General features: G+C 40.2%; 1 protein-coding gene across 6 annotated transcripts; it reads right to left on the reverse strand.

The window, feature by feature from the left end:
• Window positions 1-436: 436 nt before the first annotated feature.
• Window positions 437-116,469, reverse strand: MOB2 (MOB kinase activator 2). 6 transcript variants are annotated; one of them, XM_030485176.1, is made up of 6 exons: window positions 116,193-116,241; window positions 90,246-90,323; window positions 10,302-10,462; window positions 9,009-9,102; window positions 2,523-2,647; window positions 437-981 (listed from the first exon to the last, which is right to left on the reverse strand). In XM_030485176.1, exons 2-6 carry the CDS (start codon window positions 90,293-90,295, stop codon window positions 671-673), a joined length of 741 nt encoding a protein of 246 aa, XP_030341036.1. In that variant the 5' UTR covers window positions 90,296-90,323; window positions 116,193-116,241; the 3' UTR covers window positions 437-670. The 6 variants fall into 6 exon arrangements, with proteins under 6 accessions (XP_030341036.1, XP_030341035.1, XP_030341039.1 ...); XM_030485175.1 differs by lacking the exon at window positions 116,193-116,241 and adding an exon at window positions 90,489-90,889; XM_030485179.1 differs by lacking the exons at window positions 90,246-90,323; window positions 116,193-116,241 and adding exons at window positions 13,164-13,167; window positions 19,922-19,938.
• Window positions 116,470-116,753: the final 284 nt, after the last annotated feature.

Consider the following 116,753-nt stretch of genomic DNA (forward strand, 5'->3'; position numbering starts at 1 on the left):
GCCCCTAGCTGCTACTCTGGTCAAGCCAAGAGTTTCTTCCCATTCCAAGCTGACGAAGGGCAAGATGTACTCAACTGGGGAGTTTCTGGAAGGGTAAGGGGCAGTCTATGTAAAACCAAACCAAAAAACCACCCCCACCCTCCCCCCAAAAATCCAAACCAACCTGCATTTTAAGCCACTTCAAAGTAAAAGTCACTTCTTATAATATAATAGATATTTTTAAATGGCAGGACCACCATCCTAGAAAGACAAAGGGCTTGCACTCAAGACCAGAGAAAGAAAAACAAAAAACCAACCAACCAACAAAAAAAAAAAAAAACAAAAAACAAACAAAAAAAAACAACAAACCCCAAACAAACCAACAACCAAAATAACCAAGAGTGGCCCCACTCAAGCTTGGCTTTTCTCTAAAAAACAGCACTCATCATCCATCTGAACAGGTAAAAGGAGGAGTGGACAGAAAATAAAATCGGTGCAACTTCTCGCCGGGTGGCGCATTAAACCAAAGCTCCGTACAGTCCCATGCGACTACACGTCCTGTGGCGGCAGCAGAATTTCTTTCAGCTTTCATTGCTGTATATGTCTGTATGTATATCTGAACATATACATACACATACACACAGAATATATAACATTGTTTTTAATGTTAGTTTTGATCCTGGAGGAAGGCTCATCTCTCTTTCACATGGTTCTGTGCTCCTGCGCTGTTGCTGCTCCCGTTGCCACTCCCGTTACTGCTGCTCCCGCTGCTGCTGCAGAGGACCTCTGTGAGGTCATCCATGATGGTGGTCTCTTTAGGGTCCACGAGGTTGAACTCCCTGATGAATAGGATAAAGTGTGTGTAGAGTGTGTTTAAGTGTCCGTGCAGCTCCAGTGCCAAAGTCTCCTTAAAGTGTGAGGAGTAGATATGGGCCAGCACATGGAACAGGTACTTGCAGATCTTCTTCACTAGGGACTCAAACGAGTTTGGGAATTCCTTGCCTGAAAGGAAGACAGAGAAACACCATGATAGATAGCTCCAGCTGCTCACCTTCAGACCCACAGCAGCATTTGTTTGGGCTGAGCTGTGGGTAACAGCAACTAGCCCACCTTATACAGCAGACAACATGTGCACCCTCTATCCTCCTCATCTTTTTACAGGAATTCAGGGGAAGAATCCAAGGAGATTATTTAAGCATTTTCATTTGAAGTTTCAAACCCTAAGGGTTCAAAAATCAGGAAGCAAGTGTAATCATTCTTTAGAACCCCAACATCTTTTGTTACTGGCTGTAACAGTAATGAGAAGTTCTTCTGGGTCCTTATCTAGTTTGTCTAGGAGTAGTAGATTTTTCCCCTGAAAGTACGTAATGCTTGGGAGACCAATGCACAAACCCTGAAATGGAAGCTAAAGGTACATGGGCCTTGGTAGCGTGTAGCAGTTTGACTGTCTATAATGACATCCCTCATTTCACTGTTGAAATTCTATCAAACAGGAAAAGAAATGGAAGGAAATACTGGGTCCCTTCTACGAGGTGCAGTTGACACTGTGCTGCTGGAGCAGTCCTGTGCCTGCATAGTAAAAGACAATTATTGGACATCTACTTTGGTAACACTAAAAGTGAAACTGAGGCAAGCAAAAAGCAACGCCTGTGGTCCCGTGCATGATGCACAATACGAATTTTGTTACTGGTCTGAAGTGCACGTTGGCCACACGGAGAAATCACTTGCATGACATGCTCTCATTGCCTTTGAACAAGCATACTGAAAAGAAAAGAAGTCAGCTGCAGCTGCCATACTAGGCACTGTCTCACTAGACACTGCCTATCTCCAGATCAGGATACTTGTAAGCAAAGAATTAATGTTTGCTATATTGTAACATCCTAGTTCCCCAATTGAAGCGCTGCTTTTAGTGCTGATTAAGCCCACCTACAGTAACTTCAGGTATCTATTCCCCTTAACCAAATGCACTGCACATAGCAATCTTGTTAGGATACAAATTAGAGAGAAAATTACTTTCCTATTGCTTTTTAGTTCTTAAAAATCACATTTAATCTTTGGAAGTGAGGGAGGGAGGGAGGCTGCAAACAATCTGTGAGACAAGCCTGGCTGGGTAAGGAAGACAAGCTACATTCCTGGCAATCCAATTTCCCCCTTAATGTGTTGGGGCTATAAAGGAAATAGTAAATCAACAAGAAGGTTAAATTTTACTAGCAGCAGGCTGTATTGAACACATTCATGCTGACAGTTTTAAAATTTTTATCCTTTCTGAATACAGGCTAGAAGATCCAAAATCCTTGAGGAAAAAGATATACTAATGATGAAATACAAGCCAAGGGGACAGGTTTGTGAGACTTTAGTTCCTGTTCATATGCCAGCAATGCAAGTGTTTCTTACTGCAAGAATGAAGTCTCTAAAACAACCCCCAAAATATCAAACAAGTGAGAAAGCTGTGTGGTAGTAACACATCTGCTGAATGCAACTTCCACCTTACTTAGAGCATCTGCAAAGTGCCACAGGAAGCACCTGTCCAAAACCAGACATACCGTATTTTGTTGGAAAGACATCCTCATCTGTCACTAGTTTCTGCACTGAGCTCATGACAAAGTCGACATACTGAGGAGCAGTGCACTTGATCTTCTTTCCCCGCTCATCATACCAGTAGTACTGTCTGTGGAGAGAATTGACAGTGTCACCACATCATACCGTGGCTCCTCAACTCCTTTAAGAGGTTAGTGTCTAATCTAAAACAACAGGTGCAACATTATACATCATATATATACATCATAACTCCTACAGAAGACATTCACTTCAAGGTATCTTTGCACATTAAACCTCTTGAATTTCTGTTAGCTAATCTTGTTTCTCCCGATCAATTTAGTCCAGAGTGTAGGTAGCAGTGCGAAGCACAGAATGCCTGCTGACCATTCTCCAAGGAGAAGAGCTCTACTGAGGCAGAGGTAACTCCCTATCAGTGACAGGCTGAGAGTTTACGTACAGTCTATAGTACTATACAAGAAAGCATTATCTAACTATTTTTAAAGGGCAGCAACATTGCACAATTGGTAATCTTCTGATGCTTAACAGTGCAAAACATAAATTGGTCTTGTAGTATTATTAAACAGACAGAAGGTGGCTCCAAAACACCAGCGTTTTCGAGCTGATGCTCTGAAGTACTGGCAGCACTTCTAAGCACTACAAATCCCATTCCAAAATCCAATCTGAGGAAAGTTTTCAGGACCCTTTGCACATCCCTACCAGCATGTCTTAGAACTCTGTTCCTCTGATTAAAGACGCCCCAAAACACCTGAATGTATGTTGCACTCTGCCACCGGTGAATAATCCTATTGGATCTATAGGAACAGGAGACATTAGCATATTGCCTGGCTCTTCAAAAGCAACCATAATTCAGTCAGCCATAATCATCCTGATTAATTGTGGCCATTCCTCACCTGATGAAGAATCTGAAGACTACAAAAGCACTGAAGGCTTGTTCCTTTTTTTTCTTTAGGTCATGGTTAATTAAAGCACCTCTGTTAGCAGGAGCACCTATCCGTCAGTGCATTAGGCACACAGTGAGAAATGTTTTACAGGTAAGGAATTTGGCAAAACTTTTTTTTTTTTGGCCTTTGTCACATTAGAAGTGTCTTGAGTTCCAGTTCCTGAGCATTTCCTTCAAACAGTCTAAGCTCCAGGCACAGTCCTATAGCATTATGGGACTGGTAAGAAATCCACTGTATTGGTCTTCCTAGAATGAAGCATAGGTGGGGTTTGCTGACTGCCTTTGGAAGCAAGGTTGAAAGTGGTCTGAGCATCAGAACTAGCTAGAAATACACCTCACTCAACACATGAGCCCATAAAGCCATTTTTTGCCTGTCTGTTCAATTCCAACTCTGCTGCTCTTCAGCTAATGATCTGTTACCTGACATTCCTCACCAAATCACTGAACAAAACAAAATATCACTGTACTCACTGTAAACAAAATATCACTTAAGTGTAACATTTAGCCACCTTTGCATACTTTTGGTTTTGGAGGGTGTGGTAGGGGAAGGTGGGGTGGAAGGTAAAAGATTGAAGATTAAATGTTTTTTTCTGTGCCTAACAGGACTAGACTGCATTGAACTGGATAGATGTACACATGCCACTTGGAAAGTGAAGTTTTAGGTATACTGACCACCAGAACAGTCCTGAAGCCACTAAAGGAAAATGTTACATAGTGACGGAAAAGTTTTGATTTACAGTGTGTTTTCACTGCCCTGAAAGGTTCTTCAGGGACCTGAGGGCAGTGAGGTAAAGACACTACCACCACTGTTCATGCCCCAAGCCATAGGAAAACAAGAGGAAGCTGCAGAAATAGAGTAGTTCAAGCTTTAAGAGAGGAAAGGCAACTGAAAACTAGTTCTGCAGACATGTAAGGTTTAGAATTTGTCTTTCAGCTCATTTTCAGCATGTGGTGCTTGGTCACTCTGCTGTTTACTAGAGAGCATGTCTGACTGCATAAAAAGGTGAGCAAGTGAATGAAAACAGCAGGAGTTAAAAGCTCTTTGTAGAGCTACATCAGGCATCAGAACTAGTATTTGGGCCCTTAGGTGTAGACTGTGTTCTTCATCACTGCTTACTTCCTTTATACAACCCACATATAAGGAATTATACACTGCAATGCTCTAGCACAAGCCACCTCATTTGTCTAGTCCTGCAGTAAGCTGGAGCAAGACAATTCTAGGCAACTCAGACTTATTTTGGTCTTAGACAATGCTTCTTGCCAAGAGCAGAGGCAGACTGGACTGTCTGTACCTCAGCACTTTTCTCATGCTGCAGAAATCCTCAACTGCAAGACAGAAAGCATAGTTTAGAGTTGCCCTTAGGCACAAAAATGAATCTGGATAATTGGATTTTGGTTAAAAGAAACAGTTTGGCAACTGTACAAGTTCACTTACATGAAAATGTAAATGAATAGATCTGCTGTAACATCCCACTGCATACCATTTTTGCCTTTCCTTGAAAATTAGGCTGATTAAGCAAAATAGGAATTTAGAAGCAGAATCATTTGAAGTAAGGGGATAACTGCAAGGATTGTCCTGTATATTAGTCATGTGTCTTCCTTATGTTTCAAGCTCTGTGAACAGAGTCTTCACAGGTCTTGGAGGAAGAGAGGAGCCCCTGAAATGCCATGAACATCTCACACCTGGTACTCAGCTGCCACCCATGCTGGAGTTATCTCCTTTAACAAGACAGGAAGCAGGCTGGGGCCATTGAAGGGCTCGGTCAGGCACAGCAGCCTAACTGCATTCCACCACTGGCACCGTGACAGTACAGTCCTGAATTAGGCAATGGATGAGAAGCAGAAAGGACAAGAAGATGACACGAAGGCACTTTCCAGAAAGTGCTCAGGTGATGCAGATTTCTGTTATTTCCTATATCAAATTCTGGCAGATTTAAATTTTGCCAGTATGGAGAGCAAGAGGAATTTGCAGCTCCACTCAAAATCACAGGGAGAAAGGACTATGAGTTTAACAGAGAAAAGCCTATCATGCAAATAATAAAGTATAGCACACATGATGTCACAGTACTGCATCTTAATATATGTACATATTTTATCCCTTTGCCTGTAAAACACTCTGGGTTTGTGTTGATGACATAGAAACCAGGGCAGAACAAACATCAGTACATAAGAAAAACTTCTGGCAGATGCTGTGTGGAAAGAAAGAAGAGACAGGCCTTCTAGAAATAGCAAGAGATGTGTTATGAAGAAAGCAGGATAGCAAACTGTACCAAATGCAAGGGCAGTAACACAGTGCTTGTCAGCAACTCAGAATACCTTTGGTGGTTTGATGGGGCAAAGCAATGTTTAGATGGGGAGGATGAAGGAAGAGAGAAAGAAGCGACCATGACAAGCACACAGCTCAGGGAACTTAAATAGAAGAAAACACAAAACATGCAAGTTTAAGTTAAGATTTCTAGAAGGAAATACCCTCCATGTGCAGACACGCTAAGGGCAAGGTATACATGAGAAAGGAAGTTGTAAGATTATAAAGGCTCTTGGCTACTCCACTCACCACTTCAGCACTTTGAGAAGTTTTGCCCAGATGTGAGCTAGAAAGCCAGTTTACAGCTCAAGGTGCTTTAAACTTAGCTTGTGTAATAATAAGCTACAAAGCATACTAAAACTAAATAGTAAATACTGGGTTAAAAACACAGTGTCTGTTTTACAGCAAGTCATCAGCATGTTAATGAATGAAATTAAGTTACATTCATGCTGCCCTCATTAAACTGTGAAGATAACTGGCCATTCTGGAATTTCTTTTGGCGTTATCCCACCTTGCCAGCAAATGCTCTCATCCGTTGTACAAGGCAACTAGATTTTGGTCAGATGTCTTTTAGTGATCTAAGCAGAAATTCTCCTCCTTGTTGTGTGCAGATGGCTGTGATATCTCATGTATTGGACACAGGACTAAAAGCTGCATCTGTCTGCAGTTTGTCAGTTGGCTGGAACTTCTCTGAGATGTTAAAACCTTACCTCAAATATTTAACTGCAACCGGTATTTATTTTGTCAGCAAATACTCTAAATTTAGGATTGAGTATTTGCAGTGCATTTGAATGCAAAGTAACTTCACAAGTAACCTGTTCTCAATAGTCACTTCAAAATCGCAACCATAAATACAAAAAGTCTTCCTTAGGTACAACCAGAATGGTGTGATCCAAAACATGCCTTAAGAGAACTGGGAAAGGAAACATAACATAAAAAAGGAACAGAATGCAGACTTTCACACTGAGCTACCTAAGAAATCAGCACTGAAAAAATTGCACCCTTATTCCAATGTACTATAATTCTGTGACAGTCTAATGTAGGTAGATGCTGTACAAATCACAGCCACCACTGGTCAAATCTGGAGTGTGTATCAGGTTAACTAGCAACTGACTCTAATGTTTAGGAGGTACACCTTATATACTAGAGACAGGTCAGGGGCACAATAAATCATATCAATGGGTGTTTCTCCAACACGTGAGCATGTCCTTACTTCATTAGGGCAAGACTAAAAAAATAAAGGGGGGGGGGGGGTGGAGAAAAAAAGAAAGGAATAAAAGAAAAAAGAAGGGGGTGGGGAAGCAACATATGGCTTTGTCACAGTCGTAACTGGATATGAACAAATGAGCATCATGAGGCAGTTCTCCATGCTCCATTTGGACATATCTCTTCCAAAAGGGAAGCGCTAGGAAAAGCAGAACATAAGGATTATCCAGAATTGTCATTAGAGATATTTGGAGAACACAGTTATGAACAGGGCCTTCAAAGCTGAACTGTATTGAGGTGTGCAGCTGTAGCCAGATAATCTTACCAACGTGGTTTTTTCACAGACCCACACGCTTGATAGAAGAATGAAATATGCAGCCTACAGTTTGCAAACATGAATCAGTCATCTGCCCCCAAGTACAGGAAGATACTTAAGCTGTTATGATTTAGCTAAACACAAACTATTTCAAGTGCTTCACCCAAGTGTAGACATGCTTCCTGTTATTCCCAAATAGCGCAATTTTTCAGTTTTCCAAAACAAAGAATAGGAACACTCTGCTATCGGTCTTAACCACTAAAAATACAGAGTACAGCTGGAGCCGCCTACAGGCACTTCCCTTCTTTATTGTGTAGCCTGAACTGCTTACAAAGAACTCAAAGTTCCTTAAGACTCACTAGAGCAGAATGGAGTGATGCTTACGCAGGTTCCCTACCACCACCTCCTTTTAGCTGCTATTTCCCATCAGCCAAGTGGATAAACTCAGTCCTTTGGACAGCCAGTGCTACATCAGGAATTTAAACATGAGAAAACTTGGGAGCAAGAGTCAAAAAAATACTCATCTTACTGATGACCATTTCTCATTTAGAGACATGCTGTCTCCTTTTGATAAAATCTGGTCCAGCAGAGATTTATTACTCTGTGTTCCAGCCTGCTTTCAAAGTCCCTAGCATGGCCTTTAATTCTCTACTGACAGTTATCTTTCCAACTTTTACACGCAAAAATATCCTCCGTACACTCTTCATTCTTCAGTGCTATCAAAGAAAGCCCATGATAGTAATTTCAAGTGTACAAGATAGCCCAGTACATTAAACAAGGATTCCTTTCTAAACACTATGTAATTATTGTCAGAGGTACAATATAGAGCTCTGGTTCTGATGCATATGTTCCCTGGGATGTTTGATGTACTATAAGATTAACTGTTCAGTCTTCTGCTTTAGAATCCATCTCAACTAAATGAATCCCAGGAAATGCAAGAGGAGGGAAGAAAAGGACTATCAACACATGTGCTTGAGAAAAAACCCCAACATGACACAACAGGCTTATTCATACTTGACTGGATCTCATATTCCATCATGTTGGACTTTGCTAATCAAAAGCAGGGGTTTATGGTAGCTTTTTCTTATATTCATCATGTACATTAAAACTACAAAGCTTCCTTTCATAAGTGACAGTTAGTCAATGTTAAAAAAAGTCTACTAAGTCCTACAGGAGGAAAGTGCCAAACCAAAACGTTTTCCTTACTCTTTGCAAAGCTGCCCCTTGTGTCCTCTGTGCCCAGGGGCTCAGGCAGAAAGGCAGTGGCTCACATCAGGCTAGAGGTTATCTATCAGCAGCCTGGTGCTCTGTCAGCATTCCAGCTATCAAAAGCACCCTCTGAGGTTTTCGCAATTTGTTTATCCTCCTTGGCCTTTATGGAATCCCACACTGTTACCAGTAAGGACAGTTTTGCCCTGCTCTTCTCGTCTCCCCGCAGGCTAAGCACATGGTAATTTGCCTCTGTGATCCAACCATATAAAACCAGCTCAGAACAGTCCAAGGTTCTCGTCCCTCTGGTCCTCCACAGAAACAGACTTCCACCACCCTTCACTGCTGAGGGGAGAAAAGAGGATGTACAGCTGCCATGTTCTAAGTAGAGATCTGCTGTAGAACACTTGCCCAGTGCCATCCAGTACCAAAATCCTCCCCCATGCAACTCCAAAGATTTCATGGAAACCTTGTAATTGTAAGTATCGACTTACGTATTGCACACTGCCATGGTCTGACATGACTCTCCTGTACAGAATTCTGAGATTGTACTATACTGTAAGTTGATGTGATGAAAGAAAGTTGTTGCTGAAAAATAAACACAAAGGAAAGAAATTCAGAAATACTTTCAAACGCTGGACAATTATTCAAATAGAGCAAAGTGAAGTGACCTCAGAGTCTTGAGCTTGCATACAAATTTAAACATGATTTGGCTAAACGAGTCTAATGATGAACTGCAAAACAAAGAGCTGCACAGAAAGAAAGCTCTTGTTTTGATTTCAGATTAAAGCACCATGATGCATCGGCTCTTATTACTCATTAAGCAGCAAGACTGGAAAGTGTCTTCGTCATCAGCCTCACCTTTACAGTAGCACACTACTACAAGCTGAAAGCAAACAATTTGCTACATTCTTTTGAAGTCAGATTTAAAATGTGCAGTGACTAGAAAACAGTGTTCATAGTTCTCATGACATATCTCTTTTTAAAAAAACCAGCATGAAAACTAGTACACTTCAACTGTTTAAAAATCTGAGATGATTTACCATCTTAATACTCCTCAGGGGACACCTCACTTTTTCTTAATGACTCTCTATAAACTTTCCTAGTGTGCAGTTAAAGATAGTTTCTTGTTACTACCGCATACTGTTGAAAACATAGACAAGAGTGGGTCACAGCTGCAGGTTAGGCCTGGCAGGTGAAGCAGAAGCACAGGGAAGTATTGTAGATCAGAACAGGGATGCACAAATACAGCATTGTCACAGTAGTCAGTCACGTCTGAGTTCTGGCTTGACAACAGTTTGAATTCACACTAATTCCACCAAAGCTTGGGAGGAGTGGAGAAAAGAAATACAACCAAAAGACTTCAAAACTCCTGGCTTTAGGCATAACTTGCTTTACATGTAAGTCTTAATAAACTACCATTTTTACAATGCTTATGGAAGACCAATAGCTTGAGTCAGAAACATGCTGAACCAGCCAGTTTAGCAAACAGTCAAAGGGAATCTGATAGTCCTCAAAAAATGATCAAAAACTCTATGCCTTCAGCGCCACAGTGAGGCAGCTGGAAGGAGGAAACGCATCAGGGCCTCCGTGCTGCTGAGCACAGTTGGTTCGTACATAAGACAGCTTAATTACTATTCAAGGTATAATGACAGGCATTATGCAGTAAGCATAAATAGTCATTGAGTGTTTTTCTAAGCACCAAAACCAGTAAAAAAAAGCAGAGTGAATGACTGCCTGCTTGGGTGTGGACAGCAAGCTCAGAGCTGTACGATCACAATACTCACTGTTGCTGGCTAGCCACTCGTTGAGGTCTATTTCTCGGGGTAACATCACTAGCTCCTTAAATTCGAAGTCAGTAATTCTGGATTTTGTGTATTCTGGCTCTAGGTAAAGTTTCTTCTCTTCTGGTGCTGGCTTTTTACCATTTGGCTTTCCCTTGGACTTCCTGCAAGAGATTAAAAAAGAAAGAGAAGAAAAATTACCTTTACTGTTGATGGACAGCTACAGAAACCTGAAAGCAGCTGGTTTACTTGAACTCCTATATTTGTTTGCACTGCTCCTCCTGCCTTCCCTCCCCTTAGCTACTTTATTATTATTGTTGTTGTTGTTAAAGCAAAAGATAGTTTCTTAAAAAGTGTATTTGAACTCAGTCACTTTTTTCAAGTAACACTGGAAGTTTTGAGTGGCCTTAAGAAACGGGAGACTGAACTGCTCCATTTCCATGGGCCTTTTGCAAGTTTAGACTGCAAACTACTGGGAGAGTGACAGTCTTCTTTCCTCCTACAAACAGTTATGACAGCAGAGTGGCACTGTGCCTGAAGGAGCTACTCTAACGCAAGTGTACTAACAATCTGCTGCATCATACAGCTAACTGCCACCTGCAAAACGGGAGTTTGAGGGACAGTCAAGGTGGAATGCTGCAAGCAGACAGCTCTCAGCTGGAAAAATGCTTTTTGCACACACTGTGCTGGCACTGCTCATTCAAAATGACAGCATTCCTCACCACTCTAGCCCTACATTCTCTGAGACACCAGAAACATCAGAGTGAGCAGCTATAACTCCAGCTAGAAGCACTGATAACCACAAAACCACCTGCCTTCTCGACTCCTGGGGTATCTGAGACAGAAAGATCTCCGTTCATGTCTTCTGAAACTCCTTTAAAATCTGATGCATTATGCAATAAACTTCCATTAGGATTTATAAAAGCAGGCAAACCACATTCCATAAAATGTATTCTCTCCATAGCATATTGTGACTTTTCATCTCCTATTTCTGAAGTGTTTGTTGTAATCACTAGTTTTCCTCCCACCCTGTTTTTAACACCCTTAAGCCAGACTCTCAACCCAACCCATGTTCCAAGGCCAGGGGCTCAGCAGGAAGTGAGGAAGGACAGTGGGTCAGCACTTCGATCTTTTAGGCTGTGTAGTCAAATAGCTGTATATCCAAATGTTTCTACAGTTAAAAAAATCCATCTAACCAGAGACAGAAGAGGTATTTAATGGTGAGGGACAAGGCGCAGTATGGCAATACTTGCTGTGTACTATCATATGAATACGAGGAGGAGATGCCAGGATTTTTTTTTCAGCTTTTCTTAGTTAAAGACGATTTAAGGATCTGTAAAACCAAGACAAGCCCACCTCTGCATATGGCTGCATTGAGTTTGCTATTGAAACTCATTTAGATCCCATCCAAAAGAAACTGAACTCATGTCTAGCTCTTAACACACTTCATATAATCTTCCAGCTGTGCCCCTGTCTGAGATACATGCAGGTTTGATTTTTGCTGTGAGGCTGGGATACAGATCTTTGTGCAATGGTGTTTGAAGTGTCGGTGCTTTCCCCAGAGCAAGTACAATTATTCAGATTTCTCTGTGGATGCTTTTTACTGATCTGCTCATTAAACCCATCTTCAGAAAGACCCATCATCAGCACTGCAGTAGGGCAAGACCAAGATTCGCCTTCCATAAGGAGGGAATGCCATCACTTGGTCACCAGCACGGCCACGATTTACTGCCTTCAACTTGCACTGTCTTGCTGTGTTTCTCTCTAACCAGTCGATTAAGACTGGAGGGACTTTAAGACTTCAGGAAGGCCATCATCAAGGAAAAATCAAAGGAAACTTAGTGACAGCAGCACGATATATGCTTACGCCCTCATGATATATACCCCTGCTGCAGGAGGTCTCGGGTAGGGAAAAGACCACCACACTTTTATTTCCTTTTGTTAATGAGAAAGGTGGATTTCATGGTTAGAGAGAGCGTGCCTGTGACATAGAACGTCTTTTTAAAAGAATACAAACATAGTACCAGAATAAACTAAAACCAGTGTATGTGAAGGTGAATTCAGCACATAGCTACTCTAGCACATTTCCTTGCCATCTCCTTTTTCCACAGCAGTGCATTCCAATTCAAACAAAGCCTGAAAGATTTGTCCCTTACATTGATTTAATGAAGTAACCTGGACTAATTCTCACAGATGCTCCACAAACGGATGTTTTGGGATGTGCAAAGTCAGCTATTCCTCAGCACAAGGCTCTCAATACAGAGGGGTTGCTCAGTTAGACCAACAGCTCCTGGTTGTCAGCTAACTATTCTTGTCTTCAAACTCTTACATTTGCTAGATCTCGTTTAAATCTCACCATGTAAAAATAAGCTACAGCTAAGAAAGAAAAGTCCATGAAAGCAAGAGCTGCAGGCAGGCCTTAAAAGTATTTAAAGAAGCTATGAAAGATAATATATTCTCAGGCCTGACACTTCAGATTTTCACAGAACTTGAGATGATGTTCAAGGAAGAAGTAATAGCATAAAGCAACAGCCTTGTTCAGTAGTCTGTAACCTGACTTTACAGAAAATGAAGCAACATGTTTGACCTCTTCCTTCTGCAGGAATACCATGTTAAGACTTGAAACTACCTTACCCTGACAATCAACAGCATAAATCCAGTGGAAACTATGCACTTGGCCTTGAGCTAGTGAAAAATACTCCAGGACACTGATCTGCTTAATTCCCAGCACGGGCTGTGTTACTCCTACACTACTGAAACCAAGCCTGGCATGCTCCATACAGCACCTTCATACCTGCTGGGTCTCTGATAGACAATGTTAAGGCAAAATGCTCAGAAATCAACTGCATCAGAGGGCTTGCTCACCCCACTGAAACCTAAATGTCAAATCACTGTGTGCAGCACAAGACTTCTTTTTAACCTTTTGCATCTGATGAGAGCTAAAGCAAGCCCACAGAGATTTTCTACCAGCAGATTTCTATGACCTGCATGCAGTGCAGATGGGACACTAGATGGTCCAAATGCTGTAAGTACAGACTAAAAAAATGCCAGTCTTAAAACCGTCGAGTTTTGAACCAGACCACACCGCACATCTTCCCTCAGTGAGGCAGAACTTAGGTTATAAAGTCAGACTTACTCATATTAACTGAGTCATGCTCAGTCTAGGCTTTTAGTTTAGCCCAGTTTAGTTTGGAAACTGTCAATACTAAAGCATTTTCTTTACAGACTTACAAAGCTGGAGCATACAGCAGTATAGGGAAAACAGTTTCAGGAACTTGATTACATGTGATTAAGAATCAACAAATCATAGTTCCATATTCTAGATAAACTAAACCTCATACGTTCACAATTACCAGCATTACCAAATAAAACGTAGGAGTTCCTTCCTCCCGCTCTCCCCTACCTCCAAGTTCACTGCTGTTTCAAAGACTTGGAAGAAAACACCATCTACCTGGAACCAACTCCAAATGTGCAAAGCAAAGCATCCATTACTTCCTTTGTTGCGAGCTGTTCACATTCAGGATGCCTTCCCTAATTTTTCATTTTATGTTTAAAGTACATGATACGAAAAATTGCGTGTAGCCGTTTCTGAGCTGTCCCAGAACACCCTTGTAAGTGAAGACTATAGCAGTGAGCATAAAGCAGGACATTCAGCAACAGCTCATTCAGCCTGCTTTTGATAAAAGGAGAAATGACAAGAACAGCAGAGTTTTACTGTTCTATTCAGGAAACACCAAAATCCATCACCTGCAAATGATTATTTACTGGAAAACATAACTAAAGGTCATATAAAACCATAAAAAGGGCAGTACCTTTCAAAACATGGCACCCTAAAGCAAACCAAAGTCCTGATTCATGCTTACCTGTCTTAAAAAAATAGGAGAATTCCGGTAAATGCATCTCAACATGTCTGTGTCAGATCAACCGTATCTCCAAAGCAGCTGGAGGAATTGCTGTTACGCAGCAGTCTGGTGGAGGTCTGTCAAGAGGTCAGACCAAAACCTGCCTGTCAATGCTACTACTCATTAAGGAAAGAAACATCTTTAGGGAACCCGAGGAGACAGCACTCAGCAGTTTTTATTGACAGGCAAACCAGGGCACAAACTAATTCGTCAGATAACTCTCAGGATGGGTAGGTTTGTGTGTGTCTGGTTTTCGACACTCAGCTGAACATGATGCCAGAGGCCAAGTCATACCCATGAGTAAGTTCAGAGAGGGAAAAGCAATGGGAGATGGCAGAAGAGAGATCCCTTCTTAGAAGGTTCAGCAAACTGGCTCCAGCCAAAGACAGTACATTCATTAATGCTTCTAGCAGGGCTTCCATACTTAGCCTTGTGTTCAGCTGAGAAAATACAGCAGCTGGAAGTTTGCCTAGATTTTATTGGAGAAAGAAATGTATAAGACACTCCACCAAGTGACAGGCCCATTGGGCCACGATGACTCTTTCCCCCCTAGTCTGCTTTCTTGAGTAAAACTGCCAATTTTCCAGCTTGTTTTCTTGTCCCATCTCAGTTAATAAAGAGCCTTCTCTAATCACTCTCTCATTTCCTTCTTGATCAGATGCCCAGTAGTTTCTTGATTTTAAAAACCCTGCACTTTGGAGCATCTTCAAAGCACCATCCAGGTATTAATTTAGTTTTAAAATCATTTGAGGAAAGTATTATCTCCATTTCATAGCAGAAACTGGCTGTAAGGTTCAAAGTTTATTCACAGTTACCAGTATTAAAGATGTGCCTCACTTTAAATGGATACGGTTTGTTTGGAAAGTAGCACATGTGAAGCAATCTGATTAGCTGAAGAAATATCAAAGATGCAATGTCCACTACGCAGATATGCTTCATAACCTGATGTAATTCACATCCCTTTGGAACTGTACCAGGCATCCCTGGCTGTGGTCATGAGGATCCTATTTATTGCAAGAAATACTAGTAGATTTATTAAATGCCAAGCTCCCCTAAACTGATCCTGCAATTTAAGGTTATCTCTACCAATTCAGGATTCCTTTTCTCCAGAGGGAACCAGCACAGCTATAGTAATTTCTTGCTGTCTCCAGCAAGCTGAGCAATTTCTTGCACTGCATCTGAAACTGAAAACTCTTCAAGGATAACTGAGGATGCTCCAATAACCATCTCCTTCCCTTCACACCCAGCTAACTACCCTCGGGGGGGGTGTGCCTGTTTGTTTTTTCCTTTTTAAATATGTGGCGTATTGAAGTGGTTTTAGTACCAGATATGAGTAACTTTAGAAAGTTACAAAGTTTATTAAAAAACCTACAGTGGCAAGGAGCAGAGCTGCAGGCAAAACTCCAATCACTTTGTGCCCTCTGGATCACGCACCAGTTTCAGGTTCCAGCCAAGTCTCAAACACTGATTTCCATTTGAAAATTGACAGAACAGGTCCAACAGGCCTTACATGGCAAATGTGCCTCCCTGTTTGCAAAACTCAGAACTCACAAGCCATCTCAGTCTGTGAGGATGAAAATCACCAGAGATTAGGAACCTTACACGACAAAGATGCTTATTTTGCATTTATTTATTTACTTTAGTAACTGACCCTAGTTCTTACCCAAGGTTGACAGGTATAATCCTAGCAATCCCCATCAAACATAGAAGAGAGTAGGTCTAGGCTGTTGATAATCCATTTGTGATGTGTTCAGTCAGTGCTGGTGAGAAGTGAGTAAAAGCCCCATGGTCCATAGCAACGCATGCAAAAGTGACACAAAAAGTAAAATCTGTTTTAAGGAAGATCAAAAAATAGGATGCCCAAAGAAATGGTACCAAATCATATTTCAAGTCACTCAAGGTTTTGGGGGTTACTGTCAAGTAACCTCGCTTGTGCTTTATAATACGTATAGATCACAATCTGGAAAACTTGGGAGTTGAAACGGTACATTTCCCACTAAAACATTTATGTGGAAAACTTAAGTCTCCAACAGCAACACCATATTCCACCTCGCCCAGGTGTGCCTCTATGCCACAGAACTACTGGATATACCAAACTATCTTGGCCTTCGATTTTACCCTGTCATTTTTTCCTTTCGTTTTGAAGTGCCGTGGTTTAAAATATCATCCACTGATGAAGTATTATGGAGTGAAATACTCCTGCCAAAACCTGCTTTCTTGGTAATCTCAAGATGGGGGTTAGCATCTTAAAACACAGAATTAGAGAGGCAGCAAGCCAACATTTTTACAGTGTCTTTTAGGCCAATCTTTATGAACACTTTCATGATTTGATATTTTCCAGTGAATAAGGGTTTAGAATTCAAAATTAAAGGTATACTGGCTATTTTCGTTTTAGCTTCTCTTCTCTCCTCTTCCCTTCTTTGGGTAAGGAGTCAAATGAGATGTGAGTGGAAAAGAAGAGGGATTTTTCAGAGGAGACTTTCAGAGGGGACAAACCCAAAGATTTCGGCCATCCACAGAAAGCTACAGCTTGGTAAGGAAAACCAGATTAGCTGCTCAGATTGACTTGTTACCTTTCTGGTTTTTCTGTGGCACTTTACTGGAAAGAAGTTACCACTTAATTTCTGGTTAGGAATGTTCTGCGTAAGTACAGGAGTCCCAAACCCATTCAGAGCAGGAAGGAAACAGTTTTATGAGCTAACATTTACGAGTCCTAGTGACAAACTCCCACTAAGTACAATGAAGACGCAGGTTACGCTCATTTTTACAGGACAAGGACAAACTCTTAGAAGTTGTCCTCCTTCCTACCCCAGCAACGCACAGTCTTTTCTCCTCAGCACAAGGAAGCTTAGAGGCACTACGCAGCTTAAAAATCACTTCTTGGTCATTCAACGCCTGTCTTTATTTGTATAGCACACAAGAAAAAGGGAATAACAAGCTTCATTTGAACATCAGTAGTCACCCTTCCTTTGAGAAAAAGCAAGAGACGATATTTGTATTTCCCTCTTTCTTTAAAACCATGTAAGACTAGTATCTCTGTGGAGATTTTTCTGCAGTCCCATGCCCTCTTTTAACCCAGATCACTACTAAGTCTTCAGCTGAAAAAACCACGTGTCGGCACACCCAGAACACAAAATCCTGGATGTACATATGTTCAGGATAAGGAAAGAGGAGAAAAGAATATCAGCATGGGAAGGGAAGCTGTGTAAGGTATTGCAAAGCAAGCCCAAATTCCAGTGCAGCATACAGTGCAATTGTTCACAGATTGCTGTGGTCAGATTGTTTCTCCAGGGCCTGTGGAAGGGAAGGAGACTATGGTTTTTAAGACAGTCTCTGTTCCAATCTCTCACCCCAGGTCTCTGACAGACCCCCTCTGACCTTAAGTTTCATTCTTCCCCTCTCCTGCCCTGGGTTAGCTCCAGGGCTCGGTTGCTGCGCAGGTCTAAGGGGGCCGCGCAGCACAAAATGTCTTTGGCAGCATTTCTAGCCCTGCTTCTTCATTTTTGTTCTGTTTTTAAAAGTTACTAATAGTTTATTTAAGAGGAGGAGGAAAGAAGAATGTACCCTACATGCCAGGGAAACTTTTTCTTCTGGATTCTCATAGTGGCTCTTTGCCTTAAAAGGGAATCTTTGCTTGGCCTCCGGATGCTCTGCTGTAAACAGTCGGTGCCAAGGCATGGCAGGCATGTTAAAGATGACAAGTGCCATAACATTATTTCATAGTGCTGCTTCTCAACAGAAAGCCCAAAACATTCTGCAGGGGCAAACTCAGTTTCAGCTGGTGCTGCTGGCAAAGCGAGGAGAACATGGGGCACTGCACACGCCACGGCTCTGGTATGTCTCCCTTTTGTAGGACTCTCCACCCACCCACTGGTGAAGGGTCTCGAGAACAAGTCCAATGAGGAGTGGTAGAGGGAACTGGGATGGTTTACTCTGGAAAAAAGGAGGCTCAGGAGGACCTTACTGCTCTCTACAAATACCTGAAAGGAGTAGAGATGCGGGTCAGTCTCCTCTCCCAAATAACAAGCAATAGGGTGAGAGGAAACAGCCTTACGTTGCACCAGGGGAGGTTTAGATTGGATACTAGGAAAAATTTCTTCACTGAAAGGGTTGTCAAGCACTGGAACAGGCTGCCCAGGGAAGCGGTGGAGTCACCATCCCTGGAGGTATTTGAAAGACATGTAGATGTGGCACTTTGGAACATGGTTTAGTGGTAGGCTTGGCAGTGTTGGGTTTACAGTTGGACTCAATGATCTTAAGGGTCTCTTCCAACTTAAATGATTCTGATTCTACTTCTCTCCCTCCTCCTCTCCTCCCTTGCCCATCACCTCCCAGTGCTACCTCAGTGTCTGCCATACTGTTTGCCCATAGCGGTGTACCAGCTGCCTATTAACTGCTTTTCCAGTGCTGAGCAACCAAGTATTTGCTGGTGGTCCACTGCCACCGCTGCTGCTGCTGCTGCTCCTCTTCTGCTCGGGATCCCACATCTTCAATGCAGCTCTGGGAAGAACAGCTACTGAGGCAAGGCCAGGCATGTGAACAGCTCAGTTAATGCTACAGAAATGCACAGAGTGCATTCTTGTGGTAAAACATGCTGGACTGGAGTTTCCTTTCTTCTCTGGGCGTACTTGCCAGAGCTCCTCCCCCGGACTGAGAGGAGGTGTCCAGCCTCTCTGCCTGTCTTTGGGGAGGGTCTTCTCACTGTATAATCCTTGCACTGGTCCAGGTTCCCCTTCAGTCAACACACATGGGAGGAGCTGAGTGGGACAGAGCCGCACGAACATCAGGAAGTGATGTCAGATGGGAGATGAATAGACTGTTTATTCCTAGGAGCCAGTGATGCAATTTGAGAGGAACCATTCACCATGTAGGAACAGCAAATACCCCGTTGTTCTTTTTGAAATGTTTTCTTTCACCTTTGTGTCCCAAACCCCTCACATATCCAAACCAGGAGGTGCCAACATAAAGCCTCAGCAAGACTTTTCTCCGAAGTGATTTAACTACAGTCCAGATTTTTGGTAATTTGGGGATTAGGAAAGAAAAAGGACACAAATCTTTCCTAATGTTTACTTCCAAGAGCTCTAAACAGAGCCAAATCAGGTCTGTGGTAAGAGAGATTCAGCAGGTCATAGATTAACAGTGTTGCAACAATTAATTTATCCAATGCTCAAAACAAACCATAGAGCAGAACACTGCGCCACAGGTGCCCCAGCCTGTGACAGACATGGGGTAGTGGTTTTGGGGTTTGTTTTTGTTGATTTTAGGGCTCCACTTGTAGGCAAACTCTGGCTGTCTGACAAAGCAAGCCAAAATCTGAGCAGAAAGAGGGCAAATCCCTGCTTGAGAATGTGTCTTGTAGTATATTCCCCCCTGCTTGCAACTCCTCCTCCCCTAGAATAGTACTCTCAGAGCAGATCCTGGTGTTGGGTATCAAGGGGCAGGAGAGGCCTTGCCATGATAACTCTCCAGGGCATCTCTGCTCAGCCCTTCATCAGTTCATCAGCTGAAAACAGAGGCTGAAGTTCTGTCCTGGGGTTTGTCTTGTTAACACACAGCTCATTTTAGTTCCCAGGCACACACTCCAAGCCCATCAGGCGCATACACAATGCCAAGATAAGGATGCTCCTGTATCTTTGCCTCCCTTAAAGGGAAAGTCTCATTTGTATTCTAGCAATACGAATGCTTCCTCATCATCCTCCACTGCTAAACATACTCCCATACTGCAGCCAGTCAACATGAGCAGGATTCATTTCACTTAGCCACAGATATCTGCATATGTAAATGTTTATATCTGAACTGGCTCTCCAAGGACCTTTTAAAGTCAGCCGAGACAAATGTTTTTCTCTCTATACGGGAAAATATTTCAGTACAATGCAGATACCCATAGTACACCTTAAATTTCTTTAATTAAAACACCGAGGCAAAGGAGAAGAGTGGCTCTCAACTGAGAGCAGACAAGAGCAGAGATACCAGCCCACTTCTGTTACAGCGGCTGCATGACGCATTGGGGAGATCTCCCACAGTACAGAGCCATCAGAACAAGTGATCTGCCCCGAGATTTGAAAACAAGTAAATTTTGGGGTGGCTTTTAACACTTGGGGGAAGCTAAACATAGGCCTGTCAGGTTTATTATATTACTCAGAATGGTGTTTTTTTCAACAGGATTTGAAATTCTGGAGGCCAGAAAAACCTTTTGCAAAGAAAAAGGGAAAACTAAAAATAACATAATCGGCAAAACAAGTCCATACCTCTTTTTTAAGGTTTTTGGCCTCTGCTAATTGAAAGAAGTGAATGTACTGTAGTAAAAACACAAACTTCTTAGTATCTATTCTCTGTATGTTTTCAGACATGTCTATTAACTTCAGCAGAGATTTATTTATTATCCTGTAATCCTCTACTGGAAGACACAGTTACTTTGAATTTTACGTCATGACTAAATTCAAGTGCTGGCAGCAACTGCTCCTCCTGGTTACTCTGATGCAGCCCTGTTATCTTTCTAGAAGAGCACATGCAGTACACTTCAGTCCACCTTTGCGGGGAGGGAGTTCACCACCAGAGCACATACACCACTGAAGACACTGTTATCTTCCCGCCCTTCCAAAGCTTGTGGAGCTGGAGATTGCAAAGCTATCTTTTATTTCTAAACCAAGCAAATTTGATTTGGAAACCTCACAGCCTCATAAATGTGGGATTTCACAACGCAGCTTGCACAGAGTTGCTTTTCAGGATAGAACTGTGCTTTAATTGCTGGGAATTATTTCACCATAGCAACCTGGCTTTAGCAGTCAGCCAAGCTTCTTGCTATATGGCCCAAGATACACAAACGCAGAGAATCTACTCTGCTCACAGAGTACCAGGGTGCAGACAGGTTTTGTCTTTGTAAGAGGCGTTCTAGTTCCCTCACTGCCTTTTTGCCTTGCAAGCTCTCTTTGTACAACAAAATACATTTCTCCAACAATACTAACTAGTTTTGAGTACTGCTGGGGCCTAAAGAAAACCCGCAACAAAGAGAATTATGTCAGATATGCAGGCCAAGCTCACCACCTTACTCACATACTGTTTTGGAAGACAGGTAGATATAATGTCTAATGTACTCGTAATCTGAACTTTCTATTTCTCAACTTCCAGAAGTCTACAAACATGTTTAAAAATGCATTTTATAATTATGCTGTGCAGTCTGAGAGGCAGCGGTATGGACCACACAACAGTCCCCAAACAGTTAATGAGAATACTCACTCTGTGCTCTCAACACATAAATATTTTTCAGCATGGTGCAACATGTCAGCTTGCAGCTGAGCTCAGTCACAGTTGTTGTCTCTCTCCTCAGCTCCTCAGAGGCAGGGAGCAGTAAAGGACTGTCTTTTTTACTTCCGGCAGGACTGGGTAAATTACAACTATTCAGGCACAAAAAGCATCTTACATGGGAAGGGTAAGTTAGTTATTTTTGTTGGGAAGAGAGTGAAAACAAATTAATCACCTGCCTTGCTACTACACTCCCACCTTTGAAAATGTCACCTATATGTAATCCCATAGTAGACGGGACTTCAACAGCTGAACCCTTCACATAAACACCATGTGATTTACACCTAAAAAAATGTGGTTTAATAGGATAGAAAAGTGCTCAGGCACACCACAACTGGGTGTGAACATAGAAACACAGGTAACAGTATAGCCACTCCACACAGCTTCTTGGAGTTATTTTGTAGGAGCTTCAGTAAACAATACAAACTCAAGTTGTTTTCACTGTTCATAATCAATTTTGCATGCCTGCACCTGTTAAGCTCACCTTTAAAGCATCTGTACTAGCACACACATGTGCACCTTATTACATTGGGACACACAGCCGGGAGGAATTCACTTACCTACCCAGTCATTAGTTATTGAACAGGTTGGGCAAAAGAATACCAATGTGAAGAATCAGCACCACCTGAAATTTTCATCCACTGTATCAAGCTCCACAAACTCATCTCTCACATTTTAAATTAACTACAGCATTTTAATTAGGAAGGATTTAGAAATGACCATGGGCCAAGGTCAGTTCTCCCTCAATGGCAGCTTTGAAGATCATTTTTTTTTTTTTATTCTGTTAATATTTTGGCTTTGATTTAAACCACAGTTAGTTTAGTGAATCCCACCTCTCCTGCCATGCCTTAGGTCAGATCCATGATGAGAAACAGTGCCTTTCAGTTTTCATATGAACTATCTGGTAAAACAGAAACTCTGAAATCCATAGTTAGAAGGCATAAACTGTGCCTTTTCACAGGGTAAGAAAGAGTTGATGGTAAAAGGAATCAAAGCGTTATCTTAATTAGGTAACTTTTGTTAACAAACAGTATGTACAAAACATTCACTAATCTAACCATGTAGTTAACTTTTAAACTTTGACAGAATGATGCAACGCTCTCTGTTCACTTCTGTCATCAACAGCATGCAGCCGCTTCAGTATGTCCTAGAAAACAACAAATTAGAGTTTTGCTTTTTGTACAATAGAGGAAGAAAGCTCTATCTGAAACACAAGCTCTATGAAATCACAGGCCAAAGTAAAGAAGATTTGAATGACTGATTAAAAAAAAAAAAATAGTAGGGTGGATAATAGTTTAATTACCGCTACAGTTAGATCAGCCACTGTTCATTAGCTCATGAGACAGCAGTGATTCCCAACCCTAATTTATTACTTTTCAGCATATACCAAGAGAAACTGAACAGTTTAAGCAGAAGCACCTTCACAGACACATACTGACCCATTAGCAGTCAGAAAAAAACCAAAACACAGATACAGTCAAACTTGCAGTGTCACCTCCAAGGGCTTGCTGAAATACAAATTCATCCTTTTAATTAAATGCTGAAAGTGCAGCCAAGAGATTGCTTAAGGAAAACTGGTAATTTTCAAAAATAAATATTAAAATTAGAGGCATAGTTGTGTGCTGGATGTGCTTCATTCCCTTGGCTGCACGTGCAAACAGCAAGCAATAATTTTAACTGCTCTTGTAGACTTGGTTCACACAAGCGCAGACCAACATCTAAGATTCTTCCTCAAAACACAATGCAAAGTTGCGCTTTTACATTGGCCTTTGCAACCCAACATCACACCTCAAAGCAACGGATGGTTGTGACCAGCTCACTCCCTTCAAACACAGCCTGCGTTGCTCACCTAGGAAACCCAGTTTCAATCCCTGGCAGCAACCAACAGTTCATACTGGTTTTGCAGAGATGTAACCATACTACTCGTGTGTAGCTGCACTAGTAGTTTCACCATAAAGAAATGAAAGATAGTTCCTAAAGAGTGAAGAAGTCTCTCTCTGGAGGAGTTTAGTATCACTGTTGGGTGATCCAGTTACTTCTCAAGTCTCTACTTCAAAAATCAACAGGAATTCTTCTCAAAAAGCTTGTAACTGAGGTCACTTAACAGATTAGTTAGCTTGACTACTAAATCAGATGTGTGGATTTAAAAATCTTTGTACCTGAATGATGCACCTAGAAATGAAAAAAAAGTGGTGTATGCTGAAAACCTGAAAAACATGTATTTCAGTTGAGACAGAATACAGTTTCCCCTCTGTCCCACACAGATGGCACTCTCAAGACCCCAGTTTTATCTTTTCCCTGCACAGGTTTGTTCTGAAGAAATAAGGCAGTTACACCAAAATCAAGGACTTTGTGTAATGAAGAATCAGCAAAACCTCGTTTATCACAATTTCCTTTCCCCTGTCTTGCCAAATGCATCCTGCTGATTATCAGCACTTATCCCTGTAAGGCTTTGGTGTTCTGAATCTGGAATGTGCATTCACATCAGACTGGGGGGGCAGATCTGGGCTGACTGGAGTGTGAGTCAAGGTACACCTCATGTCATCTCTCCTGCGCATGAATTGTTATAAATCACCATGAAGAAGGCCAAGCCTTCGTTCTTCATTAACTCCATGTATTTTGTGTGTGTGCCAGGATTATTTTTTGCAGATACTAAGCTGTCCTAAAGAGTTTCAATATTCTGTCACTACCTGCCTCTCTGAGGACAGCTGCACTCACTGCTGATTCCTCCTTTTTTAAAAATAAAAGGAATTACACAGGCATCCACAGTGTTCCTTTCGCCTGGGGAGCATCCGCTACCGCCAGCCCCTGCTGTTTGAGCAAAAGCACTTCTAGAGGTATTTCAGTGCCAGACAGAAATTAACTTGGAAAACTAAGAGAGCAGCATTTTCTGACACACTAAAACAACTTAGCTCCAGTGTTAACGGACTCCATTAACTCCAAGAAGTGGTTTTTTTCTTCAGAAAGCTGGAAAAAAGGGTTAATCCATATATCCCATACCCTTCTCTTTCTAAAGAGTAGGTGCTGGCAGCTCTTAAAAGAAAATCAACATTTCATCTTCTCTGACAGCAATTTGCTGAAGTCTTAGTTAAGATTCTGGTGAGCCCTACAGCACCAGGGATTAAGAAAAAGGATTAGAAAATCCCCCTTAACAAAAGAACACTTTATTAAACTCAGTTTTGGTGTAGTCACAGAGAAAGATGCATGACAGGGGAACAGATAAACTTTGTTGTAGCCATCTCAGAGCAAAAACTGGTGGGAGCCCACCTTCCTAACACCACACCTCCTCACCGAAGATCAAGAATGGCAAGAGAAAAGCTCTTCTACAGAGGATTTCTTTCCTCCTACAAACTTACTTGGTAAAGACCTTGGGGTGCACAGACAGTTTGAGACACCAGAGAACAGCAAACAGAAATTAAATGTCAAATTGATATTTTCTCCTTATAGAGCAGCACCAGAAACATGGGCTATTATAACAGGAAGCAAAGAGGCAAACCAGGAATTGTAGTTGGCTCACAGAAGGATGGATGTGGAACACTCATACTTCTGCAAGTATATAAACTGAAATCATCTTCCAGGCAGAAACAACTAGCTAAAATCTGGAGCAAATCCTACAATGAAACAGATGCATACCAAGGAAACAAGATAAAAGAAGGGTACATAACTTCAGTTTGAGATTAGAACCCAAATCTATTCTTTTTACAGTGGCTGGGGGGAATCTTCAGAAAAAAAGCAGCATACTTTTGCCCCTAAACCAGAGCAAAATGCTGTTAAACCTTGGGCAGGTGCCCTTCCTATATTAGCTCTGGAGACACCTTACAGGGTTATTTCAACACAAAGAATTTTAGCAGTCCTCTCCCTCTGGCTATCGCTTCACAGGATGTCGAACACGTAACCAAAATACAGCTCAATGTTCTAAATACCTCTGAAGAAAGGCACTGACTTCATTAAGTTAATACACTGTACGTGGTTTACCAGCTTTCACAAATGCATCAGGGTCATGACACTCCTGCAGCAAATACAAGTGAACAACAGTCGGCTTGGGATAGTCAGCTGACTATCCCAAAGAAATGGAGGAGTGCATGGCTCACTGGACTGCTAGTGAGACACAGCACTTTTCCAGAGCACAGCCTCAGGTCCCAAGCTCCAGGAAGAGACCAGGTTGTTACATGGCTCTATCAGAAGTATCCAACAGCTCATAGTGGGGCTGAACATCAAGCAGAGCGCTACAAGTTTTGCAGACATGACCAGAACAGACTTTGCTACCTGCACACACTGGGGAACACGGGCCTGCAGAAGTGGGGAGAGCCGACGCTCCGAGGGCACGTCCCAGCAGAGGAGTCCAGCAGGCTGGCGAGGCCACTCAGGCCCACCTCTGCTGCAGCCTGCTGTCCTCAGGACAGGACATGCGCATCAAAGAACCATCTCCACAGCACATCTGTGCTTTCATACGCACAGAAGAGCTACCACAAAGCCCCTCCTGCCTGGTCACACCTTGCCAAAGAACAGCATGTTACTGCCCTGTAGTGTCACTGGTCCATTACAAGTAGCTGGGTGAGAGTCCCGAAAGGCTGTCCTAGAACAGGGAACCACCTCCTGTTAAAGAAATGTTCAGCAACACACAGCATGACAATTGGTGATGTCAGTTGCCCTGAACCATAAACATTTTGAATTATTTTGGTACAATGGAAAGTTGTGGGAGGGAGAAAGAAAAAGAACAGGATAAAAATAACTGACATGGTTCTGAAGAGCATTTTGCCTACAAGCCCCTTCCCTGCACGCTGCCCTCCGTCCCTTCTCTTCCGCCTGTCCTCAGATTCCTGCATTAATCAGATTAACATTAAATGGGGCTCTTCCTAATCACATTCTAACACTATAAACCAGACTAAATTATTTAAAAAATGTTTCTACCTGAATTAGGATAAGACAGCATTGTTGGCTCTTTTTAATATCTGCTTTAGTCCTGTCAATACACACGAGCATCACAGACAACAGCTGTCTTTAGCAATGAGATTCAAGGCAGTGGAGAAGAGGCAGCCACACCAAACACTCTTCTTCTACCCACCTTATTTGCTGTTCCATGAACATGTCTAAAAGGACTTTTCACGATCACTTAAAAAACAGAATCCAAGATCAGGCTCAACCTGGTTTCTTCCTAATCTTGCGTCCTGGTTTTAGCTGCTAGGAATTATTTGAGGAATAGATAACGAATTTAATTTTTGAAAAATTTCTAAGTGCTGGATGTGAAAATCCAGCACCATCCAGGATGCCAACACAAACCTGCTCATTCATCTGACTGAAGCAATCATTATCACACCATCACTGAAGAGAAATTACTACACTCTTGAAAAGCACCTGTAAAAATTCCACTTTGTTAGTAATGCCAATGGCACACCTTCACAAGGAGGGTGCGGGGTTATTTTTTGGTTGGTATCCAAATCAGTCCCTGCACATTGCTGTAAGGAGGGAGGCTTTCTTGAGAAAGAGGAGTTTTCAGTTATCTATTCCCACACTCATCCTGGGCTGTGTGCACACATAAACCATACTGTACTTTATCAGAAGTCATTACACAACACCATCGCAACCCTGTAGCCTGTGCCATTCCTCTTTCCCGACACTGTACCACTGATTATTAGTCAACTATCCCGGAAGGGCTTGGTGTCACTGCAAACTTAAGAGGAAGTGCACTGGCTATAAAGCTGCATGAGCAGCAGTCTCTGATAATCACCTGCACAGGACCCAAAGTGCCACAGCACAGCAAATGTGCTGCAGTACAGAGCCACGCTCAGGTGCCTGAATCCGGGTTCAAGCGCTGGCACTGGCAGTGAACACTGTGTCCTGAAGTCACTGGCACGTTGCTCTGAGGAACGCTTATGGCTGGCTCAGCTATCCAGTGGGACCAGAGAAGGGAGATCTCTCATGCACCCAGATCTTCCTTCCACTCGCGCTGCTTGAGGCCAGTAAAAAGCACACCTCTGCAAAGAAGCTAGCAGGAATCAGCTGCATCACAAAAACTTGAACAATTAATTAAATAATGCTAAAAAGTAGAATAATATTCCATGTTTTTACGTTGTACTTTTTTTCCCTTTCCCCTTCTACCTCTCTCTGGAGCCAACAACTTGTACAAAACAGAACCAGAAAAAAAAAAACCAACCAGGAAAACTGTGTCCATTTTGAGTTTTTCTTCCCTCCCTAACCATGGGCTAAATAATTACACAATTCATTATATGAGAGGGGAAAAATGAGATTAACCTATTTCAAAAACATCTGAAGTGAAACGAAAGCCCTAATTAAACACTGTGCTAAGGAATACACGGAACTTCACCTTAGCTATGCTATGATTAATTTAAAGGGGAGATGACACTTTTCTAATGGTATTTTAATTTTTTTTAATCATTACAAGTGTGTAGTCTTGGCCTCATCCCTGAAATGTTAAATACAGTCTACTAGCCCATATGATGAAAGATACAAGCATCTCCAGAGTTCTTCATAGCTGAATCACTAATAATTTAAAGGAGTAATAAACCTAACAGTAGCTTTCATAAAAAATTAATTAGAAAGGCTGAGAGCACATCTGTTGCTTTTGTCACGTTTTTCCCCCCTTTCTGGTTCATTTGTCTTTCCTTACACTCTTTTAAACTCTTCTGAGGGCTGCTGCTTCTTCTCGCAAAGCCTTTTTGCTTCTGCACACTTTCCTCCATGTTTCCTCCCCGTACTCGTTTTTCCTTTGGCAGCTGTTCTTACTCGTGTGTGACACAGACACTCTTTGGCACACAGCAGCTAGGAGGACTTGGACCTACTAACTAATGAAAACAACTTGCATGTTAAAAGCTTCAAGAGAGAGGTACTTTTAAGCACATGCAATTCATGTAAATGACGTACAACGAATTTCCTATGGAGAAAAATCATACTGATTGACCATCCTACCGGAACTACTGAGCTTTGTAATTCATAACCAGCAGAGAAACAGAAACAGAGGGCAATTGCAAGCGAAGACGGGCACTCTACTCCTTGCCTAATGTGAATTCCTGCAAGTCCTTGGCAGCCTGTGGAGGGCGGGGGGGTGGGGGCAGGCAGTGATGATGACAGTTCGCAGTTATGCCTGAGAAAAAAGCCTAAAATGCAGCAGACTGTTGATAACACCACACTACATGCAAGCAAGACACCCTCTGATCTCATCACCAAGCCATTTGTAGACCTGATCAACAGAAGAAAAATTACTTTGACCAAAGTTTAGTACTGATATTGATTCATCTTCTGTACAGACCACACAAAACTCAGTGAGCAGTGTTTCAGGTGGCCAGGCTTAAAAGTGTTATTTGATACCCTGTGTCCCACACTTACTCTGAAATAGATGCTAAACCATGACAATAATGTGGAATCATCTCATTTAACTTCATATAACTACAATATAAGTGCTAACAAGTGAGCTGGTCACGCTTTATCAGGCTGGCGTTGCACCTCTGCATTCAACCACATCCTTTAGCTCTCTGTTCTTCTCCACAGACAATTAAATGGAGAAAGCTCAGCTGTGGATGCCTACGTTCAAAGAAATCCCACCACAGCTGTCACCAACAAGCCACCATTTTCGGCCTAAATGAGCTCCCATGTGGCTCGTTCTTTCACCATGACTGGGCTCACACTTCTTTAAGCACTAATACCCGATTTCTGCAATAAGGAAACTTTGATTTGACTTCTTATTTATCTAGGCTCCTAGCTAGTGCCTGTGCTCTTACACTAAGCTCTTTGCAGAATAGGATGAGTTTATGTCTTACAGAACGAAAACTGAAAAGCAAGATGAAGCAACACAGATACGGTCAGATAAGGCACCCGAAGTATATTTGAGAAATAAGAGAACCAGTCTGGCATCTAAAGAAAGTTTCTGTGACTTTACATTTCTCTCTAAAGGGTGCAAAAAGAGATAACCCAGAATGAAAAGACACATTGAAAAACCCTCTGCTACAAAACAATAATCGCTCCCATTGAGGAGCAGCTTGGCAAAATATAGTTACGCTATTAATTCCCAAGCCCAAAATATTTCATGTACGACAATAACTTTTTCCTGCTTTCACAACAATTTTATAGCATATGTAGAAAATAAACCCGGAGAGGGTTGGGGGGGAAGGGAGGAAAAGAAAAAACACACAACAAACACAAAATTATGCATAATTTCTGCACACTCTCCAGCTGGAAGAGAAAGGACAAGGTTATGTTACACTTTTGCAAACGCACGCACTGAAAAATCATTAAAATATATGTTTCACTGCTAAGTCACAGGAAGTCACCTATACTTTAAAATAAACTGCTATAGATGCTGAACAAAAGGTTTGGCAAATCTTCCCTACAGAGGCACCCATCTATTTACATTTGGGAGTGCTGCCAACAGAACAGCTACCAAAAACTTCAAAAGGTTCACAGCATGAATAGCAAGCCGCTGGCCAAAGGATTTTATGATATGACCAGCTGTGTAACACCACATAGAATTATAGATACACCACCCCCCCAAAAAATGCAAAGAAGGGACATTAAACTCGTTAAAAAGCTGAAAAAGAAACCTGGAATCCTTAAACTAATGTCTTCTACAGGAAAGTATTGCGGGTGGAGGACGACACGACACAACAAAAGCACTGCAATACAGCACTTGTTCAAGAGCAACTCCAAGCAGTTCTTCTCACTAAGCCTACTTAAACGACAGAAGTTCACTGGGCTTAAAGTTGCAGCCAGAGCTCAGCCGCTTCGTGATCAGAACGTGCTGCTTTATTAAACAGCTCCCTTAAACTCTTGTGGAGAGAAGAGACATGAGGCAACAGAGGAAGAGCGGGATAATGTTTCTGTTGACAAACATTTAACAATTGGCAACAGACAGTAGGAACAGGGACAAACGAAAGCCTGCCAAATAAAGTTGCGCCAGAGGAACAAGGCTCTTTTTTGGAGCAGCACTGCCATTCTTTATAGACCCCAGACAAATATCTGAACACAACCAAAATAAAAAGCTGCAGTTGTTGAAGAGCAAGGCTGCTAATCCTAATATTTGTGGTGACGTTTTTCCCTGCAAAGCAGAATGGGTCAGAACTCCTCTGAATCAAATTACTGCACGTCCTTTGCCAAAGAGTCTGGTTTTGGTCTCAATAGTCATACACGTCTCAGTGTTCACACAAGTCCTTCCGAGCTACATGAGCAATTTTTTCCCCTCATCTTACAACATTTCTGTAGAAAACATGCCAAAGCATATGTAGCGTCTTGGTCAGGCTCCTTATTCAGGAAAGCCAGGACCTTCACTGACTGCTTACGTCCTGGAAATTTAGTTCTCATGGAGCACAAACAAAACTTGACTGCCAGTATTATGGGTGGACAAATGTTTCTCTCCAAGCAGCTACTGCCATTCCAACTTCCACCCTCCCAGATTGCTACACAAGATCCGGAGGGAGCCAAAAGCTGCCTCCCTCCCCCAGACACGAGAGGGGCCGAGCGGAGCAAGGCGCCCGGGCCAGGTTGTTAACTTCAGCTCCAGCTCCCTTCTCCCTCGGAGCCGCACGCGCGTTCCTGGGGGTAACCCCCCGTCCAGACACCCGCAGCCGCCCTGCCCGCCCGCCGGTCCCGTCCTTACCGCAACACTTTGCCCACCGCCTGCAGGACCATTTTGCAGCTTAATCCGGGTTTGGGACTCTGGGGGAGGACGGGCCGTTCACCGGGGAGGCTGCCGTGATCCCCAACCATGGTACGGCGGGAGGAGCGCGGCGCAGCGGAGCGGGGACACGCCGCGGGCTCGGCACGGCCCCGGCTCCCCGTCGCTGCCCCCGCCGAGCGCCCCGCACCGCACCGGCCCAGCCCGACCCCGCCAATGAGCGGCGGCGCAGGGGGCGGGCGGCGGCCGCGGCTCCTCCGCCCGGCACCGCCCCCCGCCGGGCCGCGCACGGGCAGCTGGGCAGCGGAGCCGCGCCGCAGCGGCCTCTCCTGCCCCGGGCCCGGGCGCTGCGCGGCCCCGCTGCACGGTCAGGGAGACGCGGCACGGAGCTGCGGGCGGCAGCAGCGCTGCAGGCGGCAGGGCAGGAGGGAGGAAGCACCAGCCCTGGCCCTAGACACGTCCAAGCAGCACAGCCCAACACAAGCGCCACCATCAATAAGAACCTGCCACGTCTTTTGGCGGCCAGAAAAGAAGGAAGACAATGCAGATTTGCTAGGGCGGCGATGCTGCTGGGGACGGGGCAAATACGGTGCTGTTGCTATCTGCAGTACAGGCCCCATCTGTAATGGGGCCACAAGGGACTCCTGATGAGAAATGGGAATAACGACGCCGTTCATGAGCTAGGGTTTGCACTGTGCTCTCAGGACTGTGACAAACAAGGGCATGGGCTAGCCCAACAGCAAAGCTAGGTAAGTTCTGCCACAAACAGGTCTGTGCAGCAAGTGTCAGCACAGCAATGACATCAAAACCTTTGTCAGAGGGGTTTAAACTGAAGAAGGGTGAAGAACAGTAAAACCATAAACAGCAAAAGCCATCTTGCCATTATGACCAGAGTTAAGGGCAGGCACTTGGGTAATGGTCCTCAAAGAAAGAGCAGCATCCTCAAACACAAAGTTCGTGTGACACACCAGCAGTTTTACACAGAGAAACCACTTTGCCATGAGTTTTCCTAACAGACCTTAGAAAGGTGCTGTATGCCCAGCTCCTCAGCCACACCACATAATCACCACTCCACACGCACATTCTGGACAGGCAGGTGTGCCCATGGCTTGCTGAGGTAGCACTCAGAGCCAAATCATAGCAAAAAACCTGACAGCGCTAGTATGACATGATCTAGAACCCAAAACCCTGAGGACATCACTTATTGTGATACACTAAAACCTGATGTGTGGCATCTTGGAGAAAATAGTGATTTTGCCATTTTTGGCAGGCCCAGCTGCAGTTGGAAGGAAGGGTATAGCCAAGCATTCAAGGGTATACCCAGACACATATAGCCGAGCACTCCAGTTCGTTCACCAAAAAGGCATCTTCCTGTGTAAATGGAAGGCCACCAGACTTGTTGAATTAGACTTAGTATAAGTCATACCATTGCTGCCGTCACCAACCTGGCATCACTTGGTCAAAGTGGGTGTGAACATGGCTGCTGTTGGCACAAACCCACAAAAAACTGCAGCCACGTGAGGAGGAATAACCTGCACCCGAAGCACCGACCCAGGCAGTGGTGTCTGTCAGTCATGCACCGTCTTTCAGTCGCACGTCCCAGTTGGGCCTCCACACCCTTGTGAACCAGGAGGTATTTTTATTCCCACTCTCCCAGCAATCCACTTAAGCTGGAGTTTCAATGACTTCACTGATAGCACACAGGAAGCCAGCAGCTCAGCACAGCTCAGCTTTCACTCCGCGGCCCAGTGCTTCATACAGAAGATTATCCAACGCTGGAAAAATCTGATGCTCGCTCAATCTTTTCCCCAAGTAACAGCAACTTGTCACAGTAACATTAAAAAGCAAGGAGTCCTGGCAAACAGAGAAAGGACACCTGCCAAAGGGGCAGTCGCCCTCGCTTCGTTCACCAGTAAAATCTGCACAGAGAGAATTTTGTTTGTTAAAAAACCACCCTAAAAACAACAAGCTTGTGATACAAAGCAGCTTAAGTTTTCAAGAAAGTCTGTCTATCCAAAGTAAATTAAAGAAAAATCCCGGGGTCAAACCAAAATAAATACAGCTCTGTGGTCTTACAGTTGTATTAGGAAAGCTGGCCTCTCCATGACTCTGACAGCTAAACATTTGCTCTTCAGAGACGGAACTTCAGTGATCCCACACAGGTTAGGAACTGGTGCTCTGCTCTTAAAACTGACAGATCAACTGAAATAGAATTTTTAAACCTGATATCTTTTTACTTTGACCCAGATAAATGACCCACTTGTCTATTCTGTTAGCTTCTGCATCAAACCAATGCCTTTCCCATTCCTCAACCATACGTCTCCGCAGCACCCTTTCCAGCCTCTCCTCCACCAATCATTTTTCCTCCATTCAAGCAGCATCCCCTTTTCGGATCAACTGCATGATACAGATTACCTGTAGTACTGGATTCTGTGCAAGCTGTGGGAAAGCCCAGCATGTCAAAGTTAATTTTAAATGCTTCAAGATAATAAAAATGAAACAAGGTTATTATAAGAAGCACAACTTAAGCATTCACACTTTATTTATATGGCATCAACATAAGTAATTTAAAACATATGAGCAGTAAGGATTTTCACACTTTAACAAGATTCAGAGCACGTGTGCAGACACAAATGGGTGTACTTGAAAGCTGCTGCATCCAGGAAGAACAGTACTCAATCTAAAGGCAGTATCTTTATTTGAACATGGTTACTGGTCTGATCTCTATGTATGCATATTCTGAAGAATGTAGATCTGCACTTCCTCAAGGGCATGTCTTACCACCATGCAATATCCTGCCTATTTACATCCATTAGCAGCATGGCAGTCTTGGGGTAAAGGTTGGACTTAATGATCTTAAAGGTCTTTTCCAACCTAGTTGATTCTATGATTCTTTTTTCACTTGCTTCCTCAACATCCTCTGCATGTAACTACAGTTGGATCTGTCCTTAGCACAAGTGTGCTTCAGAAGTAGCAAACTGCTGCTAGCATATCCCTTACCCACCAGCCAGGGTTGAAAGATCGAGTAGTTGTGTACTGAAGTCATCACTAACACATTAACAGAGTATCTGTGAATGGACCTACCATGTTTGTATGACTTGTAGCAGTGCTACAGACACATCAGCAAAACAACATCATCAGTGGCACAAAACAACAGGAGCCCGAGTTCCCACCACTTACACGACTGTATGTGCTTATAGTACACATAGATAGAAGGTTTTCTACATTGATCCCAACTACCAAGCCAAGGAATGGTATTTATAGATTTTATGAATAATGCTTTGTATTTACAATGATGGTATAAGCAGCAGTTAACAGCTACGTATTTATTTGCCCATTTTACAATTCCATAAAAGCTAAGTGTAAAGCAGCCACCACAGGGATATATAGTAGTACCCAGAGGTTTGGTAAAGAAAGCAAGTCGTATCATCATATCAATCCAGACAAGCAAACAATGTCGGGGAGGGGGTGGAGAATATCATAACCATTATTTTGATTAAGGTACAATTCAGCATTTATATGTATAAAAATGAAGCCTTGTGACAACAGATTGTAAAGTTCTGCTCTAAATTAAGCTGAATTTTACTGTATGTCCCTGCCTGACATACAATGTTTCAATTTTGCTACCTAATTAGCCCTTTTGTTTGACTTCAGTGTGCCCTGCTACCACCTAGTCAAGTACCCTTACCAGTTACCTCATAGCACATCCTCATGTCTCTGGAACCACTAAAAATCAGCAATGAAAGCATTTTATCCTTTAGCTTGCCTCTAAGTGGGATTTATACTAAGATTACATTTAATCTCCATTTTGTCATCCTCACTCAGCAGCAAAGATGGCATGAGCCGCTCTGCTCCACACAGACAGCAAAGGCATGGATTTTGGATAGAAGACAGGCTGAAATCAAAGCTGTTCTGGTCCCAAAAGGCAGCTTGGAGGTGGTCATAGTGAAGGGGGAAGTAAAGATTTCAAGGGTATACTTTCAGATCCACTCTTGAGATAATAGCAGCAGAAATCAGTCTGCCTGACCAGAGTCTTGTGATACAAGCCTTATCGACACTGGCCACACACACTGCAGAAAGTTTGTGCACAAAAGACTGAGCATAAATGCAGCATTTTTAAGTGACAAGGTGCATATGTTTGCTGCTTTATTGAAAGCTCTGGTAACAAGAAGTCAGTGTTTATCCTGCAACCACCACCTTCAGCTTCATTGATATGGGGAGGGTGTTTGCAACAGGCAGAGAGAAAAAAAGGGTACACGATAATTCTCACCTAATCCATAACAACAAACAATTAGTTGCAGCAAGAACAGCAAAATATGGCAAAATATCAGTAAAGCTCCACCAGAAATTCCAAATAATTTGTATTATGGCATTTTGGAAAGGATGCACTAAATGAGAAGAACCAAGGATTCATCAAGTATTTTATATATATATCTATCATGAACTTATTAAGGGGAAAAAAAAAAAGGGGGTCAGAACAAAGAACAAGGAAAGTGAATGCTGGTGTATGTACCAAACAGAGAAATCATGATTGCAAAAGTACTGTATTTCTGGCACATCTCAAATGCCAAGGTAAGCCAGGTTCATCAAGAAGTATGTATGAACAAGAGCTGAAGAACATGAATGTCTTGAAGGAAGCAGCGACAGGAGCAGCTCAGCAGGAGATACTCAACTGTAACAGCACTCAACAAGTGCCCAAGAACTATTAAGAAAGGATGGGACTCTACATGGAGAAGTGATATGAAATAGAGGACTGAGTTGATTTTTATCACCTGCATTTCAATCAGTGCTCCTGAGTCAGCCCACCTCAAGTGACAAAAGCAAAACAGCCACCAGCAGGACAACTGTTTCCTGAGTAGCTCTTCCAGGCAAGTTTGTGGCAAGTAGATGCTGAGTCAATGAATTGTTGTGGAGTTGGAGAGAAATATCAGATTCAGACCTTAGCTTCCAGTATCACTGAAAACTTACCACTGTTATAATTTCTGATTCTAAAAGTTATTATTCTGTATCCTGGGCGAGTCCAAAGATTACTGCATTCTGCTTAAAATTTCCCCTGCTTTCAACTGAAAAGGTTCTCTGCTTTCTGTACTAAGGTGTTGTATACCATTATATAGCAGTGACAGATTTCAGTGACAGATGAAGTCCCTATACAGGACCTTTCTTGCATAACTCATTCCAGAACAATAAAATATCACAATGACACAGCCTCAGGAAGCAGAAAGTTTTCCTCTTTCTAGTTTGCAAAACAATATGCTTGGCACTACTATATAAAGGAACAATAAACCGGAAAATATTTGCAAATAAGCAGCTCAAATCTATCGCCCTCATAAAACTGTCTTCCATCCAGACAAAGTTTGCTGGGCAAAAGCCTAGCAATAGCTCCAGGTGACACTGAAGTTCAAGTGACATGCAACATCTATCTCAGAGGGATGAAATCCCCTTTTTTCTTTCAGTGGGGGAGGAGAAGAGAAGAAAACGCAAAGAAAGAAAGATGTGCAGCGAAGCCAATGCATTTGTCATTCTGAGTGCCCAAATTGGTGTCTTTCCACACATGTATCTCTCAGATTAAGTCAGAGGAAGAAGTCTTATTAAGCAGAGTACCTGCTGATAGGCTGCATGGGGTGCTCCCAGCATACTGTAAAGATTGAGTTTCTGAATTTATATATATATATAAATATATATATGCATCCTAGAGATAACACAAGTGAGAATTTTATCTCACATTTTACCATTCCTTTTTTTTGTTGCCCCAATTTTGAAGTTTAACTAGGCTGCACTCTAGGGAAGCATTAGTGCAATATGCATTTGATACAGAAAAGCTAAAATGAAAGACTTCTGTTCTTTTCCCTCCCTTCCCCAAATAAACTGGACATCAAGCTTCATATAAAGAGGTAAAACTTGGCTAAGAAGTTCTCCCCAGGGATTGTTTAACATATTCAGAGCTACTTGCTACATATATACAGAACTCTCCCTGTAAGTTTTATAACACAACTACTGTTTTCACAGACTTGGGTAAATATGGCACAGAAAACAAAACCCTAATTGCAAATTGGCACGAAACTCTGGACTAAGGAGTCAAAGGTGTAATCAGCACAGGAAAGGAGGGTATGTGTGTCAGTACTGTTATTGGTCAGGACTATCTTTGCTTGGGTGGGAAAGGCATAGAAGGAAAAAGGGAGATGCTGGGAGTGAACTTGCAGAGTTTTCCCACACAGATGGAGAGCCACTAGGAAATACAAGTTTCACTCTTTTTTTGGTGCTAAGAATGGCTTCATTTCAGTATAGAAAATTATTTTATCTGGTAATGTCACATTTAGATGACAACAAGAGGGAAAAACAATTCATGAAAGAAGCATGAAATTTATTCTAGGAGATTTTTCTCCAGGCATGCATTACAAAATATAACACACAGAGCTTACATTATGTAAGATTAAACAGGGGAAACTATTCATTTTCATTCCTGGCACTTACAGAATAATTCCTTAGCTGCTACTACTAAAAAGCAGGGCCACAAAATCCAGAAAATTGACTTGGTTCACACTGAGACTACTGCGCATTTGCATTCCATATATGACTCAAAACACAGATGCTACATCTCAGCTAATTTGATTTCTTAATACCTCGCAGGCCCAGCACAGATCAGAGCAACAGGAAGCCATAACAGCTTTTGCCATGTAAACGATGCCAGAGAGTACCCAAGTTAAAATGTGAAATAGCTCAAATCTATGAAACAGATGAAAAATTTTCCAGCAATCCTTCGGTCTTGCAAAGCTGCGTCAGTGCTGTTTGCATTGCAGCAGCTCAGCCCAGGGGAGGGGCCACTTCATAGCTCTGAAGTAAAACCTGTTTGGTCAGTGTGCATGTGAAGGCGTGCATAGGAGATGGACACAGGGCTACAGAAAGACACTAACAAGTGGTTTGTCACAGGGACCCGCCTCTGCTCAAGTTACATGGCTGCATTTCAAACAGTCATAGAAGTAAAAGCATGAAGATCTTGCCTCTGAAGAATCCTCAAACCTAACATACCCCTGAGAAAGCATGGAGTGAATTATGAACAGTTATTTTTCAGTATGTTAAAGGAGAGATCTGTACATTTAATATAGGACATTTTGACATTTTATAGGACAATTCTTGACACTTGGTCACAGTCAAGATGTTACACACAAGAACCATAATATCCTCGCAGCAGTGCTGTCTTGGGTCTTTGAAGCTTGCCAGTCTTGCCTGTGTGAGAGCTCTGATGCACGTGGGACATACACTTACGCCACAGAAAACTGCATAGGGCAAGTAACCTGCTTGTAATTTTCCTAAAACTTATTACAAAAACATAGCCAGCTTTCACACTTCGATTTTCTGATAAAGAAAATTGCTTAAATGCATTTGCTTACCTATTTGATTCGAACCTCACACTTAGATAGTATAAAACTTCAAGCATCTTACAAAACCCAACATGATCATATGATCTTGAGATCAACCCTCTCCTACAAATTCTGGGCAGATTTGGACAAAAAGTGTCAGGATAATACAATTTAAGGTTAAGACCAAGACACACTTTTTTTCAGGCACTGCACTAACATATGCTGGAAGCACACTGGTCTAGTTCAATAATTGAATCAGTGGATTAAAAAAGCTTGTATACATACTGGTTTTGTATCACATCCATTGTTTCTAAATAACATTTCTTCAAATCAAGTTAAGCTAAACACTGAGTGAAATCATGCTAGTAGTGAAAAACCTCAAAGAACACCCAAAAGAGTAAAATTTATGGAAAATGTCACTTGTCTATACAAAAATAATATAACACACAACTGCCTCAATTATGATCAGAAGTCTCCTTTTTAGGCTCAGAATATTTGAAAAAAATTTTTTTTAAAAGCCCCTCTTGGAAGCATACAGAGGTCACGAGAACTGCCTTCCAAATTATGGCTCGATTATCACTTTACAGTACATAAGTATTTTTATTATGCTTGTACTGCTGTAAACCCTGGTTAAGAGGCAGTCATGGATTGTATCTTGAGAGAGAAAAAATAAAATAAAGGCAACTTCTACAACCTAAATCTCATCTGATCAAGAAAAAATAAAAAAAAACAAAAACAAAAAAAAAAAAAAAAAAACCCGAAAAAAAATGATGCACAACAGAAGAGCCCTGAGTTTAAGCCAGTCACGGAGAGACAGACATGAGTTTAAAAATAAAACCATTAAACACACGTTTGTCATTAAGCAATACTGCTGCAGGCAAGGCTTTTCTGATGCTGTCTTGCTTAAAACCTTCATTTTCCCTAGAATTTGTTCTATGGCTGGATTTACACCTTTTTCTCCACAGTCCATTACAACTCTTGAGTGGATGTTTATTTACTAGGAAACAAAGGAAAGCACTGGCTGACAGAAGAGCTTTGCTCTTCTGGTTAGACAAGGTTGCCATTTGTCATGTTTAATAATGCAATAAGAAAATTAGCCTTGTCTGTTCTCAAGCACGAAAAAGCCACACTTAAGGTACTGGACAGGAACTGAGGAGAGAACATCACTGTGTCTACCAAGAGTACTCTTCATGAACTTTGCTAAATATCTACCCCAATTCCACAGCCAAAAAAGAGAAACATTACTATAATGTACGTTTTGCATGCCTTGTTTTGGATACAGGTCCTAAATTACTCGCTTCCAGGACTTTGTCCATATCACTATGTACTGACACTAGGATCAATGAGTGATCATGTCATGCTATCATAATTCCTCCTTAGCTACTGAGAAATACCATTACCACAAACATGGCAAAGCCATGTTTTTCAAATGCTTGATGAAGTTGCAGTGTTACTGTGAGGATGCCCAGGTAGGTAGGTGAGTGCCACAGGAAAGACCAATACTATGTGGGAACAGGAGGGGAAGGGTGACTCCACACTTCTTAAAAGTCCAACTCAGCCACCTTCTTCTAAGGTGCAAGTGAAATTGAGCCCATCTATAAAGCAAGGTAAATATATATCAAATTTTGTATGTCAAATCTTACCTGAATTCAGTGATAGACGCTACCTGAAATATTTTTTATTCTCTAGGCTTATTGTGTGGAGGAGAAAGCAAATACTAGAATACACATTCATCCTGCATCTTGAGCTACTTCTGCACTTTGACGGTACATCAAGGAAATGTGCTCCAATACACAGTAAGTGAACCTTTCTCTTTCGACATTCTGCTCTTGGAATGATTTGAAAGCAGGGAAAATACACTGTGTTCCACTATGCAAATAGCAACTTCCCTGTATAATTATAGCACATTTTGCTGAAAATTGCATCATGACTGGGATACTACAAAGACGACAAACATTTAACCACTATTCTTAGTTTGTTAGAAAATTTTTCCCACATTACATAAACAGGTCCACACCCACACATGGCTGCACCAATCTTTTCATTGTTTTTACTTTAGTAAAAGAACAGTTATTTTTACTTTCAGTAGCTTTATTTTTGTTAGTGTTATGAAACAGGCATTAACTTTTCTCCTTCAGCTTTCTTCACTATTATTCTTCCCTTGTATTTACCACAGTTGCCTTAACTTTCTGTAAAACAAAACAATAAAACAGGAATAAAAAAAATCAGCATGCTGATTCCAAAATACCCTTAAAACTTCAGTAAAAGAGTTAACTTCTAAATGTGTATTCAACAGGAGTGTTGAGTTTCTCCTGATGTTTTCATAAAGTGTGTAGGTGCAGACCTGACAAAAGAAGAAATAGTATGTGTTTCTAGATTGCACACATTAACCAGAAGCATCAAGAACAAAACATAGCAGATTATTGAAAATATCATATAAACTTTACAAGCTCTTCCATATGTTGGCCAGAAGTATGAGCCACACACAATTCTTCTGAACAGATGCAGCCTTATACTGTTTTACTTGTAGACATACCTGTCAAAAGAGTCAGCCAGCTCAGGGTAACCACACCTGAGCAGTGGTCACATTAAAAGAAAACACAGAACAGCTAAGAAGAAATTAAGCACTCAAAAGCTAACCTTGGTATATTGATTTGCACTCTGTACGCAAGCTTCTGTTTATACTTCAGAATTCAGTTTTTCATTTCTTCGTCTGGAGGGTGATAAAATACAGAAGATACATTCTGCTCCCAGTTGGCCTCCTACATGCTCAATGCTAAATCTAAAGGAATGTACGAATGTTGTTAAGGATCCAGTTCCAGCCTTTCCAACCCAACCAGGCTGTTAAAAAACTGATTAGCTTCAGAAGAATTTATGTGTGTGTTCCAATGCTATATCAAACTGGAAATTAAAAGGTTGAATCTTAATCTCTTTGAGAATCATGATCAATGTGATGAAGCTTCCTCAGAGGGCCAGGAAAGAGAGGGGATGAGGGCATGTTATTTTAGCTCTAAAGTGTAGAAGAAAATCTTCATTTTCTTCCCAGTACATGCTCTACATTTATACAATGAACACATGGACAACTAAATGCAAATTTTGAAAAAATCCTTTATCGTAAGAGTACAGTTGTTGCTTTTAATGATACAACATTCAAAACACATTGCTACTGTCGTTCCTGAAAGTAATAAAATATTTTATTCTACAAATTAGGCTTTGCTTTATTTGCCTATACAAGTGTTCATGTACATTCAGAACCTGACCACAGCTATACTGCTAGTGCTACTCACTAGCAATTCTTGTATGAAATATCTTCTTGCTTGTCTTTCCCTGTGACCAAATTTATAAAGAAACTGGTAAAAATCCACTTAATTGAAGTCCATACCCATATCCATCACCATCTGGGTGCATGTCAAAACATGGAATAAACACAGAAATAATACTTCTGAGAAGTGAAGTCCTGCTATCAATCAGCTGGGCAGTGACAGACACTCATCGCCCTCTAATCCCAGGCCTCTCAACAGGCCTCAGCACTGCAGCCCATCAAGTCCTTCTCTTGTGTCTCGTGGAGGAGGGAAGGTCTAGGGCATGGGGGACCACTAAACAAAAAACTGTTCACTTCCTACCCCAAAAGAAAAGGGACAAGGAACTATGCTTCACTGTCCAAGGTTTCATTAAGTCCTTCAGGAAACAAGCCTCCTCAGATAAAACTTTACCTTTTAAACAGCTGGTTGGAGAAGGAATAAACTGGCATGGATTCAGCTGTTAACGACATGCAGGTAACATACAATTCCTCTTATCTTTCACCTCATATGAGACTATTACTTTGTCTTCACTAATAATGGTTTGTTGGGGGACAGTAGTTTTAAAGACAGGACGAAATATGCAATACTTATCACAGCTTAAAATTTACATAGAGACGAGATCTGCCAAGTAGGTACAGCCAGCGTTGCACACCCCTTCTTGGGGTTGAGTTCATCTGTTATTAACCTTGTAGATAAACTAAATAGTTGTGTCCCCGCTATGGTTTTCATAGCTTATATATTCTAATTATTTCACAATGAAAACGTGTGCTTTTTTGATCAAAGAAGATATTTTGCCTACACAACTACAGCATGCTAGCAAAGAACGACTGCTACTGTAGACACAGCACTTCCTATGAAACCTGTGCTTTGCACACATATTTTAAAAGTCACCCCTCACCCATGCCTCTAAGCTGTCCAAGTAAAACAAGCTATACTGGTAAAAATCCCACATTTTGCCTATAACTTCACTTGACTTTCTTCCAGTGCAGGTGTACTCTCACAAACCTTCTTCATAGCCCAACCAACACCACCAGAAGGCATTTGGAGCAGAGACAAAACATATGTGGGTAACGCCCAACTTTTCCACTGGGTGATTCACACATTTCCTCCTGTGGCATGCTGGGCTCCTACACCACAGTACCTACCCAACGCTTCCCTGAAAAGCCTGATTTACTGGGATTGCACAAATCAAAGACACTGCACGTGCAAGGGACAATGCAGCCACCTACTTCCTGCTCGGGAGCCCACAGAAGACAGCAGCCAAGGCAGGCTGGATGCCCATGTCCAGAGCTCTTTTCTAGGGGCCCTCAGGGAACCAGGGGCAATTAGGTGCAGGCCACAAAACAAGCTACTAGACCTGGGATGCTTGGGTACGCTGTATGCCAGCACACAACAATAACCAGCGCGGTAGTCTCTGGGGTCAGAACCAGCATTCGGTTCTTGTCTGCCTTCCATCTAGTTACCCCTGTAGTGAACCCAAAGCTTAATTAGCCTAAAGCACACCTTCCAGAAAGGCATCTGGGTTTAACTTGTGTATCTGACAAGAAAGAAAAATCAGTTATTCTGCTCAGTAATTTGTTCCAGTGAGTGATCATGTCCATTGTTAAAAATCACGTCCTTTGAATGTTTGAAACCTTCTAGCTTTAACATCCATTTATGTTTCCAATTATGATTGTTATCCCTTCTCTGTTAGATTATAGCTTTCTCCCCCCCCCTTTTAACTTCATTAGCTAGATATTTGCCTCTTGACCTTCTGAGAAACTAAAAAAAAATAAAATCTCCTTCTGCCTCATTCCTAGAAATCTTTTTTTCTAGTCTTTAAATACCACAGGTCTTTTCTGCCTTTCTAATTTAGAAGGAATCTAAGTGCCTACTCAAAACAATGTAAGCACAACTGATCAAAAGATCTGGAGCTGTTCTTAAAGTTTTAATAGAGATGCACAAGCACACAGGACTTTAATTTGTTGGGGAATGAAGATCCTGTTAACGGACCATTTTTCATTTAATAACGTTGCAAGGTTAACATGTTTAAGTTTCTAACATTTAGAAATTCAGAGAATATCTGCATCCTAAGACAACAGATGCATGCTAGTTCTCAGTATTTGAGCACAGAAAGAAAAAGCTATAAAATACATTTACTTACACTCTCCAGACGGAAGAGCTATAGATATAATATAGCCCTTGTTTTATAAATATTTAATCAGCTTAGTAACAATTAGGATCATTTCATCCCACACAGGTTGTGCTACCTTTGATAAAAAAAACAAGGGGGGGGGGGAAGCAGCTTGTTTTTCTTGTAATCCATTTTCTTCACTTTCACACTCACAACCATGGGGGGGGGGAGGAGGAGGCCATTGCATGATCATTCAAAATTAGGTTGGAAGAAACAAATGGAGAGCACATGGCCAAAACGTTATGTCTTTACGTCTTCTTCCACATAAAATTAGCTCCTTATCACTGCATTGCTTCTACTGTAATCCTTGCATACCCTTGAGCAAAGAGGAGTATTGATTCAAGTCAAATTATCTGACCCAAGAGAGTGTGTAGAAAGGAGCAGGGAAGATGATGCAGCCTAAACTTGAATGAGTATGTCTTATCATCTGCTAGTATGACTATGAGTGTGGAAAGCTACTCAGTTCCACTTTACTGTCTGCTGCCTCCAATGTCTTCCTCATTCTTCCCAGCCCTTACTCAAAAAGGGCAAATACAATCTCCCATCCTTTACAAGTAACATGCTTAGCTGAGAAAGACCCCAAAATAAGTTGAGACCCCAAAATAAGTTGTGCCCCCAACTCCCTCAATACTGTCCTGGGTCTTGCTTTAACAATGCTACTTCTAACATACAGAACTTGGAGAAAATACATCCATCCATACCTGAACTCACTGAAAAACATTATCCACCCTTCTCCAGCAAATATACGCAAGAATCGTTGGGTTGTCTGAGGGATGAGACCCAAGGCTTAACAGATTGCCATTCTGCAAGTCAGAACTTGCAGACACTTCCCAGCTTCAACATGTTACACCTCTACTAAAAGTTAAAGCTGCAGTTTACCCTCTTCGGGTCTCCATTTACTGCCTTATTTCTAATGCCAGACAATCAACTTTCAATGAAACTTGAAAGCCCATGCTATCTCACCATGCAACAAAGGAAGCCAGATTGTCCTCCTCTACTGTACACATCTGCTTTTGTACCACAACCACTGTTAGCAGATTGTCGCTTAAGAAAAACAGACTGGTAATGAGAAACATCAATAGTTTGGCATTCTACTTGTGTAACCTTTCACAAACAGCTTTGCATTTCCATAAAGGCAACAAATGTCTGCTCTGTGCAAATACAAATGTTAGATAATCCAAAAGCTGCAATGTTGTTCAAAAATTGGCTGAATGGAGACAGAGAAATGAAACTAGACTGCCATTCAGATACTCTGAAACTTCTAAGTGATTTTTTTTTTTAATTTCTAAATACCCACTTACAGAAAACTAATATTTAAATAGCGCTTATGCATTCAACAAATAAAGGTCATCAATCCCTCTTAACAGGGTTCTTTAGTAGTCTACCAACACAAAATGCCACTAGGATCTTCTGAAATCCTTTGAGGGCATCTTTTGGTGACACAGGTAAGCCACTCTATCAGCTAGCCTCTTCAGAGAGGATTATTGGATTATTCCCATTCATTCCCCCCTGCCCAAACCAACTGGAAATGGTGCATTTTCATAGCGTTTGTTTTCTGAAAGTTTAACCCTGTGACTCAACTCACCATGGAGCAATTTCAGAGGCACTGGATACGAGAGAAACAGCAGAAACCCAGCTAGGGATAGGAAGTCCCTTTCAGAGGAGGTTTGTCACTGCAGCAACTTAGCTGTACTGCTGAAGAGCGTGCTTATGCTAACAGCTTACCACATGCACTTGCTAAGAACAATGCCCAATGTGTGTAACTATGCCAGTTCCCATAAGTGAGAGTGATAAGACTGTATATAGAGAAAAATTACACATAGCTACTTGTTCCATTGTTCCATGGTGCCAGGACATCGTGTTTAATACTGCTGTAGGAGGAAGTCGGAAGTGCTCCAGAACACAGGAAGACACTTCAAGAAACAGGAGACTTGGACTTGAGAGTGGAGAGGGGCAATCCAAGAGGAGCTGTTCAGCGCACACACAGGCGTCAGAAAACTGCTTAGGGACCATGGTCGTATATTACCAGAAGGCGAGAGTCTGGTAACAACTCCCAGTCTTGCAGTTTTCTGACCACCCTTTGAAGGGCTACACTAAGCGATAACAATAAAGAAAATCAAGCCTGAGCATTGTCTGGATCTTGAAGCTTGTTTGAAGTATATATTTTGGACAAATAGGATCCTAAGGATGAAATGAAGCATACAATTAAAGAAACATTTTATAAATATTTTTTTAATACACAGAGATGGATCTATTTTGAAATTGCATTGCTGTATTTCAGTGTGTACTTGCAAGGGAACAGACAAAGTGCAATTATTTTTCAAGAACATGACAACGAAAATATTTAACCTGTATTGCAATATAGTTTGTAACACAAACTGCCTCAATCATTATCATACTTACTCATGCAAATTTGTTATGATAAACTATTCTGTGCATACAGAAGTAGAAATTCACACTTCTTATTTCCTATTGACAGTGTCATGGCAGTGAAGTTGAAAACTTATTACTGTGTCTAGATTTTCAATATATATACAATATCAAAAGCTCAATTATTTATTGTCTACTAATTTTCTTCAAAACAGTAAGGAACTTTCTCCCTCCCACCAAAGGGAGCCCTTCAGAAGTACTATAGTCAGAGTGCATGCTGGTAGACAAAGCAAAAGCAGTGAAATAACACACACAACAGAACTCACAGAGCATAAAAGAGAAAAGGGAACTGATAATTCTACAACCACTTTCTGAAAAACCTAAACCGCTGCTTTTTAGTTCTCAAACCGTTTTTAGGACAGCTGTTACTTATTCGTAGATCTCTCTAATACGCAGGGACACACTACTACTTGTCCTGTATCTGAGCATTGCAATTCCACTATTGCTCATGTACTGCATTATTAACTGCTAAGTTCTCTCACAGAGAGCAAAAGTATGGGGTTTTTTCCTTAAAAGGAGAGCATAAAGCAGACACGAACTCAACTTGTTTGAAGCTGCCTCTATGAAAGTAAAATTTATTTTTGTATCTGAACCAGTGGAGTTGACTTGAAAACGCAGCAGTCCCCACCTGTACTATCTTAAATCAGGATGTACAAATATGAATAATGTTCAAAATTTAAGGTGGGAAAAGGCTGAAGCTGCTCTTGTTCACATAACATAGGACAGAATTGGAATAGCCATCAAAACCTAAATGAATAGACTTGGTCTTGGAGAAACCACACCTACACTGATATATGCCTCTAAGTCAAAAGCAAAGCAACTAAAAAAAATTAAAAAATCCCATGGAGACAGGCTGAGAGAGTTGGGCTTGTTCAGCCTGGAGAAGAGAAGGCTCAGGGGACACCTTAGAGCAGCTTCCAGTGCCTAAAGGAGGCCTACAAGAAGTCTGGAGAGGGCAAGTAGGGATAGGACAAGAGGGAATAGTTTTAAACTGAAAGAGGGTAGACTTTGATTTGACATTAACAAGAAATTCTTTACTATGAGGGCGGTGAGGCGCTGGCACAGGTTGCCCAGAGAAGCTGTGGATGCCCCATCCCTGGCAGTGGTCACGGCCAGGTTGGAAGGCGCTTAGAGCAACCTGGTCTAGCAGAAGGTGCCCCTGCCCATGGCAGATGGGTTGGAACTTGATGATCTTTGAGGTCCCTTCCAACCCAAAGCATTCTGTGATTCTACAGTGCTGTTGTTCTTATCTGGTATGTTTTTACTGTTGTCACATATTGATTACCATTGCACTTGGAAAGAGCTATGATTACTTTGCAAGTGGCTCGAGCATGCATTCCCTCCCTGACACTGTATCCTCTGTTCCTTGCAAAACTCGCCCTGCAAAGTTTAATAATCTGTGACAAAAAAAAATCCATAAAACTGAAAACAAGGTGTTTGAGAAGAAATGCTGCAAGGACAGTATTTCTGTGCTTCAAAGATCGGGTTAAAGTGACATAATAAAAACCACACATCTGGCTCTCTATCACTTTTCAGCCAGTTTCTCTCTCATAAAATTTTGGGGTAAGTCCTGATGAGACAGACTGCAGTAGCAACGTGCCATTTTGCCAAGGGTCAAACTAAGGAACTCGCTGTAGCCTTCAACTGTTTGCACGCTCACGTTCAGGCTGGCAGCTGATGTGGGTATGCAGTCACTGCCTGTCTTTTGTTTTTCAGAACAAGGAGAAAACACATTTTTCCCCCTCCCTTGTCTGGGAAACAGGAAACAGATTCTTATAAAGGCTCTCCCACATACAGACTGGGCAGGAAAAAGGTGGAGTTTGGCAACATTAAGATTTGTTCTTCAAATGCAGACCAGTAATTATTCTAAGGTAAGCGACAGGATGGCTGGGCTTACTAATGTTTACTCACCCTGGTGCTGCTGTTTTCAAATGTATTTATATTTCATGCAGACTTACCTATAAATGTAAAAATCAGTTATTTTTACGTGAGTTTTCAGGTGGCTAGACCCTTGCAGTCTTCATTTACCTTTACATAAAGGCAACAAATGCGAAGAAATAAGCCCTTTTAAAATAACTGTACAAGTTAATTAGTTCTTAAGCGCCTTATAAAGTGGCTAGACATTTTTATCCCTATTTTATAAATGAGACTATACTGTTTCAAGTGCAGATTAGCTCCCCAGAGCACACGAAAAGTTCTCCACCTCCACCTCAGAAACCGCTAGTAGCAATACTGTCGTTAGCTCAGGGGAAAAAAGAAATCATTAGGACAAAAAAGTATGTGGGTTTTCTAGGAAAGTCAGTCACTTGGTAACTGCAACGTGTGTGTCTAGAAGGACAGATCATCTTGTTGATCATATGTATTCCAGAAACATATATTAAAAACTAGTAACAGGGAAAGAATTAGCATGAACAGAAGGAAGGCTCTCCAGAAAAAAAAAAACCATAAGATGCTGGTTTGAAGCTACCTGTGTATGAGCTACCCAAGGAAAATCCTATGATAACTTGATTGCTACACACGCTAAGTTTGGTACTTAATCCACCTTCACTGGAAGTACCTAACATCCAAACTGCTTAGTACTGAAGTGCTAAACTGGACAGGACTCAATCTCTCTCAAAAAGCCATGTTCCAACCACTGAGAAATCAAGATATTTTAGTGAATGGAATGAACCTGAAAAAAATAATCTGATTTCTTTCACTACGTTAATTTGTGCTTGCTGAGGCCAGACTGAACAGTCTTTCGGGGGGAGGGGGGGGTCATAATCTTAAGTGCAGTGAGAGTCCTGAGGATATTACAAAACACAGCATTTAACCCCATGAAAATATTTAAATACATGTAGTCAATGTAGTCCCTCTTCAGAGCGTTCTGTGAGCCGTCACTAATTACAAAAATCCCCTAACAAGCTCCATGAAAACAAATTATAATGAAAAAAATTATTAAATTCCCTTCAGAAAAGTGCCTTGTTACTCTATCAAGACTATCCTCATAATTAAGAGTGACTGGGAAAGCAAAGACTTGTCTTCAGAAAGAATAAGTTCAACACCTTTGAGTCATATAGCTGCATGACTGCCATGAAATAAAGCTCCCAAGCGAATAAAACCTGACATGCATATAAAATGCAGTGTGGTGCTGTCAGCCACCTAACATGCAGCGTTAGGATCTTTCCTGCCAATGCACGATGTTTCGTTATCTTTAGCATCCATTGGCATTTGCTGCTGTTCTCTCCCACATAGAGTAAGTTAAAGAACTCACACTTCCTTTTAGCGGAGCTAGCAGCACTACGAAAAGTGATGGTTCATCCTGCATCACTGGCAGGGCAGAGCTTTGGGAATGGAATATTAAAAAAATAAAAATAAAAATAATTAACAGGTTTTGCTTTACTTTTCTTTCTTAGCATTAGAGCGGACCATAATCACAAGTCCCCTCAATACAGCTATGAGAAAAGAAACCTCCATTTACATCATCATTATTGTAGGTATGGTTTGACAGCAGGTAAGGGAAGAAAATAAGCTCCCATTCTGTTTTAACAAAAATCTTGAATTCACTGAAAAAATGCTTTTAAAATGACTATATTTAATACATTTGTTCATTATGCTTTCACAATAATATCCCACTAAAAAGCTCTAGTACTCAGATCTTAGGGGAAAGAAGTAGAATTAAACTGTCCATCACATATCAAGCTACTGAATTTCTAATTCACAGTAACTGGTGTAAAAGTTGACAGTTAATTTACTGCCCCTAATTTTTATTAATGAGCTATAAATTGAGATGTTCATAGTTCTGGTGTACAACAAAAATTATATGGCTACTTTTCACGGACACTTCTTACCCTGCATATGTACCACCTTCATTATAAGCCCTGACCACACTACATACTTTACAAAACAGTTTAGTTGGAGGGAGGGAGATAGCACAGAAGGTGCCAAAAAAAGTGATTTGTTGCTCCCTGTTCTGGCCCCAGGTTGTTAATGAAACAACATCTTTGTAATACTCAAATCCTAATATGAGCATTTATCACTGCCTGAGATTCTGTATGAGAGCAAGGATAACAGTTTTCTTGAATTTGTGCCACAACGTTCTTTTGTACCAAGAGGTGAGACATTTCCAGTAAGTATACACAACACTATGGGGGGAGAAGAAAAACAGTAAGAGGGAGAGAAGCATACACACGCACACACACACAAACACAAAAGACCTGCAACATCAGGTCTCTACTTCTAGTATGTGTGAAGAGTTACTGTTAGCTGCACAAAGATAACCTATGAGAATGACCATATATTCCTGTAGGTTATTCTTTGATTTAAATACTTCCAAAAGCTAGGAAACTAAGTGATCAGGCCAGTTTTAAAAGTATATATTGAAATGAGCATCTTTCTATATCACAGCCTGAGATTTTTATTTCTTAACCACTTTTTCACATGAAAACAAGAAAGATTTTTCCAACTAAAATATCATCTGGCATAAAGTACTACAGTTTCAGAACTGTATTATAAGATTACTCTACACTATATACTCAATTGATCTGAGTAACTGGCTGATCAAGAGGTTACCCCCCAAAAGCCATTTGATATTTCATGTAAATACTTATTTTTTGTACATCATCTGCAGCACTGACCATTAAGAAGGCCAATTTCCAAATCCATATTTGGGAAAAGCTCTATTAATATAACAACAATGACTCAGAGAGTGAGATCTAATGAAATCTCCTATTTGGAAGCATTACATTTACAATACTTTCCCTATATAAGGCTTACAGTTTAAATCTTTATTCATACATTGTTAATGAATATAACAATACTTAAACTACTGTCGAATGCTCACACATGCAAAAAAATCCCAAAGAAAACACATGTGAGATCTTGTGTTGTAGGACAAGTGCTACCAGAATAGCCAGGCTGAATATAGAGGACAACAGTTACAAAAATAATACCCACAATCTCTATAAAAGAAATGCCATTCCTGAAAGTGAACATTAACTCAAAAGATTTGGAATTGCAATTCTAGAAGTGGTTCAGTATTTTGAACCATATTTCCATCTCCCTCCGCTTGGCAAACATACTGTAACCTTCTCATATAAGGTGGACAGTAGCAGGACAGCAACAGGACATAAATAACACCAAAATGTCACAGAATCGCTGCAGATGGTAAGTTATTGTCACCAGACAGTGACAAGGAGACCACTGTCAGCCCTGCTGCTTGCTTTCAAGACCCTTGTATTCACATCACTCTGCTTCTCCAGGTTTTGATGGCTCCACAGAGTTCCTACAAGAGAGCCAACAGTAAGGTAAGGGGGGGAGGGTGTCTTAGGCAGAGCACTGGGAGTACAGTAACCAGAACCTGCACTCATGAACTTCCAAGGCATAGAGCACATAGCAGTGCTCAGCAACAGCCAGCAGTCCTTTCTGTCACCCCTGCACACACTGCAGTAACCCTCCTCCAAAAAATAACAAAATAAGGGACATTTTAATGACACCTGAGAAGCCACCTCACTTTGTAACTGCAACATGAATGAAAAATCACTGTCAGCTTCAGAAAAAGGAAAAGCAAACCTGTAACTAAGTTAAAATGAGCACAAAAGGCTAGAGCTGACCAAAAAGTACTAAGATCACCTCAAGTCAGGCAGAGTTCAGTCAGCAGTGCTGGTGTTGCATCTTGGCTTACATTTTTTGACACTATAAAGCATTCTAAAAGAAGACTCTCCAAAACTGGATTCCCAATCCAACAAAAACTGAAGTGGATAATCTACATTTTTGGCCTTAATCTGATAAATCTGTGCTATGCTTTCCAAGGATAACAGTCTCTATTGCTACCCTTAGATTTTTCCCTTTTTTCATGTGATAGGGATGTGGTAATTTGGGAGGACTGTAAAGCAGTTCAAACAGCTGCTTCTCCTCAGATAAGGTATTTGGGTGTTCATACTATTCTGTCTGCCAGATGAGCTATTTCAACAAGCTTTCACAAGCTGTTTGTCACATCCTTTAATGCTAGTTTTCCTGCAGTTGCAACAATGCATTCTAAAAAAGCCTTCTGAAGCAGGCTTACTATGCTTTTTCCGATTTCTACTTTTTTGGGCAAAACAAACAAGATAGAACTTATTCTCCTTGGCTTGCTTTGCATCAGTACAAGATGGAAGCACACAAGAAAAATAAGTTATTTTTCAATTTCAGTGCTTGGCTCAAAATCAACAGTCATTAGTTTAAAGCAGTGGCTTGGAGCAGACGAAACAGATCACAGGGCCAACAATATTTATCAGAGTCTGCTCAACCTCCAACTAATCATTAAGATGTTCCTAAGTATTTTATCCCCATCCAATTCGAATTATTTCAAGGCATCAGTTACTTCTGCCTTTGAACATATGTAAATGCCTTCATGTACACATAGTCCTGAGATTAATGCAGAAAGAAGTAAGAAAAAAAAAAAACAAAAATATCTCTGTGCAGAGCACAACTCAAAGAGCATTTTCAGAAGGGCCCAGGGCAACACTGAGCAGGAGAAGGGAGATGTCAAACTGTTCAAATTCTCAGTTGAAACACCAATACCACAAGGTAAATGCAAACTTTTCATGACTGAGCAAGTGCTCCTCAGCAGCACAGGCACTGACTGAGATGCTGGCTGCAAAATGCATTTTCAGAGCTTTCATCCCTGCCAGATTTCGGAACGCATGATCTAGCTATGTTCCTTTGGCGCTTAAAAGTGTCCCAGGAAAACATGCCATGCAGCAGTTACTCAGCAGTGCAAAGTCAGGTACGGTAACAATGATAAGATAAAAAATAATTAACATTTAAACATTTTACCTTGTGCTACATATCTGTTTCAATAAATAACCTCTTGTACATGCTGTTCAGTTTCCATTACCATGAGTTTGGGATGGCCACTATGCAGGAGTTGCAGAGGTCATTGCTTAGTTTTAAGTCATCTTCAGATAGCTGTCAAGTTTCTAAACTTGAATTTTAGTTCAGGTTTAGTTCAGGTCTGCACTGATTCAGAAAACACTGCAGACCAAGCGTAGGCCTCATGGCCTTGTCAAAATTGCCATGCCAAGCAGAAGAGAGCAATGAGGCATCATGTGGCTCACTGACCGGGGTCATCAGAAACCCCAATTCGGGTGCAATTTTATACTGATAAACAGTCTACTAAGTAAACTATGATATTTGAAGCAAGGTCAGCAAGTTGCCAGCTGTCCAAAAGAGCTCTTCACTTCTGTAATTGCACAAACTACTTAACACTGCAGCAAAGCTTTCCTACAGTGGGCATGTCCATTGTGAAGGTAAACCAGCACAGGCACAGATCCACACCACTACAAAGGTTATAGGAATGCATAGGCCCATACATTATGATTCTAAAAGTCACAGGAAGCTTGGATCACACCACCAAAGTTCAAGCTGCATATTTGTTTTGTGTGCGTTGAGGTCATATCTTGTGAAATGCATGCTTTGGATTTACACCCTTCCTTAAGTCATTAAAAGAAAAAGAGGAAATAGATGTCTAATAAACATGTCTAATATTTGACACCTTACCAGCGTGCAAAGTCTTACACTAACTCCAAATGCTAAAAGGACAAGAGAAGACACCAAAAAAACAAAAAAAAACAAACCAAAAAACCCCCCCAAAACACAAAACCACAGACACATTTGCAAAGAGTAAAGAAAATAATGCTGAAAAGATTACAGTGCCAGTGCATTTTTCACTGTCAATAAACACAGCGCCAAGCAAAAATAAAGAGATATCTCCCAAGTTAAAGTGACCTTCAAAAGAGATCATTTATAAAAAGAAACTTTGCAATGCAAAGAAATATAATCGCACTCTGGGTGAGCACATAACAGCAAAGCTGACTTAACAACATTGTCAAAGAGATGCTGGCAGGTAAGATTTCTACCTCAGCTTCGCAAGATAAGGTAGGTCTCCTAACTCCGTATCCTCTGACAAATCTCAGCACCAAATCCCTCTGTCTCCACAAACGTGTCACTATTACCCACTTCAAAAAGCAAGAGCAAATATGCCCATACCCAGTGAGACCTGCCAAAAGAATACCTGTAAATCACTGTTTCTAAGTGAAACTCTGGATTTTAGTTGTGTTTATAGTTTATATTTGTACAGCTCTTATACTAGTACCAACTGCTTTACAGTAGAACAGGAGAAAGGCTAGGCAGAGGGAGATTTTTGCTGGTATTATGTTTGAAAACATTTTCAAACCTATCTTCGCTCCTCTTGCAGTCCTTCTCCCCCTTTATGGGTTTCTAAGTGCAATCAGAGCCTGACCAAATCATACCAAGGAAAAAACTAATTGTGATGGCTTTTGCTACAGTTCCTTGCTTACAAGCAAAATTAAAAGCAAGAATCAAGACTTTCCTTAAAACTGGATCAAATATCTGTAAGTGTCAAAGTCAGAACTATCAATAGGAAAAGTTAGCATCTTTTTGCAAAAGATGTAAGGGTGTTCACATAACTCTGTATTCTAGAGATTGGGCTTCTGCAATCACTCTTTTTAGTTGCCTCATCCAAGATACCAGAATCACCTAAAAAAAGAACACCATCTAGAGCTTGATTAATCAATATGTGAGAACTTAAAGATTTAGGCATGGTTTATTTACTTTTTAAGATGATCTGGATACAGTACATAAGTAGAAGTTGCACTTTCAGAAGTTGAGGGTTTAAACAGAATTCTTGTTCTCCCTCACAAATTTTAAGTTATACCTTTTAATGTGAATTTACTGAAAGTTCAGTAGCTCCAGTTTACAAAATAAGATTCAACACAGTAGGAAGGCGCAAAGCGACCTTTGATGTAAAGATTCCTCTCCTATTGCTCTTGATGCACAACCTTTTAACTTGTAACATTATTAAATATTTAGTGTGCCTTAGTTAGACTGCCTTGTCTGATTTGGAGTATACTCAAGAGAGTTTATCACCATACTCTGCACTTACATCTCTGAACACACTGATTATTTTGAGGTACGCACATTTGGTTCTATAAACCACCCACTTTTATTAAAAAAAAAAAAAAGAAGTCAGGCAGACAGAATTCATGCACTACACTGCAAAGAGCTGCGTCCCTGCCATGTGCGCGTACCTGCTGCAGCCGCATTTGTATTTGCCCTACAACATTTCACCCCAATAAGCTCCCCCTTCCTCAACTGACCTGCACAACAGGGCGCTGCTCCACCTGTCAAGTGGAACATGCTGTCCCAAACAAAAACCTCTAAAGATCAAAACAAGCCTTTCTGCTGACATGCCAGAAGTTTAGGCTAAACAGGAAAACATACTTGAAGCTCTTTTTCCATTACCTTGCATTATTAAACCATCTAGGGAAGAGATAAACATAAAAGGAATTTCTTTAATTAGATAAATTCACTCCTCAGCATCTGTTGTTTAATAGAGCAAAGCACATCAGCATGTTAGAATCAGATAATATTGGAGTCTCCCACAAACTCACAGTTGAAGCTTCTTTTCCATGCAAGCATCTGGATGCCACTGGTTCTACTCACTGTAACACAACACTTCCAGTTAAATGCTTGCTGTAAAATGTAATGCCAGGTATGCACTGGGCCACAACAACTGAAATTCCTTAGAATTATTATACAGCATCTCGCAAGTTAGAACATGGCAGAACAGATGCACAGGGTGATCTTGCACAGCTTATTTCTCTGAAGTTCTCTATCCCATGCATTCATTTTTAATAAACCTCAAATCAATTAAAGACTGTGCTTCCCGCAACTAAAATAAAAACGTTCTTTAACATAAGCAGTATCCATTACATTTTGCATTTTAGCATCATTTCTTAATTGACTCTCTAAATTAATCTCTCAAAGGGTCAAAAAGCTCTGAAAGAGAACCGAAGTTAATGCTAATATATTCTTAACCTCCATCTACTACAAACTCAATCCCACTGACTGACAAACTTATCTTACAACTTAAAACCAAATATGTAAGATGGTAACTTTCAATTATGTCTGATTTTGCATGCAGTCAGATAATGGAACTTATATCACAGTTATAAAAAAAACCCCTAAGGATAAGGCAGGAAGATGTTAGCATCCATCTAGTTTGCCTTTAAAAACCTAATCCAAATCAAATTTAAAAAAAACAAAAAAACAAAACAAACACCACCCAAATTTAAACATATGTTGGCAAAGCAAAGGACCCTTCCAAGTGGCACTGTGCAAGCCAGTGTAGGCAAAAATGATGCAGACGATCTGAACAACACTGCCAAAGTCCTTCCCATCTGATCTGCTTGCTCTGCTATTTGCTTCTCTTATGCAGAGACTGCCAATCGGGTGCACAATGGACCATCAGTTTAAAGCAGCTAGGCAGTTTGGGGTTAGTCTGCACACTTGTACTCTACATATCTGGGCTTTTCAGGAATGAAGCACTAAGCCATGAAGCACTAAGACCATCAAGCACTGATCACAATGCTTATTCATTACAGAAGGTTAAAAGCAGCAGCAAAGTAAAATGACATTGCGAGACAACTTTCTTCATTTGTCAAGTCACCTGCCAGGTACTAATGAACGGTTAACGCAGCACCGTGGAAATACAAGTCATCTCTGGTTCAGGTATGCTGTGCTGAGAAATAAAACTTCCATCATGTGAAGATATAGAAGAATCTGCTTTAGTAAAATCAAATGCAATTATAAAAAATAAATAAAATACTGTCACCTGAAAATTCCCTATTTTCAATTTTACAAAAATATTCCTTAAACAAGGAATATATAGCTAGTTATCTTATTTCCAGTAATGGTATGTTTTCTGTTACTGAGAGGATTTAATAATCCTCTCATATTATTAAAGAAAAATATTTCTTTAATAAAAGAAGGGAGGGGGGGAACAACACAAACCCCCACAAAACCAGTATTTTCAAACCCACAAAACTAGTAAAGTAGGTCAGAGAAGTTTTAAGTATTTGAAACTAAACTTATTTTTTAGACTGACAAAATGTAAAATCATTTGTATTCCCTATCGGGGAGCATCACATTTAAGGAATTGAGCTCTTGTTCATATCAAAAGCATGGGATGTTTGCTGATAAATGCTGAAACTAATTACTACAGGCATCTCTTCGGGAATCACACAGTTCCTAATGCTTTGCTAGTTTTAGTGAGCAGATCCACCTCAATTTAACACACAGGCAACTCTAACCTACCCCCACAAAATGCTTACCCTTTAAAAGCAAACCTAAGAAAATGCAGAAGAAAGCAAGCTGAATAAGCTGCATATTTCATATGCTGAGATCCGCTGCTCTTTTTGAGACAAAAGATTTGGTCATTATTTCATGTACCCCATCACTAGAAAGAAAAATAAAGGCTTCCGTTTTCACGTGGTTTTAATTGTGAGGATTCAAAAGAGGATGCAGGCTCGCTCTTACCCATTCAGCGTGTATGAACCATTCCTCTTGAGTCTCATACTTGCAGATAACAATCTTAGGAAAAAATCCAGAATGAGGTGGTTTGTCCTCTGCTAGACCAGAATACAGGCACCTGTTTGGTGGTTGTGCTTTTTGTTCACCAGGGGATCTCTTTCCTGTTTCTCTGAGTCATCAGTGAGGAACAATGCAAAACCGCCACCAGAGCCACTTAGCAGGAAACCCAGAGGAAACCGCCTGCAGCCAAACAAGAGTCTGGAGGTGTAAAATCTCCCCAACACGCTTCTGACAAAATCCTTGCTGCCCACCAAGGAAAAGCAGCAAAAATTCATGGAGAAGGGGTTTTTATAAAATACCTTAACCACTCCCTGCATGTGCAAGAATAAATCTTGTAGAAAGCTATTTTATTGGCGAGCTGCTCTTCTTCCAATTAGTCTGAAAGCAGCTTCAGATCTATTCCCTCCTCCTCACGAGCCTTGCTGTGACTATCAAGTAGTCAGCACTACTCTCAGAGCACAAGGCAACTAAACAACAAGCCCTAAATAACAAATACTCAGACCTTGTGGTTTTTTCTCGCCCTAATATCAAGCTGGAAACTACACATGTGGAAAGGGGCACACAGCTAGTGGTTAAGAGGTTTATTTTCCCTGTATAAAGTTAAAAACAAGCAGATCTAAAGTCACGCTCGAACAGTGCAGAGAAAAATATCCTGCAGCAGTCCAGTCCTGGGCAGGCTGCCCCGCATAAATCACACGATTGCACTGTCTCTGATGAGGCTGTTTTCCTTCCTTTCTGTTCACCCTACCATTCCCTGATAGATGTGAACTAAACAGCTGCACAGCTTACTGCCTGGACCAGAGGGGTGAATCTACCACACAAAGCAAAAATTGCTCCAGATAATTGTTGATCATTTACTGTCTGAGCAAATAAGCACTGACTCAAGTAATAAATCACACGAAAAACATTTTTAACTATGAATGTTGAAATGGCTGGCTGTCACTTGTGGCCTAGGTGAAACTGCTCTGGCATAATGGGAAAACTGCACATTAGCCGAATACAAAGATTAAATATTCACTACTTAAACAAAGGGAAGCCATGGGTACGGTCCCACAGAACTCTAGCCTGAGTACAACATTATTCTGTATTTTAACGGTCCAAATATCTAAAGACAATACGTTTGTCAAGCTGAATTTCATCTTGATCCCATCTTTGCATTGTTCTTTCAGAGCTGTCATCTGAAAATTTAAGTTAACCAGCCTAAAAATAGGAGAATTGCTTTATTTCTTTCTAGGTGCCTGAGATTATTCAGTTAGATGTAACCAAGTATACCTATCTAAGGACTGATTAGATCACAAGCGTTGAGAGAAAAAAGGGTCACAATGAGTTACAGGCTGCAGAAATCAACAACATTGTACTGTTGTAAAAGGCAGCAAGACTGAGCGGTACAAATATGCTACATCTGCAAGACAGAAAGCAATTCTCAGCATCTTTCAAGCCTCATCTGGAGTACCGTGCCCAACCCTTGGCACCCTAGTTGAAGACAGATGTCTTCATTTAGCTGGAGCCCAGAGAGCACCAAGAAGAATATTATCTATCTCACAGATGAGAAAAACGAGGGAGGAAAACAAGATAATACCTGCCAAGAATGTAGAAACTGCTGTAAAGAGAAAGGAAACAAAATATTCTTTCTGCTCTCTCCATCACAAAGGGACTTGAATTAACTAAGAAACAAACCAGGTCGGTATTAGATTTTTTTTGTTTTAGGGTTTTGTTTGTTTGTTTTTAAGTACAGGAATAGATTACAGAGTCTACATGATTGCAGGCCTTTGAAATGATATTGCTCCAGAGCTGAGGACTGAATAGATGGCCTCCTATAGCTGTGTCTCATCCCTAGCTTTCTATGATTTGCCTCCCACGGAAGAAATGAAAATTGTGCTGTGTAACCACAGGAGGCAAACTAACTCAAGTCAAACCAGATTTCAGCACGCTTCAGGTTTTTTTCCCCTCAAAATGAGTTATACTGGCCAGGACTGCAATTAGGTACAATACATTACTACCATAGTGGTAGCAGCTCTCTGCTGTTATTCTACACATCATGGGGGTACATGTGTGTGTGTGTAAATCATACTTCAATTTCTTCTCAACCAACTTCTCAATCAGCTTTGCAAAGATCCTGCCAACGTGCTGGCTGGCATCCGGGCCTGATTCTTCCAGTTGCTGTGGTCAGGCCCTCATGTCCCTCAAGCAAGTGAAGATTCACTATGGCCACAAAAAAGCTAAAAGTTAGGTCCCTGCTGGATAAAGCAGAGGCACATTCCTGGAAGCTCATCAAAGAAAATGAGGATGATTTATTTGGTTACCAAGTTAAAAAATTAAAAATAGTTAAAGCTAATAAACCAAAACATTTTATGTAAAGATCATTTCTAAATGCTCTGCAAACCCAGAATCAAACAAAAAAATTGAACTCAGTTCTCTTCCTTACAGACAGGATTTGTGGAGAGGTTGTCTTAAACACAGGCTCAGAGTAAATCTTGTAAGTCTTCAGTTTTCATTGAAATAAATCATGCCTCGCTTAAAAGATGCATCTGACAGTATAATTAAAGCATATATGACACTGGGGGGGGTGGGTATCTACTAATTTGCACTGGAAATGCACCAGCAATATGGAACACAGGTCATGAAGTGGTGTCTGATGACTACTACTTAATAGCAATTGACTACTATTGTAAACTGCAGAATCACAAGTTTTGTAACTTAAAAAAAGCAGACTTTCCCACAGCTTTTTTAAGCTCCTTTCTGGATGCAAAATCTAAGCGATGTACCCGCAGATTTTTGAGCATTTTGTTTTTACTGGCTACCTAATTTCTTAAAAATAAATTTCAGCATTCTCTTGCTGCAAGAAGCTGCTGGTTTTTTTCTAAACTCTACTTCTGCCAAAAGACATCAATGTTTTTTTTTCTTTTTCACTCCCCCATCCTCTTTTCAGGGATTACAGCAGCACAAGGGTATGTGTTCTTTAACATCTCCATCTGAAAACTATTATAGGAAACCAGCAACTAAATATAAACTGTCCAATCAGAGCCAGAGCCAGCCACATTGATGCTGGGATCCCGAAATGCTATCATGGACAAAAGAACTTACCGCAGAAACACAGCTAAGGCCTACTTGCCAACACAACTGCTTCAGAAACAATGAATTCCTGCTTCAGAGAGGTCTTCTTGAGAAATGTGTTTGGTTAACAAAGATAAAAACACCCTTATTTTTAGTCAACATGAAAATAAACTCACTGAAGTAGGCAACTCCATGGTGAGGCAATAGGGTACACACATTATCTCCTATGGTATTTTCAGTTAGCTGCACCTAAAGAAGCCCTTTTCTCCCTACACGTACGCATTCCAGAGAGCATACACAAGCTGAATCATCATTACTGTGGTGAAAACACATGGGAGGAGGGAAAATATCTTTATGTCTCCTTAAGATCCCTTCTGACAAATAAAGCATTCTGACAGCCCACTTCTCCTTTAATCCCTTCCCCAAGCAAAATCCATAAACCTTAGCATGGATTATTTGTTCTTAGGATAAATATTCATCTAACTGCTCTGAGGGGAATTTCAACAGGACTATTTGGCCCAGTTAGCTGGACATTAGCTCAAAGTACAGTTCTTTAGATAACAGAAATTAGTATGGATGATTTACCATTTTCAACCGTCTACCAGCCACTTTGTGCTTTGAAAACAGTATTAAAAGATCTTTGTTTCGATTACTACTAAGAAAAAAAATAAATCTCCATTTAATAAGGAAACGTACATGTTTAGAAAAAAGCTGGGTACAGAAGAGAATAGCTAGTCCTCTACTACTTGGAAAGACCTACAGTACACTCAAAGCTTAATTATTCGTCCAGGGAGAGTTTTGCATATGAATGAAACATCTTTCTACATCTAAAAAGAAACACTCACTAGCAACCTCAGCTATCCACATCTGGTCAGAAAAGAGAGGAGACAGTGTGCCCATATGTACCCTATTTTCCAGAGCCATGGCTTTTCACAAGTGTTTAAATTACTTTTACAGCACTTAGGGTTATTTTATACATGTATCCTTGACCCATTCCCTCCAACATTTTTGAAAAATCTTTTGAATTTGTCCCACTATTGAAGAGAACAATTTACTCCCTTTCTTCCAGAAAATACCCACTAACCTAATGCTTTACCTGGTTTTCTACTGCCTTGCATCATAACTTGCATTTAGGGGCTGGCCAAGTTAATTCCAAGATAATCAATGAAACACAGAATTGTTACAAGAAACAAATTTGCGTCTACTTTACTGGTCTGATTACACACTTACAGCATTTTGTATCAGTTCATATATCTGTCACCCAGGGCACCAAACAGTGGGTCAGTCAAGTTCCCTTCTAATTAACTACTCAGCTAATTCAGGCTTAATTTAAACACTCATATTAGAGAAACAAGGAGCTTACAGGTCAATATCAATCACTGCTGTATAGAGAATAAAACAATAAAAGAGGAGGAGGAGAACAGGAAAATTTATTCTGAGACACAGCTGGAAATATATTTTTCCCCAAATTCTGCTAATTCATTCGACACATGAAGATAGTGCTGCCTCAGCTTCAGAGCTGAAGAGATTTCTTTGCCAAAGCTGTAAAGAAATCCCATTTCAGTGGGGGTTTTGGCTTAGCATTGAAAAGAAGAAAAAAGCCTGTGCAGGAATGCTAGAGTGGTCAATACAGAAATGAAAGCCATATCACATTCCCTGTAAAAAAAAAACCCAGAAAGCTGTAATACATGAGAAGTCTTTAATTTGCTTTCTAAGAGAAGATTTTTATTAAATGAATACAACAGCCAGTCCTGATGTAAGGCAAAGATGACAGCAGCACTGAAAGGGTTATTGCAAGCACTTCCTAATAAGCAAAACAGGACAGTGTTGGAGAAAGTTAGAGAACTGAAATAACAGAAAAGCAATCCGCCTGGAAACGGAAAAGGGTGGGTGAGCAATCTCTACCGGACAAGGGCAAAAGCCGAGGTTTATAAATTTAGAAAAAAATACACACCCACACAAAACTTCTCAAGTAAGAGGATAGGAGAAGGGGAAAAAGCAGGAGGGGAAAAAAACCACACACAACATCTTACAACGCCTTTATATAAATTTTGCCTAATCATTCTTAATGGACATCTGCCCATGGCTTAGTATGGGAAAGACCAAGCTTTCAGTGTGTGCCAAACTGTCTGAAACACAAACCCTTGGCACACTGCCTGCTTTGATCCCCCATTATGGGCAGTTTCCTGGAGGTAGGTTTGGAGCTAATGAACACGGACAGATCACTCTTTGGAAAGGCTGCCCAAAAGAGTTAAGTATCAAGTTTGGTATCACACTTCACAGTGCTTGACTGCATTATTTTTAAGTTACCTGAATTGATTTCTAGGTTTTAAAAACAGAGGCAGCTAGACAGAATTTAACAATTAGTTTCAGTGTTAGAGCGAGGTCCTTACACAGGGTTAACAAGTGTGCTGTGGCAACATAAGTTTTTCAGTGAGAGGTGAAAGTTGCCCTGCCTCACGCAGATGGGCATTAAGACCAGCCACGTGGACAACAGTTATTTATATAACTGTGGCAAATGGCCATAGAGCATGAACACCCCCATTCAGATCAGCCCCCAAAACTTCGTCCATCTCAAAGGAAGGCTCATAAAGTAGCATAATAAATAGTAAGAGAAGATTGATGTTCTTGGCAAGAGCAGCAAGCAGGTAATTTAGAGCAGGCACTGCCCCTTCAGTCCAAGAACAGGAAACAACTGTATGACTTACCAAAATGCCCCACCCAACAAGTCCCAGTCGGTATAAAAGTCTCTGTTGCAAAATTTAGCTAATGATACAATCCAGGAGAAGTCTGGGAGTACCACAGAGGGAGAACAGGAGAGAAATTTCTGAGAAAGAGACTTTAGCTAAAATCAACTACATGCGATCAGGCACGTACAAATCCCTATAAAACAAGCAGAAAGAAAAAGTATTTCCTACTGCACAACTTGCTTCTTCCTTCTTTTAATTTTTAAATTTAGCTAAGTAGCCTCACACTAAGGTGCTAAAAGCTACAAACAATTCTTGTACTAAAAAAAGTTTAAAACCGGATTGGTTTTGTCAATAATGAAACAGTACTCAGATTCCAATACAGAAAGCTGTTATGTCACAAGTGAAGCTTTTGCTATACAGAACCTTTAACAGAGAGAAAGGAAGAAAAATTCTTACAATATTAAAAAAGAGCTGTCATTTTGGTCAAATACAAAACAAATAATTAAAAATAAGACACATCAGGAAATACAATTTGGTAATACAAGTATAAATTTTATAAGGGACATCGCATGCTATATATAGGTTAGTGAGTACAACAGGTAGTGAGATATACAACTATGTACTCAGTCATTAAAATATTTGTAATTTGAAACAAATGAAAAATGTCAGGCCCTCACTCTCTGAATCTCCTTCTAAACTAGATTATGTGCTTGCTCTTGCACACCCTCCCCAGTGTCCTCAAAGATCCAGTCATCTCTTACCATTACTATCCTTGCCACTGCTCCTCTTCCATTAGGGTAACAGAAATTCACTTAAGTTCCAAGTTCAGACTGCAAATGCAGATTCTTACTGCCAAATATTATAAATTTAAGAAGATTATTTACTTTGGAAGTCTAACATTTACACCTGCAAAAGATGACAAATCTGGCTGCCTTTAAGTTGTTCTTTTGCAGTTCCTAATTTAGATGGGTCTGGAAGATCTGCGTAAAGATGCTTACTTAGGAAGGGAAATCCTGATCAACTTGCGGAATTCAGCATCCAGTACAAATCTAAACAAACGAATACTTCTGCGCCCATGGAATATAGTTGGCTTTGGCCAAAGGAGGAAGACATAGGACAACACAACACCAAAGATTAGCAAAAAAGACTAAAAAGCCAAATATGTAGTACAGCAAGACAACCATAATCAGAAGCTTTATGCTAATCTGTCAGTTGCTGACTGGTTGGTACGAAAAGATAACAGTGGATAACCGAACAGATTTCAGCATAGATTCTCATCATAAAAATTATCATCCTGCATTGGTAGACTAACTTAGGAGACATGCTTTATGTGATAAAATTTTGGAGAGAATCAACTACCTGAAAACCCATAAATACAATATTATTTTTGCAGATTATTCTGTAGTATTCTAAATTAACACAGATAACGCAACAGCTTCTCTGAAATTAAATGGAGTGTGAAAAATATCATGTGTGTCAATAGCAAATGCAGCAACATAAATCAGTTGAACACTGGCTCTTCTAGGTGATCCTAAATAAGCCCTTGCCAAGTTGGACTTCAGCTGCTGTTACTCGCATTTTTACAAGACCCCAAATGTTCGACAAAAAAAGTCTTTGTGGACAAACCCCAGGCATTACCCCAGTCATCCATCCTTCAAAGAAAGGCAACAATACTTCACCCCAGCCAAAGTATTTCAGGACATCAGAACATTACCATTTATATAGCAAATTGGGAAATTCTTACAGCACTTTGGAAAAAGCCCCAAATCCCTGCAACCTGTCTCATCTCAGGGATTGTTACAGTCATTAGAATGGAAAAATCCTGGAGGAAATGGCTATAAAGTGGAACAGATAAAAGGAAACAGTTTGGAAACAGAATCAAAGACTCAGTGCTGTTTCTGTCTTTCTACGTTACTGAAGATAAGACACACACGGTACCATCTGTATTGTGCATTTTCATTGTATTAGCTAAGGCACAGCAGTGAATATCAAGTAAAAATCTAGTAAGGCCGGAATACTGGACTTCCAAAATCTGATGGCTGGTAGATATAAATGACTCTCCAATACTTAAATGCTTTACAGCCAGAAATGAGGTCTGCTACATTTAGATAGCTCATGTCTTCTACTTTGGCATCTCCTTTTCCCAACGTGTAAAATGGCAATAATGATACTTCAAGAAGCATTTGGACAGCCAGAAACTTAGCAGATACAAAGACTAGAGTTTTATGAGTTGAAGTGACTTATATAAAGCCAAGCATCAAATGAAAGAATAACAAAATTCAGAAGTCCTCAGCTCTCAATTCAGACGTCACTGCTTAAGCCTCATGCCTTTCAAAATACTTCTTACATGAGAGAAGCTGCATTTTAGTTCTGAATAACTGCCCTTCGTTCTCTCTTCTGTGCACGTACACACATACTTTCTCTAAAGATTTTTGTTGAACATGGAGCTCAGCTCACAAAGCAACATTGTAGGCAATGTGTAATTAGTGGATTCTTAATTTATATTCTACCATTATCAAATGAGAAAAAATTGTACACCCGCCACTAAATTCCGTCTAAACTTTACATGACTGCTGCCTGGCCACGTTTCTGGTTTTACAGACTCCCATTGAGAAGTAGTCTATCTAGCTTACATGACTGCCTTACAATCCAAGGCAATCCTTAACTCCTCGCTTATATTATGCATCCCATTCTGTATGTAGTCTTACATCCTAAAAGCGTTTAACCTAGAAAGCTGATCTTAAATGCTTCCAGAGATAAGGCAATATACTTCTTCAGTAGCCAAAAAGTGACCTGGGAGAACAAAGCAAAATAATCCTGTTTTGGGAATGAAACATTTTCTTCCTGGCAGAAGATGGAGTAACTCAATCCATCAATTTAAAAGCAGAATTTCTAAGTTAGCACCAGAATTTTTATCCTTTTACTGTGCCATTACCTAGAAGACCAACTTAAGGGGAGTGACTAATCTTGCTGCAAAGACAAGGTTAGATGAGAGAACCAGGTTTTGGCTGAAAACTCTGAATAACCAGGAAGTGACTCAGTTTAAATTTGAAATAGTGACTGCCAAATTAATGAAGTCACAGAACTTCATATGATAAGTCAGAGTTGCCTCAAAACCACCATGTTTTTCAGGCAATATCAGCCTTTCATTTGAAAGGCTCATGAGTGTTCCTGAAAGACTTTTAACCATCATCAATTTAGCACCACATACACCTTCACATGCACATATGACAGTTAAATACTTCTTTTTTCCTTCAAGAATATCTAAGGGTACATATCTCATACAGCCCACTCTTTCCCCACAACCAGTCTCTCCTACCAATTTATCCAGCTTGCTTACTTAAGGCTGCACTTGTGTTACGCTTCCCTTTTTTATGTTTCCATCTGTACTACTTCCAGGACTGAAAAAGAATACCAAGACTACAGCCATGTGTTTTAACATGACTAGCTGTATTTCACCGAATCACAGAACGGTTGAGACTGAAAGGGACTACTGGGGGTCATCTAGTCCAATCTCCCTGCTCAGGCAGGGTCAACCTATAGCACAGGACTGTGTCCAGATGGCTCTTGACTGTCTCCAGGGAAGAAGACTCCACAACCTCTCTGAGCAACTTATTCCAATGCTCAGTCACCCTCACAGTAAAGTAGTTCTTCCTCATGCTCAGGTGAAATTTCCTGTTTAGTTAGCTGTATACTTCCACTAGAGCACAGCTTAACTAACTGTGGTGGATGAAACACAGGCATTACAATCACAGAGATTGGGAACTTATCCAAAGGAGGCTGGGTACCTGTCTGAGCCATTCCTTCTATACACATGCTCTTCTATAGAATTTCAACTCACACAGGGGGGATTTAACCTAAATCTTGGATGTATAAATGTTTAGGTTCACAATTACAGAGCTGTTAGTTTGCATTCATGATTCAGAAGAATTAATTCAAAAGCCATAATTAAACATAATTTTAGTTTCTCAGTACCTGGGCAAAAGAGGGCAAAAGAAACCTTGCACAGCAAATTGAGAAGGGGATTCCCCTTACATGCTATTCTGGAACATCTACTATTTATCTAATGTTTTATTATTTTTATTCTTGTTATTTACTTATTTAGTTAGTTTGGACTTTTAGCCCAACTTCATGCAATTTTGCTTGAAGTTACTATGCTACAGTAATAAAAGTGATCTTGCCTACACAGTGCTGTGGACTATGCTAATTAGCACAGGATTTTCAAAGGTCAATTGTCACATCATTAGCCAGGCCATTTACATCTCTGCAGTGTGGAGTATTCTCCAGTTTTAGTCAGTGAAATGGGACAAAAACTAATTGCTTAGGGTCAAACAGTAGGGGGTGTTAAGAGTTTAACGTCTCCAGTAGCTGGAGTAGCTTATAATAGGCCATTTTCACACTATGCTATTGTCCAGCTGATCCAGCTGACACCATCTTCTGTCAGATGTTTAAAGAGACAGAGCAAGCTTATCTGCCAAGAAAAGTTAATATTCACTTACACTGTGAGTAAATATCATTTACCTTAAAAAAAATAATGTAAAGGAGCAATTAGCAAAATATGTCTGGCTGTATCTTTGCAGTCATAATAATTTAAACATAATTTAAAAGCATAAATAATATTTGGCTTCTATACCTGTTACGACTAGAAGTAAAACAAAATAAAAATGCTAAGACAGTACAGGTTGTCCTTGAACTATTCTAGTTCAACAGTTAAATTTTTAAAAAGTATATAGTCAGAGCAACTTTTAAAGGATATCACCAGAGTAATAAGGCAATTTTAGCCACATGGTACATATCCAAAATGATGCACGTTAAAGCAATTTGGGCATGCAATGTCAAGCAACTCAAGTTTCAAAATGCAACAGTTAAAGACTTCTAGCCTTAAAGCAGCCTTGTTGCACATATTGCTTGTAAACTCTCAGTTTCAGTAGGATACATGAGCATCTTTACAATTGAATTTGCTCTGCACTAGCCTAGACAAGCAAGCTAGGCAAAGTGCACTGCTGGGTTCAGTTCCAGGTGATGAAAGAAGGAAATCTCCAATAACTGCAAACCTGTCTGCCTTCAGCAGACCTGGCATTTCTTCCTCTACCTATCTAGCTTTCCCCTTAGCTGTAATTTGCACCCATATAAAGGTATTTAGCTTTTATATTGTACTATTCTTCACGCCTACCCTTCAAGGTCCTCACCAGTGTAGGATCCTTCACTTTTTCAGGTGCTCATCTCACAACTGAAAAGGCCTATGAAAAAGTAGTATCAAAAAAAAAAGGGGGGGGGGGGGCACTTAAAAAGGTTAGCAGAGCTCTCCATTTCCAATTAAATTCAATCCAGGGATTCAAAAGAATGGATACTAAACCAATTGCTGCATTCTCAGAACAGCTCTTTACAGCCGTATTGAGAGCATCAAATGAACATCATACTTTAACCCCACACATTATTTGCAACTCAACTTGCACAACAGCTGAAACCCAGTTCATTTTTTAAAACTTAGGCTATATCATCATTCAGAAAATCATTATTCTCCAAGTTTTTCCTTCTGACACCTCATTCAATGAAAAATTATACTCTGTTGATATGTACCACCAGACTCCCCACATCCTGCTACAATAATGGATTATCTGCTTGTTTTAGAAACAAAAAACTTACTACGTTGCCATAAAATAAGATAAAGCTCAGCTCAGAGCAGGGAAAGCTAGAAAGGGATATCATTGTACTTTTGCTGTTAACCTTTAAAAACATACTCATTTGAAGTTTAAGTGACAAAAAGCTCTATTCTTCATAAGCGGTGAAAAACTAAGGCTCTTTAATTTTCTGTGAATCACTACCAGGGCACAAGCCTGTTTTGGTTCTATACCAGACAACAGTTCTTATAAAGCTTTGTTGCAGGTTGACGGCATTATTTTTAACAGCATTTCGTTTTCCTCATACACTGCACTTATGCAGTAATATATACTGAAGAATTTGGATGATCAAGCGAGATGCCTTATCTCTGCCTCTGAAGTTGCAAGTGCCAGATAAACAATTTATGCAAGCACCTACAAAACACTATGAATCCAGAGCCAAGATAATTTCAAGTCCACATACTACAAAGTTCTCCCCACACACATTAGAATCAAGCTTACTTTCAAGGCCATCTTTTCCTTCTCTTCCATTCCCAGTGCACATATTTTGGCACAATCACACAAAAAACAATTGCTTCCCTTTTGTGTATCACTGACCAGCAACCCTCCTATTGCAGAGATTCCATGACAACAAAGAGATAGTTCATATTATAGGTCAGGCAGAAAGCAATGATGTGCTATAAGGAATGCATATGCATGTGTGTTTACATGAAACTTTTTACATGAAATTCCACCTTTCACCTGCAGGTATTTTAACGAAATCCCATAATTTTGCTATAACAAATTTCACAAACTCCACAAAAGTACAACAGCAAGTGCTCGAAGAGGAAAAGTAACTGTAGTAAGTTTTAACTAAGCTTATTAGAAACTATTAAGTCTCATGATCTTTAAGCTGTTTTGTCCTTCTCTATAGATAGTGCAAAAAGATTCAATTTAAAAGGTCTTTTCCTTATTTCTGATCATGACAGAAAGGTGAAAAGCACTGCCATGAACTCAACAAGCTTCTTGAGAAGACAGGATTTTTTCCAAGCCTGGCTCAGAATTATACGATACCACTCTGTGCTCTTTCCTTGTACCTAAAGAAAGGTATGCTCTTCCCATGCTGCCATACTGCACTGTGCTCCAGTTACCTATATTACAAGCCAAGAAAGGTTACAAAATTGCTGAAGTTACTGCTGCAAAAGCAACCTAAAAGCAACCTAAAATCCTGACATTTACATCAACAATATAAGATATGAACAATAAGAAAAATTAAGACTTTCAGCAAAGAATCAGTGATGACTCATTTGAACACCGACAAACTACTGCAATTCCTTTTCTGGCAAACTACTGCTCTCTGAAAGGACTAATGACATTTGGGAAAGCTTGCAAAAGAAAAGAACATGTCACACTCCTCTTAAACTTATCAAAGAATCCAGCTTAAACATTTACGTCCTGAATGTTTAAGTCCTAAAACATTTAAGGATTTTTTAATTTTTTTTTTTTTTTTTTAACAAAACCAACCACATGTAAGGTAATGAGCTGGCACACAGATGATGTTATCCACTATTTATTTCTTCCTCAAGAGCAAGATACATTTCAAGGCGTAAATTGGTATTTCACCTTGCAACACTACACAGCTCTACTCTGTGCTATGGAGTTTGAAATACATACCGCAGCTGGAGAACAATTTAACCTAAGCACAGATAACCTGCACTTCCCCTAATTACAGATTCAAATGGTAGCTGTGTGCAAAGTCTCTGAAATAATTACAGTCCTTTCTGACACACTGTAAGTGATGATATAGCGAGTAATTTAGAGGGAAACTAAACCAAGACATCTTCCAGAAGTAAAGATCTTGCTATGGAAGGATCTACTTTTTCCAAGTTTATAATATTCATATGGTTTTTCAAATTCTCAGTTATTGATTAACATTTAAATTAGAATTTCTAGACTAAGATTTCTGTCAGTTAGATATATGGTCTTTCAGCTACATAATCCTACCAGGGCGCTGCATTAAAACATTAAGCTAACAGGCTAATTCACTGAACAAGTACCATGAGGAACCTGAAAATTACTGTTACTTTGACATGATCCTCATTCCAAACCTGTGCCTTCTACTCTCAGGTATCATGACCTCATTACCCCATCGAATTTCAATCAAACCATAAACTATCTGCGGTGATCTCACCAAGGCAGCCGCCACTGCACGTACCTGATAAAACAATTGCTCTGCAAATCTCCTCTTACCCAGAATAGGCGTTCTGCTACTGCTCAGTTCTAGCAGGCACTTAATGCACACTCCACTTCCAAGGCTGGCAATAAGAAATGGTACCACCAGCTTCACATGGCATATGTACTAAATGTTAGTACTCTCATTTTTTATTTTCATTTTTTTTAAGCATTAAGTGAAGTGAAGGAAGCTCAGCTATACATAGAGTCTAACTTTATCTAGAGTCAATGTCTTGGCCTTCTAAGAGCATTCTTTAGATGATAATAGCCCTGAAATCTTGTGAAGAGTCATTTATTATGTGCATTAAAAAAACCTCACTGATAGGAAGGAGCTGCTTCATGACCACGTTCTTTAAAATATCTTGAGAAAAGAAAATTAACTTCGTTTCAACTTAATGCTTACAGCACACAAAGCAAACCCATTCACCATTATCTGGCTGGTTATCCTTAAAAACCACAACATGCAATGCAAAGAATTTTCACTGTAAGTTTTCTCTTGGAGATATAAGAGGCTCTTACAGGAAGAAAAGATGAGTGGTGTGATTAGCTGACATTTCCATTCAGAGAAGAGTACCAAGACTATGCCAACCTCATAACCCAAAAAGGAAGAATATTGTTCTCCAATATTATAACACTTACTGAAGCACACTAAAGGAATAAAACATCCCAGATCACTGGCTTTACTATATGAGAAAAATCATTCAGGGCAGCATAGTCCACTCATAACATCATCTGACCTGACTGCAACAGACCCCACCAACCACCATGCTGAAGTAACATACACCTTCATGACAACTCGAACACAGCAGCATCAAGACAAATTTTAAGACCAGCTGGCATCATTCTGTCTTTTTATAAACCTCTTCTATTTCAAAATCCCTAGTGTACCAAAGGCTACAAATTTAAGCGTTCCTTCCTACAAGAGGAAAAGACCTGCCTCACTTACATGAACCCCTGTAACAAAGAACTAAAATGCCCCCACATACATAAAGCAGTAAATGGAGGAGGACTTAGGCCTTGGAGGAAAGACTGTGCACCTCCCAGTGCAGCACAGAGGCTCTCCTTATCGGCCTCTCATCCTTACCAGTACTGTGACCTACAGAGCAGTGATGCTAAGCAGCTCCCCTCCTCCAACCCTTCTAAGTCTCAGACACTTCCTGTCTCCACTGGCATTTATTTTCAGCCCTCGAGATTCCTTTCTATACGTTCCAGGAACCCTCTAGCCATCCTCCGTCCAGATGGCAGACTTCAGATGAAGGGAACAGGGTCTCGGAGAGTCTTTTCTTGGCCTACTTCTCAGCAGCCTGCTGGAACTCAGAGGCAGACCGAGTCTTGCACAGACACGGCTCTGTTGCAGTGCAAAAGCCCTTCAATCCCTCTCCACAATTTTCCTCAATGCCCTCTTTGTCTTCAAACAAATTTGTCTTAAACCTTTTAACGGCCTCTGCTTTCCAGGGGCATGCTTTATACAATCTATTCCCTACAAAGCTGCAAAAAGCCAATAAAAGGGCAAAGGAAAAGGGTCTTAATGTTATAATGGACAACCAGAGCCCCAGTTTTACCGCATACAAAGCAGATGCTATTTTGACAAGCAGATGCAGAAGAATAAGGTAAAGTGGTAGGTTTCAGTCCTATTGATCCCTGTCACCTGCAAGAGATTTCCTGACACGACAGGAAACCAGTAGTTTACATACTCAAATTCAATAAAGACCATCACCCTATGTCAAACCATTTTCAAACTATGGCTCTCCGAGAAAATCGGTCATCCTTATCTCTGCATTAGGACAACAGAAACAGACCAATGTATGGTCACACAGACCAACACAGTGTTATCACCAACACTGTCATTCATGTACAAGCTTCAGAGAATGACTGATGTCTTTTGTTTGAGAAAGTAAAAGTTTTGACAAAATAAGTAGAAAGTTAAGAAAAAAACCCCTGTTTCCAACTGAGGCTTTGCTGAACAACAGTTTCATAAGTTTTAGCAAGATGTCTACAGGATTTCTTTAATCCTATTCATATCAGCGAGTATGACATTATCTGATTCATTATATATGTAAATGCAAAAAAAACTTGGAAGACCCAAGAGGATTTAAATCTGAAATAAAGCTGGATACTTCAGAGTAGAATATATTTAGGCATAAACTATTCTAAAATCAAATTCAGTAAGCAAAGCCAGTTCCCCATTTAAAGGCTAAAGCTAACAGGAAGATTCTTATGTAGCTCTTGGCTAGAAAGATTAATTTAGGAAATGAACTGCAAGAGAAAAAAAATTGCAGAACTTCGGGGTTCTGCTGCGGTAGGAAACTGGGGTAGGAAAAGAAGTTACAGAGAAGCTGCAGTAGCACAGAAAACTTACCAATTTCAGGTAGAATCTTAAAAATCCAGCACCTCAAAGGAAATGATCAGAACAGTAAAGCAATGGGAAAAATTAGGCAAAACATGGCCTTTGAAGGTTAATGATAATAATAACAAAAATTTATCTTTCTTTGGTGAGAAAAGCAACACAATCTAGAGGCAATATTGTGCACTGCAGTGCCACTACCACATTTGCAATGCTGGTTTTTCACTCAAATTCTTGTTCTCTAGGATTACTATTTATTTTAAAAGTTAGTTGAATAGCTTCTTCTGTCCCTTCTATCATTTATATTTGTTACAATACTGCCTGTGAGAGGTTATCTTCGGTCTCATTTTGACCAAAAAAATCATACAAGAAACATCTTAAAGAAAATTCACCACTCCTCTATGAGGTAGTTTGAAAACCAAATACTATAAATAAGCTATATGAGATACCCTGGCCAGATTTTTATCATGTATACTCTATTTTTATTTTCTTTAACAATTTTACATTGTTAGAAGCCACTCTTTTTCAGAGATGTATAAAAGATTCTTAACTACTTTCAAATAGTTCAAACACTTTTCAGATCAATCCTTTCATTTGAGGGGTGTGATCTATTTGCTTGTTAGGGTAATACGCCAACCGCATGATGATATCCATAGCTCCACCCACAAGCATTTAGGATTGTCTAATTGAGATTTATCTGCTGTTATGAAATATTCACTTTATGATTTACAGTCATTTACTGTGTAATAGCTGTAGCTGATTAACTGGTTTTAAGTTCCTGTTTTATCTCCTCCCTTCTTTAGTTTCTTAACAGATTAAAAAGGTGTACCTTCATCGGAAGTTATTTAAATTCAACTTATACACTCACAATGAATGGCTGGCTACTATTAGAACATCACCTAATTCCATGAACTGAAAATCTGACCCAGAAATTGTTATTTAAAACTGAAATCAGTTATAGACCACCTAAAAACCATTGCTACTATGAGCTAGCTAATAAAACACAGGTGGAGTGAGCCAGATAATTATAGAAAATTATATCCATCAGCTATAGAGTCAATGCGACATAAGGAGACACAGTAAACTACCCCATTATGATCAGAGACACCCATTGCCTTACCACTGGAAAGATGGACTCGATTTGCTTAAGTCAATGATTTACTAACTACACACTCAGACACTTGTGAGGGTGGTTCACACAGTAGACCAAAATCCAGCAAGTATAGTTTGAGACATTTGGCCTCTGATCTGAAGCTACATCATGTCCTTGGCACTGAGCTTTCACACCGACCTATCCCTGGTGGGTTCCCTAGTCAGCATGTGTCCAAAAATCTTTCTAAGAGTATGAGTGTGTGGAATAGAAATAAGGAAAAAAAAAAAAAAAAAGAAAAAAGAAAAAAGGATACACAATAATCCTTTTAAAACTCATGCAATTAGTCATGCTTTGAAGAAAACTTAGAAGAAAATTTAGGTACACAAAGAGGGCCAATGGAGCAAAGTGAGTGCGGGAAAGTGGAGGGGAAAAGACAACGATTGCAGTAATACCTGAAAGGACAATCATCTGTCAGGATATGCTAACAGAGCAAAAGAACAAATATGAATGAACCTGTATTATGATTAATGGAGATGATGACTGCTTTAAGTTCTACATGTTGTTGCCTTTAAAGTAGGATGGGAGGTGCACCTGCTTGGTCCAGCAGTTACAGCCAAGCTTTAATAAACTTAGGGGTAAGTGAATAGACAAATATGCAATATGCACTATTTATGGCATGGTAGTGGAAAAGAGGTTGCTGCACTGGAACTTAAGCATTTCTTTCACATATCTGTTTTCAATTCTGATTTTGAAGCTAAGATCAGTCTAGCACTTAATGTGTAATGACCATTCTCTCCTTGCCTCACAGCAAAGAGTTATCTTAGAATTCAGCATGAACAACTGTAAACCAACTGTATTAGCCCAGGACAAGAGCACACTAAGAGCAGGAGCAAAAGGGTAAAGTTTATATGCTAGTCTCACAGTTTTATGAGCATCTAGGTCTACCAGCAACATGAAAAATAATTTACGATAAACAATACAGAAGATGGGACAGTAATCCTATAGACTACTAAACTTAAAAAAAGCAGATGCTGAAGCCACAGGCAGCTTTATTATTGACAACATTTATCTTCCCTGTCATGACATTTTCCACTATCATCCTAAAAACTCATTGGATCTCTGTTCTCTCTTTGTAAGCTGCACTGAGATTTTTCACCCTGATTTAAAGCTAAATACACTATATTTCATTTCACATTCTTCTGAAAATAGGACTTGCAGTGAAAAGGGACCATAAGGGGAACCCAACTAAATAGTAACCAACTGCCTATTCTCTAAGGGTGATAAGGCTACACTTAGCCCCTTCCCACGTGTATCCCCTGGAAGTATCTGGTTTGGGTTGCTATTCTGACATCTTCATGCCAAAGTTTGTTTAAATAAAGCAACTACAATCTTTTGGCTAATAAGTGCTAAGAAAATCTTTGCTCTAAGACAGCCATATTCTGTTACTAACAGAGGAATGCCTCTGAACCCTCTGCTTAGGATGTTTTTGTCAATAGAGCATTGGCCAGTGTAATATAAAAAAATAAATATTTACCCCTAGTAAATATATCATCAGTATTCTTAGCTTTATTATCTCCACTTACCCTGAAACTCCCTGTCAAAATCACTGTTTCTGTAAAGCTGTGTGGGAAAGGAGTAATTCTTTATCCAACTCTACAGACAGTCACTAGAATTTGGAACTGACTGCTGCAGAACCACTCACTGTTACAAAATTTAAGGATTATGCAAAAGCTTGCATCTACGATACTTTTAAGTAACTGATACTGCTATTGCTTTCAGAAAGAAAGGTATTTTTCACCCACAAAAGGGGTGGAGTACTTAGAGGCTGTGGAAACTGGAAACCCACACTGGCAGAAGTAGCAGAAGGAAGGGCAAGAATTCTTGCCCATACACAATCATATGTCCCATAAGATCTGAGGAAAAAAACTCAACATGATTTCAAGCTCATTCAAACACCCTACTCACATTACTTCTATTCTGAGGTTGTGGTTCAGAAATCTAACCTAACGTTGTATTATGGGGAAGGGCTCTTCATGAAACTGTCCAAATGGCCTGCTGCATCTTCTATACCAAGAGATATATCTGCTCAGCTAGTAACAAACTGATAATTTAACATACTGCATGACAAGAATACCTGGAGGGGAAAAAAAAAAAATTAAAAAAAAAATAAGGAAGTGGAACCAAAAGAAAAAGAAATTCCAGACAGTTCTTAACATGCCAAGACTCTGATAGCATCTGAGGGAAACTGAAGTTTAAAGAAGAGTTCTTAACCTGGATCTGCAGTAGGTCCATTAAGATGCAGAAGCATTACAGACTGGTTCAGCCACTGGCCTATATGAAGCCTAGAAATCAGTGGTAGTCTCTCTGTCCAGAGAGGTTCTTAACTTACTTTAATTAGGCATAAAGAATACCTGCTTTTTATTGCACTTGATATATGCTATTTTCTGAAAAGGCCATCAGATGGGGGTTAGCAATATTAGAAAGGGAGAAAGTGGATTTCTGATATGCAGATAGTGTTTCAAGTTCTTAGGGTCCTACTTGTTAACTAGGGAGACTCCTAAACCACAAAAAAAATATCATGAAAATAGAATATATATTTTAATATAATTTTCATAATATTATTATGAAAAATCATGACCAATTTCTTATCTCTTGCATACTAACACACCACCTGCAAAGCAAGAAACAAATAACACAAATTTGAGACAATGTTTCACAACCTTCAACTGCAACTCAAGTCAAGCATTAAATGACAACGCAGACCCTGCAGAAAGTTCTAATAAAGTCTCTCGGTCTTAACATTTTGAGAGAAACATACGAGTTTAATGAAGGAAGGTGAGAGGGAAAGTACTTGTAGCAAGTGCTCAGTAAACCTGCTTCTATCCACAAGTTTTGTTTCAAAGAGATGTGGCAAACATTTTCCTAACATTTGTTACCATCAGAAAAGGCTAGCTTGAGGCAGAAAAGCTGGACAGGAAAGACTTAAGATTTTGGTTTCTCCCTCCTTATTGCCACCCCCTTCCCCAGTCCAGTCCTCCTTCCCCCTCCCCAGCTAAGCTCTTTCCCAGGTTTTGTCTGCATAGTACCAGCTCATGTCCATACATGCCTGTGCTAGTTAATGTATAAAATTGTCTTACCAGCAGCAGCACAGCGAGCAGATGATGAATTCCATTACAACAAAATTAACAGCAGGGGATTTCCGACAAGATGGCAATAGAGTAAAACACAGTTCAGATACTCAAAGAAACATGGGAAGCCCAAGATAACTGATTACAGAAACATGGCCTGAAATACCAGTAGCACTTTTCCGGAATTCAGCAAGATGCAATTTCTGGCAGGCAGAGTGAAAAACACAAAAAGGTTGTCTTCCAGAGAAAGGGTATACATAGCTCATTCTTGAAAAGACAGCTGTGCAAAAGAAAGGAATATGCTTTCTGCCTTTCTTTTAACTATCAGAATAGCTCTTATCTGAAGTTTCCTCCTCTTCTTTCAGGGTAGGACTGTTAAAAAAAAAAAAACCAAACAAACCTCCTCCTCCCAATAAATGAAGATTTAGCAAGCATTTTGATAATGCTTTTCTCTATCTAGTCCTGCCTACCTTTCAAGTCAGTTTGGAAGCAAAGAAACATTAATTCCAACAGAATAAATGAGTAATGAGAACTACTTTTCCCAATTCTTCCTTTCCTTTTTTATAACATTAATTCCAATAACTCAGATATGTTATAATCCAAAATATCTGTTGAATCTGGTGGGGTTTTTTCCTAAAACCTATCCACTTTCTTGAAAAGCATCGAAATGGTTGTTTTATACCTGTTTTACGATATTTCATAAGCTCCATTCATCTTTCTGCTTTCTACCTCTATTAGCCAAGAGGAAAAAAACTCCCAGCTGCAGAGCCTTAAAGCTCCACCTTGTGGAAGAAGCCTATAATATACAAATAGGGAAAAGGACTTCAAAAGGAGCTTACAATTAATAACGTTTGACATTTACACTTTGTAATCATTTATATTTTGTCATTAGTTACAACACGGTAAGACAGCCTCTTAAATACATCCTACCCCAGTAGAAAAACTGGCAGTGGGGGATTACCAATAAAATGAAAAGCTGGATTTACTTTGTGGCAAAAGAATAGTCATCCTGCAGTGAATCAGCAAATATATATCATACACAGCAGTCCAAAGCAGATCTTGCTTTCACTAGGTTTGCTGGCTCCTGTGCACTGGACTTATTCTATTCATAAGCAGGAAAACAGGGAATCACAGACAGATTTATCTGGCCAAGGGGCAAACAACCAAAGAATATAGCAACCCTGCCATTAAGAGTAGATAAATTACTAAAAGAACTTAATCTTGTGATACTAGAGGGAGTAATTTTAAACAGGTATTCTGAAAGCTATTCATAATCCTCCTCCAACCATCTATGACAAACAAAATCAACTAAATGTCCTCATTCAGCCATTCCTAAAAGCTTGTATTGAGAACAGCTTAGTGCAATCATAAGCTGCGGATGACTTTGGATGTAGTGGACTCTAAAGGAAACTGAACCAGTACTGCCCTCTACCGAAAGAACAGCTTGAACATGAAAATTGCAGCAACTTGTACACCATTCTGTTTTTCTGCTTCATATGGGAACCTCACTTTTCCTTGGTTTTCCTTCTTCTCTGTAAGCCTTTACAACATTCAGGGTTCTGTTTTACCGTCGGTTTTTGTTGGTTTTTTGGGGGTTGGGTTGTTGTTTTTCTTTCTTCTGCTTCTTCACCATGAGGACGACAAAAGTGTCAGGTAGGTTTCTAAGTTTACATACTATAATACCATGCCAGCACATAGAGACTCCAGAAATCAGAGTTGCTGCACTAAAGCACTGCAAACACAGCTCATGTTTTTAGCAACATAAGGCCTTATAAACAAGTAAAATAGTAATAATAAAAGAACAGAAAGTGAGGCGTTAAAAAATAACCCCAGAAAATTGATTTAGAGTTTTCCTGTCATCTGCAGTACACCAATGATATAACAGTGTCATGAGATGTTCTTCTGTGTAGCAGACACAAGATATTTAAAGAAAATATATCCATATTGATTAAATGCTTTGAATTAATAAATATACCATAATTAGTAATTGATTACTAACAATAATCACATATCTTTCTCCAAAGTAAACCTTGCGATGTTTCCATTTTAAACCAGTTGCTCCACTTCGAGATTTAGACATTCATAAAAATCTAAAACTCTGAATAACTTAAGGACCGAAATACTCTACAAAATCTGGAAATGCAGCACTTTTAGCAACATAATTTGGCTGAACAATACATTGGTTTGGAACACCAAGGAGCACAAAGTTTGAACGGCTTGAATGCAGGGTCTCTGAACCTGTAAAAAAGACGTGTGCATGCCACTCAAAACAAAGGAAATAGACAACTTCAGAAGCATGTCAGCTTTCCAATGCCCAGGAGCTGGGACAGGGCTGGTATCTCAGCCCAAACCCCCAGCTGGCAGCAGCCACCAGAAGATTTTCAAAGCCGCTAAGAGCACATTGCGTACACTTCAGCAAGTTTCCATAGCTGGAGGCCGACTCCATTCCCTCAAAATCATCCAAAACACCCCAACCTCACACGGTGCCCAGACCTCCCGAGGAGCGCTGGCACCAAGCGGCTGCAGAGGGAGCCCGCTGCCCGCAGGGCCCCTTCCCGAAGGGGCTATGACCCTCGTGTCACACACGCTACCACAAGGTTTCACTTCTCAGCAATGATCTTACCGCGAAAATTAAAGCGCGATTACTCAACTGGCAAGGAGAAGAGGGCCTGATCTGCTGCTGAATGGCACCCCTCGCATCTATTTCTTAAAGTGCATGTTAAACTCCTTGTGGTAGAATGCTTGTTTTAAATAACACTGAATATTTTATTCTTCCTGTTGTCTAAGCTATACTAGTTCCAACTCTGAATGACCTTTCACTCCATGCTTCTGTGGGGAGGATAGACTTTCTTTTAGAGAAAATAATTGAACACATCCTAGGTTGTTCAAGGCACATCCAGGCAGCCTTTTACTGCAAGAAAAATGTTCACAGCCTTTATGAAGTCCTCTGTAATTTTCACTGTTGGTGGCTGTTACTCAAAAAAGAGCCCAGATACATTAGAACAAAATGTTAAACTTATTAGTAGATTTTAAAACCAACAGAAGAGATTAAATATACCTCAGCACATAACCTGAACCAATTTAGCTCACTTTCCACTCTGTGGCCTTCAAGAGGAAACTATCAAGTCTTTTTTAAAAAAAGAAAAAATCTCACTTGGTCTTTATTCCAAAACATGTCAGTGTTCTCAATTTTTACAGTTCATGGAGCAGGACCAAAATCTCTGATAATAAAAATACTATGTATGGACAGGGGGCCAAAAGCCCAAAAACAACAACAAAGTGAAGACCTTAAAAAAAAATGGCATGCCAAAGCAAAAGTATTTGTCATCACTGGGATGTGAAAATCCCTTGTTTAAATTAAGCTTTGATAACTCCGCTTCATGAAATCAAAGCTTCAGACTAAAAATGACATCTAATACATACAAGTTTCAAAGCCAATGCTCTCACCCTGACCGCCATATGAACCTATGAAAAAGGCTACTCATCTTGAACTATCAGTTTTTACTCCCCCACCAACTTGCTTCAGGGGTGCTTGTGCGCAAGTATCAGATGTGGTAGCTTGGATTAGTTTACTTGCAGCGCTAATCACTGCATTCAAGGAATAGACAGACCACATTTCACTTATGGAAACATGCACTTCATTACCACAGAACTGAAGGCACACACTGAAACTGGAAAAAGAAGCAACTTTTGTAAAAAAAATTTTTTTTTTTTTGAGGAAAGGCTATAAATAGCACTTTAAAAAACAGATGCAGCCAAATTGTTCCTGCAACAGTAGAAGCAACGACACACCTAGCCTAGTCCAAGTCCGTCTTGTTGAGATAATACTGCATCATGTTTCTAGCAATTTCTTCCTTAGAAATCAAGAGCGTTGCAGCTAGATTATCTCTCTGAAAGCCCTGAGTGCTGCCACATGCTTTGTCACCATAGCAGTATCTTTCTGCTTGGCAGCCTCACCATGCTTTATCACTCTTTCACTTCAGCTGCCATATGCTTAGTTTCTTTGGCTGAGAGAGATTATGCCTGCTGAACCACTTAGTCTGCAAGCGTAAGAAAAGCATCAATCGCATGAAAGGGCTAGCAGGAACAGACATAAAATTTTTTAAATCCACAACTTCAATTAGGTTTATCATCCTACAAAATTAAAAAAAAAAAAAAATCATTAAATTCCAAAGATCCCCCCAAGGAACCACAGGAAAGACCTGCCTGTCAGTAGAAGCACATTCTAAATCCACTTTTCAGCACATCCTCTCCATCATGAATAGTTAAACCAGCAAAACTGGACTCAGGCTGCCAGGCTATACAGAGAACTACATGTAAATTATACGATTACAGGCAGGGTGGTCCAAACAGATAATTGAGTACAAGATGTGGGCAAAAAGCTCAGAATTACAAGAAATTCATGCCTGTTTCACCTTACAATAATGAACAAGTTTATTAATCTCCACCTTTAATAGAAGTTACAACCCAAAGAGACTAAAGGCATGGAAAAAAATGCATGAATTTCTCATAATGATCCACTCTGACAGAAATACGCATACTGTGACCTTTAAAACATGTAGGCCTCTTTTGTATGTTTAAAATTAAATCAGGTTAGAAGCATGGACTGCAGTGACAGATTACATGAGCTTCACTGACATATCTTTCCATGTGTTACATTATTTTCATATATTTAGTAACCGAAGACATTAAATAATTCTGTTGCCAGTATCCTGACTGATACTCCTTGCTAGAGATTTCATGTAAAGTGCAGTTACGCTTATGGTGTCTGTAGCTCACAACTATAAAAGAAAGGAGAAAGACATGAACCAAACACCATTCCAGCAAAGGAGGTTAAACAGGTAAAAAGCCCAAATCCTTGTTTTTAATACTGTGACAGAATTTGACCACTAGAATTCAAAATAGCCAATCAGAACAAGGTTACTAAAGGAAACTACGTGGAGAAAATACTAAATGGTAGTTTTCGTCACTTCCTTGGAAAGTAATATTGATGCAATAAATAGAAATTATAATAAAAGTAATGGAAAGTAATTTTGAATTTACTACTGATATATGAATGTACAGAAAGAAAACATTTTTTCTCCTTAATTAGCACACATTCTTATCTGACCTTTGAGGTCTTTTTATGAAGCCTGAGAAGACTGACATATTCTAGAACATTGTCCTCACCCAGTGCTAATAAAGAGTTACAAAACATGCAGTTGTACAGGCAGACTAGTCCATGTTTTGAACTTTCACGCCTACATAAAGTAACTTAAGCCTTAAAAGTAGCAAAAGAAGAACTGATAGTAAACTTAGTCTTCTCACCTGATACAGCCTATGGGGAAAGGTCAGCTCCTGAATGAGCCTCTTAAAGAAAAGGAAATTTATGTTTTGATTCTCTGGGTAAAGCTGTTGAGAAAGACCCCAGCAAGTACCAGAAAACCACATATATGTAGCCTTCAACGAATATAAAATACAAAGTGTCCAGCCTTTTTAGACACTTGGAAATTGTAGGCATTACTCTAAATGCACGTTCATGTTAATTATTTCCTGCATTCTCTAGAGCATTGCACACAAGGAAGCAGCTGGACTCTGGAAATCCAGCTTCTCCCTGCTGCTTTTCATCCCAACATTACATAACGGATCAGCTTTTATAGTGTGACTGCCACCCTTGCCCTTGGTCTCTGCTTTTAAAGTTTTCTGCTTTTTTACAGTAACCTAAACCACAAGATCAGTATCTCATCATAAAATCTTTTGTGTTTAGTTAAGTGGCAATGTCAGCATCATATCCTTCACAGAGAATGACCTAATCCATCTTATTCTGCATTGAAAGTAGAGGACTCCTCAATTATCTTTGAATATGTGATGTTAAACATACTGCAGTTATCAGAGGCAAACACACACCATTTGGGTTGCTGGGAACCAGTACTGTTCTAGTTTACATGGTTTAATACAGGATATCCACACCTGCAGTAGAGCACAGTAGAGCACAATGACAGGAAAATCAAGTTGATTTTCTGAAGATATTTTCTCTGATAAAAAAATGCCCAGAAGCAACAAGCCATTTTCACCTATGTTGTTGAGATTTTTTTCTAACATGGCCACAGTATATTTGATTCTGTAAATAATCTGAGTGATGATTATGACCACTCAAACAAAAAAAAAAAACCAAAACCAACCTTCAGTGTCAGACAGCAAGGCTGAGCTAATTAAATCCAGCATGCTTTACTGTTTCTGAAAAGCTCTCTCACTGACCAGCTGACTGGCACAGTAATACTTCTCAGCCACAGATATAAAAAAAGCACTTTCCAAAGCACTTCCCCTGCTATGTACAGGGTACAAAACCACACCACATAAAAGCACAGAGGTCAAAGGCAGAAGAGAAATCGTCTTCATTTCTCCTTATACCTTAAATAAATGTCTCACATGTTGGCCTCAAAATCACCCTTCAGCCCTACAATAAAGTTCATCAAGTTCCCAGACCTTAAAAAAAGAAGTCAGAGGCAAACTTACAAGTTGAAAATGAAACTAACAGTGTAAGTTGAATAAACAGAAAAAACATTCATTAAAGCCACTGTAAAGATATTGCAAAACAAAATATTGAACAGAAAAACATGATTAACACTTAATAGGAAAAAAAACAATAAAACATGTTTAGTAACATTTAATTGATTCAGTTTATAAACACATTGTGTAGGAGTCAAATACAATCATTACTGAGGTAGTCTCATCCAGCACAGCATTAAGTGCCACCCAAAATCCAGAAATCAGATAAAAGTAGTCCAGATGTTTCAGAAAGGAATTTAAGTAACTATCTTCCCCCAGCACACCACATATACCCTGAGCTTTTCCCAAACAAAATTAATCCTTTCCTATTTAGTATTTTTCCCTTTCTTGCCTAGAGACCTGTAAGGGGGATATATGACCATTATGTCTAAGACACCCCCTTACCTTTTTCCTTTTCCCATCTTACACAATCCTCTTTACTCACATGCTAAGTACTTTGTTTACTGTGGAAGCTTTTCCCAAAGGGGTGAATCGTATTTTAAGGACATAGTCTAGGACTAATATATTTCATGGGAAAGGAATAAACTTAAGGTAAAATACAGAGACAAGTAGAATATTCAGTGATTATTACTGTTGTGCTGACTTACAGGTTAATAGACATTTAACCATGATGCATGCAGGGCGACGCATATTAGTTCACATCAAGAGACTTATCCAAGCCTAACATAACTTTTATCAGTTGTGCAACACAGCTGCAATTTAGAGAGCCCCTTCACACAGCCACAAAAACTAATGCAGGAAGTCCTCCACTTCCTCTCATTCTCATTACACTTCCAGAATTAAGCTTGCGATAGAAGCAGCAGCATCCTTCATGTAAACATGTATCTTCTTGATTTGCTTGAAGTTGCACAATGTTCTTTGGGAAATATGCCACTAAGAGATGCAAAGCACGACACTCTCCATCTTCTTTATGTATGTCTGGGAAACACAACATTTACCTCCCAAGGTCATAATGAGGAATACCATTTATAACTTGCTAAGCTTAAGAAGCTATACAGCTCTGCATAGCTGTCAATCTGCATAGCTTAAAGACAGGGCAGCAGCAAAGCAAAAGGCAAGAGAAGTTTCCCCTTCATAAAGGTCTCAGTTCTGTCACAGAATTCTCACAGTCCAATGAGATGCACCTCAAACACCTAAAACAGGTGTTATTCTTATTTGACAAGCAGAAAGATGGCTTAAAAAGAAAAAAAACAAAACAAACAAAAAAAAGCGCAATTCATCTATAGGTCAGGAAGAGATGAATGAATATTTCCAGTCCTTGATATTAGTGGTGGTCTTCCTCTTAAAGAAAGTTCTCAGCCTGAAATCGCTTTCCTTTCTGAAGGAAACGATTTCTTTAGATACTGGAATCTTTCAAAGAATCGCCTTCTCAGGGACTGCAAAAAAGGTATTTGTGAAGATGCAGTAGTCCACAACAGAGGGAAATTACCTTTAAAACCCTCAGTCATGTGCAATACATTTAAATCATGTGTTATCTAACAGGCAAATGCATTACCAATTTAAAAGTTGACAGTGAAGATGGAGGGGTTTTTAATGAAAAATCAGGGTACTAGATTTTCTGAAGATAACTAAACACAAGTGACAAACTAATTTTAAATACAGTGTTTGCTGTTACACTCGTCAGACAAGCATGTCCCAGACCACTGCAGGAAAATTATTAGTGAAAAATGTATTCATAATTACCATGTTACGAGTAAGGCAACAATAAGAAACTCAAAGCCTGAGCAACAATATAGATGGAAATCTAAGCTGAAGCCACAGGATCCAAGAGTGTCACATTTCCTTCCCTCTGACCTGGGCCTGGAGATATTCTAGGCAAAAAACTACCCGGGATGGCGAAGTATGCGTCTTCTCACAAACCTGCTGCACCACTGCCTTTTTCAGAGGCTCCTGTGAAAATGTGGTGCAAGGAGATATATCTACCCTGAAAAGTGAAGTACTCAAAACACTGTGTAGAGCTTTCAACTGTAAATGCTGCCAGAACTCATTCAAGCTTATTATAATGCCAGATGTATCTTAAATTCCTGGTACTGTTTCACAAATAACTTAGAAACAAAATACAACAGTACCTCTGTTGTCAACTCTTGCTTGCTTTTTTAAACGTATGAACAAGCCAAACTGAATTGAAATCATTGCATTTCAAAACACCATTCTCACTACTGGTTATTTCAGGGGCTACATCAGTACAGTTATTTCTTATATCCAGTTAATCAAAATATAAGCATTTTTGACAGCATGGTTTAGGAAAAAAAGTCAGATTCTTGATATTTAAGGAAAAAGCTTCAATTTATAAGTATAATTTTCCAGAAACCCACATAAATACATCTGTACAGTAAAGAAATTTCAGCTTGTTTCTTCAAATGATTTGCTGTTAATTTTTCCATTTAGCTGTAATCCAAGAGTGCTTGGATTCTTCACTACTGTGTGCAATATTGCTCCTGCAAATTAGGTTATTACTCAAGCAAAAATGTCCCTGTTAGACTGAAGAGTACAAAGCTACAGAGGATAGACAGTTTTAAAACATACTTTTGATGTGATTTGCAAAATTCTTTCTAGCAGCTGAAAACTAACTTATTCTTCTGACTTCTGCTCCTTCCTCATGCCTACAACAGTACTGCTACAATGGTAAATGTAGGTTATTGGTCATCACTTCAGTGTTGTGCTAGCAATCACTGTAGAACCAACACCACAAAGTTTCTCCAAAATGAACAGGTGAGAGCAAAGCTCATCTAGACAAGTACATCCATACCAACCCACTGAAACTGAAATACAACCTATGTAGCCAAGTCTTACACTGGGGAGGGAAGACACACAGTATGAAATTAAACCACAGTCTGAAGCTACTGGTGGCATCACTGTCCTGACATTGAAGGTGTGCTGCATTTTCTGGTACCACATTCTGTGTTAATACAAAAGTCATCCTGGAGAAAATAAAAGTTCATTTGCCCCTCTGCCTATCTAGATATTTATTATACCTACCAATGTTCCAGCCTTTTTGCCAGCTAATAGGATGCAGACTAAATATCTCAAGGATATAACCATATCCAAGTCTTAAAATTAATTTTATCAGCAGATGTCAATAACTTACCTGGGTGTTAACCATTTTAGAGATGGCAAGTGAAAGACCAAAAGGAACTGGAGAGACCTGTCTGAAGTCACCTAGTATGCTAATGGCCAAATTCAAAACAAAAATCCAGATGTCAGATTCCTAAACTAGCACAGCAAAAAAAATCTGAAATCCAATTAGTCACAAGAGCAACTCCACTTCTAAAAAGAGTATTATATTCAATGTTCATTAACATTGCTTAGTAAATATTCCTAGCAAATAATTATAATAATATGTACATAGCAGAATTCTCTTCCTCCCTGTTACTGGAAATATAAGGAAACTTACTTGCAAGGGTCAAGTTTATAAGCATTTTCTCATCCTCATCAGAAAAGGTTCTACAATAATTCAGTGAGGGTGGAGATCCAGGTAACTTCTCACATTTATTTCTCAGTGATACGTCTATGGTACACAATCAGCATAACCAAATGCAGACTGCATTTTCTACCACCTATGAAATACCTGCTTTGTATCCAAATCATGCTCTACCACCATGAATTCAAGAACTTCCGGGAACACAGATATTTGATAGGGTGGTTTTTTTTAGTTATGCTGAACAAAGTAGTTAAATACTATCCAATATTCTACGAAACACTTCCTTACTTTTTCTCATTCAGTATTTTCCCAACAAGAGATATGCCGCAGATTGCTAAAGTCCTGGTCTGCACATTTCTTACTCTGCAAATCACCAGTTACCTGCAGTCAAAGAGCACTCTGGCACCAAACAATGCTCCTCATTTCTCTTTTATAGTGCTCTCTGGCCCTGATGCATTACAGTACCTAAAGGCAACCGAACAGCTACTGGGGACAAGGGACCGGAAGAACATACATTAGAGGCTGTGAGGCTGGAGGAGTGGGGGGAAAAAAAACATCCTTTTCTTTTTAGAAATTCTACTCCATGTCTCACCTTTTGATTCTTCATCTAAGAATATTTGGAAATTACTTTGGATACCGTGTATGTTTTGAATATGAACTATTTCTCTGGTTTGGGGTGGGGTTTGGGTTTTTGGGGGGGAGGGGGTGTTGGAGTTTTTTTCTCTCGCTATTTTCAGTTCTTTAACAACAGGGTTCAAAGAGAGAATCTGAATTTTAAGAACTAAAAAAAAAAGCCAAACCCAAACCTTTCATGTTTAGGGTTACTTTATTATTTCTTATTTTACACATTTTTATAAGAAAACCCTGATGAAAATACTTCCTCTTTCATTTATTCACATGGACAAGTTATTTCAAGAACTTAAACCATTACTTTGTCAAGAAAATGAACTGGTAAACTTTATTATGCAAGACATTATTAGAAACTGTGGCATATTTTGGAGTAGCTTATGTTCTTCCAAATACATGTGTGCATCTGTTGCCAAACACCTTCCAGCCCTTAACTGAATTAAATGTCATGTCCTCGTACACATGCTGCTCTTTTCTATATACTGCAGTGCATATTACATTTGTGTTCATGGATAGTATGTTTCCCTGCTTCTTTTACCCTAAAAAGCAAGATTTGCCTGAGCTGAAAACCACCAGCTAACACTTGCTTAATTGTCACATAAAAAGTTGAAGAATCTCTACTCCTTGAGGATACCCTTGAAGTATTAGGCAGCCCCACTACCACTGATCTTCCATGGCCTGCAGCACGAAGCTTGCACTGGTGGAGGCAGCTTCACCTGCTCTGTGGGTGTCACCCCAGTTTGAAGCTGTCAGCTACCATGACCACAACCATCAGGTCCCGCCCAAAGAAGATTGCTCAGAGAACAGTTTCTCTTGGACAGCCTTGGTGGTGTAGGTACATAGATGTTCCTACAAGCAACTTGGACAAGTAATAAACTATTCATCATCAAGAATAGCTAAACTAAACAGAACCTAAAATTCATTGGTTAACAGAAATCACAGCATCATAATTATAAACCCTGGTGAAGAACGCTGGCTAATGAAGAAACAGCAATTCACAACACAATGCACAGTATACTTTCAGGTTTCTCTTTTGAGCCTGACCAAGCAGGCAAAGGGATGCTGAGAACAGTGGGGGAAAAAAGAAAAGCTACATAGCTTGTTAAAACAGGAATTGCTGTCCTTTTCAAGTGACTAATGTAATTTTTTCCTCTAATTGTAGTTAGCAGGAAGGTGATATAAGAATAAGTAGCTCCAGGCAGTACATTTCTCTTATAATCATCCAGCATTGATTTGGTTTTGGTAAGTGCCCTTGGACATTTCAAATCAACAGACATTATGAAATATGGACAAAAGAAGGAAAAAAAATAATAAGAGAGTTTTTAATCAGATAGCCCAGTCACATTTATCTGGCACTGCACGTAATTTGTCCACTGAAAACAACATTAAACTGAGGAAAAAACACATCATAGTAAATTAGAGGCCTAGCATAGTCATAGCCAACATTAGCATGAAACTTGAACAATTAAACCATGTTTATATAAAAGCAAAGCAAGCTTATCTGTACAACAGGTAGTCTTGTGAAGGTTTTTAAAACGTTGTCACTAAGAATTTAAGAGCTGCAGATTGAAGTACAAACATTGGAAAAGCAACACACCAGATCTTATCACGTACTGCTGGGTTCTGGAGCTGGTGTGTTGTTATTATTTTTTGCATTTTCATTTCCAGTGTGAAAATAATGCAGCAGTAACTACAATGCACTCACCTGCACATAAAAACACCCCAGTGCCACACAAAGGCTTCAAAGAGGTCCATGTTGTGATACTCAAACTTGGATCAGACTCTGGTAGGTGAATAAAAGATGCTTATCCAGCAGTTGCTGGCCGTTTTTATCACAGGGAAATACCTCCAGCTTACAGTTCCATTCTTTCACAGCTGCACAGTCCTCACGAACCAATCCTTCGGGCCTCAGCAATTTTGCAAGCCCAAAAACATTGGAGAGCCTCACCTTTCCCTCTGCACTCTTGCACAAGGAACATGCAGATAGTAGGTACTCACACACTGGGTTCTTCCCATTTCACAAGGCTTTCAATGGCTGTCTGAGTAGGATTGGCCTTAAACTGTCATCAGCTGCTAGCAAGATGATCTGATTTGTACTTTGTTATTCTAATATATGGATTTGCATAGCATTCTTGAAATATTTTGCTGGAAACAGACTACTTGAACTTAAGTTTTCTAAACAGCACTGTCATCCCAGTCATTCAACCCTTAAGTGGAAGCCATAGCCCAGCTTATGTTGCAAGGAATAATTTCTTACCAAACATCAGGAAGCACTGAACTACCAGCTTGTGTTTCAGAGTGTAAATACTGCACCATAGGCTTAGGTGAAGTAATTCTCCATGTTCTTCTTAAAATTATTTCGTCCCACAAACATCCTTCTCCAGTTTGTAAAACAATACGTGCCACTAATCACAGATTTTGCCTACTAAACAGCTACAAAGCATCATTATCATATCCTTCAATTAATGACAGGGTATTCTACTTCCTTAATGGTGTCAGATTTTGCCTGCTAAATAACTAAAAAGCATCATTATCTCATCCTTCAATTACGGTTATGCTGTTTTGCTTCCTTAACAGTGACTGACCAAACAATATGTAAGTTACAGGAAAAGAGCAACATTCCTCTCTCATGCTACCTGCAGATTTGATTAACGATAAGAAGCTGTTATTGTAGTCAGTGCTACAGAAAGCAAAACGCAAGATAAGCTTAGATGAGTACCTGGTCTTGCAAGAACTAGCACATTTCTTCTGCATTTAACCTTAATACATAAAATATTCAGACCCCAGTTCAGAGCTTGAGAGTGCAAGTTTCTAAAAAGAGTAGTACAAGATGTATTCACTTTTGTCTTATCAGGAGTTAGTATTGATCATCACTATCATATATGTATAAATGAGTCTGGAAGTACAAACACTCCAGAGCAACAGCACTGGTATTTGCTACTCGGGAAGCATTACCATTTCACCATTCTTGAAAGCAGGCGGCCAACATTTTGCTGAGAACCAGAAGAGGTGACTATAGAAAAACCACTCTCTTCGAGTGATGACTCTGCTCTTTTCAGATGGGTATACTGGGACTTACTTAGTTGCAAGGTGCCCCAAAAAGGAAAAATGTTATCCTTAAGAGGAAGATCCCACTAACGTTTGTTTGAGGGAAGAATTCAGCTTCTCCTGAGCAAACAAGAGGAGACCAAAACTGTTGTATAATTTTTGGAAACACAGAAAAACAGTTTTAATTGATGATGCACTACTTTTTAAAGTTAGCTTCAGTTCCAATTAAATCACAAGTGGCACGGCTGAGAGTGTGGTATTTTCTGCTCTGCTGGGGTGGCTGGGGTCCAGGCCATCTGTGTGGAATGCACGGCAGGACATTCCACCCTTCCGCCAGCATGGCCAGCGGTGCCAGCCGCTCCTGCAACCCGCCGAGAGGACAGAGAGGGATGATCTTTTGTTTTCCTATTTGTTTATTTGCTTTACTCTGGCAGCAGGCAAAGGGCTCTTCTCTTGCCAAGTTCATTACCATTGTAAAATGTTCCCAATTACACTGAGTAGAGTACACTACTGTGAAGAAGAAAAATAACTGTAAAGTTTACAATTAAACTACAGGACTTTATAGCCTTGATTTTAGGAAACAAGTGAGAGCTGGATACAGCACATCTCTCCTGAGCGCTCAAATCCACATAAATCACTCAAAAATATTTCTTCCAAATTTTTTAATTAAGTTTTTGTTGAAGAATCACCAATGTGCTATTAGCCTCTTCACTAAGTGATCTACAAATCCTTCCAAAAGTTTACAGTTTTATGTTTGTATCTGGGACTATTCAGTCATAGCTGATTTATTAATTACCATCTTCTACAAATGGTAATCACTTCATTAGCAACATTAAAAGGCATGCCTGTATCTCTTTGCTCCCCATTAACTCTCTCCCTCGGCCCACAAAGTTCTGTCCCCCACTCACTGAGTGCAGACACAAATTGTCAGTGCAACACCTCACAGTCTTCTAAAGATGACCAACTAACCAAGCAGCAATATTCTGCTATAGGCAAAACTGATTCAGGAAAACCCATTCTCCTTTTCCTCAGTGGCTCCACAACTTGTATCAGCCTTTTTGTATTGCTCTGTTCTGAGGGAGGAAAAAATGCTACTTAAAAGCATTTTCAAGCAAGCACCCATTATGCTTAAAAGACAAGATTAAGTTGTCCAGGTGTATCACTCGCAAAACTCTGGACACCAAGTTGACTGTCACAGCCATGTAGGGTATATGCACAGGACAAGTTCTTGCTCATTTACAACACGGAGTTGTTCTACGTCTAACATGCAATACAATCATTGCATGTTTTCCTCTGAGAAGTTTGCATTTGCTGACTTGCCTCTTATGTCTAACTTAGGGTCCCAAAATGAACCAATCATCCTCCCTCTTCTCAGATCAGCCAGTGCTCTAGCAGCAGGGTCTAGGCTGCAGAAGACAGAATCCATTCCTGTGAAGTAACTAGAAGTTCTCCAAGCACAGCAAGAGACAGTACAGAACTACACCGATATGCAGGGCCAATGCTGTTCCTTCCATGATAAGATAATCAACCAAAATATGGTACTTGTTTGAAAGGCATTATTATCAAGTCCCTTCTGCTCAGTTGGAGAGCAAAGCATTTGCTTCATATATTAAGAAACTGATAGAAGACTTGAGCCAAGTACTAACTCTCTAATAGACTACAAGAGTGCAGAGGATGCCACAAAACCTGTATCACTTTCTCCAAAAATATAAGGTTCCAATAACCAAGAATTAAACCCAGACATCTTTCATTGCTCTTTCACTATGTTAAGATTTCACAGTTACCCTTTAAAAAAAAGGAAGCAATAACTGAACAAATGCTTACTGTCAATCCTTAACTGGCATAAGCTTAGGAAAAAAAGATGAGAGGAGAAGCAGGAGAGTAGGAATAGCATTAAAAGCAAGCACTCACCCACCCTCAAGTTAAACAAAAAGCACAGAAACTAATCAAGCTGCTGCAGGCCCTCTGCCCAACTCATACCTGCCCCACAGCTTCTGCCCGCAAAATACCACGACACCAGACATGAACATTTTGAAGACTGAATGTTACTCCTTCATGAAACATTTGCACATTTCTCAGCAGAAAGGAACAAGAAAATGGACTGCTGTCTAAATCAGTTTACCTAAAATAAGCCATCCCTTCTTTGGCATTCCCTCCCTACCCCGAGGGATTTAAGAAGCATGCATCGCCACGATCTGACAAGATCCAATAAACCGGACAGCCTCCCTCTCGCCTGCACAAGGACACAGCTGCTCTGACTCCTCATCTAGGCCTTGTATGTACAAACGTCTTCTGTAACAGCTCAGCCAGGTCTTTACTGAAGTAGGAAGTGTCAGGCAGTCCTCTAATCAAAGTTGCAATTAGACTCACATGAAGATAACCAAATCCTGAAGGCTTCTTTTGACACAAAAAGATTAGTAGAGCTTGTGTTTTTTTTCCACCATTCCTTTTCACATCCTATCTCTGTTACAGTAGCTCTGCTAAAACTTGGTATGCTTCCCAAACAAAACTGTCACCAGCTAATCTCTAGAAGCCACCAGCACGCTCTCTCTCCCCCCTCTGCCCCAGATGGATCCGTCCACAGAACAAAAACAGCTGCTCCCGATAAACCTACATGGCTGCATTTCACAATACACTGGAGACCTCTAAAGCACTGTGTCTGAGCATAGCATGCTTGGTCCTGTAACAAGTGTATTGAAACACTGCCCCTTGCATCTGGGAAGCACAAATATTACTGGGGAAAAAGTGCACAAAATCAGAGCTTTTAAGAGTGAACTGAGTCACAAGAATGAATGTATCTGAACAACAGCTAGGTAACTTCAGGTTGAACAAAATTACAGTCATCTTCAGTGAGTCACACAAAACAACGTATAACTTGCAAAGAACACGAATTGAGAACATTCTGTTATAATTGATTTTAGTCGAGAACTTCATTTCACATTAAAGTGCATTTTTGTTTCGTAAATCACACACTGGACTTTCGCATCACAAAACATCTAGCCAGGAGCATGTGGCAATGGACAGTAGGCAATGCACATCCTACTTCCTAACCTCTTTGGTCCCCTGACCAGCACAAGTTTGCCATCTGTGGCACTAAGAGAGGGAAGACATTTATCATTATTCTTCTACAATAACATATTCAATAAACAGGAATTTCATGCACAATAGCTGCATCCAACAATGGGCAATGTGTTTTATCAAAGTCAGTCATTTACCAAAAGATTACACCTGACTGCCCACAAAGGTAATCTGTTCCTGTCCCAAGCATACACAGCATTCCAGTTACGGAGTATTATGTCAGCAGCAAAAACTAGCAAAAAAGACAAATAACTTAGAGTTGAGCTTTTTGCTGGCTATTACCATAGAGGGTGACAGAACACAAAAGAAAGCATACAAAATGAGTTTGATTTGCATTCACTTTGCTGCAGCAAGAGTCTAATTTTAGTAGAAAATAAGATGATTTACAAACTACTCTTCCAACAATGATAGTCAAATTAGAAAGGTTAGATCTCAGCTAAAAACTGCAGTTATGGAAAGTGTGCTAAAGCGTCTGTTAAAACATATCAACCTAATCAGCATTAAAAAAAAAAAAAAAAAAAAATCACACATGTATGTTCAAACTATCCCCACAAACCCCCATGAGATCTGCAGCAATTTAAGAGGATACCTGGCAAGCTGACATGCAGCTTGTTTCTGCAATTGCCCTGGCCTCTCTACTCTTCTGTTTACCAGGGCAGCCTGACTTTGCCATCCTGACTGATGGGATTAATCAGATTTGAAGTTATTTCTCTTCCTCAAAACAGAAGCATACTCTGTCAATCTCTAGTGACATTTCTGGATCCATAGCTGTAGCAAACAAGAACAACTTTATATACATTTGAACAATTATTCACCTCTCAGAGGATACATTACTTAGCTGAAAATGGATTATGTTAACCTACTTTATAGAAAAAGAAGTTTCATCCTGTCTAGCACATAACAAGTTTCCCAGAGAGAACATAGCACCTAATGTCACAGTTCCACAAATACATTAAGACAGCAAACTGCCGCTACCATCACTGGAGTTGGTGCTACTCCCTCTCCATCACTCCAGCTCTCTCAATCTTCCCTCTGTGCCTCTCCCATGCAGAGCTATTTATGCAGCAGTACAGTGCACTTGATCAGGAACTGATCCCAGTTAAACCAAAATGCTGTTTTCTTTCCATTACTTTTAACGTGCATCACTAGCACAACTCAATTCCTAATGAGATGCCTCAACCACCTGAGCTGGCAAAGAGAGAGGAATAAACAGCTGGAGTAGTGAAAAGAGAGCACTTCTCGTGGCAGCCCAGTTGGCCCAAAGTGCTCAGGGGACTATGGCATAAAATAGTCTTTGTGTGATACCAAGATTTTTGTTACAGGATACTGTGGTGTTTTTTATAAAGACCCGTTACTCCCTGTAAATCTGTACATTTAAAGTTCAGCTCCACAGAAAAGCCTTCAAGGTTGCCTGTGCATATTCTCCAGTTGTTGCAAAACCCTCTTCTGGAGAGAAAGTGAAGTATATGTATTAGGAAATTAAAAAAAAATACGTTAAAAAAATCAAGATATGTAGTGCGCAGTGAGCAGGACAAGGTACCAAACTGGGTATTTATGCCAATTCTAACAAAATTAAGAAGCTCCACAGCAGTCAATACTTCTTACTTCTGGAAAAGGAGTTTTTAAAAACAGAGGAAGGATCACAGTAGAAATGATTGACCACAACTCCCAAAGTAGCCAGAGCTCACTGGGGCTCAGGCCTGCTGTTCTAGCACTGTGGCTGTGGTTATTACAGAGTGGTACCAACATTTGTGCTGGGTGGCACACTGCAACTGGCAAAACATACACATGCCTGTTTTGCCTCAAGAGGAAAATTCTTCTCCTCAAAGTGATCCACCCCATTTCCTCCTTCTCAATGCTGTAAAAGCACTTTAACGTTTTTACATTTTCAACTCCACATTAATAGTTTCACATTTACCTTCTCCAGTCTCAGTCATGAAGAGTAGCAACACATTTGTTATATTGCCTTTTTTTTTTTTTCCCAGCTGCATGGATAGTAAGAGAGGAAAAGCCATGCATAAGACAGATTTTTACTGATGCTGATTTTATGCCATAATTTTACAGTTTTCATACTTCAGTGTGCTAATGTTTTGTTCAAAATAAATCCAAATGATACAAAATTATGACCTAAACCCAGCATTTAATTTTCCAAATAGTACTTGCACATTCTGCATTTTGATACATATGCTAATACCTACCAATTAGAACCATAACAAAGACTTTAAAGATAGGAATTAGGCAGAAGAACTTTCCAAACCAGATTTATTCCTTACAGACAAAACCAAAAACAAACATTAGCACCACTTCTCCTGTATAATGATGCAAATGTTCTCAATAGGAGAAAGTGCGGAGGAATTCTAATAGAGAAAGACCTACACGCTATCTCATTCAGTATCTCCAACCTCAAACACTGCTGGAATAAAAAATCCTCATCTATATTTTAGCATAGCTTAAAACCAAGAGATACCACAGTTTTTAAGTGATACAGTACAAACTCTAGGCACAGCATCAGAAATCAGTGGCATAAACACCATGGAAGGACTGAATGACGAAATCCTATGAAGCCATAATACTGCAGTATTATGGTTAAATGCTCTGTAGCAAAAATAGTCTTATTGTTTTAGAGCATTTAAAGGACCAGGAAAGCTTCTATGCTCATATGCTTTTTTACGTAGATGAAGGCTTATTTTATTTTTTATCAACACTATAATTACACTAGGTTAAGACATTGTTTCTACAGTAGTCTAAAAAAGATGATGAAGCAGTAAGATTTCACTGAATGGGAAGATCATAAAACCATGGAAACATAGAATGGTTTGGGTTGGAAAGGACCTTAAGATCATCTACTTCCAACTCCCCTGCCATGGGCAGGCACACCTCGCCCCACACCATGTCACCCAAGGTTCTGTCCAGCCTGGCCTTGATCACTGCCAGGGATGAAGCATCCACAACTTCCTTGGACAACCCATTCCAGTGTCTCACCACCCTCACAGTAAAGAACTTCTTCCTTATATCCAGCCTGAACTTCCCCTGTTTAAGTTTGAAGCCATTACCCCTTGTCCTACCACTACAGTCCCTAATGAAGAGTCCCTCTCCGGCATCCTTATAGGCCCCAAAGATCCTAATCAGTACCTTGTATTAGCAATTTAACACCAAAGAACAGAGACAGGGCTACAGGTTAATACCAGTCGTCTTCCTAGTAAAACTCCTTTGATGCATTCTAAAAGCTTCTCCTTTTGTAATACTTAAATTTCCATCAAACATTTTGCTTTTGTATTAAACCCATGTGCAAAATCATATAAATATATTTCTAGTGAGCATATACTGAAATCCTCAAAAGTATTTCAGCACGGCAGAAATAGGCTGTTACACTCTAAGAATTGCAAATTAGGTCTCCTTTTAGCAAGTGGCCAGCAACAGGCCACTCAGAAGTGCTCGGTAATATAAGATGACTTGTTTTCGCAGTAGTTAACGCTTACATTACAGGAAACCCATCTCAACTTTGCAGGCTTGCTTACCTCAGCAATCCGCACATTCGAAATAAATAAAACAGTAGGAAGAGAGAAGTTTATATTTTTGTTCCAGGCTGCTGCTTTCAGTATTTGTGCGAGTTCATCTGTGCTTACACCGTTCCTTAATGACGGCATGAATATTCAAACTGCTACCAGACTACTTCTTTTAAATACACACCCTGAGAAAAATAATAAAATGAGCCACAATTTAGACTACTTAGATGCCTGCATCATCACAAAATACTGCTAAAAAAGTGATAAATCCATCCATTAGTTAAAACGACCTTGCTAGCTGTTCAACTTTGAAACCACTTCTGAACATACGCGCTTCTATTTTTAGCATTGACCAACTTTGTCAGATGCAAGCACAAGACATCCTCCTTCAAGCCACATTCTCAGTAGGAGCGCAAGACTGAAGGAAATAACACAATTTGAAAACAGGATGCACAAAAGAGATTTTTTGCATGCACATTCCCAACTTACATCTTCAAGGAAGACATGGGCAAGGGGAGAACAGATTCAAGCCCTGAGCTTTACATAACAGGCAAAACAAATAAACAGCAATAAGAGGACAAAACACCAAGATTCTGCTTTGAATGGTCTTGTCTAACAGGAAGGCAAAGCCAAGAAGCCCTGCAGGAAACACAGGCTAGAAGCAAACTGTCTTATTTCTTATTGCTTCTGTGTTTAAAAACATCTCCAGTATGCATAAATCAAGATGTCATTGGCAGTGAAAACAGAAGCCCAGCTTAACTCCATAGCTATAAGGCTCTGTTAATCCCTCTCTAACATTCTGAGTAGGGTCTGTAGCTTTCTTTTGTTCTCATAATATTAGGCTAAGACAAAGAAGCTATGACAATGACACTCACCAAGGAAATTTGTATTCACTTGTCAGATACTGGGTAAAAATATCTCCCTCATCGGTACAGAATTGAGAAAACAAGTAAAGGCTACTGTGGCATATGGACAATCATTCCAATTTTTAAACACGGATTTATTTAGTGTGGCACCCAAAACACTGACAACACTCACAGCTGTAGTCTAGCATGGATCAACATAGAATTCCAACATCATTACTTGTTTGTTTCTTTTAAGATAATCACTCTACAGAAACATTGATAGTTCATGCATCATTCCTAGCTGATGCACGCATCAGCTGTTTTTTCATGTTGCAAGGTGTAGCATGAAAAATGCTGTCATCAGTAAACTTACTAGAGGGAGAAACTGGAGCAATAGAAAGCAATAGTTCTCTACTATAAAAAGGGAATCTCCTGTTTTCAGACAGCCATGCTAAAAATCCAGATAGCTTTTTTTTTTACCCCTACAAAATGTATCATACTGAAGTCTGTCATGGAGGTTACAAGCATACTGCGGCCACAGTGCATCTGAGGAACAGGAACTGCATTTTTAACTTTTCTTCATTTCCCTTCCACTCCCATATGAGAACTATTCTCGAAATTAACCAAAGAAATTATCAGCAACTTATTCATTGACTTGTTTTGGTAAAAGGCATACCTTCTAGAGGAAAAAGGACAAAAACAACATAGCACTTAAAATCTGCACAACTTTTCGTAATAAAGGCTCATAACAGCTGCTACAACCTCGTTTGCTCCTTTGGCATATGATGAGGTCATCATTTAGATGATAAAACAGTTAATCTTCACCAAGAGATTCTGGAGAATGCAATACCTGGATGAGTCAAGTTCTACTGTATTTTTAAGGAAATATAATCTCACCAGGAAGAGCTGAGGTATGAGACCCAAATGTTGAGCACCAAAGAAATGCAAATTCTCATAACATCTACATGGACAATAATGTGTACACAATGTTGTTGCAATAGTTTGACTTAAAACCTACTAAAGAATGAAGACTGGGAAGAACAGTGTGTTTTCAAAGGCCTAAAGTGACAACAGTTCCAAGGAATATAAAAAGGTCATTTCCAGTCATTACACAAACCTGATTTATTCTCAGCATGATACCAACAATCAGAGGTAGCATTTCAACCGATCAGCTGTTTAAACTGGCTTGGTTATATATTACTTCTTGCAATCCCCAACAGAATTGTATTTTCTTCACCTTCATACTTAGATACTATTTATACATCTCCTGATTAAGACTTTTCTCCTGTACTTATACTACATAAATAAAATAAAGCTTGGATTATTAAACTATCATGTTACTAACCATAACACTTTAAAAATACAAAGATTATTTAGATTACATGCTGAGATCCCTCTTGTGCATACGCAAACAAACAAAATAAAAGACAAAGTACCAACAAGGAAAGCACTCACCTAATGAGACAAAAAAAGTAATCATTCTTTTCTATCAAGGATCCTCACCATTAGCATTTTGGGGGAGACAAAATTCACTTTAGCAGTTGCATAATGTTAAGTGCCAACTGCATTTAGGGAAAGCACCGTCAATCCATGATCTTTTTGTTTCATATTTCCAGATGCTAAAGTAATTCCTACTGAAGGATTATAATTAGTGACCTGTACTTAAACATTATCATTACATTGGAACTTTTAAAAAAAAAAAAAAAAAAAAAAAAACCCAAAAAAAAAAAAAAAAAACCCACAACTCCTCCCCCCCCCCCCCCAAAAAAACCCAGCCCAAACCCAAAACATTACCTGAAACCCTTGAGACTAACAAAAGTTTACTAAAACTTTAGATGCTTCAGCTCAGAATAGCCAAGAGGAATATGCAAGTTTTAAGTATTCAAGTTGTTCAGGAAGCACTGCAGATTCAAGAAGACCAAGGCCAATGTACCATTTGGCATCTCCAAAAACACATCTGGGATTCAAGTAGATTTGTTTTTGAGAAAGAGCTATAATAAAAACACAAGCAATACAGATTAGAAAAGCAACAGTGGATCAATAGTACAACTTGTATATATAACCACGTGGTCTTGTTTCCAAATTTCTTTTTGGGGAAGAAACTAAAAAAACCAAACCAAATCAAACCAAACACAACCCCAAACAAACAAACAAAAAAACAACCCTGGTGTATTTTCACCTCTAGAAAACTAGTAATAAACGAAGAGCACCATCATGATTCAGTATTAACATCCTGGAATACTTTAATTCCACAGAATTTCAAATCTTCAAGAACCAATTCTTTTTCCCTCATTATTATTGCATTATCAATATCATTAAAAGTTACTACAATGATTAACATAAGTCTAATGACAGTCACAGTCCCAAAGGTGTCATTTCAACAACAGGGAACAGTAAATACCAGAAAACCAGTGACTTCATCATGCTTAAGAACCACATGCTGTAATTCAGGACCTCTAAACAAATACAAGAATGAAATATGATAATAGACAGCTGACTTAATAAATCTGAAAAGTTGACCTTAGTCCAAAAAGTATTAATGTAAAACAAGGAGGAAAAGATACCAATTTCTTAATCTTTCTGTAAGACACATCATGGAAGTGCAAACGCACAAATAGCCCTGACTTAAAAATCAGCAGGAAAAGCGTTCCATTAGTTCTTCTTAAAGTTTTCCAAACTTAAAGTCAAATCACCAACTAATACAGTTAGTACTTTTGTAAGAAGAAACAGATACCGGAAATTAATGTTATAGAAGTTATTTTAGAAGGGAGATACATTTTTGTCCCTCTACAACAATCGGATATTTATGAAGCATTTCAACTTCCTGTACATTGAAAGGGGAGGTATCTATGAATAGAAGAAAAGATTTACTGTCCTCTTATGTAAATACAGTCTGGATATCTACCTCCGCATCACAGGACCATGCATCATGCAAAACAACAGCCTACCAAACCTAATATTCCTTTTCTGACAGTGACCAACCCTGAAGTGATTCAGAAGACTCCACAGATCTCTGGAAATGCAGCTAATTGCCCAACACCATATGCCAGGAGAAATTTCTTCCTGCCTCTGACTGCTTGGCTTTGATGCATGAACTGAAAACCAGTATTATCCTAGCTAGTACTCTTGCTAACATGGTTAATTTACAGAACTGAATTATTTACACCTTAGTGAATCATACAATTTAAACCGCATAGCCCAACTATGGGCTGTACACAAAAATTCTTCCTATGTATTAGTATTCTAGCCTTCTACTGCTATGCAAGATGCCAACATTGTTCTTTATTCCAAAAGCATGCTGACAAGTCAGTTGTCTTTAAACCCACTTTTGCCTTATTCTCCTCCCATTTTTGAACTTGCTGTTGCTTTTTCACATGACGAAGCAGAACAAGTATTTATTGAAACTTAGTTAATCTGAAGTTCTTCTGAATTTGATTTTGTGATAAGCATATTGAAGAAGTCATTCTTTGGAGGTCTGAGTCAGTGCCTGCTGTGATACTCACATTGTCATTTTACTACTAAACTAAAAAGAAATGGTGCAAAGAAGCAAATCTAAAACAAGATTTAAAAGTAAGTAACAGTTTCATGTTAGTAGGTGGCTGTCAATCTAGAATAATATTTGGTTTAGGAACCCCGAGTTAATGAGTAGCCCATGGCTATATGATAACCATTGTCTTCCTTGGAGATTAGACTCATTTTTGGACAGGTTTATCTCACAATATTTTTACTTCATGTCCTGTGCACTCCACCCACATCACTAGTCTCCAGGGATCTTAGAGAAACAAGCCACAGGGATAGTTCCTGTGAGCAGCCACATTATTACTTTCAGAAGGAACACGGGTCCGACTTGGATTAGTTTGTTCCCACAGCTGTTTGGTCCTACCTTTCATTAATTCCACGTAAAAAGTCCATATACTTGGGCATATACTAACAAAACAATAAGGGCAGAGTCAATTCTGCTTAGACTCTTCAAGAAACTTCATATTGGCAACATCCTTTTAGAATGATGTGGTATTTTTCATCCAAAACACACCAAAGCTAGGATGCATTATCCCTCGTATTTTACCTAATACAAACCAGATCTACTTCATTGTCTACTTCATTGTTCAGCAATACCAAACAGGTGAAATTAAATCTCCCTCTATCTAGCTAGTAAAGCTTTGCGTGCCATTTTTCAAAAGTATAAGATTTAGGATAGCAGATCACAGAATCAAGAGGAAAAGGGGAAAAGTACACCTTTGCATTTCACTTTGCCAAGAACAAAACTCTCTGGGTGGATTAAGTTTGCATGTGCAGTCTGGCTCGCCCATACAACAGCCTTTGACCTCCTCCAAGCCTCATGTACTTTTTCATAGCTCATTTAGCAGATGTCTAGTTTGACTTCTGGAGTATTTGACTGACATAGTAAGAGCAGCATACATGGAGCAGTTACTAAACTCTGGTTTCAAAGGAAATGGCAGAGGATGCAAATTTGATCAAAGTTGCACATCTCAGCCCAATCACATTTCATTTTCCATCACACTATCAAATCAAGACCTCCAGAAAGCAAATGTTCTTTCCCACTTGAGTACTTTGTAGCCCACAAAGGGTGCACTGATCTGGTAGTTAGGTGCCCTCAAGTTCAAATCTCACATCATTCAGGAGACATCGGTGCTTCTCCATCTTAGCTCTCGAGACTGTTCAGTAGTATCATTTGGTCTGACTTGTGGTACCACCAAACTGCACACACTGATTTTGGGCATAACTATGACTAGAACCTTTATCTGTGAAGTCACAGACCAAATCAAACCACATCCACATCTTGTAATAAAAGTGTGCTAAGCCCACAAGTAGAAGAAAATACCATAAGCAAACCATGAGACAAGACTATTGGCCTAGGGATTATAGTGCAGCAATAATGTTTGCAGCCACGGGCAACTGAAAAGTCGTAAGAGACAGCAGCACGGCACGCTGTGACATGTGGGTAACATGTTGCAGACATCTATTTGCAAAACGTGCATGTGACAAGCCGTGCCACAGACATTTATCTGGATGAACAATAAATTACTCCTTTAGGCCAAGCATGTACTAGAATTTCCCAGATCCAAGTTCTTTAGCATTTGTTTTGACAGCTACAGTTCAACTACAAACAGCAATCCTACTGCTGTGCTAAGATACTACTGTGTGCTGTTTTATAAAAATATCAAGGCCTCAGTAATAACGGAAAATAATTATTCCCTTATTATACCCCGACAGGAAATGATGGTGTATGTGCTAGCAAAGTCTTATTACACATATAAGCACCATCTTTATTCCTGTATCTGATTCCTCCCTGCTCAAATTCTATCTGCTGACTCGAACAGCAATGGCTGTTCACAATACTGGGGACCATCTGCCTGGTGATCTCTCTTATACAGTCTCAGGTTGGCTCTCCCCACCTGCCCCAAAAAATTTTTACTGTTTTGTCATTGCAAGAATGCTTTTCTACACAGGAAATCAAATTAAGTTAAAAGAGGGGATTTGAATTGTATCTGTTAAAACATATTAAAACCTTGATGGAAGTTGTCATTCAGAAGTTAAGCAATCTCCATGTTAGCTTAATTCATGATGCCCACAGAAATATTTAACACCCTTTCATTTTACGTTTTTGGCTTTGCTCAGAAATTCTGTGTTTGCAGATAGCAAACACACCCTAAACAAGTAGAACCAATGTGTTGAAATGAGTCCATCTTTATAATAAAAGTTACTTCCTTCTCAAGAAATCTTTGCCAAATAGAAAACAAAAAAAAAAGGAGCCCATGTTTCAGAATAAATGAGAATTTAATGGATCAACCAAGCAAGAGTGTTTCTTGTTCTATTTACCTAGAAAAAGTACTCCATACATTTTGGGGGGGGGGGAGGGGGAGGGGAAACAGGGGGGCAGGGAGGGAGGAGGGCAAAAAGCCAACCAGCAAGTGATTTTTGCCCTGCAAGGTCGCAGAGAATTACACTGTGGATATTTACGTGGATAATTACAATGTGTTTTATGAACTGCAGAAAATATTTTTCCATTAAAAAGATGACTGATTTCAAGTATTCCCAACCAGCCAATCTTGAAAGTTTTCACTCTACCTAAAACCAAGATGAACTTGATTTAAACAAAAGCATTGATTCTATTAACAAGAATGAGAAAATGCAAGTCAGTAAACATGCAAATAATATTTTGCTGATCTGGAAAGTTATACCACATATAGCAACAGCTGCCTACATTTCAGTGGATGACTGGTACATCCTGACTGAAACAAGCCTGGAAAACACTTAGAAACACTTTAAAACAAACAAACAAACAAATAGAAACAACTTATACTATATACCTTATAGTACTGTGTGAAAACAGGAGGCCACACTTTGAAAAGTAAACCAACTACATTGCCTATAAACTTGCAGCTAAATACCTAGCTGTGCATTAAAGGCATTAACACAGAATCTCCCCTTTCACAGATGAGTTTGCATAGCACTTCACCAGCTCAAGCCTCAACAAGCTTAAGTGACTCAGGCCAGTACCTTCATATTGAGCAGGGTGGGGCAAGAAGAAACAACCTCATTGCAGACACTGGAGTTGTAAGAATATAAATCGGCAAATTCAGCATTTTGGATAGCACCCATAACTCAAAGCTACAACCTGTGCTGTGCCAGACCATATGGTAAAAGCCTATCGTATGCCTAACAAGAAACATTACTAAAAACTTCCAAAAAAAAAAAAAGAAATTTCAGGTTAGCCTTCAAAAATTGCTCATAACCAACAGCACCACAATAATCAAGTAAAGGAAGGACAGAATAAAAGCAATTGCTGCTAGATGCTCATCCAGGAATACTGTGCAGAAGACGTGGTACTCCTTAATGCCTGAAAAATCAAGCAGCAGAAGGGCATCCAGAAGACCCTCTACCTTACAAGATTAAGACTAGAATTGAAAAAGCAAATAAAAAAACAAACAAAAAAACTATAGACATTAGGCTGAAGTATCCCCTTTGCTATTTCTTGTCCAAATTCAAAAATCACCTAATTCAAAAAATGGCACTATCTGGTTACAATAAAAAGGAGACACAGGCAAGAGGCCATAAATATGTCAGAACCGCAGGTTAGCACATGCACCCCAACCAGAAATTACAAATTAACCAGGAAAGGCTGGCTCACAGAACAAACAGATGACACTGGAGGGTACTAGGTACATCTGGGGATTTGGATAGCCTAGACCAGAACAGGCAAATAGTCTCATTTCTAACCTCATCCCTTTCCTAGCAGAGATTCAGATAACCTTAAATAGCATGACCAGTGCCCACCTGTGGCTTTTTGAACGTAGGCCGATGAGCTCTTACTTAAAAAGGTACCAGCCCCCTGCTAAATCAGCAGGTGAGATTTATCCAGTTGACATGGAGCTGTAGTACTAACACGGTTTTGGTCAGGACAGTCTATTAATATAAACAAGAGATACAAGTATGCCCAGAAGCTTTTCCTTTCTTCCCCAAGCACATTTGTTGGTCTAAAAAGAGTTATTAGCTCTCACTAAAAATTCGGCCCCTTTTATATCTGATGGAAAGCTGTCACACATTAACAGTTTATTAGACATGACAATCGTGAAGGCTACAGACTGGAGTTCCAGCAACACCTGGATATCATCAGAGAAGACTGACTGAAAAGAAAGCTATCATTTATCACACCTGACCCAAACTTGAAACCACAGAGTTAACTCTGTAACCTGAGCCCGTCCACAAAGTAGACACAAAAAACCTTGGTGTAAAAAAACCATCTCTATCCAGTTTTGCATAACCTGTTAAGATACACTGTATGGAACAAAGCCTTCCCTGAACAACTCCCTGCCGTTTTATGATGAACCATATGAAAGGAAGTTCTATAAATTAGGAAATTCCAGACTGAAGGAACATTAAGGTTGTAAAATGAAGCGGTTAAAAAAGTCTCAAGGTCACCTCTACACAACCCGTCTCACACAAATTCTGTGCTTTATGTACAAATACTAAGAGACTTCTCAGGTAAAAGTCCCAACTATTTACACATTTCAGTGTAGAGAAGGATCAGCAGGGATCCAGTCACTGAACACTGATAAATGTATTCAATGAACACCTTTCCAACCTCAACAGTGAAGAAAAAGGAAAAAAAAAAAAAGGCATGCAGCTATATTCTGAAGAGCTTGAGTTACCAGACCTGGACCATTTAAAAATACAGTTTTCTGCATGCCTACGTTCTAGCTAACGGATTTACTCTCTGAATGTTCAGAGTAAGAAGGAATTTCATCTATGACAGTCATTCCTGTCTTGATTCCAGTTTAGTTTCTGACATTCTTCAGGGCCTTGACAATTGTATTTAAATTCTAGGAGTTTTTTCTGGTCGTTCTGCAGCGGTTTTTTGGGAAGGGTGGGAGAGTTGTTTGCTTGGTTTGCTTTTTTGTTGTTGGTTGGTTGCGGGTTTGTTTTGGGGTTGTTTTGGTTTGGTTTAGTTTTGAATGTGTGTTCAATGGTCTTTTTCCACAGTCAGAAACAGAGCTTTGAGGATTGTATGAGGAACTTGCACCCTGACTAGTTTCTCTTGGCTGGCAAAATAGAACTAAACACACAAAACTACCATTTTTTCCCCTCCAAATGATAAAAGTCTAGTACTGCTGTTCAGCCATTTACAGTTATACTCATCATTCTAACTGCAAAATTAAATTATTTAAAATTACTGCACACTGTCTCAGGAGCAGGGAAGCTCCTAGAGTGCGACTGTTTGAAGTGCTGGAACAAGGGTACGAAGCAAGAGTTCTTTCTTAAGATACAGCAGTCACCAGTAATATTATAAACAACATTATTGCAAAAATAATATTTTTAAAATCACATTTATCCATTATAAAGCTTAGTACAGTGAAGGGCCAAGTCTTTTTTTTTTTTTATTGCAGAATAGATGAGTGGGAAAATTGCTAATGCAGGCATTAAAAAACTTAACCTACTAAGTTTCATAACCTTAGCACTGATTGTAGAAGGCTAAACATGGGTTAAAAATTATGCACAATTTTACTTCAGTAGTATTCCACTAGCAGAAACCCACATTAAAGTTGTTTAATAGGTCAGCAATGATTGCGGAATATGCAGATCCAACGACACCAAGTCCAAACTTGTATACACAGCTATCTAAAAATTGCAGTCTCTTATTAATTTTACTCTTTCAAGTATACTTTCTCTGGGCCCACATCCAGTAGATGTAACAGATGGAAACTGCCAGTGAAATATGGCAAAGCTATGTAGGCCACCATGCGTGAACCAAGCTTCCCGAAAACTCTCTTGAATGAGATTGCTGGGTTCAGCCAGGGACCCAAAATACCGCCTACCTTCTTCACATTCACACCACGACAGAGCCAGCACTTTTCTCAGGTAGATGAAACATGATTTAGAGCAAATTATAAATTCTGAGTTATTCATAAGTATCCAGTTCACTATGAGTATATTTATATTTTAGACATAAACTAGGACAGCAGCTGTGGCAGTGCTGTGAGGCCACTACCTGCTACAAGATACCAGCCTCATCATAGCATTTCCTATTTTCAGACATTCTGCAGTTCTTCCAAACAATTCAGGCAGAAGGATACCTCATCAAAAAATTGTTAATTATTTGCAGAGTAATTACCACAAATAATCACATTACTACATGAATACACACAATTGATTTAAGTCCTTGCTGTCACCAAAAAGAGTGTTTCCTAAGCTTTGTGTTCTCGCCAGCTCTATAGTGCTATTAACATTATTCATGTAGCTACACAAACAGGCTGCAGGAACTCATTTAGCTGAAAACTAACCTTAGGAGAGGAAAAAAAGATTAGTTTTCAGTCAGATGAGCATCTTAACCTATCAACCTTCCTGAATACCGATGCTAGCACAAATAAGAGGGTAACATGCAGAGATGCAAGGAAGGAGTATTGCTACCTTTTAGAAGGCTCATTTCTTTTTAATGAAAGTAATAGTTCATTTTACTCTGGGGACCTCGAGACTGATCTACTCTTCTTGTCCTGCAATAAAATCCCTGTTGGAAAAAGAACGCTCTCATAAGAACAAACCAGTATTCACATGCATTGTACTGACCAAATGAAAGTAACTGCCTAACAGATACAAATTCTGTGGTTTGCTAAAGTAACACAGGTTTCAAAATGCAAGACTTATTTGGCCTTTTCTCCAAGAAATCCATAATTAACTTTACCAGGACACTTTAGGGAGCAAGGCTCTGCAATTTTTTTGTAATTTGTTTTGCATTACAGCAGGAAAACCTTAACAGTGACAATCCCAGTAATTTAACTGAACACTTTCAGAACCAGAGAGACATGGGGGAACAACATGCCCCAAAAGCTTAAATTGCTCTCATCCAGTCCCAGCTCCTTTTCTACAACTATGATAGCCCTGGAAACTCATGTTTCAAACTAACAGCACCTTTCCACTACTATACTAATGAATATTACAAGTTAATATTTAATGGAGATATTCTTTTACCTGCAGAATATGTTATACTAGTTGTTTTCACAGCTTACTTCTGGTTTAACAGAGGTACAGTGCGCATGTTTGACAAGTGTATGAAATAATATGGAACTCTGCTAAGCAAGCAGTGAACTGAGTGCAAGTGGCTCACAGACAGACCTAGATTTATCTGTGGAGAATAAACTGGGACCCTATAGGTAATGTTACACCTATAAATAGAAGTAAATACGGAACACATGAATATTTCCTGCCCAATGGGACTGGACATGTCTGGTTTACTAGATATTTTCAGCTCCCCCATAGTAGGGAAAAAAGCCTGTGAAGCCAAGAATATGCAGGGAATGTAATGCAAGGAAACACCTGTTGTGAGGTCAATTAAAAAACAATATATGCACCATGTAAGCTGTGAAAGGTGAGAAATTGCAGTACAGTTTCTAGGGGGAAGACTGCCTTATAAAGGCAGGAGACTTTCTTCACTGAAGATGACTAAAGGGAAGAAAGGGGAAAACATTCCTTACGGTTACAGCAGCTGATGAACTTCCAATGTTCCTCCTTTCTTCCTATTTATAGAAGTATTTGCTATAATTAGGAAGCTTCAAACTGTACCTAAAATAAAAATCATTAGCTACCTTTTTATATAAAAGTCTGTTAGGCAAAGACAACAGTACTCTTCCTGGTTCAACTGTATTACACACCAGCCAACCTGACAGCTAAGTATGCTGCATGATTTCTAACTGTTTCCACTAAAAGATGCGGTCCTTACAATTAATGGACTTGATGGTCCTTATGGGTCCCTTCCAACTTGAGATGTTCTATGATTTTATGATAATGCATCCTGTTCAAAAGCAACAAAGATTTAGTCTAACAGCTGAAAAATTAGCATATTGAATTTTTACTGACTCAGAACTAGAACACGTGCGTGGTTTTTTTCATATATTGTCCTTAGCTCTTCTAGCTCAAGGCCAGGACTTCTTTGCATAACAATATTACTCATATTTCACCATAGTGTTTCTTTAACTGGACAGTGTCTTAAGGCCTTATGAGGAAATTTCTTAGAAACTTCCATAAATGCAGAATGGAAGACAACAAAACGTTTTACTTTGTTCTAGCCTTTACAATCACTGCTAGGATAATGTGGCAAAATCCTATATCCAAAACAAGCGGAAAATCTGCTAGCTTTGTTTTAAGCCTCTGACATTTGCAAGTAAATAAAACAAATGCATGACACACGGGCCTTCTGTACTAGCCAAATCTAGCAGTGTGCAATCCTTGAGAGGTTCTCTTGCACCACTCATTAAAAATCCTCAGTATAGCACATACTAGGAAAGACTGCATTTGCATAGTTACCCTGCTGTCTTAATGAAACATACTGTCCAGCTACCTGTCCTGGTCAGATGAAGACTACGCAAGGCAGTGTATATACGTGGTACTTACAATGTATTAATTGACCTTAAAAATAAAACTTGCAAGTGAGAAGGCTGTTATATTGGGTTAGACATTCTTCAGTTTACAGCTGTAGCCCCTTGCTCTATCTTGTAGATTACAGACACCTGAGTAGACCAAACCTGCCTGTGCTATCTTCTGGCACAAATGTTCTGATCAGGACTTTGTCGCTTCTGCCATGTATATTTTCCTGATCTTTCTAGGCCATTGCTTTTCTAACTGTCCTCGAAGCTGAAGATGTGGGATATGAGAAAAGGATAACCTTCAATCAATTTTAGGCCCTCCTTTCCAAGTCACCAGGACAACATATGAAAGAACAGATAATTGAGCAGTGGATGATATGACAGTATGGCAAGCAAGACCTACAACTTAAAAACTAAAGGCAGGAGGAATCCCTATTGCAGGCAGCCCCTTCTCCACTTATACTTTCTGGGAGAATGAGCTGTGGATCTGCAGAAAAGCAGAAAGATAATACGCTTGTGTAAAGTTAGCATGCTACCACAACTTATTTCTTATTGTCAAAAATCTCTGCACAAGACCTAGACATCCTGCTTTCCACAAAAGTTTTATTACACAACAGTAGTTTTGTATCTAAATTTTTATTTTTAACAAGCAGTCTTCCCTCAGAAAAAAAAGTGTTCTTAATACCACAGATGAAAGCAAGCCACATGGTAGAAGGCAGTGACATTTTACTGGTACCAGAAGTGACTGTGAAAGGAGTGGACACTGAAGCTTGCAAGTACAAGAGATACTTATACTCATTTTGGAGTAACACAGTCCTTTGATGCAGAGAAAATATCGATACATTCAACAGAAAATAATCACAGAATCACAGAATGGTTTGGGTTGGAAAGGACCTTAAGATCACCTAGTTCCAACTCCCCTGCCATGGGCAGGGATGCCTCACCCTAGACCATGTCACCCAAGGCTCTGTCCAACCTGGCCTTCAACACTGCCAGGGATGGAGCATTTACCACTTCTCTGGGCAACCTGTTCCAGTGCCTCACCACCCTCACAGTAAAGAACTTCTTCCTTATATCTAACCTGAACTTCCCCTATTTAAGCTTGAACCCATTCCCCCTCGTCCTATCGCTACAGTTCCTGATGAAGAGACCCTCTCCAGCATCCTTGTAGGCCCCCTTCAGATACTGGAAGACTGCTGTGAGGTCTCCACGCAGCCTTCTCTTCTCCAGGCTGAACAGTCCCAACTTTCTCGGCCTGTCTTCGTATGGGAGGTGCTCCAGCCCACTTATCATCCTCGTGGCCCTCCTCTGGACTTGCTCCAACAGCTCCATGTCCTTCTTATGTTGAGGACACCAGAACTGTACACAATACTCCAAGTGAGGTCTCACAACAGCAGAGTAGAGGGGCAGGATCACCTCTTCATTGAGGAGTTTAGAGGTAGCATTTCACTTCTTGAGGATGCAGAGGCATTCTTGTGCTCAGAGGCATTCAAGTAACAGTTGAGAGGGAATGCCGTTAATTTATGGAAACAATGAAAAAATGGAAGATCTTTCCCCTCTGCTTCTATTTCCTAAGAGCCTCTGGTCTGGTCTACATGCTGAAGGCTTTTCAAGTAGCCTATACAAAGCTCTCCAGCTCATTTCTGCAGAGGTAGGGTTGTGGGGTTTTTTTTCCCAGTTTAAGATGCATCTGCAGAGATGTTTTGTCATCACAACTATGTTAAACTGTTGCAGTTTTCTTAGTTTCAATCAGCACAGTCTATTAACCTGCTAAACTACTACTATGGTACAGATGTAGCCCCAAATAATGTTTTGTGGTTAACAGGTAATGACTGGTAAAATACTTGGTTTCTCTCTTCCCTTTTTATGTAACAGTTCACAAAAAGGCTACAGTTCACAATCCTCTTCTATTATGAAAAAATGCATTACAGCATCAGACATCACAGCTGAAGATTAAAAATAACTGACACTGTGTCAAGTTTACTAGTACCACTAATACGTTTTGCTCCTTTTTAATGATGAATTTTAAAACAGATTAAAAAGCAAGTTTCATAACTGAAGGAACAATCCGTGTCTTTGTTGCTACTTTGAACTTCAAAAGCAGATCAATACTATTTGTAACACAAAAGCCTGGAATCTCTTCCAGAGAGGGTAATATAGATCTCTGTTAGATGGTGGTGAGCAAAGCAATTAAGCAACACTGATCCCTAGACAAAATTGCACTGAAGATGTATCCTACGTACAAGAAAAAAAGCTCAGAATGGTTTGGGTTTGGTTTTGTTTTGTTGTTGGGTTTTTTGGTTTTGTTTGGGGGGGGGGAGTTTAAAGGCAAGAATGCACTGCAGAAACCATAGTCTTTCACCAATATCAGTATTAAGGCTATGTTCAGTAGAAGGGCAAAAGATACTAACTGACCACTTCAGGTTTATTTTGGTGCTAAACCGTGCACTGTAGCATTTCAGCAGCTCCTTTCTTTTTTTTTTTTTTTTACAGCTTTCTTCCCTAGGACTTGTCTGGACTGTGAAGCACTTGACTGAACAGAAGGCTGCACCCAGAGAAGTTTTGCTGTGTGACCACATAAGCCTATAGCTGTTTGTTAATCCGTAATAAATTCACTATTGTTTATAAGCTTCAGCTTCCATTTTTTGTATATTAAGCACTCTGAGGCGATCAGAAACACTCGGGCTGCTGCCCTGTGTGGTGTGATTACAACTTACCCTTCCCCCGCTTTCCAAGAGACCACAATTGAAGGGGAGGACCAGCAAGGAATAAAGCAGATCTCATGCTAAACCGTCTATTGGATAAATGCGACACGAGCTTGAAGGGTAGAGATCTAGAACAGAAGTAACTGTTACTGCTGCCTAATTTAACACACTTGCACTTGAAGGTTAATTTCTCAGTAATAGGAAGCTAAAACACAGAGAGTGTTTCTCACAGCAAAACATTAAGAAAGAACATGAGACATACAAGAAGGGTATAGAAAGTGCATGGAAAGCTGCAACTGCAAACCAGCATGTTACCAAAGGAGTTAGGAATAAGAAAGATCACAGTATTAGTGGTGACCCTGACTAAGGAGAGAGTAACACCACCAAGAAGCAGACCAATACAGTTTGCTCTGCGGAGTCCTTGAGATCAACACAAACTGATGGGTTACTGCGAGTGACCCATCTTCCTGCCGCTTCTGCAGGTTTTTCTGCAGCCCTTCCCTTCTCATACAAGAGACCCAAACAGCTGAAGTTTTCACAAGGCTGAGCAAGTGACACTACCGAAACTTCTGCCCTAGCAGACTAATGTCTTTAGTTTCTTTCTCAAACAGCAAGAAGGGCTTTTCATTTAGACACATAGTTGCCAACAGCAGCCATAACTGGAACTGAGTTAGGGACCTAAGAAAGGGTCTCTCAGGCCTTCTACTCCTTTCCCCTTTAAAATATCAATGCTCTCCCTTCCTGCCATAACCCCCGCCAAGTTCATGCAAATATAACTAGCAAAGTTTTAAAGGAGAAAACATTAAGAGCATCAGTGGGACAATACTGGGTTTGGTCAGGCAAGAAATGTATCAGGAAATAGCTGAGAACAAGCTAGCAACACACAAATGACTCAGGATCCATTCCCATTACAATGGGGAAAACAGGCAAGTCTTTTTTCCACACATGGACGGTTCCACCCACCCTGGGTAAAAAACTACAGAACAAATGCCAATTTTTTCATAGCAACGTCAAAAAGGACAAAATATTTTTCATGAGAAAATCGGCATGTTAACATGCTGAGAGTTTGGCTAAACTATACCTTGATTCTTTTCTGCTTTACAACATAATTCACACAAAATAAGTACAACTGTGTACATGAGGCATTTTGAGTCATACAAATGCCTTGCATGAGTCGCAACTTTTGTAATTACAGTGGCACTTTCTGACACATCAGCTTTTACTTTTACAAAGTAAATAAAGCAGACCACCTGTGCTTTGTGGCTGTCACGAAACATATCAAAACAAGCTTATCATTTATATTTTCACTAAGATCATGTAACAATAGAGTGCAGCCCTCTGACTTACAAGGCACAAGTGTTGCAGTACATGGCATAAGGACCCCTTCACATGCCACAAATACTGCATTTCCACTGCTCAGCTTGCTGGAGGAAAACGCAGCCATCGGATACTTAACATTCACTCCACCACAGTGAGGGGTCAAACTTACAGTAAAACATAACTGGTATTAACAACAGCTCAAATGTTGGCCACATCTAGTTTGAAGATAAGTAACAAGTGCCATATTTTCACAGTAAACAGTTCAGCTGCAGACAAAAGGCGACACACACACGAGTGATCTTTCTAATACACGACATCTAGCATCTGTGACAAAATAGTTTATTTGGTATTCCAGGAGGCAACTCGGATGGTAAAGATCCCATTCACGATCCAGACCAAATTACTGTAAAGAAGGGCAGCAAGTTATCGCTGCAATACTAGTTTTGCCGAAGCATAAACCCACTGCTCATGCGATTTTGAAGCGTAATCATCCACAGTTCACCTGAGTGCAGGTCGCCAGTACAATTCATGCAAGAAGCAACCGAGTTATCTTGCTTGGGATACTGGTAGCTCATCAGGTCACTCCCATCAACTGCATCTCCCTTTCTTTCACTGAGGTTTTCAGACCTAAAACCAGCAGCAAAGCGCTTGCTACCTTCTGCCTCCACGTAATTAGCACTATTAATCCCAGGCTATCCAAGCCCCCTGGCGTGGCTCTGATTTGGCTTTAATCTCTGCCGAGGCCTCTTCCTCCTCTCCACAGAAAGCCATTTAAACCTTGGCAAGTCTTTCGGTTTAAAGTGATGTTCTGTCGCAGAGGGATTATTCCCACACTGTACTGGTGGGAAGCACCTGCAACGCCTGGCCTCCTTAACCCCTCGAAAAAGGAACGAAAGTTACTTTTTCGGAGGGCGACCGCTTGGGACGAGGCGCGGGCTCCTCTGCACCTCTTCCTTCCCGCAGGCGCGGCCGGCTGCACCCAGAGCAGCCCGGCTCCAGCCGCCTCCCCGGGCGCTGCCCGCGCTGTTCCCGCACACTCCGCCGCCTCCTGTCACCTCCACCGCAAGAACTGATTAGTCATTTGCGCCGCCCGCGGGGCGCCCCGCTCCCGACAGCCGGCCGGCGCCTCCCCGCTCCGCTCCACGGACGCCCCGCGCTCCCCGCACCGGCTCGCCCCAGGGCCCCGGGCTGCCCGGGAGCGGGGAAGCCAGCCCGGGCCGGGGCCGCTCCGGCGGGTGCCGGCCCGCCGCGGAAGAGGGGGCCCCACTCACCCCATGAGCCAGTCCATGGCTGGGTCCCGCCGCGCCGGGAAGCTCCCGCGGCCGCCGACTCGCCGCTCACCGCCCGCTCATGGGGCCGCCGCCGCCGCCGCGGGCACAGAGTCCGGGCTCCACGCTCGCTGCCGGGCTGCCCGGCTCCGGCTCCGGCTGCGCGGCGCGGTGCGGTGCGGGCGGGGCTGCCGCCGGGTCCCCTCCTCAGCCTGACACTCGCGCACTGGGGCGGCCGGAAGTAAACACACGGTGCTGGCGGCCGCCAGGCGCCAACCCGGAAGCGGCACCCCTCCCTGCCCCGCGCCCCACCTCCCGCCGCCGCCCGCAGCACGCTGGGAAATGTAGTCCGGGAGCGGCCGTGAGCGCTCTCAAGGCCTGAGGGCGCTGGGGCTGAGGGCAGCGGGGCTGCCTCGGGGCTGAGGCTGCCGGTCCCCGCGCCAGCGCCCTCCAGCGTTACTCGTCGCCTCCTGTGGGGGTTTCTGTGTCCGGGACTGCGCCTCTGCGGTTCAGTTCTCACTATGCCACAGGCTCCCTGAGGGGTGCTTCATGTCAGGGCCCCTG

Source organism: Strigops habroptila, chromosome 4 (assembly GCF_004027225.2).
Source record: "Strigops habroptila isolate Jane chromosome 4, bStrHab1.2.pri, whole genome shotgun sequence".
In the NCBI taxonomy this organism is placed as follows: domain Eukaryota; kingdom Metazoa; phylum Chordata; class Aves; order Psittaciformes; family Psittacidae; genus Strigops; species Strigops habroptila.

What these genes read in the sequence shown, in the direction of transcription:
- MOB2 (XM_030485174.1), bottom strand. Translation starts at nt 31,219, where the DNA reads ATGGTTGGGGATCACGGCAGCCTCCCCGGTGAACGGCCCGTCCTCCCC. An exon ending in CGAGTGGCTAGCCAGCAACA is followed by an intron (nt 9,103 to 10,301) that starts GTGAGTATTGTG and finishes TTTATTTTTCAG; the next exon opens with CAACAACTTTCTTTCATCAC. An exon ending in ACCATGGCAGTGTGCAATAC is followed by an intron (nt 2,648 to 9,008) that starts GTAAGTCGATAC and finishes TTCTCTCCACAG; the next exon opens with ACAGTACTACTGGTATGATG.